The sequence below is a fragment of the Lathamus discolor genome, chromosome 5 (genome assembly GCF_037157495.1).
Source record: "Lathamus discolor isolate bLatDis1 chromosome 5, bLatDis1.hap1, whole genome shotgun sequence".
Lineage (NCBI taxonomy): Eukaryota > Metazoa > Chordata > Aves > Psittaciformes > Psittacidae > Lathamus > Lathamus discolor.
In genome coordinates this window covers 17,448,087-17,592,265 of record NC_088888.1, presented here as the reverse complement: position 1 = coordinate 17,592,265, position 144,179 = coordinate 17,448,087, and the positions used below count along the sequence as shown (strand labels likewise).

The window sequence follows — 144,179 nt, the reverse complement described above, 5'->3', positions numbered from 1 at the left end:
AGCATGTGCAAAAGATGTGAAGTATTGTCACTCAGTTTGTAACCAGAGAGTCTGCAGCCAGATCCACTGTGCTCTGCGAAGGACTGCCTACAACATTCAGCTTACACTACTGGCAGCACATTATACTTCAAGTCAAAAGCATTGAAAATTCAGGTTCCTTTTAAACACCATGCATTTTTAAAATGCTTTGTGGTTTTTATCACGTATCTTGTAAGGTGTTTGGTTTTCATTATGAACAAATACTGAGGGAATTTCTCAGCATGTCTTATCCTATTCCTCCTAAGACTTCCTTTAATCCTAAACAAGAGAAATTATAGTTATTTGTCTTTAAGGAGACTTTTCTAACCTAAACCACAGAAAAAGGTGACTGTAATCATGGAAAATTTTGACGTGAAACTGAACCGAATATGATTCAGCTCTAGTAATTAATATATGATATAATCAGACTTTTGATTACATGATTTGATTAGTCAGTAGGAAGACATGCTTATGCAGAAAGACTTGAAAAGTTTTTATTTTCATACTTTCTAACAGCAGTAGCATGCATTAACAGCTGTGAATGATACAGCAAAAATGACATTCCTGGCATGCCCCCTGGTTTTGTGTTTGCTTTCTGTTTCCCAGCATGTGCCCTCTTCCTGCCTGTAAGTCTTGCCTGGGCAAATTTGGATCACTTTCTATATTTGTCTGGGATTTTCAGACTTCCTAGAGACTAGTTATTGGTGAAAGGTCAGATGCTGTTTTGCATATGCCTTGTATTGACACACGAGCTGACAGTTTTGGACCTAGCTGGTATACAGAGGTCGAAGAAAACCATGATGTGTGGACACACAGTAAGGATATATATCTCATTCACACAATGCCTGGCGGTTTGGCAAGCCTAGAATACACCCCAAGTGCATTATGAAGCTGCACAATTAGTTTGATACTTATAGGAAGAATCAGCTTTAGTTACTGGGCTGGTGTTGCAGAATTAGTCTGTGGAGGGGAAGTGGGTCTAGGAAATCCCAGATTTCAGATACAGTGGGGTCACACAGAGATAAAACATCTGTGGTGGAGTTCAGCTGGTGCTGTCCTCAATTGCATGAGAACAGCTATTTAATTAAATATAATTCTGTACTTTCAGTTAATTAGCTGAGGCTTTCTTGAGTGTTTTCTCAAAGGCAAGCTCTCAGTGGAGATTGTCTCTTTCCTCACTTTACTTGGCTCTAGGATTTTTTTCAGGACTACCAGAGATTTTGGACATTGCCACCTTTTGTGGCTTAATATGTTTGTGAGTACACATTACACATTTAATTCTATTTGGGATTTCAAAGAACTCCCGATGATCCTCTGTGACAAGATCATTCATTCTGTGGCCCGCTGAGCATATGAATATATGACCTTCTGTAGTGTAGCTGAAACACTGAGGTATAGTTTCTTTTTCAAGTCACTCATCGTAGCTGGAATTTAGAATAATCCGATATTCTATGTTTTAGATTCATGTAATTATATAAGCACTACTAAGACTACAAATAAAGCCTCAGATCATTGTGAAACAGCAATAACAGTCCAAGAAAAACTCCAAGTTACCAGAAGAATGTTCATTTATGGAGGGAAAGATAAATATTTCAAAGACTCATATCATAATTTTAGCCATATCTGAAAGAATATTCTTTTTTTCTCAGTTTATCTTTTACCTTTGGTAATTAGAAGTTATGATTCTTGCCCTGAGGAACTCCAGTTTCCATTTAGCTTTAATTTCAGTGCATGAATGGAATGCAGCCCTCTATGCAAAACACACATGCCGCCCCATGGCTTTCTCATCACTGAAGTTGTGCTTGTCTGACGTTAAAAAAAAAAGCCCTGCATTTAGGATTGTGCAATGTCCTTCGCTTATGGATGTATGGGATAGATGTGTGCATAGATAGGGCTGCTGGTATCATCTCCATGTAGGTAAGCTTGCCAAATATGTCATTACCTTTTAATCATGATTGTGTTTATACTCATTACATGGTTTTGCTTCATTAACTTTTTTTCTGAATTTTCAGTTAAGAAAGGTTTCCCTATCCATTCTTTTCCAGAAATAATATAATATAGGAACAAAGATAGATAACCATTAAAAATGGAGAATCATCTTTTGCCAAGATTATAAATCCTAAGGAATTTATTAATTTTGTTTGACTAAAATGTGTCTTTTAAAATAATAGCTGCTTTTATAGCACACCAGCTCCCTTCTCACTAAGCTGCTTCAGGATCTGTAAAAGCAGTTATTCTAACAGATAGATAGATCATAACAATTAAAATTTTATCATGCAGTTTATTTCATGCAGTTGCAGAACACAGGCATCCAAAAGTTGCAAGATAGTTTTCCCCCAAACCACAAGATTTTAAGTAATAAAAATGTTGATGCTGTTTTTATTCCTTGATGTTAGATACACTTCCTTTGACCTTCTACCTAGTATGTGTCAAACCTTGCCCTAAAAACAGCACATAGTATTGTGTTTCATTCTCCTTAAAAGCCCATGATATTCCTGGGCATTCAGCAGATCTCTCTGACATATCAGTTTCTGTGCAGTTTTACTCAAATCAAAAGTATTTCTAAATAAGAACCATTCCATATGTGCATTAAATTAGACAGCACATTTTTTCTCATGAATATAGTGTCTGCTTACACATACATACACATATTAGCAATCACTACTATGAAGATTTAACGCTGTTTAAATATAAGCTACATACTGCATTTCTTCATTTAGCCTTGCCAGTCCCAGCATTTTGCAAAAGAGGCATCAAGCCCTGAGGTCAGCCTGCAAATCACAGTACTAAAAAATCAATAAATATTGTATTCCATCTTTTTTTTTTTTTTGGCCTTTATTTTGCATTCTTAGAATGTATTTGACAGCAGCATGTGTTCGTGCTTTTTGCAGCACAGAATTATAGGAACTTTTTATAATGAAACACGGTAAATATCATAGCACTTGGAGTGAAAGGCTGGGTTGACAGCTATGCTGCTATTGTAACCTCATTTAAAGCTTTTCTGCTTTCCTCCCCTGCCAACTATATATAAAGACACTTAAAATGATGTAGGGGGAAACATGTAGCAGGCTGGCTACAAAGGGCTTGAGAGCTGTCACGAAATAAGTGTCTAGTTTGAAAAAGAAGTTTGTCATTTTAACTGTAGATACCGTGTTTTAGTATGTACTTAAAAACAGAGTGAGGAAATCTAAATGAAGAATGGATACTGGACTGAAAAAAAAGATTAAAAAAGCAAAACAACATAAATTTTTTGCTCGTTGTGTCTAAAAACAACATATACACTGCACTTAGCATGGAAATAGGCAAAGGAGTAAGCTAAAATTCCTAATACTGCTTGTAGTCCAGAAATAGAAGTGTTTGTAGAGCATTTATGTTATATATAAACATTGGTAAACCACTCAATTTTGAAAAATACAGTAACAGGCCAGGGTAAGATTGCTTCCTCCAGCAATAGTTGATACCAATTTCTGCTGGCTGAAATTTGCCTGGGACATCAGTGTGTTGCATAAGACATATTCAATAGAATATAATAGTACAGAACAGTCATTGAGAAGTTTTACAAGGAGCCATGGAGATTGATACTGAGTTGGAGAGGACTCTGTTCAGGCTCTGGTATGCACACACCATCCCACCATGTCACAGCCATTCATACAGATCTAAAACTGCAAGCCCACAAAATAACTAAAGTACCCCTAAAGCCCCACTCCTCAGCTGAATGTCCTGGTTGGACTAGATGACCTTTGAAGGTCCCTTCCAACCCGAACTATTCTGTTTCTATGAAGCCTGCTGAATGCCATTGAATACACCCAGAAAAAGAGGCATTGCCCCAAGTGTGGGGGATGCCTCTGTATTTTAGCTTAACTTAACTCGCATGTGGTGTGGGGGGAATCAGATTCTAAAATTGTAATGGAAATATGATTTTTACTTTCTGAAGTTTGGTGCCAAAATCAGTCCCATTCTTGTTGCTAGACAAAACTGTGCCCGCTAGAGGGCTCTTCCAACTGTGCCCAATAAAGTTAGATTGACAATTTGACTAAAATATTAAAATAAAAGTACAGTTACATGGACTGCTAGAAATGGAGTCATATCCTAGAGTTTACCTGGAGATAAGTACTGATAGTAATACTTAACCTTTTCCTTATTCAAAGTGCACTTGATTATCAACTAATTACCTGCTGATTATCAATTATCTACTAATTTATCCTCTTTGACATAACAGTGGCTTCCATTTTATGCATGGAGTAATTTGAGTAGATCAGATTTACCTGACACTGGATTCTGATTCAATGATGCAGTAAAGATCAGACTTTAAACTTCTGAGCACATTGTCTTCCCACTGGCAAACTATAATTTGATAAATTTGTATAGTAAATGCAAACAAATCTTTTCAGTAGCCAACTTGCACTGTAAAGGATAATTTTTAATTAATCTATTATGGATTGAATTTTATCTATCTGCCCCTGAAATCCGCAGCCTGGATTTTGTCAGAGTTTACATGGTTTCTTCCACCAAGGGAAGGTGGAGAAAAATTGCTCTCAAGTCAAAAGCACAGAATGTAAAATACATTCATTGTGCTCTTCCAGACAAGAGGAAGTGATTCCACAAGTGATGTGCATCTCTAGACATGAATCCTTATGCTCTAATCTCAGGTTGCAATGTCATGCACCTTACATGGTAAGACAGATGGAGTACACCGCATTGCTTCAAATGTAAACTCTGGAAAATGAAGACTATAAAAGCAAGGTGTTGTGGTTGAAGCTGAACCCTGGACACAAGGCACACATCATCTCTGCAGCACAGAATTACCTCTGCATTTCTGAAATGTTGACACTGCATGCCAGAAATGTGATAGCTTTACAAATGACATGGGGACACTTTGGGAACCAATGCCATGGCAGAGCCCTGAAGGCCAAGCCCTTACCTCTTCCCTTTGTTCACAGAAATCTCCAGTTCAGGTCAATTACACTGAGGTGGAGACACTTATTCACACAAGCCATCTCAAAGTCTGTAAATGTTACTTTTCTCCCTCTTGCTCTCAACATTACTTCTGGATTTCTGTGTCCTTTTGATCCTCACTAAACCTTAACAGTCCTTTCTGCAGGATACATCCAGCTTGCTGATAATTTCTATGGTGGTAGGAAAGCTTGTATACCTCTGCAGGCACAATCTACAGAATTAAGTGTTGCCAAAAGCCTTGTTTCATGTACATGTATATTTCCCCTCTTGCTGCAGTCACAGCTCTGGGGAACTGTGCTCAGTTTGCTCACCATTCTCTACAGTTACGTACAGCCCAGTGGCTGCAGCTGGACCGAATGCAGAGAAATACTTTAGTTTAAACCACTAGAACACAACTCCAGTAAAAGCAATTATTTCAGCACCTCTACTGTTTACTCTCCAGGTTTTAGATACCTCTGAGATTAAGTGAGACCAAAGCATTTCTCTGAGGAATGCCAAGCTGGGCCAGAGAGGGTGCCCCCACTTCACAGCCCATTTCAGTGGCTATGGTAAGCAGGGGAGGATGAGGGAACAGGTTCAGATACAAATAGTGTGTGTGGAGCTGCCCTCTCAGCTCTGACTGCTCAGTGTTTTTTCACCACATTTGGCTCTTGCAAAGCAGGAACTTCTGACCTAATCATTCAGCAGCTTTATTTGACCACACTCAGCCTCTCTCTTTAGGAAACATGATTACTAGGTCCTAAATGCTTCCTACAGCCTTTCATCTTTCCTCTATCTAATTAATGCTAATTTCCTTGATGGTACTCCTAAAGTACGGTTGGAGCCTGGATGTAGATTACAGAGCACTCTACAACATCAGCAGTAAATCAGACAGAGATTGTGAAGCACATATAATATGCATTTCCTGAGACTTGTGAAGGGTGGGATTTTATCTTGCAGTGCATTAGTGCCCCTAAGATTGTGTAACACTATAAGTCACTCAGTTATCATGACACTTGGTTGCCTGGAAATCTTCTTCCTCTACTCCATATGCCTATTTCATTTTTGTAGACAAATCAGTTTGACACATGTTAACCTGGGACTATAACTTTAGTCTTTCAGACAGTTTTCAATGAATGATTTTTCCCAGAGATGAAAATGTATGGGAAGTGTGCTGAGAGAAATGAAGAGGGACTAAAATCAACTTCAGGAGGATTACACTCATATTTTGAATCTAGAAGTGTACCTAAGACAACAGAAGAATGCATATTAAAACCACAAAGGTACACTCAACTTGCACTGTAACAGGTATGATACCACTAAATCCATGAAAAGAAAATTATCCTCCATTTTAGAGATACTTGCCTCCAGTAAAAAAAGTGTATGGTTTATTTTTGAATGTGATGTTAGACCACTTGGCTATATGACTTAAGTCAAATCATGCAGCCAGCATCATTCCATGTATTATTGGGAAGTCTGTCATATGGGGTTATATGACGGCTTGCACAAGCACATTTCAAGGTATATTTGTCAATGTACATGCAGAAGTGCAGGTAGAATTTGGAGGTCAGGTTCTAAAGACATGTCCTAAATGCTCTAAAAGTCAAACTTATCTGCTTCCAATAGCCACAGCACTTCATCATCTGGTCACTTCCAGTGATCGAAAGCAGATATGAAACAAGGTCCTTTTGGCTTGGTGGTATTTTGTCATCACTTCCTACTGATTACCCAGGGATCTGATCAACCCAGGGAATTCCCACAGATTTCATCTGTGCTATTCTGAACTGTATTTCTTTGCTGGCAATACATACCACCCAGTACAGCTCAGAACTTCACTCAGGTTACTGTTATAATTATCAGTTACAGTAGGGGCTCAGTTTCTCTGTACCTCTTGTTACTGCCAAAGATCAGAAAGCTCTCGGTAAATCTTCCTAGATAAAATACAGTATCTTCTGAAATCCATTCAGGGAAGGAAAACTTAAACAAATATACCTTTTACTTCTTCATAATACCAAGCTTGTCCATGTTATTATATAAATGATAAAAAGAGAACATGATCAGAGCCCATGTATATAAATTTATATAAATTTCTTAAAAAAAATGTATATTGTGCTTTCTCCAGAGATGTTTTTCTGAGCCACCATATATGAAAATCAACTCATTTTTTTTCAATAACAGCTTAGCTTCAGTGACTACAGTGACCCAAACACAAATTACTTTCCTTGAAAATTATGTTATGCACATTGTACAAAACCTATGTGTTATTTAGTTTAAAATCCTCCTCCCTTTAAATGCAATACAGTAGCTGGCACTTCTACTGAAAAATTCATTAAATATTTCCATATTGGCTTCCAGCTTGTGTGGTGTTTTTGCCTGGCAGAATACAGTGCATCTTTGTGCGTTATTAATGGGCTAAGCTTCTGGACAAGACCGTGCTTTTTGCCACTGCAGAATTTTCTTACAAACTACGCACTATAAAATGGACAGAAACAGAAACTTTCATACATCCACAGGACTATTTTTGACAGAATGAGTTAAGTCACTTTTGTTAGACAAAAGTTGAAATAGAGATTTCTTCCCTCAAAGTATAAATGAAATATTTTTAAAAAATCCTAGGCATTTTAGCAGTTGCAAAATGGGGAGGACTGTGGGAGGCTGCTAGTCTGCAGATCTGGTCTTTGGCCTGTACAAGTCCCCCCTTTCTTTTGACTCTAAGATGAAGGATAACGGTATGAACATTGCATATGCAGAACTACATAGAAGGGTTGCCAGACGTGGGTGGTGCAGACAAATCACTGTCAAGTATTAGAGGCACCTTTCCAGGAGGGCTGCAGGCTCTGGGCTGGGAAATGTGCCATTTGCAACAGCACTAGGAGCCTTGTGCAATGCTGATACATCCCTCAGACACTCCAGAGATATCCCATGACCTTAAGGTTGAGTGCTGAAATACAGCATTTCAATATTAGGTACCCTCACTGCCCTGACACTCAGGAATCCTCTAACAGAGCAGTGCAGATGTCTCTGAGGCTCAACTAAGACCTTTCTGTACTTCACAGCACGCTCAGCACAAGTGGTGGAGGAGAGCAGCTGTGCACAGCCCTGTGCCCAGTGGGCAGGAGCTGGTTGAGCTGGTTCCTCTCATAAGGAGGAGTTAAACAACAGGCTTCCTTGCCTGTGCATCTGTCCTCTTAATCCTTACTCCTACAGCTGAACATGTCTTCTGAAATGAAGGCAGTACAGAAAACTATCTAGGAAATGTCAGCCCTTTGAGATCTTTATAATACAAAGACAGTTTTGGGGAATCTGCCAGATATTGTCACCCCTGGAGCAGAAATAAGCATGTGCCTTGGTCTCAGCTGCAATATGTCATAAACCTGGGTAATGTGTAAAACCACTGGTGAAGAGGGAGGTATGCTATTGAGCCAGCATGTAAACTGTTAGGGAGGTAATGACATGATTTCTTTTGTGCTGTCTCCCTGGTAGGGGGCAGCTCTAGCAGACAGACATAGAGGAATTTTCTGAAATTAACTGATCTAAATTTGCCAAATGAGACCATGCCCTAAATGACAACAGGAAGGTCTCATGGAGCTGAACATGTTATTGGCAGCATTTCTGGCTTCCTTAATTTCAGAATGATTGGGATTGGGATAAAACCAGACACAGACAGACAAATTAGTCCCCTGAATCTCATATTTATGAAGTTTAATACAGTAAAAGACCAGGCAAGAGTCACTCATTTAAACTGCCTCAATCACATTCACTGTATGTGTTTAACCACCAACAATCTGAATTATTTCAAGTGTGCTCCTTTTCTAACTTTCCATTCACCTCCATCCAAAACCTATCCTTCTGACTCAAGACTTCTAGGTTTTGAGTGAAGAAGAGTGAAGGTCTCCTTCAACTCAGTACAGGATGAAAAATTGCAGTGTCCCTAACCTTGTCCATGTCACAGAGCAAAAGTCGTATAAAGATGGGAGACTGTGTCTTAGGAGTTTTAGTGTTAATTTAGTGGGAAGGGATGGGGATCTGACCAATATGGACTTGTATTTCCTGACTGCTTGGCAAAAGTGAATCTTTCAAAATGATTTTGTGCACAGTGGCTGCCTCATGCTTAGCAGTCTTATATCCTGGAATGAGACACAAAGAAATGAAAAAGGAAGCAGCAGTGGTTAAGAACGACAGGATATGAGAATGGGGGTTGGAGGGTTTAAGCAAGAATAGTTTGGAGAAATTTCTAACATCAAGTCTGCAGTGAAGGGAATAGCATGTCTTTGATACCAAAGTTGTTTTCCCCTTTTGCTGAAAGTTCTTTTCTCAGAATTTCAAGAAAATAGCATGATTTTTATTCTATGCTAACAAGCTGAAAATCCAGATTGCTTTTTTCTTTAGCTGTGTGTGCTCTAACACCAGCAGGCACTTTCTGGGAGCAGCGAATAAAGCTCAGGTCCACGCTGCATGTTCTTCAGCACCATCTACTGGCACTTTCCCTACCTACCACTTGGGCATTGCATCATCTACAGCCCTCGAGACACCATCAGGAGCAAAGAAGTTAAATCCTCCAAAAGACTGTCCATAGATAGTAAACTTAAATACTAGCACGGCTGAATTCGTGCTTAAATAAATTTTTGTTTTTATTAGAAACATAGTACAAATCCATCAACTTAGAAGCTGTGCAACTGAGGTCATGGTGGTACATGTGCCCTAACAAAAGCATAATGGAGGCCAGTGAGAAAAACACAACTCATAGCAAAACAAAACCCATGAGGTGATGAAAACACAAGATGAGCTTACCTGGGCAGAGAAATAATCCACAGGAAATGTAAGAAGATATTAACCTGTGAAAGAGCTTTTGGAAACAGGGACTGGGGACAGTATGTATTTCCTAAAATCTGTGCCTTAAGAATGGTATTCCTGAACAGGCTTGGACTGTTATTCTCAAATTTGTCAATACTCCTGTTTAAATATAAAGCTGATTAAGAGGGAGGGATGACTGCTTTTAAGAATACTTTAGATAAACAAGCTCTGACCCCTCTGACTAGAGCAGCTCTACATACTCCTTCAGTGGGACAGATGGGGATGGGTTTATTGGCAGCCTATACTGTCTTCAGAAACAGTGACATGAAAACAAAAAGTAAAACAAAATTTGGAGCACATCTTGTAGACATTGTAAATCAGTGCAACTCACCAACATCAAAAGCACTTACTGATTTGCTGAAGTGGAGGAACCTTTCCCTGTGATGCCTTTTCTGCCAGTGGAGTAAACTTAAATTGAAGCAGCCACTGGGTGATCCCTGAAATATATTCAATAAGTTGAATAGTGTTCAGTGCTAATTTCAGTATTTATTTCACTGACAAAAGGTGGCATGCTGAGGGTATTCCAGATAGCCATGAGTGAGTTGTTCCTAATGTTCCTGAACATGAAAAAACAACAGAGAAAAAATGGCATAACAGAATGTGCTACTGACACATTGGGATAAATACTCATTAAGCCTATCTAAGGTGTTGGGTTTTTTTGTTTATCTACAGCTCCATTTTCACAGATTTGTAACAGTTCAGTGAAGCAGTACAGAGAGAAAAGTATATTCTCCTCAGCATGGAAGTTAACCTTAAAGTAATCCAGTCCAAAAAAAAAAAAAAACAAATTTTCTAAAAGGCTTCTATACACAACCTTCTATTCACAATTTTTTCTTTTAAAAAACTTCCTAATTAACATTATATGCAATTGCAATGTGAACAAAATGTTGACAAAATTAACATTTCACTGCATCAGTTTGCAGTATCTATTTTTACGGCAACACCTTCTGAATCGTGTTTCAATGTTGTCAGTTTGGCCTCTTGAGAACAAAATTTAAGCAAGCTCTCATTTAGGGTAAGTCCTTGCTTATGCTATTGTTTCAAACATAAATGCCTCCAGTTGCTAAAGACAGGATAACTCAGTATCCTTTTGGGGATATAAAACATCCAACAGGCTCCTCCATTGCAGTACCATTTAATGAAGTTTCCAAATTTAGTCATTGTAGCAACTCTGAGCTCATAAAGTTGCTACTGTACTTCACTGAAGATCTGAAGTTGACAACATACTGTTCCAGATGGCTTTTAGACATACCCAGGATGCCCAGCTAGAGCTGAAGAGAGTTTGGTGAACATATGCGTGAGTTGCTTGTAGATTTAGCAAGATGTTGATAGCATCACGCTTCTGGCAAAACACAAACTACTTGTTCCCATTTAGAAGAAATGAAAGCCTTGAGAACTGTTTGTTTTGGATGACAGAGGGTAGAATGTGCACCAAAGAATTTCCTAATAGCATCTATAGCTGAGGTAGAACAAATCCTACTACTCTGGGATAGAAACAGAAAACAATGAAACCCCACAGGCAAAGTGCTGGAGCTGGAATTTGGCTGGGGTTTAGAGATGTAATGATCCTCATATCTCCTTCTAAGGGCTGCAACTCAGTGTGTCAGGCAGTGTTACAATTTGGTCTTCAAGTGCAATCCAAAGTGCTAATTCGGAGCTACCATATCTTCCATCCTCCAGGGACAAGTCAAAACTTGATATTAAAGGAAGGTGCTATTCCTTGGTGTGAGGGTAATCAAAGCTTCAGAGGATTGTAAGAGCTCATACCTGAGCAGACAACCTGTGGTAGTAACAGATTTCAGCTCATGTTTCCTTCCCATTCAGTGCTTTACACATGGCACACGTATCTTTTGCTGGTGTTGACATAATAGGCTCTAAATGCAAATGAAGAGTAACAACGCCCAGAATAAAACTAAGGAAGAGTAAAATGTGCATCCCACATGCACACGTGAGGGACAGGTTTTTTCCGTGTGTATCAACAAACTTATCCAAGAACAACAATGAAAGGAATGTAACTTCCTGTTAATAAGGCCAAAAACTCATGGCAAGGAGACTTTATAAATAATCCAGTGCCAAGACTCCTACATTCAGTTTGTGTGGAGACATCTGTGCACCCAGAGGGTGCATACGCAGAAGTAAAAGAACTTCTAGCTGGACCTCGCTCCATGCTGGGGGCCCAGCCAGCCAGGGTCCCCTCAGCTGCCCTGTGGTAAGACCTGCATAGAGGTGTTTGCCCTCCTGTCCCAGATGAAACCCCCAAGCTGTTAGCTGTGTTCCACAGCTGGGGTGCAGGTTAGACTCCAGTCCAGAGCAAACTTCATGTGTTCTTTCAGAGGAACTAATGTGCTGTCAGCAGTGAACATACACTAATTCTAATGAAAGATACGTCCACTGCTGAAGTAGTCACTTGAAAGATGGATGGGGAACCCTAAGAGAAGACTCAGGTGATGGGTAGGGTCCTAAAGCTCAGTAAGCAAACGCATCATTATAGCAGTGAAGTAACCATGCTAGTAGCTGTATCCTGTATCAGTTCAGCTCTGTTTTAAATGTGTAATAGTGGATGACTCTCCAGAGGAAATAAGAAGAACCAAGCATCCAGTCACCTGCTTGAAGAAGCACAACAAAGTCCAAATTTCTGGGTAACTCAACTATGCTGTCTTGCTGCTGGGTACCTGAACACCATTTAAAGATACAGGGTAATTACAGCTGCATCCTAGTGCCAGATGCATTTTGTCGTTGATAGATAGGATATAGGAGAAATTGGAACAGTTTTCTAGGAAGCAGCATTAATAAGAGGGTGGTTGAGGAGATTCTGTTGGGAGAGCATGAAAACACTGTCTTTGGGAAGAAAGGGAAGTTGGAAATTTGTATTTTGAGTGATGGGTAAAGGGCTAAGTCTGGACTACTTGCAGAATATTCTATAGTCTTTACTAACTGGGATTCAGTAAACTGGTATTCACTGAGTTTTAACTAGCAATTTATCCTTCTGTTAGTCTGCAGTCTGCAGAGCTGCCTCTGAGTTTTCAACAGGCCCGAGTGCCTTCTTGGTCCAAGGCAAAGGAGCCCAAAGGAATGCCATCTGGGGCTCTGCAGGGAAAGGAGAGGAGTCAATAAAAAGTATATACAATGCCCACTTCAGTCAACAGTGCTGTCAAGTGTGATTTTATGAAGCTGAAGAATATACAATACCATTTCATATTTACGTTTTAATGAACAGATCATCTTACCCCAGAGGACTGTTCGGAGTCACAAAGAAAACTGAATTTCTGACAGTCATTGCAACTGTGCTGTAATACATACTTTAGTCACAGTGTATAATGATGGCAAATCACTCTCCTGCATGTGTCATATACAATAGAATTATAAGTTACCTAGTGGAAGTTTTGCTTCACCTGCAGTTGTTTCATCTATTTAGGATTATATTTGGGGAACAGAGAAGAATTCATTCAAAAAGAATAATCCATTTGTGGAAATAAAAAGTACTGATTATTGCATGAAAGTTACCTGCAGTAATACCAATAGGGTAGAAAACACCAGTGCTCAGTACAGTTCCGTTTTTAACTCCTAGAACAGGTATCTGAGCCTGTTTCAGGCTGATGATGCCTGAGAGTTATAGAAGACTTACAGAAAATGAGCCTGTAGGCTTAGCTGAAACATTTAAACCTATGCTTAAAACCCGCTAACTCAGCTGAAACTTTTGCTTAGGCATTCAAGCACACCATCCAATATACAGCTAAGGCACACCACCCTTAGTGTATCATAGCAACTGGACAAGGTAATTTCAAAGAACTCTGAATTTAGAGAATGTTTAGTTTTGATTTTATTTCCTAGCTACCTGTAGTTATTGGCTTTTTGCCTTGCTTTTGACTATGCTTCATTAGCTCTGAATAGGAGCTTTATTGCCTGTACTTCATTAACTATGAATTGGAGCTTTGAGTCTCAAAGGGACAACAATCAAGCATTTATTAAACACTTAAATAAAATATTATCCTAAAAAAAAAAGCCAATCAAACTACTATTGCATTGTGTGACAACATTACTGCAAAGTCCAAAAGCATTTATTCAGGAAAGTAGTATTTATCTAAATTGTCAGAAACAAAATATTTTCTTGTTAATTACATGGTTCTATGGAGCATTTTCAATAATACGATTTTTCATTTTATTATATTTCTAGAGAACTGGAAAAATATTCATAATACTTGGAGCTGTCCTGCTAGGATGGGTAAGTAAACAAATTTTGGCAAACTAAGTTGTTTATTCTTCTTCTTATAGTAAGGTAATTACAATTCTTGCATAGGGTGAAGAGTGGAAGACTTTCAGAGGTATTCAGTAGATTTTAATACCAAAGTAAGAGCATGAGAGTAAGTTTTAATGATGTTGAATAGATTCAACTTCAAAGAGTGAGCATACTGAGGTAATTTAATTAAAAAGTAGTTACAGAATACATGGCTAGGATAGGCTCTTGAGTGGTTATAAGCCAAGGCAACATAGATAGCTGGTCTGCAAACCAGTGACAGAGTCTTTTTGAAGCAAACCAGTAACAAAAATGCTAGCACTGAAAACTTCAGCCAGAAGGGAGCTACTTTTTATTGGAAAGAAGAGAAGATCATCAGACAACCCTTGGCTACTTCTGTGCATATCATAGTTTTAGCTGAGAAAATAACTTCTGATATGGTCCATGTACCTCAAATGCAGACTGAAAAGCTAAAAGCCAGTTTAAAGGCTGCTTTCTCTGAGACAGGAAACAAACCCAAGCAGTTGCAGTTTGACTAGGAATATAACTGTTGAGGTACTCTGATAAGAGACTGGGAGGATTGGACATACACTGCTAACCAGAAGGGTACAGGCGAATTTTCCAGCTGTGACACATGTATCTCTCACCCTATTAACTGGGAGAAGGAGAGAGACCAGTGCATTTTTTTAAAACAAGGTGTCCTCTCTCTATTTTACCTAAAGGTACTCTCCTAACTACAGCAGTCATACTGCATTCTAAGCAGATGCTCTGACTTTCTTCATTTTCTCCCAAAAGTTATGCTTTTAAACGATATTTTTGAACAGAGGCTTTTATGGGCCAAATCACAATGGTGTCTCCAGAGGGCTGCATTCTATTGCTTCCTGAGCAGTACAGTGGAGTCGACATCCTGTGAAGCATACTGTGAGAGCAGGAACAGGCTGAAGGCAATTGGGAAGAGGGGCATGGCACAACGCTGTAAAGACAGGGATTATACAGTGCTGCACACAGCAGTAGCTAGAGAAAATGGATTTCTATGAAGGAAAAGGCCAGGAGAATGAGATCAGTGCTTAAGGCAAGAGAAGTCGTGCGAGAAGAAATGTAGGGGTAGCCTAGAAGGTTGTCCTGTGCAATGTAGCAACTGGTGGTTTCAAGTATACATGTGAGATAGAAAACTGGAGTGTAATATCACTGTTTAGAAATGAATGCACTCCTGCTGAGCAGGCCGGTGCATATTTTGTGCACCCCCACCTCTCACTTGCATGGCAGTTGGGCGAAGAGCATGGTGCTTGGCTGACCCTGGGCCAATGTGTCTGGAAGAGTTAAAAGTTGAGTTCCATCAGATGGTGGCTTGGTGTCACACAAGGTCTTGGAAGAGGTATAAACCAGGGAACAATAAACCCAAAATATATCTGTGAAATATTCATCAACAAACATACTGAACCAGACTGTGATTATCCAGAGAAGGGCTGGTACATCAAACAGCAGCTTAGCTTTCTGAGGAGGACAGCTTGTTGAGTGTGGGGTCTTTGGCAGCCTTTTTTGTGGGAGACAACAAAAATTGCCCAGAAGAAAATACAGAAGTGCTATTTTCAAACAGCTCCGTGACTCCACAGAAGCCATTTGTGGCTATGATTTCTCTCATATTATTTTACTGCATTTTTTTGTTTCAACAAAAAGTATATTGTGTGTTCGTGCGTGGTGAACTGCAGATGTGCTGGAGAAGAGGAAAAGTTCATTTCAAACTTGAATGTTGGAAAACCTCATGCAGTGTGAACTTATTTTCTCTTTAAACTAAACATATATTTGTGTACATTTAAAAAGTGCTGATTTTAACTGTTTTTGTTTCTGACTGGGGAACCCAAAGGGCAGTCATCTGAACAAATTTTTGCTCTTTCTGAGCTATTATTACACCTTAAAGACCTGAACGGTTCCAGTGTGTGAATTTGAAGATAATTTGACAAGACATGTGGAATCTAAGGTAGCAGAAGTGTAGATAGAAGCTCATTTGAAAAAGGTTCAGAGTATAACCTGACCTGAAATGCCAACTCAGCAACAAGGTGCCGCAAAAATTTCTTTCCAAACATTGTGGCATCTGTTAATGCCAGAAAACCTCACAGAAGTTAAAGAATGTGCTTGAGATATTCAAAGTAAGATCCTGAATTCTGCTTCAAGCTCTGGTGGTGACAGCTTCTGGTATGTCTACAGAGGCGTCATCGTTATACAGGCAGGTCTGTTTACCTTGCCAGCAAAACCCATCAGCATGGGTGACAATGATAATGAAGACTCAAAAGTCTGACATATTGGCTCATGACAGCAACTACACTAAAAACTCTCCAAGAATTCTGGCCATGTGTTTTGCTTTCTAGCATGTCCCAAAGGCTAAGACACCAATTCTCCTTGGCTGTCTTCTGCCCTTGCCTGCTGATGCTAGCCCGTGTCTACCAACACAGCCTGCAATCTTGCTCCTGCATTTTGCTGTGATGCTACTATCACAGAGAACATTTAGATACATAAATTTAGATATCTAAAAGAGGGAAATGCATTTGCATTTCATTTTTATGGTTATCTGAACTGACTATCATACTCTGGTGAATTAATTAGAGTGCTTGTTTTGGTCACAGGCAGCTGCACACTCCCACACCCTTTCCCTGTATCTCTCCCTGTCTTAGAACACACTCTCTGTAATCACTGGGTGGCCAGCGATGTTGGTAAATGGAAGGGATATTTCATACTGAGTACACAGAGATGAGGAGGTGTAATGCAAATGGTAATTTAGGAATAAAAACTAGGTAGATGTTCTAAAGCAATAGTTATGATTTGTCATCTGTAAAATCCTCTCACCACATCTAAACCAAGGAGTGTTTTGGAACACCTGCACTTTGCTGCTGGAAAGTCATTTGAGATGGAAAATTCTTCCTCCGGAGGCAATTTATTACCCATGTAACGGATGCTATTCTGTTAAATGTGTAGCATACTGAGGTTTGGCCATGAGTTTCACTCTTTCAGCACAAAGGGAAAATATGGAACTTGTGGGTTTAGAAGAATTTCTTATTGATATGGAAAACTGAGAATTTAACTTAGAAATTCTTTGATTAACTCCTGATTTTGTTTATGCAGGGAAAAGACTGTTAATGTTGGAAATTAAGTTCAAATGCATTCAATAACAAACTACCTCCTTCAAAGGCAGCTCAAAATGTCTTTCAATAGGCTGCTATCATGAATTTACATGTTTTAAAATTATGCAAAGCTACGTATTTTACAAATAGGAAATGTGAAAGCCTGGAAGGCTAAAAGGGAACATTTTCTCTGTCCTACTGCTGTGGTTTTAGATTGTTGAGAACAATTAAGAACCCAGAAACTCTGAAAAAAACATGTTGAACTGTGCCCTGAATTACATTAAATCACTCAATTTTTCTACAAATGACTTGCAGTATATTTCCACACATTTTGAACACTTCTTTTGAAACACGGTGGGACGGCTCCTATGACTGGAGTGTTGGAATGGAAGGTTACAGGCTCTTTAGAAAAGACAGGCCTGGCAGGCGGGGAGGGGGAGTTGCCCTTTATGTTAGGGATAGGCTGGAGAGTATGGAACTCTGTCTGGGGGAAGGTGAGCAGTTTACAGAGAGTTTGTGGGTCAGGGTTAAAGGGAAAACAGCCGTGGGAGACATTACTGTGGGGATCTGTTACAGGTCGCCTGATCAAGAGGAACTTGTGGATGAAGCACTCTACAGACAGATAGGAAAAGCCTCACGCTCGCAGGCCCTTGTTCTCATGGGTGATTTCAACCGCCCTGACATCTGTTGGAACAATGGCACTGCACGGCACAAGCAATTCAGGAGGTTCCTTGATTGTGTGGAAGACAACTTCCTTCTGCAAGTAATAGAGGAGCTGACAAGGAGAGGTGCCATGCTTGACCTCGTGCTCACCAACAGGGAAGGGCTCTTTGGAAATGTGACGCTCCAGGGCAGCCTTGGATGCAGCGATCACGAGATGGTCGAATTTGAGATCCCCAGGACAGTGAGAAGAGCGTGCAGGAAGCTCACTGCCCTGGACTTCAAAAGAGCAGACTTTGGCCTCTTCAGGAGCCTGCTTAGTAAGGTTCCATGGGATATAGCCCTGGAGGGCAGGGGGGCCCAAGACTGTTGGTTGATATTCAAGGATCACCTGCTACAAGCTCATGAGTGCTGCATCCCAACAAGAAGGAAGTGCATCAGGAGGGCCAGGAGACCTCCTTGGATGGATAAGGAGCTGCTGAGGAAAATTCAAAGGAAAAAAGAGGCTCATAAAAAATGGAAGCAAGGACAGGCAGCCTGGGTAGAGTACAGGGATGTTGTCCGGGAAGCTAGGGACCAGGTTAGGAAGGCTAAGGCCCAGTTAGAATTAAACCTAGCCAGGGATGTTAAGGATAACAGGAAGGGATTCTACAGGTACGTAGCAAACAAAAAACAGACTAGGGACAACATAGGCCCCCTGAGGAAGCTTTCGGGAGAACTGGCTACACAGAATTTGGAGAAGGCTGAGGTTCTGAATGACTTCTTTGCCTCAGTCTTCACTGGCAAAGGCTCTGACTGCACCACCCAGGTCTTAGAAGGTAGAAGCAGGGACTGTGAGAATGAAGACCTTGGGCCCACTGTAGGAGAGGATCTGGTTCAAAACCATCGTAAAAATCTGAATGCACACAAGCCCGTGGGACCTGATGGAATCCATCCGCGGGTCCTGAAGGAGCTGGCGAATGAAGTTGCTAAGCCACTGGCCATCATGTTTGAAAAATCATGGCAGTCAGGTGAAGTTCCCAAAGACTGGACAAAGGGAAATATAACCCCCATTTTCAAGAAGGGGAAAATGGAAGACCTGGGGAATTACAGACCAGTCAGTCTCACCTCTGTGCCTGGTAAAATCTTGGAGCACATTCTCCTGGAAGGCATGCTAAGGCACATGAAAAACAACAAGGTGCTTGGTGACAGCCAGCATGGCTTCACTAAGGGGAAATCCTGCCTGACCAATTTGGTGGCCTTCTATGATGGGGCTACAGAACTGATGGACAAGGGTAAAGCAATTGATGTCATCTACCTGGACTTGTGCAAAGCATTTGACACAGTCCCACACGACATCCTTGTCTCTAAATTGGAGAGATATCAATTTGATGGATGGACCACTCGGTGGATAAAGAACTGGCTGGATGGCCGCACACAAAGAGTTGTGGTCAATGGCTCGATGTCCGGCTGGAGACCAGTAACGAGTGGTGTCCCTCAGGGATCGGTGTTGGGACTGGTCTTGTTTAACATCTTCATCGCTGACATGGACAGTGGGATTGAGTGCACCCTCAGCAAGTTTGCTGATGACACCAAGCTGTGTGGTTGGGTTGATATGCTGGAGGGAAGGGATGCCATCCAGAGGGACCTTGACACACTTGTGAGGTGGGCTGATACCAACCTTATGAAGTTCAACCACAACAAGTGCAAGGTCCAGCACCTGGGATGGAGCAATCCCAGGCACAGCTACAGACTGGGCAAAGAAGAGATTCAGAGCGGCCCTGCGGAGAAGGACTTGGGGGTGCTGGTCAATGAGAAAATGAACAGGAGCCGGCAGTGTGTGCTCGCAGCCCAGAAAGCCAACCGTATCCTGGGCTGCATCAAAAGGAGCATGACCAGCAGGTCGAAGGAGGCGATCCTGCCCCTCTACTCTGCTCTTGTGAGACCTCACCTGGAGTATCGTGTGCAGTTCTGGTGTCCTCAACATAAAAAGGACATGGAACTGCTGGAACAAGTCCAGAGGAGGGCCACGAGGATGATGAGGGGACTGGAGCACCTCCTGTATGAAGATAGGTTGAGGAAGTTGGGGCTGTTCAGCCTGGTGAAGAGAAGGCTGCGTGGGGACCTCATAGCAGCCTTCCAGTATTTGAAGGGGGGCTATAGGGATGCTGGGGAGGGACTCTTCATTAGGGAGCATAATGATAAGACAAGGGGTAATGGGTTAAAACTTAAACAGGGGAAGTTTGGATTGGATATAAGGAAGAAGTTCTTTACTGTGCAGGTGCTGGGGCACTGAAATGGGTTGCCCAAGGAAGCTGTGAATGCTCCATCTCTGGCGGTGTTCAAGGCCAGGTTGGATGAAGCCTTGTGTGGGATGGTTTAGTGTGAGGTGTCCCTGCCCATGGCAGGGGGGTTGGAACTAGATGATCTTGAGGTCCTTTCCAACCCTAACTATTCTATGATTCTTATGAATGTGTGCCTAACATTCTGACTGATGTACAAGATTAGAAAAACTCCAAAACTAGACATCTATTCACTTTATCCTTCCTTCCTAAATCTTTTTTTTATTTTCAGTTAGCACAGGAAGACAGGAATGACTGTGCTCATTTTGTGTATAGGATTGTTAAGGAATTACCGTACTGGACTGCTCACATCCATCTGGTACCTGATATTTCAAAAACTTATACATTAAATTGTGAAATACGCTGCTGTGAAACAGTTGTGGAGCTGTCACCTGTCTTTTAATTTCAAATGTTTCAAAGTGTTTAGAATTTGTATTCCTTGTTTTAGTTTGCCTCAAATCCCATTTAATTGTAGCAGTTTTGAAGTTGTTCTTAGTTTTGAACAGGAGTAGAGTATGCTTGTGAATCTTTTCCTTTTCCAGTGAAATGTAAAGTTTGTTTTGTTTTAACTGTGAATTAACAGAAGTTAGTAAACAAAATCATTGCTAAAGGTAAACCAGTTTGATATTTTCCTGGTGTTGATAGCTGTAGCCCAGATAAGTTTTTGTCTTGAGGCCAATTCCATACCAATCCTAAAGGAAGGACTAGATGTGTGCAAATGTTCTAGGGAAGTGACAAATCTGCAAAGACAAAGAACAGGTATTGCTATTTCTGCTGTGAAGCTTAAGCTTATGTAATAGAGAATCATAGAATCACAGAATAGTTAGGGTTGGAAAGGACCTCAAGATCATCTAGTTCCAACCCCCCTGCCATGGGCAGGGACACCTCACACTAAACCATGTCACCCAAGGCTCTGTCCAACCTGGCCTTGAACACCGCCAGGGATGGAGCATTCACAACCTCTCTGGGCAACCCAGTCCAGTGCCCCATCACCCTCACAGTAAAGAACTTCCTCTTTATATGCAATCTAAACTTTCCTTGTTTAAGTTTTAACTCACTACCCCTTGTCCTGTCACTACAGTCACTAACAAAGAGTCCCTCCCCAGCATCTTTATAGGCCCCTTTCAGATACTGGAAGGCTGCTATGAGGTCTCCACAGAATGACAGGCAGTTTGTGCAAGTGCAAAGTGGAAGGAAATATCTCAGAAACGTGCACCAGTTCTTGCAGCAGTTAAACTTAGCCATAAAAGGGTTGCAGAACAATTTATGGGCTCTTGGGGTTAAGGGTTGAACTGGGCTTTGGTGTATTCATAGAGTTTGCTGCTACTGGGATAAAAGGAATAATAACAGTACACAGTAATGATCAAATCTATTTCTTGAAGGTGGTCAATACTGAAAAACTCTTAGCCCAAAGGGCAGGAATGTGCTGACATGGAAGTGGCTTATCAGAACTGTATTGTTCTATAAACAAAGTTGTGTAACTCTGGTTTCAGAATGACTGCTTCAGATATGGCCTTTCCACTGAAGTTCAAACCTGGTTAGTATGGAAGAAACAAGTTGCACTTCAAGAATTGTTTATCAAACAAATACAAAATATCAAAGCTATAGGTTTGTTTAGATTTCTTTCTTTCTTTCTTGATTTTTTCCCCCTTATTTTGATGCTGTATTTACAAAGTGAACTTCATGTTGACTGGATGGATACTTTAGCATTCATATTTGGATTATTTGAGGTCCTTTTCCAAGGCTTATTATCAAAGCAACTGATTTTCTCACAGCTAAGGTGACTGCCCCATTCCTGTCACTGAGGCTCTCTAATCACTGCCTTCCAAAGACCTTAGTCAGCAGATAACAAAAAGAGAATGAGACCATGATATGAACAGCAGGGTTCCCTCTTCCATACAAGCCTCCATCTGTTTCCTGATTTAGACAGCAGTGAGGAGAATTGGGTCTGTTTGGATTTTGCTCACTCACCCTCCAGTTCTTATTTTAGTTTCTTTTGCCAGCAGTGCAATTGAAAACTTCTTCCAGCAGGAGTTATGAGAATCCTAACACATGATAATGCCAATTAAACCTCTATCCTGTATCATTACCTTATCCATCTTTAAGTTGCTCGTTCCGTCTTGGCTGTAGGTTCAAAAGACATTGTCTTGTTGCATGGAGCTGGTGGCACAAAGCAGCTCCAAGGCCAGTGTTTGGGACTGGGACCACAGCCCTGCTCTGGGGACTGTGACTGGAGTCACCTCCTCATGCCTGAGCTGGACAATGAGTGACTTTATTTTTCTCCACTCAGCATTGCTTTCTGTACTCCCATTCAACTGTTCTCCTGCTCCCCTGATTAGGGCTGCTCTTGCAGTCCTAATCCATTTGCACACTTTTTTGGGTTGGAGGTGGCCACTAGCCTGGACAGGTACAGAGCACTCATCCAGACACCAGTAATTCTTCCAAGGTTTGGACACACAGTAAATACTGTATATTTGTGATTAGTATACAAAATGACCATGTGATTTATCCCAAGTCACCAAAGATGCTGATGGTAGACCCCCAATTCCAACATCCCAGGTTGCTTCCATAATCTACTTAATGATTTCTCCCTCTTCTGTGTTCACATTACTACTGGGAAGGAAGTGGTGCTGGGGCTGCTCTTCTGCCTTACTCATGTGATGGGAGCTCCTTCCCTAGAACTCCACTATTGCCTCATGTACACCCCCCACCCCCATCCCCCCCCATAGGGCAGAGCTTTACCTCAAATAAACTTCCTGACATTTAGTTAGTAAATCTCTGGTCATCTTACAGCACTCTTGTGCAATGACATAAACGTTGGTACACATTTTTTCTCTTATGAGCTTACCTCCAGGAAGATGAGAAACCACAAGGAATCTGAGTGCTTTGAACATAGGCTTTGCATGGAATTCCTACCCTCTCACCCGATAAATCCTTGAAAACAAAGTTATTTTCATATATCCCCAAAGAATCTTTTCATCAGATTGCTAAGATCATGAATGGCTTTATTGATGAGAAATGTTGTCAATTGCCTGATCAGCAGTGAGGAAAATGATGGCACTATTTTTTAGCCAGATTTTTTAGACTTTTTTTCCTCACTATGAAACCTTCAGGCTTGTCTCTGGCACATATGAATGAATTAACTGTGCAGCCCTTTGCCACTGCCAAGATCCTTCTTATCGTGCTTTGTAGATGAAAGGATGAGGAATCTACAGATCTGCTTTGCTTCTCTCACTGCAGGCAAATGTCCCCTTTATCACCAAGAAACACACCAAGGCTCAGTTAAGATTTAAGGCACATTCTTGCTGTGCTCAAGCTCAGGTCAGAGCTCAGCAGGCAGTCGGCAGCTGGACCTAAACCTCATGACCACTTGAGTCAGACAGGCAGTATCTAGTCATACTGAACATACTAAGCTACTGTGACACTGGCATGTTTGTCTCTTTTTGGTGTCAGTGCTTCCAAGCTAGTAAATACAACTGAGAGTCTAAGTTTTGAGCTGGATTTTAAATCCCACAGCTAAACAAAAGCTGTATCTTTGGTATTGAAGTAGTCTCCTTATCTTGGCTGGAAGGTTAGTGTTTTCAAGAGGTTCTGTAAATCAGGTCATTCAGAGACATCTGTACTTACTATGTACCTTTTAAAATTTGGGCCACTGCCTTATTTTGAGAAAGTAATGTTTGATCCACTGTAAAGTTAGTGGCACACATAACATGGAATTCAGGCTGGGCTGAAGACTTCTTGATACTTCAAGTACTAGATTGATACTCAGCAGAGACAAAATGATGCTCCATCTCTACCCCTGCTCTTATGTCAGTTGGCCACTTACTTCCAATAGGTTTGTTTTGGTCTATTCAAATTGCATGAATTGCATTTGTCTCTATTCAAAATACATATGGATAATAGTACCTAATCCACTAATAACAATGTATTAACAATGCTTCAGACTTAAGAATATGAACTTTTTCTAAAGTAAGTCAGTTGTGATTGCTATCCATGTAGCACCAATAATGTTTCAGGGACCACCATGGTGGGCTTGCTGAAACTCATATCTAACATGCCTTATGAGGAGAAAAGTGCTTTTAAAAAATTTTGGAATCTTTTCTAAACTTTTCTATGTACTCCCTTTAAAATTACTATTCTATTGCAACCTCACTGCTGAAAACAGCTTTCCTCTTTCCTCTTAATGCTAAGGATAACTCAGAAGGAAAGATGCTAGCTGCTTTTAAAATACACAGCATTTGAAACTAGAAATAAACAACATACATGGCAGCTTTGGCATTCCCACACCTCACAAAGAGGTGACTCACAGTAGCATTCACCTTTGAAAGTAGCTGAATTTTAAGGGAAGAGCTGAATCCTTATTTAACTGGCAGTTTCCAGGTGACAGATATTGTGCTGTTTCCTGTCTGTCAGCTTCTCCTTGATTCTTTGCGTATCTATCTCACATATTTACAAGATTATCTACAGGCAAAATTTGATGCAAAAAGTGGCATGGACTTTTATTTTTGTTTTGTTTTATGTTAAAGCAGCTTCTGAGTGGTCTTACTGAAACTGGAATAAACCTGGCTGACATTTAAGTAAGTGTCCAGACAGTTTAGTTTCGCTATAATAGTTTTAAAAGAAATCTGTAAACTAACTTGATTGTAAGCGCAGGCATTTGGCTGTTCTGCTGTAAGGATTGTTCTTTGCTACGTAATCTCTGCTAAATACAGCAGAGATGGTTCTGCAATTACTGAACTAGTGGGTTTCAAGAGCCCCAAACTTGCTTATGTTGAGAAGAAATGTTTTAGCAGAAGTAATTTTTACCTACTCTTTTACAAACATATCTCAGAGCAGCAGGAAAAGGGATGTGTTGCTCCTCAAGTCACAAAGCATTATTTAGTTCACAATTTTCTGTACTACTTTTAACCTCTGACTCTACTTGCAGCTTCAGTGGGTACAGACTCCAGCCTTAATAGCCAAGGTCCACTTCCTTACTGCTGAAGAATATGGCCCTACCAGCACTCCATTACATTGAGCAGGAATGAAAATATCCTAAAAGGTGCCCCAGCATAAGGGAATGGGAGCGTAAGTGTAAATAAAGCAGAGGCTGGGCAGACCAACAAGAAATGTTTAACATTCCATGCTTTCCACAAAGGGCAGGTCAAGGAAAGGGAATGAGTGGTTGGGATGAAGCGCATGCCACAGATATTTTTCAAGTACTGTTCGGCAGAGTATATCTGGTCACGTAAACATCCACAACAAACAGAACTGTCTTGTTCTTGAACACGGCAAACCTCCCGAGGCTCTTCTATGTATGCAGGCGATGGCTCTCACTATCCAGAGAACCCGCAGCTGCTGAATTTACAGCTGTATGTTTGAATTCATAGCACAAATAACATTGAAATCTGTAACCAAAGTGCAAGATGTCCTCATATGTGACCAGCTGAACTCTTTCTTGCTCGTGTCCTAGTCAAACCAACATATTGTCAAGCTACATGTGCACTGAATGACTCTGGGCAGCTAGGAGGTAGAAGTGAACTTATCAAGTCATCACTCAGGGTTTTCAGGAAAGCTAAACCAAATATTTGTGACAAATGAAAGGGCCAGACTTCTTATCCTTTCTTATTCTCAGTTGCAATCCAAATTAGTTGCATGGAAATCAGAGTTCTTAACACTGTCTTTTAATTTATATAAACTTAAAGCAACAGGTTTAATTCCATTTACAGCTTAAGTCATTCAGGGCTTTGAATTTGTGAGGCTGTAGTGATGTAAAAGTGGTATAAGTCCAAAATTATGTTTATTTTTTATTTATATGAAACTTCACCCATACAATGTATAATAGCAATTGGATATGTAGATATTGGTCTTCAGAAAGCTGCAAAACATTCAACAGAAATAAAATTCTTCTACAAACAAACCTTCCTCCCTCGTGAATCAGTGACTACTCCATCCTGAGAACCACCATGCATACATATAGAAGCAAAAGCATGTCACTAAAATAGCTACACTCAATAGGGAAAACATAAGCTGGATTCTGCAAACAGTGGTGTGGAAAAGAGTACTGTCAATGTCAAGGATGCCATGAGGAAGACATATGCCCACATGCTTATCTGGAGACTGTTCTGTTAACTTTGTTTGCCCTGCAGGAAAGGACCAACAACAACTCTTGAAGGGGCAGAAGTCCTCCCCAAGTGTACTATGAGTTCACACCATGCCCCAGCTACTGCAGATATTCAGCAGTGGCTAGTGAGCCTACCTTGGTTGACAAAACCTTTTATTCATGGGGAAGAAGGGAGAGGTAACTGCACTGGGACTACAAATCTGAACTCTTATGGATTGCAAAGGAACAGAAGAATGGAAGAGCTTTCTTAATCCCACTTTGCAAGACTTAGACGTGTCCCAGCTTAGCATTAATAGTTCTCTATAACACTGTAAGATTTCTGAATGCCATGCTTATAACTACTGCGTTAGTGCAGGGGAATGATGTAGCTCTACTATCTGGGACAGTCACAGTACCTATTTTCCCTTTTTTCCCCTTCTTTTTCTGTTGGTTAAGAGTTAATATTAGTAGCTATTTTGCCTCCTATGCAGCTTCAAAACCCTTACTGGGTAGTTTGTATGGTGATCCAGAGAGAGGTAAGCTTTCTGGAGCCTGAGAGTTTTGCAGAGATGTGATTTTTTTGTTGGTGGTTTTTGCTATTTTTTAAGATGGCAGGGTTCAGAAATCTCTCTGGAGTTCATGAACCTGTTCTTCCTGTAACTGAAACCCGTGTTTTTGTCAGGGTTGATTCAATTTTTAAAATAAACATTTTCCTAGTTACAGGGCAAGCCAGTGCCATGTATAAGGGGTAGAATAACACCCTTCAAAATCCATGTGTCATGGGTGGGTGGCCTATACACAGGATATGCATGCACACAAAATCTAGCTTAGAGTAAGAGATTTTTCCTCTCTCCCCATCTGTTCTCCCCCACCTACTCTCCTGCCATAATTTCTGTCATCTTTTCTCTCAGCTATCTGCATATCATCAATCTCAGTATTTTTTACAGATAAGTTTGTGGTCATTATTTTCAGTTTCTTTAAATGGAAATTGAGCTCAGTACCGTTGGATTTCACCAATACAGTTTTTGTCCAGTTTGGGCATAAGCAGAGTTTACTTTTCCTTAATGAATTTGGGTGTCTGAACCGGGATTACTGACATAAACAGGGTGATAAGAGGTTCTAACTGCTTAGGTATGTCATCTATCCAGCCTGAGTTACCAACAGCACCTACAGAATTGAAGCATCTGGACTACCAGGTTTCTCTGCAGAGACCCAAACGTGGAGAGCAGGGACATGCCATGCTAATGTCTGCAATTTAACTCTTACAGGAAGGGAAAGAGAAAAGCCTCTGTGTTATAAGTGCTCTCCAATCTTTATGCCTGAGTCCCACAGTTCTTTTGTGCAGTGTACTATCACTGTGTCCCATCACTCCCTGATAAAAGCTCCTCAAGGACAGCAGGATTTTTTTGTTTCCTGGACTGTGGTCATGCATGTTGTATGAAATTCCCATTCACACTGGGGAAAATTCCATGACAGGATCAAGGGCAACACAATCTTAGGTATGCAGTCATCTGCCAAGAACAGACACATTGATTTCTTTCATAAAACCATGGAATTACCCTTTGCAAAAGGGAGATAAATCATTAAAAGCATGTTAGGACATCAGGCAGGAAAATGTAAATTACCATACATAACAGCATCTGTTCCTGATCAGGTTTCGTTCTTTGATCTTTAGAAAGATGGCTATTAATTAACAAGGTCAACACTAGGCTTTTTCTTGGTAACACTGCTCCTCTGACCCACCCACATAATAGATGGCTGCTTGTAGTTTGGCTATGCTAAGCTTTTCTGGGAAGGATTCTTCAGATAAATGGGATAACAAAATTACGTTAATATAAACAGTTTTGAAGTTAGGCCATGTCTGTAGGAGATAAAGGATCCATTTAATTCACAACTGTGAGGCTGAAATACTAAATAAAGTGAGTTCCAATCATACTAAGATCACTGGTACTGCAATTGAGGTTGCAATCACTGCTTGCAGCATGGTTATCTGTCTGCTGTACCATGTTCCATAAAAAAACATAAAAGCCACCACATTGCAGTCTCCAAGACTGCTGAAATACCCGTGTTATGCTGTATTTCTGTCTTGCACTACTGGATGGATTGAAAAGCATTCACTGAATGCACTGGATCAACTGTAGAGTCCTATTGATGCTTGTGTGACTGGATCCCATGATGAAGTTCAGTATCACACTGTGAGGCTGGTCTCGAATCCACAACAGGCAAATCCTAAAGCTTAGTGCCAAACAATGCATCAAGAGTAAAACCCTGGTTGCACAGTATGTGCTAGAGCAGCATCTCAGTAGTCTCCAGTGTGCTGTTCCTATTTCCACTTTTTTGGAATTCAGCAGCAAACTGGAACAAGTTACACCTGTAGTTTAATTGTGGGTCATAAAATATACAGGCAGCATCTCTCTTGCTAACATAGTCACATAGTCATGCACTGCTTTTTTTGGTGAAAGTCTTAACAACCTCTATGGAGGGAGTCTACTGAAGGAATAGAAAATTACTTTGATTTCTCCTAGGTTTCACACAGCAATAGAAGTCTGGGGTCTGTGATTATGTCTCTGCCTACCACAAGACATGCAGAAGACTAGTCTGTGAATTTGCGAGTATGTTTGACATAGGCCTAGTATGACTCAAAGTAATTAGGATTAGAATCGCTGTTTCACAATTTTCAGGGCTGAATGTTCAGAAAATTGGGGACACACCATCTTATCTAACTGCTAACGTGACTTGACAACCGAACATCTCATCCTCTCAAAAAGGGTGTGTAGTCAAATACAGGGACATTTCCTCCTAGCTCAATCCAACAGATGCTTGTTATAATATAAGCCAATGTTAATGTGTTCATGAAAATTTGAGTAACAAATTGGGCTATTTATTATTGCCTCTCTGGCTGCTTTGACAGAAATAGAGTGGGGGAAACTTGGCATCATGTACAAAGCTTGCAGCCAACAACAAAATGGCTGACTAAATGGTGGGAGAGGAGTCATAGCAATATACGCACGAGCTGCAAACATTTGGAAAATATGGACATCTGTGGTCTAGGCTTATCTTACAGCAACTGCAAAGAATGAGGTCACTGTGTGCATGTGTCATCACTTGCACAACTGTAGTACTGTATGTAAGAGTGAAGTAAAGAGTATGTAAAGCAAAATCATTGCTCATTCAATCCTTATGCATAATGCCACAATGAAACCATGGCTATGTCTGACTGGAAGAGTAGGAAAAATGTAAACCCAGCTGTCACTGGTGCATTGCTAAGGTCATAGTGTAGCATAGTTGAAAACTGTTACATCGGATGTTGGGAAGGGAAAAATGAGGTACTTTTAAGAATTATCCTTGCTGCTCCTTAGCACATATTGCAGAATTGTAAAATTGTGTCCCATTTTAAGTATGCGAACTGGCCTATGGCTTTCAGCTGGCTTTTAACCAATCCATACGCCCAGTTTATTCCAGGACTTGTCAGCATCAAGGCTGAAATGCTAAAGTCTCTGTGGCCACCTGCAGCAGCAGGGTACCCCAGAGAAGTGCAGTATCTGACTTCATGCTCCCCACTCCACTACTGCCTCATCCCTTCCACGGCCACACTTACACACACGTTACTTCTGGGTATGACTCACTGCTCACCTCTTTCAGGAAGAATGTCCTACTGAACTGGGGTGCACTAGACTGTGCAAAGTTTGTAACTGTGTCTCCATAGTGAAACACTCGCATAATGTGCTTGACTTGGTACAAAAAATGGAGTACCCTAACGCCTCAGCAACCTGAGCTGTACTTGTTCAAAGAACCTAGCCGGAAACTAGTGAATGGTGGTAGGAGTTGTTTAATCTGATTTTTGCAATTCATAACTAGAGCAAACAGGCTTGAGCTTTAGGTGATAATAAGATGCAGTGTCAGAGCAGTATCTTACTTTTGAGTCCTTTGTGGTTAACATCAAATTATTGACCTTAAAAAGGGTTGAGATGTGTAAAAAGGTTTGAGATGTGTCCTTTTCCTAAGATGTCACTTTTCTCCTTATCTTTCTCCATGTCTTTTCTGCAGTCCCACAAACTACTCTTAAAAGAGTTCAGAAATTAAGTAGCAAAGCTCAGAGTGCTCCTGGTGCCCTGCCTGCAGTGACGCTCAGGTGCCTTACAAGTGGGAATGGAGAGGAAACTCCTAGGAAATAAGCCCAAATTTTTCCATGAAGTGTGTTCCCTCTGTGCTGGGGTGGAGGTGATGGATTCCTTTCTTCTTCTGTGGACCTAAGTCCTGAGTTTATCATAACTAACTGTGCAGCGATACAACGCACATACAAATATTGTGTCTTCTTATACTTTCTATGTTCCCCCCCCCCCCCATCCACAGCATATAGACAGAGCACTGCTTGGCCCTTTACTGGGACTCTTAATTCTGTGTCTCTAAAAGGCTTAATCTTTTCCTAGGCAAAAGGAGGCAAATAGGTAAAAAAAATATGGGGATATATTTGGAAGGGTGATCCCTGTAGATCTTTCTGCTGGCTACAATTCTGCATGCTACTATAGACTAGTCCATAGCAACAACTAACAACAGGGACTTCTCTGTATCCCCTTCTGTCTGAACAGTAAGTACTAAAAACAGATGCTAATTTTATGGTTCCAGAGAAAAAGAAAAAGAGCATGTTGGGGTGACTCGGGACATATTCCCGCTGTTGTGCAAGGAAAAATGGTATTTAGATATGTGGAGATTTGTCTGTGGTTAACTGTGGCTTGTTGGGGGCAGGAGAAGGTTATGCATGTATATGCAAAAACTCACAAGCACCACCCTGAGCTATTTTAAGTCTTGGAGATGAAACTGGTGATTATCTACTAAGTTGTTAGCAAACGACTATTCAATGCTATGGTGGGACAAGCTGAACTCAGTGGCAAATGAAGAATGGGACAATAAACAGAATTTTATGTGTTTCTTTTGAAGCATAAAACTTCCTGCAAATTACATATTGTTAAGCAAAGACATAAAAACTTATTGGAAAACAGAGGGTGGCAATGCTTAGACAAAAACGTAAATGTGACTCTGGTGCATATATTTTTACCTGAGGGAAATCAATGCCTGTGAAAACACTCAAGACAAGTATGCCTATGAAAATGAAAACACTCAAGGCGAGAATTTATTACCCTATAATTATAATTTTTTATTGTATTCTTGAACATCCAGTCAAGTGATAGGAATGCTGTGCTCTGGATCACAGTCACTCTTCTTTCAGTGCTTGACTATAAGTACTGACAAGGAACTCAAGACAGCATTTTACAACTTAGAGACTTAAGTTTATAATTAGGCACCTAAATCATTATCTTAGCTAATAAGCACAGGAATGGAAAACTTCTCTAGAATAGCTAACTGAAGTTGCTTATTTAGGTGACTTACAAGCACCAAAGCTTGACAATGCTGTCTATAACCTTCTCATGCCTTCAGTCACTGGGAAGGTGGGATTGTAAAACTTCACTTGTTACAGGACATCTCATCTGCAACTGTTTTTTTGTCACTGTAAAGCTCCACATGCTGGAGTCAGGTTATTAACTGGCAGTTTTTGTCACTCTGCTGTGACTTATGTCCATAATAGTCCTGCAGCAAACATTGGCACCAAGCAGTTAGCTTCTCTGAACTCTTTTTTAATTATTGTCTTGAATGCTTGAATAACAAAAGTCACCATGGAAGCGTAAGCCTCTTTTCCTTGGTATGGTTCTTCCTTGTCTCACCTGATATAAATTCTGTCTTTAGGGCATCTTCACCTTTTGGACAGGCATAGTTCTTTCTCAATAATGCTCTAAGCTGCTAATGAGATTGTTTATACAGACCTATAGCAAGAAGCCCTATTTTTACATCCACCAAAAATTAAAATTATGGCTCATGACACCACTTTGCAGCTTAAGCCTTCTGATTATGAGGTCTCATTTGTTGCAATGAACTGTCAGGTTCAATGCTGAATGTTACTTTATTCTTCAGTTCCAATCTCCAGGCTGCAAAATCCTAAAGCAATCCCCCCAGAACAGACAGAGCTCTGCTGTCAGGATGAAGTATGGAGTGAAGTAGGAGCAGCAGTCGTACACTGGAGACAGCTCTCCAGGACTCTACAACAGTGGGAAGCACCCTATGGAGGCCAGGACCAGAAAAACAGTAGCAAGCACCTACTTGCAAGTGGTTGCCACAGAGCTCCTAATGACAGAAGGCCACAACTTGCTGGTCTGTGGCTCTGCACCCCACAGTGTAACTGTCCGTGATTGGAAGGAATAACGATGTTGCGCATGAAGAGATGCATTTATTTTCCTATAATGCACTCTCCTGTTGGGGCTCGGTATGTAGGTGTAATCTGTACATTTACATTAATTCTTCAGGCACCTGTGCCCTGAATATTTTCATGCAATGTCTCTGTCAGGTTTGAAGGAGATCTCCAGTTTCTTTGCCGGTGTATATCTGGGGGACACTGGTGTGTCTGGCAAATGGAGAACCTGATGTATGAAGAAACCATGATGAATTGCTTCCAAACTTCAGCTAATTCATGGCAATTGCAGGCTCAGAGTCAACAGTGGCATCCCACTGAGCTAAAGGCAGAGAGGACCCTACCCATAATAGCTGGTAGGGTCCTCTGGTATTTGGGTGTGTCCTGGTATCTGTATTGTCCTGCTTTTTTAAAGCTCCAAGTGCTGTTGTCAAGATGATATCTGTAAATGTGAGCTTTTGTTAAAAAGAAAGATAGTAATTTAAAAGCAATAGTCTTCAATATAATAATGAGAAGCTTGACAATGTAAACTCTAAATGTCCTCAAACCATGAGGAAGCAGAGGCAATTTTTTTTGTATTTAGAATTTTTAATCCAGCCTTTGGTGGATGCCCCACAATCGGCTCAGTTTCCCTCACTTGTTTGGCTTTTCCTGAACATGTCTTGTCACTGGAGAGCAGTTTCCAGCTTTGTTTCTCTTACCAGTGATGCTGGAGTGAGAGGATTTGGCACCATGAATCTTCTGTTTACAGTGGCTGTACCCTGGCCTCTTTTTGTGGTTCTTTCTCTCCTTCTTGTGAAATACTTCAGTTTCTACTGCCAGAAATAAGAAGATGGGGTAAATGAAAGGTTTTGGTGTGAGTGAAAAGCAAAGATCAGGTGTGCCATGACAAAGGGAGCAGAGCTGGGAAGTGTGTGGGGGAAATGGAGAGGAGGAGGAAGCTGAGACATCAGCAAGTAGTGTAAGTCTCAAATACTTTGTGTCATTGAACCTCCAGCACTTCCAAGGCAGAGGTCTCTCTAAGTTCTAAACAATGTTATTTTTGCCTGGTTACTATAAACCAATAAACAGGAAATGTGTTATAGTAATAAACAAAGGACAGGAAAAAGGAAACACCACTGATCAAACAGGAACACAGCCTGGGAACACAAAAAGGAACAAACAAGAGTTACGTTTTGCTCCATTCTTGCTTAGGGCTGAGAATGATAATGAGTATGACCAAGCACAGGACAAAAAAAGAGACAGTTGTGGTAGGACAGAAACGAAGACCAACATTACCAGGGACAGTCTGGGGCCTTGTTTGTTGCTAGGAAGGAGGATGGGAGCTCTTGACTTTGTGCAAGTTCTAGCTGCTGTTCTACCTCTCACAAAGGGGAGACTTACAAGCTTGTCTGTACATGAAACTCTAACTACCCCATCTTAGATCAGCCTCTTGTCTTTTGCACACATATTTGCATCAATAAAATTAAGCCGTATTAGCATGAAAACATGTACAATACTCAGCAGTTGCCAAAGTTAGACTATGCTTGTTCTGGATGGAAAGCAAAAATATCACTTCTTTCATTCATATATACATACATTATATATATATATATATATGTATGTGTGTATTTCTTTGTGCAGGAACATCCTATTTGCAGCATTTCTAGGTTTCACTTCAAGGCTAGGGAGTAGCCTTTAATGCACCCTTTGTGCTTTTTTAGTATGTTTTTTCTGTGTTTTAGCCACAAAACCCTCTTTGGAAAACAGAATGTTTCTGTAGAAAAACTTTAGTCAAAAAGAAGTCAGTGTTCTTCTAAATGTTGTTCCATGTGTTTCATCCTGAAAACAAAACTACTTTCTTGGAAATATTCTGCTACAAGTTTTATTGGATTATGATTCACTTAAAAAATCCCATGGCTTTATGTTACAGCTGAAATATAAAGGTGAATAATTGGGAATCATTTGCATTTACATTTTGCAAACAGGGTATTCATAAACAAAATGCTTAAATGAGAAAATGAGCTTCCAATAGATAAAAACTCTCAGCATTTGAAATACCTGATTGTTCTTCATTAATGATCTGAATAATGAGGCCGACTGTACCATCAGCAAGTTTGCAGATGGCACGATACCAGGAGGAGTGGTTGGTACACCAAATGATTTTGGTACCATTCTGGGGGACCTGGACAGGATGGAGAAATGAGCCAGCAGGAAACTTACAAAGTTCAAAAAAGGAAAATGCAAGGTCCTGTCTGTGGGAACAAATAACCCCATGTACCAGTACATGCTGGACACTGACAAGCTGGAAAGCAGGCCCTAGGGATCATGGTGGACTTAAGCCAGGAATGTGGTGGTACCCACTGAAAGGACAATGGATACACACTGAAATACAAGAAATTCCATCTAAATATAAGAAAAAAAATTACTATAAGGGTGATCAAACACTGGCACAGGTTTCCCAGAGAGTTGTGGAGTCTCAACACTTGGTAATATCCAAAAGCTGGTACTGAGCAATGTCCTGATCAACCTACTTTACCCGACCCTTCTTTGGGCAAGGGAGGATTGGACTTGATTATAAGAGGCCCCTTCAAAAGTCAGCTATTTTGTGGTTGTGTAAAATTCACAGTGAAGGAGAAGAAGGGGAATATGCTGCAGCACGCCTCTGACTATCTCATTTCTGAAGGTACCCAAAATGCCAGGAGGTGCTGCTGAACACTGCTCTGGAGGTGACTGGAGAGCTGACATTAAAAGGGTCCAAGCAGTTGAAGAGGTTTCCTCCATCAGATACCACAGATGGCTGAACCGGAAGGAAGCTGGTGAGGAAAATCATGGGTTCTCGAATCAGAACAAAGAAGTGCAGGTGGAGTCTCAGCAGGCTGTTTGGAGAGGGGTTACATGGTGGCATAGTAGCTGGTAGGGATGTGGCTGGCTCCCACTGTGTGCCTGAGTCCTCTTAGTGCTCCTGAATGAGTACACAGTTGTGTCTAGCGCAGATGGATGCTCAGCTTCAAGTTGAAAACAGGCATGGGTTTGGCACGACTGCTTTCTCATTCAGCTCTGGCTGAATTGGCTTTAGTTGATCATCCAATTCCTACCAACCATGACAAAATGACTTAGATACTTCTCAAGCAGTACAGCAAGGATAGCTTTGGAAAGCACTACTCAGCATAAGGATGGCAGAAGGATGGGCTGAAGCAAATCCACCTCCCTTGTCTGTTTAGGTCCTTGTGCCAGAAAATAGTGCCACAGAGGTCTGGAGAAAAGAGACAGGGTTAATATACACCACCTGCATGACCTTCCCACATGGTAGCTTAAAGAAAGGAGTGAAACACTGCTCCACCAGAGACCGAGGTATCTACGGTTTAAAGCCTAATCAGCAGTGGACTGTCTGTAGCTAAGACCTATATTTCTCCATCAGGGAGGCACATGTGTGCTTGCTTTGATCATTCTCAGGATGGAGGAATTGCTTTGCTGCTCCGCCAGGAGCCTAACTCTGATGGACTGCGAGCACACTTTCTAGATCTGCATCTTCCCTGCAAATGCCCCAGCTTCAGTCAACAGATATGCCTGTAACTGGCATTAGAAGTTGAGTTCAGGTGTTGACCAGCTTCAGCACAATTAAATTTTTTCCCTCACCAATGCGTGCTCTGTTCGCCATACTGTTTTGTGTTTCCGATACAAATAAAAGCTATTGGAAGAGCAGCATGTGTGGAAAAATAAGAGCTTCAGAGCAGACAGCCACACGACAGATCATTTCATCAGGCAAAGGGCCCAGTCAGACCAAGCAAGTACAATGTAATTAAGCTGATTTAGCTTAATTTGTGTTTTAAAGAAAAGGACCTATAATTGTATAATGGCCTATCCTTGCTAAAATGGCAGCAACAGGCCAAATCTCAAGTTTTGCCTGTATGAAACCATGCTGAGGTCATGAGCAGAAATGCTAAGTGTGGTGGGCAGGACAGATCTCTGACACCAGTCACACAAAATACCACACACAGTCCATCATCATAGTGCATAATGGTGTCAGCACATATTGCCAAATCTGGCTGTGGTTTAAAATGCTGGTAATTATGATTCTAAGACGTATGAGCCAGTTCTACAGTTTTAATAAAGGGCCACATTGTCCTTCAGGCCACAGTTTGAACCCCTGCCTTATCTGCTAAAACTTCTGATACTTCAGTTTTTTGCACACACCAAGTGCTGAACCCAAGTATGAAGAATTTTGGTAATAATTGTCGAGCATTCACGCTGGCCAAGCGCACAGCAAGCAAATCCTTTATGCAGCCCATTTTCCCTCGGTGTCATTAGTAAAACTATTTAAAGTTTAATCAGTCTTTTCAGTTCTTGGCTAGGCTCTCCTTCTGATGTCTCTAATGAAAAATTCCCTAAAGAAGTTCTGTGCCACTAAGCTGATACAGGTGCAATACACCAGCTCGCTAAAGCAAATTATTCTGGCTTTGAAAACCTGAGATATTTATTCTAAAGTCCAAATTTTAAAACCTTTAAAAAACAAATGTTAGAAGTAAGAACCTGGGAGTAAAGCAAACCAAAGCCTGCATAAGTTAGTCTTGGCAAAATCAGTAAAGAAAACAGAACAAAACAAAATACTATCAAGGGAAGGGGAAACCCACAAACATAAAGGCACCCACAGCGTAACTTTTTCAAAGTGGATTTTCACCAAAAGCTCTACATAAACTGAAAACTTCATTAAAACAGAAAGCTTGAAAGGCTTTAGTGGACACAGCTCTTGTTTATTATGTGAGACTGTGATGTCAGTCCAGGTGGACGCTGTAATGGAAATACATTATTTCAGTTCAGTTTCTTTGAAGGTTAACCCAACATCACAAACTAATCATGTCATATAAAACCCGTTGGCAACGCCAGGGTTGCTTCCATCTAGAAAGCCCTAAGACTGTATGGACAGTACATAAACTGGCCTACAAACCATTTGTAGGATAGTGGCTCAGTAAATGGAGGTTAAAATCTTTTGATGCTTATTAACAACAGTTTGGAAAGGATGAAAAGCCAAGTTTTCCAGAAACATGAATGTGTCTGTCTTGAGCATGAAAAATAATCTCCAGGTGTGAATGGGATCGGTATTTGCACAAACAAATACCTGAGGGCACTGGACCTGCATGTGAGTCCTGAGCTCTGTTCACATGTCACAGATGATGCAGACAATTTAAAAAGCAAAGCAAACAGCATCTTTTTAGGAAATATGCCGTAACCCCAAAATGGAGAAAAGGAAAGAGGGGAATTCATCTGAGACAGAAACTCTCCCACATACCTCTCAGCTTGACAAGATTTTTATGAGAAGCTAAAGAGAAACTCCTCTCAGGAGGTGCCACAATAGGCACAAACCAGCCTCCAGGATCCAAAGGTCTCAAGAACTTGTTCGCATAAGCCTGTTACTGAAGAAGATAAAGGAGAAGGAAAGAAAGTCTTGATGTTGACTCAAAAAAAGGGGTGTTTTCTTTCACAACAGAAGAGTTGTGATATGGTACCTCTGTCTATTGCTGCCTGGGAAATCCAGTGTAAGGAAATTCTCTATTAATGCTGACTGTTGTAACTTCATCTGGGTTGAGGGAATTGCAATGGACTTTTATTGAGGCTCGGTCACTATGCACTTAGAGAACTCTCACACACATGTATACACAAGCGGCTTCATTCACTCACCATGGTGTATGCACCACAGCCACAACATACTTGCATTAAATGCAATATTTTGCTAAGGAGGTTTATTGCACAATGCAGGAAGTAAACCTTTCTCTTGCAAAGCATGCATTTCATATTTCTGACTTCAGGCTGGGAGGGGTTCTGCCCATGTTGCTTCTCTTGTCCTGTACTAACAGCTAACAGTACGGAGTGGATCCACTGCTCCTAACTGGTACGTGGGTACCTTGTCAGACACTTTGCAAGGAGTCCTGGCAGTCTCCTGGAAGTTGAAAAGCTGATTTTGAAACTAGTGGAAGGTGCTGAGGGCCAAAGCAAGGCTCTGGGGCAGGTGGGGGCCTAACTCCACGCTGAATGGATGCATTTACATCTCAATATTCATCACCGTGTGCCTTTTCCTCAGCACAGGTACCAAAAGCAGGCCAGCTCCTTTTTGTGAGAACAGGGTACTGTCTTTCTTTTTCCCCTTATGAGAAGGGTGCTGGTTATTCTACATATCTTGAAGGTACCTTTTTTTATTTTCTGGGCAGGGGGTGGTAGGGGTAGACTCTCTTCCAGAGGTTGCACTAATTAAGTGAATCAGGAGGAAACCCCTTTGCCAAAAACACTGTGTGTCAGACCCTATGATAGAAGAAACAGAAAATGCTTGGAGAAACAGACCTGCAGGTTATGTAGATCTGCTAATAGCTTGTTTAAGAAGGGCTTAAACATGTAACGGCATGGACATATACACACCTCAGTAGTTACAACACACTGAGAGGCAGTTACTTAGGCAGGCAGACAACTCTGGTGCCTCCCCAGGCAGGTACACTAGAAAAGCCACTTGGGAATTTGAAGGCTGAATTCAGGTAGCTGAAATGGCAGGTGGAGGACTCAGCACCTTTGGGACTGATCCTCTCATGGTTGCTAAAAGTACGGTAAGGAACTGAAATTTTTCTTGCATGAGTGAAGAAGAAAATGTGCAGTTACTGGTGAAAATACCATTACAAGTCTGTGGCTTTTGCAAGGCAGGCACTGTCACAAGCCCAGGCCACCACAACCTTTAGGGGCAGCTTTATTCAGTTCTGCCACTGCACTCTGCTGTACATGAGCTCTCTGAGGACTTACGCGGCAGCGTGGAGCACATTCAGACTTCAACTAGCCCCCAGAATACCCAACTCTACAGGTAGTTTCCTGATCCAGTTTTCTCATCACCGCGGGAGTCTTTGGCTCTGGCTAGCACCAGAAGAAACCATGCATTAGCTTTTTTGTTCTGAATTTGTTGGATTTCTTTCTTTCTGCCGACAGCAGCTCCCTTGCAGAGTGTCAAGTTTGTTAAATGCTTGTCCACACCTGCTTCCACCTAAGTTACAGCTGAATTTTGCTGACTGAGCATTTTTTCCTGATCCATGAGGAGCCCAGATTTGCCAGGTGGCTGGAACTGACCAAGACAGCCCAGGTTTCCAAGTGAGTGCTGGCTGCCTGGGCCATGGGCCGCTCCAGAATAGTAAGTCAGTCTTAGGCTGAAGTCGACGGGAGATGACACAACAGTGTCACAAAGCAAAGCTTTGTTTTGAGTTCAAACAGATTTATGAAGTCCAGCGACACATGGTACTAGCCCTACTAAAAAATACAGAATTGCACACATCCTGAGGTCTTTGATAATTAAACGGCTTTGTAAGTCTAGTGACTGTTGATAGGTTGTACAGACATACCTCAAACTCTATTTATAATTAGAAATTTTCATAGAGTTATAGAAGACATAGGTTGGTTAGGAGCTTCAAAGACCACATGTAAAAGGATTCACATTTGAAAGCCAAATGCCATAAGCCATATGCTCACTGTTCATATCACTCTCACTGTGCAATCACTTTCAAATCATCTGCTCTGGAGATAAGTGGCAAACATATCTGCAGTTCAAAGCCAAAGGTGAAATTGATGTAATTTTCAAGTAATTTTTTGATGATTTATAGACAAGGAATAATGGCAGAACGTCACTTGTGTCATGGCCAGCATAGGGCATGAGTTGAGGGGAGAGAATGCTGGGCACAGCATACCTGTACTCAGAAGTTCTTTGAGTCTCAAGAGAGGCCAAGAGCTCTTCTTCCCCAAAAGTGTTAATTAATTCATTGCTACTGATATAAATTGTTTTTTGTCAGCATCTTAATGCAGGTATGCATTTGCTACTACATCTTTGTTAGACATTGAATAGCTGCTGTGATTTTTTTCTCAAGATACTTCTTTACAGAAAACAAATAGAGCTTTGAAAATGTTCTCTATGTTTCTAACCTCATTTTAGTGTTTCCTTTCTTTGAACTAATTGCTCATTCCTGACCAGTTCTGTTTCCCAGTATCCCATCTGAACATCATTACACTGTGGATGTACTCAATCGCCTTTTTATCACCTCAGAAGGAGGGGCTAGTAACATACTACTTTCTTTAGCTTACACTTATTCAAAGAAAAATAATATATTACCTTAGGGACCAATTTCTTTTATTCTGGTTATTGATGCTACCATCTGATATCCATCAATGAAGCTTTTTATTCTGTATATCTCCATGTATAATACAATTGTCTGGAGAATTTATGTGAACTTTTAAAAAGAATTAAAACAACATACAACCTGCCTTATATGTGATAGCAAGTGAAAGGCTTGTATGATGAAAGCATCAGTATTGGTTAGGTTTATTTCCCAGATGTGCATATTCCACTTCTCCCGTAATTCTCTAAAGACCTCAGGTTGGCTCAGTATAGCAAGTCTATTGAAAACTCCCCAGTGATATCCATGTTACAGCAGAACTGCTTGGCTGCTAGAAGCGTTCTGGAGTTTGAATGCTTTCCTGTTTGAGTACTAAAAAATGCTTGATGCTAGTCTGTGACATCACCTTGTCCCAAATCCTATCTTTATGGTTTCAACTGCTCTACTTTCCCATGCTTTTAAGGAGCAGTTTAAGCTCCTCTACCAGCTTGTTGGTTCAGTGGAGAGATTTTTGACTCTTTCATCCAAAGTCTAACAAGCAAACACTGGTGATGTAGCATGAGTGGAGGGCTTTATTTGCTGAAGCCTGCTTCTCAGGGAAAGTTTATTGGCATATTTGAAGAGCTAAGGATGTTTTTGTAGCATAAAAGCCAAGTTGACTGTGATAAGACCCTGTGGGGTGGAACACCAGGGTATTTTCTGTGTTTAGTTAAACTCTTATATCTGTGAGTAATTTAAAATGCTGATTAGATTTTATTGAAGGCTTGTGATTCCATTTTCTCAAGAGGCCTATAAACTTGAGGGTCTTCTTAGTCTATGAACAACCCATACTCCAATGCCAGTCTTTAAAACAAACAAACAAAAATCCGCAAAATCTCTCCTAGGATAATTGTTGAGATTCTAAGGCCTTATAAATTAATTAGCTGTCCCAAAGGAAGAGAGGGTGAAGTCTGGGAGAGTCACTGACCTCCCATAATAGTGCACTGAGCAAGCCAGGGTCTGATCCAAAGCTTGCTAAACACAGTGAAAGGACTTCTTTCACTCCAACAAGAGTCTAAGGACTCTGCTATGTCAAATGGCATCATGAAATATAGGGAATTGTGACTCAAACTTTGTGACATGTTACAGTCATTTGGACACTTTGGATATTTGGAAGGAATATCAGCTTTATGGACAAGAACAACAGAGAACTGGAATTTTATATATGTAAAACTATCTTGTTATAAAGTTGTGGAATAGTAGAAGTTAGCAGTGGCAATCATCAGTTGAATAGTAATAGGATTCTTGCTTTTGTTTGTCCAGTCAAGACAAATGGAAAGAGACCACAAATATATAGGGGAAGATTGCTTCCAAATTCCTGTCTTTCCTTGCTTAGCTAATGTTTATACGGAATGTACAATAGACACAGAAGCATGTTGTGCAGACCAACCACTGTGCTGTGACTGACACCGTGTTAAAACTTGCTGTTAAATACATAGCTAGCATCCAGCTAAGAAATACTCATCCTGAACATGATTCCTGTTGGAAACAGCCTTCAAAGTCTGTGTCACTTGCATGACTAATCCAGGCTGTTTTCTTGTGACAGAGCAAACAGTCAAACAGAGAAAACTCTCTACTTTCTGTAGTAGAGATTGTAATCTTCTACATACGTTATGAAAACACAAATTAGATAACCTCCATAATACTTCACTAGCTGTATGTTGGCTCTTTTCCTGTGCTAAGTTCCTCTGTTTCCATAGGACCACAATTTCACACTAGTTGTGTGTAATCTGCTTTAAACTGCCACATAAATGGAGACACACTGGGGAGAAGATGTAGGTCTCTATTTTGGAACTGCTGCAATTGATGGGATTTTTATTTGTAGTATCAGTCTAAAAAACCTTTTCTAATTAAGACTGCTTTAAAAGGCAGCCTACTCAGTGTCTTGATTTTGCAATATCTTAAAACAAAAGTTGAAAACCTAAATGCCTAAACATGCACTTCTGATTTTCACATATTTGCAGCTCTTGAGTATTAAGTAAATAGGAAAAGAAAATTGTTTCTCAGGTTTTGCTTTTGCTATAGTATTCCAGCATATTTTTGCACATATGCTACACAGAGGATTGTGAGAAATGGAACTTCAAGCACCAGGTTTGGTGTTTTTTTTTCTATTCTAGAGCTGAGGGATCAAGCAGCAAGCCAAGAAACACCACAGAAGAATGTGTTGAAGGAATAGTAGTTCAGGTAGATGTATTAGCATGTTTCTTTCTATTGCACCATTACATTCTGGAGCCCGGGCTTGCCAGGACTCAATGCAGCCTTCTGCATAAGTTACAGCCCAGTGGGGCTCCCAGGTTCACCAGATTCACACACCAGAAACCTGCCAGAAACACTGCAGAAAATATAACTCTTTCTTTGAAAACCAGATGCAGCCAACAGTGGTAAGAGAGGCTAGCATTCACACACTCGCAGTGTGCCCATGAAATCCCGCCCCATCAGCTTCTTGCTGTCAGCAGTTTCAGAAACCTTTCTGCAGTCTCCTATAAATTACAATTTTTCTAGAAAAAAATGCTTTCCATGGAGTTGCATAGGTTTTGACACAAAAACACAGACTTCTAGAAGTTTTAGTTTTCCTTTAAAATGCTTTAATGCTTTAAAATCCTTTAATTTTCATTTAATTTTTCCTTAAAATGAAGTTTTGTAGTTTTTGGGGTGTTTTTTTTTTTGGTGTTTTTTTTTTTTTTTGCAAGCTCTTGATCACTTTCTGGATTTATTCCTGTTGAATTTTGTGAAATGCTTTCATAAAGGAAATAATTCATTAATGGTTGTAGCCCATAGTATGGGCCTAAATGAGGAAGGGAAGTCTGAGTTCCCGGTTGCTGGTGATGGAACTACATAGGAAATCCTTGCCCAGTCCTCCCACCCAGTACTTGGCACTGGACATGGCTGGAGAGCAAAAGGTTGGAGCCTGGGGAAGTGCTATATCTAAGGTGATTACAATTTATTAGGGCTATACACAAACAAACCCTCTGCACTAATTAGGGAGGCTGGCAGAGAAAGGAGTAAATTGCAGCAGACAGGAAGGTGAGCTGATAACAAGAGCCACCCTGACCAGAAACCTGAGGCACTGCTGTCAGCGCTGCCCATTTTCATTCCTGTGGTGAAATGCAGTCCAAGTTAAAAACTGTGCTGCCCATTGGCAGCCATGGTCTCAACAGGACTCTGATTTCAGCTGTCATCTCTAGAGACTTTATTCAAGAGGAAGGAACTTGAGCAAGGGAGACTCCTTAGAACTGTTAAAAAGGTTGTCCAGGGAGGTAAATACAGACTGTGCAGCTTTGAAGTACTTGCAGGTTGTCTCTGTCACGCACTGCTACAGGGAAGAACAAAGCCTTTCAAGAGCGTAAAAAGGATCCTTCCTCGGACTCTTTCTTTTGCACTTAAGTATTACTTTTTCTTATGTTTGGAGTGACAGAATGAGAGTTTTCCTACTTCCACTGAGCCTCAACACTCTTAGTGGTGGAAAATTGTCTTCAATCTTTTCAGTGATTTAGTTGGTCTTTGGTTTTCCTGGTTTACTCCTAATTCTATAGTGTCTGTCTACACCCAGTGCAGAGTGTCTTAAATTTTGTCTGCTGTTCTTGTTATTAGGAGCGTGATTGCAGTGATGAATGTTTATGAAACAGCTTGAGGAATTTCATCCTCCCCTGGTAAACTGCGTAGGAGACTGCCTTAATGGACAAAGAAAAACGTCTGCTGGACTGTAGCCAGAAGCTTGGACTTGCTTACAAAGACGCAAATACATGTTCAACCTTCTGGTATTGTGTACAGAAATCACATTAAAGAAAAATAAATTTAAAAAAGTTCATCTCTCTTCCTACAGCCTAAAATGGGACCCATGAAAAATTAATGTTTGTCACCATTTTATGGCCAATTACTTAGTTGTGACAAGTTTAATTCTGCCTCTTGATCAGATGTCTTACAAGGCTGTCCTGCTCTACCTTCTTCTACATATACCTCTAGCTGGGAAAATAAATCACAGGTGACTGTAAAAGAGTGAAGAGAATTAAAAGATATGAAAAGAGAAAGTCATAAAAAAGGCTTTATTCACAGATGTAAGGATTCTGTCTCGAAACAACAGGTTAAAAGCCACAGTTCAGTTTTAACTTCCCTGAATAGTTTGCTTGAGCAAGACTTGGGACTTAGATTCAGCAAGCCATGATGTTAGATTTATGCTTGTGCAGTTTGTTTAATCAGGGCCTGGATAAAGACTTCAGGATTTGAGCTGTTCTGAAGTCTACATGGCACAAGGCTTCCTGATCTTAAGTTAAATTTGCTGTAGACTGGTTTCTAACATACACTGAAGAGAAGCAGAATCACCATGTGTTGTCTGGCTAATCTATAATATTGCATTTATTCTAAAGGAAATATACAGAGCTATACCAAAAAATATTCATGTCAAACAGTTGTTGAACATTTCATTGCTTGCTTAAAAACTAGATGCTTAGCAGTTAGTTTCAAACAGAACCTCAGCATTACTGAGGTAGCAGCCAGGGTACACTAGTGTCTTTCTCAGACTAAGAACAGTAATTGTGAACTATGAATGGCCTTCTGTGTTTCCTCCCTTCACTCACTGCTCTAGGTTAAATGTCCATTAACTGTATCCCCATGGAAAATGTCATGTGCCAGGAGTGGAAAAGCAGCAACAGTCCCATGTAGCTGATGGACCAATTAAAAGTTGATAGGTCCCTTCTGCCATTGCACCTCAAAAAGGAAAGATGGGATGCCTCTTTTTCCTTAGAGCACCTTATCCCTGCTGCTGCATCAGGGCTGGAGAAGGATGGATACTCTTTCTGCTGTCGGTACTACTTGAGGTGCTCTGGAACGGGAAACTGACTGCTCTTCCCTTCACTGGAGCCCTGAAGAACCAGAATTTTTCTTCCACGCTTCTGAAAAAGACTATCTATCCAAAGTGGAATTACAGTGGAAATGTGGGCTTGATCCTGGCTGCACCTCTCCGGTCCACAGGCTCCCTGATGCACGATAGCTTCCCTAGTGAGCTGTCAAGAAGCCCAGAAAGCATGCAAACTGCTGACAGAGAAAACCAAGTAAGCCTGCAGGGGAAGCAGGCAGCCTGGGATCCTGCCTGGCTTCTATCACAACCAACGTGCTGCTCAGCAACCTGTCAATTACAGTTTGGGTTTGTGTTGGGGTTTTTTTCCCAATGGAGAGTTTTTTGTCAGAAATTTCCAGCCAGCTCTGTTCTGTGTTGCTACTGATGCTTCAAATGAGAAAGCCAAAAATTGCCCAAGCAGCCTCACACTACCCAGGAAAGGTGCAGGGCCTTGGGAGACCTGGCATTATGGCAGGTCTGCAGTTCTGGCTGCCACAACCCAACCATGAATACACTTCAGAAATGTCAGATATTCCCTCTAGAATTATGCATGCATATTCACTCTAGTGTGACTTCCAAACAGTGTGCATGCCTTTCCAGGGACTTTAAAGGGGTTTAGGTAACACTATAGTCCTCTGATCAAAAGTTCTGCTTCTTATTAGAGTCCTCATCCTGGTCAATATTCTTTGAATTTAAGAAAAGGGAAAGTGACTTTTCCTGCTATTTTTTTTTTTTCCCCACAAAGAAATATATGCATTTTTATTAAACATCTGGCTGTTTAATAACATGTATTTGTCACCTTAGCTGACTGAAATGCATTTATAGCCAAGCTGGACGATAGCATCTATCTGAAGTAAGCAGAACAACCAAAATTACTGGGTCCAAAACTACTACCACTGAAGCTGGACTCTTAAAATGAATTGGGAGGTTGCTCCTGACGAGTAATACTGTTGAAGTGTTACTGTGAGTTTACTGGCTCAGCTTAAGCAACAAATCAGTAATTGTTATTTCTTTACATTGCAACTTTTCATATATTGCTCTTTTCCATATAAGAAAGTGAAACAATGAAAATATGAAGACTGTGCTTAGTGTGGTTTTTTCACCTTCTCATGATATTTAGAAGTTCCTATAACAATGAAAATGGACTAGAATCTAAGCAGTAACTTGACTTTTTAAACTGAAGTGCCTATAATGATGCTGTTTGAGATAATTTTTGTTATGCTTTACTGTTTGAGATAATTTTTATTATGCTTTACTGTTCAACAGTGATTATGGTCTTAGAGCCAGCACAAATAAAGACTGCCATTGCCTCAAAGGAATAAAGTACAAAAAAAAAAAAAAAAAAGAACATGCAGATAAGAAAAAATGCACCGAGAAGCCCATGTTTGTTTAGAAATACAGGTCAATCTTCTCTGCTGCACCAGGCTGCCGTTCAGTACAACTATTCAGGAGAAGGCAGCCAAGATAAGCAGGGCAGCTCTTACAGCTTCGTGATTTTCTGCTCATCCTCCAGTTTCAGTTCAAAATAGGTTGCAGGACATCTTGCCAAAGGCCAAAACTAAAGTCACTCTTTTTAAGACCAAAGAGATAATGATGGTCACATGGGCTGGCCTCCCATATAATACAATTCAATATCTGTCACCCATAATTTCCATGTCAAACATGTTTTGCAACAGGCAGAGGTCAGTATACCGACATATGCACATAAGAGCAAAGCTCAGCAGTCTACAGCCTGAAGCAGATGGATAACTGCTGTTACACAGCTTACAGAATCATAGAATCATTGAATAGTTAGAGTTGGAAAGGACCTTAAAATCATCTAGTTCCAACCCCCCTGCCATGGGCAGGGACACCTCACACTAAACCATGTCACCCAAGGCTCCATCCAACCTGGCCTTGAACACTGCCAGGGATGGAGCAGTCACAGCTTCCCTGGGCAACCTGTTCCAGTGCCTCACCACCCTCACAGTAAAGAACTTCCTCCTTATATCCAATCTAAACTTCCCATGTTTAAGTTGTAACCCATTACCCCTTGTCCTATCACTACAGTCCCTAATGAAGAGTCCCTCCCCAGCATCCCTATAGCCACCCTTTCAGATACTGGAAGGCTGCTATGAGGTCTCCATGCAGCCTTCTCTACTTCAGGCTGAACAGCCCTAACTTTCTCAGCCTCTCTTCATACAGGAGGCGCTCCAGTCCCCTGATCATACTCATGGGCCTCCTCTGGACTTGTTCCAACAGTTCCATGTCCTTTTTATGTTGAGGACACCAGAACTGCACACAATACTCCAGGTGAGGTCTCACAAGAGCAGAGTAGAGGGGCAGGATCACCTCCTTCAACCTGCTGGTCATGCTCCTTTTGATGCAGCCCAGGATACGGTTGGCTCTCTGGGCTGCAAGTGCACACTGCAGCTGGCTCATGTTCATTTTCTCATCGATCAGCACCCCCAGGTCCTTCTCTGGAGGGCCGCCCTGAATCTCTTCTTTGCCCAATCTGTAGCTGTGCCTGGGGTTGCTCCGACCGAGGTGTAGGACCTTGCACTTGTTGTGGTTGAACTTCATGAGGTTGGCATCAGCCCACCTCACAAGCGTGTCAAGGTCCCTCTGGATGGCATTCCTTTCCTCCAGCATATCAACCCAACCACACAGCTTGGTGCCATCGGCAAACTTGCTGAGGGCGCACTCAATCCCACTGTCCATGTCACTGACAAAGATGTTGAACAAGACCGGTCCCAACACCAATCGCTGAGGGACACCACTCGTTACTGGTCTCCAGCTGGACAATGAGCCATTGACCACACTTTGTGTGCGGCCATCCAGCCAGTTCTTTATTCACCAAGTGGTCCACCTATCAAACTGATGTGTCTCCAATTTGGAGACAAGGGTTTTGAGTGGGAACAAGGATGTCATGTGGGAGATCTGTTCCCCTTTGAAGGAGCCTTTCTGTCCACAGAAGTTACAGGAAGCCTATCCCTATGTACCCTGTTTGCATCCTTAAATTCAGGAGGAAGGAATGCAGATCACGGTCACCTTTGTTGCAGAAACAAGCTCTTCTTGGCATTTAAATTTTTATAGACTTTCTCCACCTTCCTTTATTTCTTTTTTTACCTCCCGTTTTTACTTGTGATTATTCCACCTTTCTTCTGAGCATCATTCCTACTGCTTCCATTTCTCTTTGATTTTTTTTCCTAAGATTCAAAGGACACAACACTGAGAGCTGAATCTTTCTCATTAAGGGTCAGCTTACATAGAGCCACACCAGGAGAATTACTTTCATTCTGCTCTAATCTAAAAACTAGAACGAACACCACAAAGATCTCAGCTGCTCTCTTAACTAGTCCTGAGAGATCTGTTATTCTCCCTCAGACACAGGTACAGCCCACAAGCAGTTACACGTGGTCTTTTCTTTCTTCATTTGTATCTCCTACCCTTTCTACTACAACAGTCCCAGTTAGTGGTGCGTCCTCAAGATGCACTTCCATGAGATGAGTCAAATCCACCACCTTTTTAATTCAGCTCTTGGCCATGTGCTCCTGCCTTTTTTTCCTCACATTGGGCTTTGCCTGAAGCAGATTCAACCCACCAATGTGGCAGAAAACTCACTCAACAAATAAGTGTTTTTCAGCCAAGTTAGTGAGTTGAGTGACCTAGCGAGCACTGGATTTGGTGCAAGTGAGGGTGTAAAAGAATACACTCTGGATAGCAGCAGGCTGTTGTCCGAGCAGCTTCATTTCCTACTGATGATTTCCTACTCATTACCTCTTTTTTTTCCAGACTTCAGACCATCTATTTTCTTTCTCTTACCTCTACTTAGACAAAACTAGTGAAAACCAGAGACTAACATGTTTGTTCATATCTCAGTCTCTTAAGGCCAATTTGTTTTTTAAGCCAGGCTCCTAGATTCACCCAAGGTACTCCCGAAGTGATCAGTGGCTACTGACCCCACCCCTCCCTGCCCTTCACAGCTGGACCTGCAGCAGGACACAAGACACTACAGATGGGTATCCCAGCGCAGTCCCGTCGGGTGTAATCAGGGGTCTCATACGAGGAGATTCTGGCGTGAGGATTCGTGATCATCCCTGGAGTGCAGGAATCCCAGGCACATTGTGCTGCCGTTCGCCCCCGAAACGCACCGCAAAGCTCCCTCTCAAGTGAGGAACCCCAGCGAAGGGCGCGCGTGTGTGGACGTTTCCTCCAGTACAAACAGGCTGGTTTCCAGGGTCATCCCCGGCCGCCCTCGCCCTCAGCAGAACGGGAACCCCCGCGCACCGCCGCAGCCCCGCAGACGGCGCTGCACAGCGGGGCTGCCCTCACCGGCCTCAGCCGGCGCCGCGGGGGACCGCCGGCAAAGCGCCCAGGCCGCAGAGCTGCCCCCGGGCTGCCGGCCCCCCCTGCCGGCCCGCGGCCTCGCTGGGGGACAGCGCAGCCGCTCTGCCCCGTCCCAGCCCGACCGCAGCTGCGCGGCGGCACTCGCGCGCCACCTAGTGGGCGCGCTGAGGCGCGTCGGCGTCCTTAGGGCCCGCGCGGGGAGGAGGGAGGGGATTTACCTCAGGTGTCCATTGACCGCGTCGCTTCCAGGCGGCCGGGCGGCCGTGTCAGTGCGAGCAGGGCTTGCTCGGGCACAGAGCGTTGCCGGGAGCCTGTGGTGTGGAGGGAGCGACTCAGGCACCTGGGGAAGGATGGAGGGCTCCGTACTCCTCCTGCACTGGGAGCGCCAACAGTATGTATGGCACAATCCTAGAATCGGATAGGCTGGAAAAGACCTTTAAGACCATCAAGTCTAAGCATTACCCCAGGACTGCCAGGTCCACCACTAAACCATGTCACTGAGGGCCTCATCTACACGGTTTTTGAACACTTGGAAATTCCATTCACACCCTCATTTGGGAGAATACTGCAGTAAATTGAAAAATAAGCAATTTTTAGCATTATTTCTGTGTTTTTGGAACATGATCTGATGCAAAATAGTGAAATTGCTATCTGACCGACATCACTGCTGCCTCACACACTGTTGTCACTTGAGAGTAACTCCTGATGTGTACCAGACTTGTTCAGTGTAGTGCTAGATTTAATTCTTACTTCAGAATTCTCACTCAGTAGGATTTTCAGTTGTGTCAGGAATGCAGATCTACAGACTCCTTTAAAGCATTCTATTTTTTTTTTTTATTTTTTTAATGTAAGTATCCAAAAGGATTGGTTTGCAAGTGGAAGACTGACCATGTTTTGCTATTATCATATTTCTGTAAATTGTTTTCTTGCCTTTGAAATAAATGTGAGACCAAACCAACATTTACACCCCCATTCGATTTTAAAAGTGACAGACACAACCCCATTGAAATAAAAACAATTTAATAAAATCGCTTTGACATTGTTTTCATTTTGCTGGTTCTGGGGCAAGCTCTTCCATTTCTGGTTTTGACTTTCCCAGGTGTTCCACTTGCTTAAATCCCACTTTCCCAATCCAAGGCTATTGGGTAAAACACAAAGTAATTCCTTTATGAACATGGATGATCTTGAAAAACTGTTTAGTAACTTGTGAAAGTGGATTATATCCATATTCAATGTGCTTGTTGACATACAAACCTGTATTTCCATGTGCATTTGAAAACTAGAAAACAAACCAAGAAAAGAGAAAAACATTTCAAATCTTAGTACAATTTCCTCTCAAGACCGGAATCTTAACTCTGTTCTCAGGAGCAACTAGTATTCCAGTCTGAATATAAAAGCACATGCCAATGAAAATGTTTCTAAAATAACCACTTTGTCCAAAAGTCTGTTTAAGAGAACATTGTAATGCTGCCTGAGCTGCTTTTCTAGCTGCTCATCGGATTTGGATTTTTGAAACTAAGTATCGCGTCAATAATAAGTGGCAATAGAAGAAACATTTTCACTGCTTTCACAAACAGTACTGCTTGTACTCTAGAATGTACTGGGAGGGATTTTGTTACTTTTGCTAAAATAGGCAGTTCTAGGCAGTCAAAAAGCCCAAGTCTCAGTCTGGACCACACTGAATGATTCCCCATATAACCTACTGGTTTAATCACACTAACACAGGCTGGGTGAAATATTTCTGAATCAGAAAACCAGTAAGTCAACACAACAAAAACATGCAAACATTTAAAAGGCCATCATTACAATTCTTGACAATTGATGTTAATACCCTCTTTTACAAGAGGGCTAACTTTGTATTGAAATTGCTGCAGCCTTCTTTTCCCACAAGGTAGCAGCATTAGAATTATGAATGAGCAAGAGGCTTGTGAGCCCATCTCACCAAAACTCAGAAAGGCTGCCTGGGATATTTACTTTTTAGTCTTCAGGAATCTGCATCTCAAAACTGGAGGAAAAGCTTCTAAAATACCAGGACTGGGTGAGAACAGCAATTAAAATAATAACATCTACATTTACATTTTACTTTAACAGACCTGTCACCTGCTGAAAAAGCACATCGGGGGACGTGAAACATCTGCAAAGCTAAAATGCTGTGTGTATAAATATACTTGTGGGGGTGTGTATGGGTGTGTGCCCCCTTGAATACCCCTGTACCAATATTTTGCTGTATAAAATAACAAGGCAGTATAAATCCTGCCTTGTTATTTTATACAGCAAAAATCCTGTAACTGATCAGGAGTTTCTTTTTGCTTCCCCTTGACTCTCCTATTTTCACCACCTTTCCTCATGTTTTTTGCTGCATTTATCAATTGTCATTGTCCAACAATAACCCTACAGTGAAGGAGGAATCCCTTTACCAATGCACAATAACTGCCAGGCAGAGGTGACTACCTGCCCTGTCCTATCTGAAGAATTGTGTAACCTACATCAAAACCTCCTAGTGTAAATATGTGTGTATAGAGTAATGGTTAGGTTGGGTTAAGTGTGCTTTTCAGAGGCAAATCTCCCAATCATCCCAGCTTGGCCAGCTTTGCTTCACCCCATGGGCCAGGCTTGGGGCACATGATTTGCACTTTGGGAAGATCCATTGCAGAGGTACACTCAAGGCACTGCAGCCACACAGGGGCACGCAGATCATGGCAGATGGCCGATCAGTCAGACTTAACACAGGGTACAGCATGGATGTCAGGGCTGCAGCACCAGTGGTTTTGCCTACAGATGCATGCGTCTTGGTCCCCACTGCTTGCTAACATACACATAGCTTTAGTGGTCTAGATGGAAAATTCAAATCAGAAGGGAAATTTTCCATATTCTCACAAGTGCTAGCACAGAACAGGGGCAGAAATGGTTGAACAACACACCATGTCACCCAGACAAAAGTTTTTTAATCTGAAATTGCAGACATCCTAGGGCCATGTATTAGGTTACACTGGAGGGACCAATCTGTGGAGCTCAGAAAGGGACACTCTGCCATTTGCAGATGGAAATGGCGAAACTCTTTAAAAGACTTTAATATGCTTTGAAATAGCATATTGATAGGGAAACTGAAAAAAAATAATAATTATTATATAATTATATAATAAATCATTAAATAGAAGAAAATACATTGGGTGATGTGGAATGCATGTGTACACACACAGATTCATAAAAAGTTTGACTTTTTAAGTTTAGACTCCCAAGGGATATACACATATGTACGTAAAATATACAAAAGCTATATTTATTAACACGCTCTTACGTTTTTTTCTGACTATCAATATATTTTTTCCCCTTTGGAGTATATCCAGGCACACCCAGGACCAATTCTGTTTGTGAAGGAATCAGCCAGAGCTGTGGGATTGCGTCTAACATAGCCTTGAGTTGTCAACACAACATACACAAACTCTTTCGGGCTGCCAGCTCTCATCTCTTACATCAAGGAAATTGACTCATATACCGAGGCCTAAAAAATTAACATAGCTTGCATAAATACATCTTGATAATGTCCTTGAGCTTCCTGGTGAGAAGAAGACAAACCCAAAGAAGTAGGAACAGCATGTACATGATTTTTTTATTTTCGATTTTTAAATGCCATGTCAGCAGTGACCATTTGAACTTAGGCGAAATTGCAGCACAGGATCCTATCAATCAATGCAATAAATAAATAAACAGATGATTGTGTGTGCAGTTGAACTAATGAAGCCAGCTTTCATATCAGTTTATATCTTATAGTTCAATTCTCTCTCATCCAATAAAATGTAAACTCAGTTTTAGCTTTCCTTGTCCTGGCAAAATGCTGCTCTCCTGTGTGGATTCTCAGCTGTGAAACAAGGAGTGAGCAGTATTCCTTGTAGTGGAGGCACTAATTCAGGGCTTTCTCCTTTAAAAGATCAACTAATTCAAAGAAAATTGACAGAAGTTAGTTTCACTGTTGAGTTTGACTGAGGTTGGCCAAATGTTGAAAAATATTGGAGAGGATGCAGAAGTACAGTTACACTTGCACACACAGACATAAAGACAGTGGCAGTTCCAATAACATCTCCTCTGGAAACTATGCTAAGCGGTGTATCTTCATTTGAAGAAAAGAAAAAAGATCAGTATGGCATTACCCATCTCCTTTTAACTCCAATTTATTATTTTTTCATTAAGGGCACTGGATGATTGTTCAGGGCAAGAGCAGCAGAGAATACTGGTAAGTTTGACAGTGAATGCTTCCTGTCCCTTTCAGGTAAATTATAATTTTGTTTAATTTAATAGCAAATAATTCAGGATAATTCAATACAAGTTTACAGAAAAGTAGGCTTTCTGTCAGGTGGTTGCAAGTCTGGTCAAAGGTATTTAAGCTTTCACAATATCTGGTGATTTATTAACAAGATTTGATTTTACACTCACAACTGCTGAAGTAATAAGCATGAAGTGTTACTAACACATTAAAAGTTTCTGTATTCATTCCAAGCAGTAGATTAATCTCTAGGGGTGGAAGGGGAGGAGGGGGAAGGGGGAATTTAGGAAGAGCAGCATATTAGAAAAGAAAATTTACAGCTAAAGAATTTTGTGTCAGTTGTGAAATAAGAATGCCTTCCATACAGAAACTAAAACACCAGTAAATTAAGCTACTTCTTGGCTGGAAAGAGTACGCATCAGTTATTTATAGTGTAAAGGTTCTCTCATCCATTGAACACAACTGCTCAATAATCTAACTTTTCTAATATGACACAAAAATACTGTCCAAGTTCAAAATTTCCCAACAGACCAGTTAAATGACTTGGCCTGGTTTCACACAAATAGTGCTGTAAGAAAGCTGGTGCCTTCAGGTGTGCCAGTGCTGTGCTGAGCTCACCCCTAAACATCTGCTAAGGGCCAGGGGTAGAGGGAGGCAGGATGTTCACAGGGTCTTACCACCCTGGAGCTGCTGACCTTCACAAAACTTGTCAGAACTTTGGTACCTTGACATCTTTCTTCAGTTAAAATTTGATAGAATTAAGCTACAGGTTCAGGAGCTACTGGTGTTGTAGTATTGCCTGGCAGAAGGACAGCACATGCAAGCTTTGTCTTCTTGGGAAGTAAGGCTAAAAATACACTAAGAATACTAAAAATACACAGGGCTAACCATTTTGTAACAGGTGATGGTCTGGACTTACATGTTGTTTAGGACTTCAGGTACACGGAGTCTCTTTTGAACTAAGAAAACATCCACATGCAGAAAAGCAGCACTTTTCTGAAAACAGTTCTTTGCAGTTTTTTAGAGCATATGTCAAACGTAGGCCAACTGAATTGTGTCAAATCTAAGTAAATTCATGTTTAGTTCCCCAGCTTGGAAAGCTGCTGTGTTCTGGCCAGTTTCTACATGCATATAACAACTTCTGTACTTCTGCACTGCTCTGCATAAAATGGCCACAGGTGAAAAGCAAGTAAGGTGTTTGGGACAAGACAGGTGACGTGATTTCCACAGTTGCTATGCATCCAGGCAGCTGTGATGCAGTTCTCCTGGGCCATCATTCTTGAAAACAGGCCCACTTGTCTAAGGCCTGGAACCTGAGACAGCCACTTTGGAATATCTTGGAAAAAACTGACTTAGGTTTTTACATCCGTCATCTTTTGTTTCAGCTTTGTGTTGTGTCTGCCCTCTAATTCTTTTTTTTTTTTTTTTAATCCTTTCCTGTTGTAATTGGCTTATAGAAAGATTTTAGCAAACGGTATTGAAAAGAGGAAATAGAAAGGTTCTCATACCATCAGTGTGGAGAGTCATGTCATCCTGTTCCATTTTAAACCACCGACGGATTAAGTAACTTAAAACAATTATTTATGTCTTGGGTTCAGCAGTAGCAGTCATTTTTCTCCTTCTTAGTAGCTGGTGCAGTGCTGTGCTTTTGACTTTTGGCCTGGGAGCAGTGCTGATAACGCCGATGTTTTTAGTTGCTGCTTAGTAGTGTTTAGGCTGACCAAGGACTTTCTGAGTCTCATGATCTGCCAGGGAGGAGGGGAAGCTGGGAGGAAGCAGAAACAGGACACCTGACCCAAACTGAGCAAAGAGATATTCCATACCACAGCACATCATGCCCAGGATGTAGAACTGGGGGCAGTTACCTGGAAGGGCTAGATTGTGGGCGGGCTGGGTATTGGTTGGCAGGTGGTGAGGGGTTGATATTCTCTTCCCTTGTTATTTCCCTTATCAGTATTGTTATTGGTGGTAGCAGCAGTGATTTGTGTTACACCTTAGTTACTGGACTGTTCTTATCTCAACCCATGGGAGTTATATTCTTTCGATTCTCTTCCCTATCCCTCCAGGAGCGGGGGGAGGAAGGAGAGGGGAGTGCGCTAAGGGCTACATGGTACTGAGTCACTGGCCGAGCTTAAACCATGACAACTTATAATAAAATTTGTTCTCTAAAATAATTTTATTTTAGTAAAGTTCCCATAAATTTGAAGAGATTTCCATTTTTAGTTTAAAAATCTCAAATTACAAATGTATGAACATGTACTTTTTTTTTTTTTTTTTTTTTTTTTTTTGTAACTAGGAAAACTGTAGAATACTGAAACAGTATTAATTTTTCCATCTTAATGTATCTCTGCCTTTCTGTCAGGGTGTAGTTTTGGCTCATGTAAGGCTAGTTTCATCCTTAGGTTCTTAATGGAGAATTAGTTAGCAGATTTAGTTATTTTAAGTCTTTGAAGATAAAGAAATATTAGACTGATTTACATTTGCTAATCTGCAGTAAGAATGAAAATTATTGAGTTCTTGGTACCTGTTTAAAGTACTTTTTTTTTTTTTTTTAATGGCACTTTGTGCCCTTTGTTAAGGTAATCGGTAGAATTTTTTAAGAACTACATTGTATTCCTTTGCTTCCGAGTGATAACGCTGAGGAAAATTACAGCTGTTGAAGACCAGTTTCTTCCATTGCACAGATACAGTGGTTTCTCTGATGGTTTCTTTGAGCCAGAAGAACATGAGTTTTAATGCTTCAAATTCTGCCAGGATGTTGTGCATCCTGGTACCCTTCCAAAAGACTTCAGGAAGATGAATGGACACAGGGGTTGTCTGTGACGATCCTTCTTCCACTCAAGGCTAAAAACAGGAGGCACTGGGGGCAGATCCAGAAAGAAATACTGTCCTAAAAGAGAAAGAAAGTCTTGTGAGCATCACTGATACAAGCAATGATCCTGATGAGATGCAGGAGCAATAACTCCCTGCACCCTGTTTAACCCAAGTTCTTCCATGGCTTTGGGCAATCTATAATGCACTTTGGTGAAATCAGCTTTGGGCCCGTAGATGGCTAAAGCTGCAAGGAACCTTTGGAGACTGCTGCTCTTCTTGGGAATGGGCAGAGATTCTCCGTAATTTTGCAGCTTCAGTTCTCCTCTAATGCTGTGGAAATACCGTTTCTCTAGAGCCTAGAAGTAGCAAAGCTTAAATTACTGAAACAAGTGCCGACAGACTGAAGAGAGACACATGAGCAGGAACACCTATACCTGAGCAGAGCGTCCGAGCCAGGTCTGAAGCACCGCCTGGCGGGATTCCCGGAGCTACGACCCGCCCCGGCTCATAGCCCGCGGACCCGCCCACTCTGGGGCTAGGAGGGCCCGCTCGGCTCAGTGCCTCCTCAGACCGCTCGCCCGGCTGCTACGGCAGCCGCGTCCCGTCCCCCTCGATCCGGGTATCACCGCCCCGGGGCGGCCCCGCCGCCACCGCCCCCTGTGTCGCGGCGGGAGAGCTGTGGGGCCGAGCGGCGCCGCGCTTCGGCTGGACTGTCTCCCGTTCCCGGACCTGCCCGCTGGTACGTAACGGGGCGGCGCTGGGCCCGGAACCGGCGTTGCCGCCGACAGCGACCCGCGCCGGGGCGGGCTGTGGGGCGGGCGATACCCTCGGGGAGGTGACCCTCTGGCGCTGTGGGGCTGGGTCGGCCGCGGGCCACCCCTCGGAAGGGCGGTGAGGGCCCTGGCTGCCCTACGGCCTGGCAGCCGGGCTTCAGCCGCTGTGCAGCTGCGGGAAATCCGGTCTTAAGAGTTTCTGACGTTAAAACGACAGAACCCCGAGATGCGGGAAGGTTCAAAGTGAAGGCTGCGGTCCTCCGCACGTGCCGGTGCAGGAGAGTCTGCCCCTCGCTCCCCCAGGCTCCCTAAACCCGTAACCGAGCCCGGTTTGCTGTGGCAGCACATTGCACCTTCTACTGCGGAATCTGCTGGAGTTGTAGTGTAACTTTGTGTCTGCAGTGCGCGCCAGTTGCTCCAGCTTTACACTTTGGTGATGGGTAGAGCAGAAAAAACATCTTTAACCCCAACTGTTGTTGTCTCACAATTTTAGGAGACTGCAGAAATGTCTCGCTTCGAAAATAAAGGACTAATACTGGGCATAGTGGCAGGGACTGCTGGCATAAGCCTCATGGTGATTTGGTACCGTAAGATCCGAAAACCCGGTGCAACTGTGCGTATACCTGCGCTCCTAAATGCAAGTAACAGGCTTAGTTCTGTGGGCTTGCAAAATGAAGCTCCGAATGAGCAAGGAGCAGTAATGGTTTTATATGGAAGGCAACTACAGATACTAGAAAAATTGAATGACTTGCTAGTGAGTGTGGACCAACTGAAAAGAGAGGTAGAATTTCTGAAAGAAGCTATTCCAAAGCTTGAAGAGCTTGTTCGCAAGGAGCTTCAAGGGAAGGGAGATGTTCAGAGAGTAAGCCCATCACACAGAGCAACAAAGCGGAGAAAAGCTGAGGCAGCTTCTGGTGCAGCAGAAACTACCAGCTCTGAGGAGGCGGAAAGTGAAGGAGGGTGAGTCAATAATATTTTGTACATACTACAGTACACGTGCAGCGCAAATTACATCATTGCCTGTGTGAAACTTTGTATTGTAAATAGGAGTCCTTTGAAAGTTTTACATGTATCTTCCGCCATTTTTTGTTTTGGTTCTGTTTTTTTTTTTCCCTGAATAGAGAAATATTCAGATTAGTAATTTTTAGATCAGAAAAAACTGTGGGTGACCACCTCTGAATCTGCACTGTGGTTGAAACTGGCTTAATGCCAGGCCTAATACAGATTTTTAAGGGTGCAGTATTGCTACATAGGTCTGCAATGAAGGCAAAGTTCAGAATAATGTTGTAATTTCAAAAGTGATTCTAGTAATAAAATAGTCTTGTCTCTGATGGTGTGTGTTCACATTGTACAAACACTCGTGCTTTTTGCAGTGATTGTCTTCTGTGGGCCTTACAGATGAGTTATGACACTGTTCTGCCTGAAATTATTACATGCTGTAAAAGCTATGTCCAAATGCAACATGTCTATAAAGGGCAGAATGTTTATGTATTTGCTGTTGAATTACACTTTCTGGTAGCTTAAAAAGAATTCATGAGGTATTTAAGGTACTGATTCAGTAAAGTGGGAAATTCCTAGTTTTGATTGCATCTTGTGTCCTGATGTGAGTTGAGGAACATGCTGAAGGAGCAGATGTTCTTGGAGTCCAGGAGGGGGACTATATTTCTGTCTTTTTATTTGTTACCTAATATACTGACCACTATTAATGCAAAAATGGTAATGGCATTACTGTCCTGTAATTGCAACTTTGTTTTGGTATAATCAGAGTAGATACATGCAATTTCATAAGGGTGTGTTTATAGCAGCTTCATTTTTTGAACCATCTCCTCAGTGTATTAACATGCCTGTGTAGGCAGCATTATGTCTGTAAATTGGCTATCTTAAGCCACGTTTTTCTTTAAAGATACATTAATTAACTGTAATATTCTGAAGTTAGTAACATGCTCCATATGATTAATGGAATTTTATTCTTTAAGAGCTTCTCCAAATTTATTTTCAGTTCCTGTGGGCAGAACTTCTTGTGTTACATCCCAGCCCACATGCTTCACAAGTCTTATATTTTGATAGCATATTTTGAGACCTGTCAGTTCTATTACGAACTAGTTCTGTATTTTAAGCATAGAGTATTGGCAAGAGAATTAAAAGGCATTCCTCCTTCATATGGCATAGAAACATTTCTGTTCTATTTTCTCAGATTGTTTTATCCATTGGTTGGTTTGCAGAGGCCTTTATGTTATACATAAGAGATTTGGGGATGTAGATGAGGACCAGTTTATGAAAAATCAGGCTCACTGACTCAATATAGGGTCTATTCCACTCCTAGCAGGTGAGCAGATCCTCTTTTCTGGTCAGGAGAGATGCTTTGCTGTTTTGGGAACTAGCCAAGGGAACGTGTCTGTTCAGGTTTTTCTGTGTGATGAAGAAGCTGATGGGATGATCCAATACAAGTGATTATAGTGTGCAAGTGTGTCCTTAAGCAAGGCCTCCACTGACAAGTATTTGTGTACGGTCAGAGGAAAGGAAGATAATTCAAGGTTATAGATAGTGTTAGTCATTTGAGTATGTGCTTTTTCCAATGCTGTTTTTTGATCCCTTTTCAAAAGAGGTGGTTTTCCTACTAACACGTTGTACTTGATGTGCTTATTTTGCATATCTTCTTTAAATATAATTTAATTTCATTTAAGTAATTTTGTGGTGGTTTTTTTTTGGGGGGGGGGGTGGTTTGGTTTTAATTTTTTCCTTGCAAATGGAAATAGTTTGCTGATCCCAGTGTGTGTACAGTTGCAATATATACAGCTTTTTCTGAGGTCTTTAGTGACAGTGGTACTTTGCTGTGAGAGGCTATAACAGCACATGTTTTTTTTTCCAGTTAATGTGCACCACCACTTCATGTGCTGTAGGCATTACATCATGTGCATTGTTTTGTAATGTTCTGTGGTGAGTTCCACACACAATAATGCATTCAGTTGTCTGTGCACAACACAATTTTTTGCTTGTGTTAAGCACTTTTGGTTTTAACTGACAAGTGGGTACATGCTGAGAATTGACAGATAAATTGGGCTTTAGAGTTGTGTAGACTTGTGCTGCATGATTACATTGGTTTCAAATTTGTAAATTCTTCCAGAAAAGCTTTTAATGCTACGTGTTGTTCCCCCCACCCCACCAAGCCTGGTTTGACAGACTTTCCGTCAAAGGCTACTTATCATTGCTAATGGACACACACTCTGCTGGGTCATACAGTGCAAATTTGGTCCAGATCAGTCCGAGACATATAATCATCTTTCTACTGAATTAGCAGGAGTGGATGAGACAGTGTTTGTGTAAATTTTTGTAAAGTTGTCAGGGAAACAACAGATGGTATTTGATCTGTATAAAAGCTGAAGTGTTGTGAACAGATGATACCTGGCTAAGACCAGTGTCTGCCAATTTACAGGCAATGTAACACAGTTTTTGAGCCAGCAGAGCAAATTTATACCATGTAATGCAAGGGTTTTTTAGTCGAGTGCTAGGTGCCTGGATTTACCTAACCCCTTAACCACAGAGTGGAGAGTCTCTAGCACAGTTTCCATTTGTTCTTTGAGCTTTGACCAGGCCTTTGTGATCCAGCAGAGTGTTGATGGTTGGTCATTACTCCTCACATTCTCACCGCTGTTTTTCTCTTTTAAATAAAATCTGTTGTTAATAAAGATGAAAGCAAGTTGGCACTGACTAGACATTTTTGGGGTTCTTCCATTTTCTCAAGTATTGGTCAATGTGTTTATTACATGCAAATACTTATTTTTCTATTTATCATCCGATAAAACCTCTTGCAGGAAAATACCAGGTGAAATTGCAGATGTCAGTGTTATATGAAATATTTGTAAACCAAACAGTAATGACTCTCCTTGTTTTCTGTGAATTTCTCTTTGGATTACTGTCATCAGCCCTTAGACTCTTGGAGTTTTAAACTTCATTAAAAAGAATCCCCGCTTCTGTTTATGTTAGCCCTGGTTTTGTTTATTTATTTGTTTTTAATATAGAATTGTTTTTCATAACATGCTTTTCTAGACTGAGAAGAAGTATAAGCCTGCTAGCTGTTTTGTTGAAGTCAATTGTCAAGCTCTTCTTATTGTAGTTCTATATGAAAATATCTGTTATAATCTTATTACACTCTTATTTTGTCCTTAAGTAGTTGGAGGAATTTTCTATCTTCTAATAAAACTGACTTCAGTTCAAGTTGGCAAAGTGCAGCTTACCGAAGTTGTTAGGAAAAATCCTAGCTGTTTATTTTTTAAAAGTCTATATTGCATTCTTAACATGTTGTTTTTGTGCTTAAAACACTTCAGCTGTGATAAGCTGTCCTGGTTTAAACAAAGTCAGCCATAAACCTCACAGCTCGTCCACTCACTCCCCCCCTTCTTTCCCTCCCTCTACCCCTGGAGGGATGGAGAGGAGAATCGAAATGAATGCAACTCCCACAGGTTGAGATAAGAACAGTTTAGTAACTAAAGTGTAACACAAATCACTGCTGCTACCACCAATGATAATAATGATAAAGGAAATAACAAGAGGAAAGAATACAACACCTCAACACCAGCCGACCAATAACTCGCCCCACTCCCCCAGCCGAGCACCGACCGATACCTCGTCCAAGCCTGCAGTCCACTAGTCCTTCCGAGTAACACTCAGTTACATCCTGGGCATGACGTGCTGTGCTATGGAATACCTCTTTGGCTAGTTTGGGTCAGGTGTCCTGTTTCTGCTTCCTCCCGGCTTTCCCTCCTCCCTGGCAGAGCATGAGGCTCAGAAAGTCCTTGGTCAGACTAAAACATTTGAGTTATCAGCTCTGTTCCCAGGCCTAAAGTCAAAACACAGTGTTGCGCCAGCTACTAAGAAGGAGAAAAATAACTGCTACTGATGAACCCAGGACATAAGGATCAAACAGAGCTAGTAAGAAAACGAATGTCATCAGAAACAATAGAGAAATACATTCTATATGCCTAATTTGCCAAAATGGTTGAAGTGATATTTAATGTTTTGTACTTAATTAAATTACCTTAATGTCTCTTTACTTCAGTGACCCCTGAGAAGTGCAGGAGTTTGCCTGGGGTGTGTGGTGCGTGACTAGGGAGGTAGGAACTCATCACAAGTCAGTCCTGAAGCTCTTGGCTGGTATCTTGGTGCTTTTCCTGTGGGAAATGCTGGGAGGCAGCAATGTCAGCTCTGGAGCCAAAGAAGAAGAGACAAGGAAGAGTGCCTGAAGGCACTATAAAGTGATTTTTCTGAGGAAAGAAAGATGTCTAAAGGAATGGTGATGCATCCCAGGGGTAACTAGCATGCTGTATCTTGAGCACTAGCAATTGTTTGTGCTCCCTTGGATGTTTTGATATCTGGATATTCACTGCAAACCAAACTTGCAGAAGATTTTAATAATTTTCTTCCCTTTGTTTGAGAATGGCATTCTTTCTTGGTTGTGTAAAAACTTCTGCCCTTTAGTGTAACTCATCCATGTCAGCAGGCACAATGGTTGTACAGTTTGTGTGAGACCCCAGGAATAACTGTCATTGCCTTAAAATGAAAAAATTTATTCACTGTTGTGTATTCACTACCCACAGATTGTTTTATAGGTATTGTTTTGCTTTTTTTAAAGCACACACTCAATAAGTAAATTGAAAATTATTGCATTCTCATTAAGGCTTAAGACGATGTGCTCCACATTAAAATTCTTCGAGGATTCATAAAGCAGATAGAGACGAGGTAGGACAGAATTTTCCAGGATGGTGGAGGTGAGAGGAAGTGGGAAAGAAACAACCTGTTCTTTTTGCTGTTTCTCATCACAGATGTGGCCTGAAGATCATGTTTCTGTAGGAGAGCTGGAATAAGGAAAGGTTTAATGCAGTAAGGCCTGGTCTTAAAAGATTATTTTTCCATGGTATTTTATCATTAGCTCCTCTTAAATTCTGTTATCAGTTAGATAGTGGCCTACTTCATACTTTTTCCATTTGAGTGTCTCAGTGAATATTCTTGTATAGTTTATGTGATGTCATGAATTAAAGTGTTTGGCCATGGCAGTTTCTGATGAAACTCTCTGCTAGGGTTGTTTCGAGTGAAAGGGCTTGGCTGTCAGCCCAGTATATATATTGGCCTTTATATTTTTGCTGGGAGAGTAACATTTTCTAAAAACCAGTTTTGCCTTCTTTCTAACATTAGAACAGTAGTGATCATAGAAATTTTTAGCAGATGGTTATGCAGCAAAGATAAAGATAGCAACATCAACATTGACTTCCAAACAGTGATTCCTTACTTTCATATCTACCTGCGTAGGCAGCATTTGTTGATGCAGTGCCCATATTCCTTTAACTAAAGGAGTGTTATAGTTGCAGTGGGGAATTTGAAATTGCCTTTGCTGCTTAGTTATTGCTATTTTATGTTATGTAATGCACTTATTTTAGGTCAGTAATTGCAGAGGTTGAGGGGGTGGAGCATCCAAACCGTGTAAGGAAAGGTGTTTTCAAACCGTATTTCACATCATAGGATTATGTATTGGAGCTAAAAGACTGCTCCCTCCCACCAAATCCCTTTTGGTGACCCTAACTTTTGGTCAGGTTAGTGCTCTGAGAAATGCAGCCTATCTATGATGTTGCTCTGCACCCACTTCAAAATAACTATGGAAGAACAAGATGCTGTGTTTTTAAAGATGCTTCAGAAAACCAAAATAAATGTTTGGTGATTTACAAATAAAGAATCTGCAGGATAGGATGTGTTATCAACTTCAGCATCATCAAGATTATATAAAATCTGTGAGAATCTCTGAAGTTTCCCATCTCTCCTCTGCTCCATGTTGTTTTTCAGTTTGAACATGTACATATGGTTTATGTATGTATTGTTTTATCCAAATGTATTTTTGACTCCTTTCCCATACTCCTGGGTTAATTTTACAGCAAATCTGTCATGCCACCTCTAGCATTTCTGTGGCTTGGTGAGCTCTTCATTTACAGGCTGTAAGTGTATCTGCTTGTGTTTTAGTTCTGGTCACTTTCACATGCTATTTAAAAGCCATATGGGTATTAACCTCCATTTGGATTGCAAACATTCTGAACTGGTTATTTTTCTGGGAAAGAAAAAAAAAAAAGATTTTATATATTTTGACTGTCATGGCTTGCTTCAATTACTCAATTGCTTCATGTGACTAGTTCATGTTTTTTCTGCTCATAGCTATCATTTTAGAAATCTCTGAACTTGGCAGCTAATACTTTTACATTATTATTTCTCATCAGAACAATATTTTCAAAAGAGTGATTGGATAAGATTAGAATTTTCTGTTAATTTTTAGCACGCAAGCAAAAAGCTACTTTTAAAAAATAATGCCATTCTGCTGCTTCTGTACAAAATTAGAGGACCCTAATGTATGCTCAGCACTTTGGACAGTAAGGCCACCTGCTTATCTCTGCATGGTATTTATGGCTTTTGTAAATATTTCTTTGACCTTGACTGCCTTGTGCTGAGTAATTGTGCAGTAAGCATAATGAATTAATATAAGCTCTTTCCCAGTTTCAGATATTCTGACCTTCCGAATGTTCAAAAGAAATAAAGGAAGAGAGAATACTGATGTTATTGCTTCTACTTAGATCTTAAAAGTGTGTAACAAAACTTTGTGTAAGTGATTATTATAGCACTTATGGTTTCATTTGGAGTAAACCCATTCCTATTTCAAAAAATTCCCTATTTCAAAAAATAGGGAAATTGAGGTTAAGAGTTCAAGAGGCCTAATCAGGGTTACAGATAACGTCTTAATGCACATTAATGATTTAAAGCATTCTGCATTTGAAATATGTATCTGCATTATTCTAAATTCATTATTAGGCAGCAGGAAAGTGTTAAACATAACTTGCCTGTTAAGTTTGGAATATGATTGTGCTGTCCCTTTGAAGGTAAAGGTTTAGTAATAATACTAATAAGCTTGATACCGTTAATAAGAACACCTTTAAGGTTGGCCAACTGGAAGAAATTGTGCTCTGAAATTTTTGTATTTGAATTGAAAAATGCCTTACAGATATTTTTAGAAAAGATGGTTATTTTCTGTGATTTTAGTTATCTTACAGCTCATACGGATACTGAAGGAGACTCTGAGGAAGAAAAGGGATGTAAGAAATCACCCGATGCCATTGCGAAATCAGAAGACGAAGAGTTGTTTGATTTTTTACAGCAGGTGGACAATTTGCATAAGGGCTCAGAGAATGACAAAAAGGAGGGCTTCAGACTGCTGCTTGAGAAAGATGACAAGGTATTAATGGGTAAACGTAATATTACATTGCTGTTAACTTATGCTTTGTACTGCTTTTGAGAACTTCCTTAATACAAGCATTAAAATCAACACAGGAATGGAAGATGAAATTTCATGATTATTTTTAAAATGCAGTAAAAAAGAAATATTTCAAGGTGGTGTAAATATTCATGTTGGGTGGGCAGAGAATTTTTGTTGTTTTATATCCCATCCAGGCTCAGTAATTTTGAGACTTTTTTTTTTTTTATGTATGTGTTCTTGGATGTGACAAAGTAATGATATTTATTTCAGCTGGTTTTAAAAGGGTCTGTGTGAGAAAGTCCTGTGGAATTAAGTACTAACCTGACCTAATGTTCTCAAGAAATCAGATTACGAGCCTGTAGTCTGCTTATACCTTAAAATTTACTTCATGTAAACTTTTCCCTTGACTGTACTGTGCTCATAGGTAACTCCAGATAAAATTTCAAAGTGGCTTGATATTCAGTGCTTAATTCACTGTATCAGTTTCTTCTGATTTGGCAAACATTAGTTCTGATTGTATTTTCATTTACATGTTGAAATACCCAGGAAGGTAGATAAGATGCTAATTATGAGTGAGTGTGGTGTTTATGGCACCCCTAAAGAAAATACACATCACATCATTCAGGAATCTGTTGTCCTTTACTGCATTGCCTTTTTATTTTTTTATATTTAAAGACCTTTAGATTTGATTTGTGAAGTAAACCTCTTTAGACGGTCCAGGGTATACCCAAAAGGTGTGTTTTGGTTGTGAATAATTGGTCGAGTGGTTCTTGCTTAAAATAGAAATAATATAGAAGGATACAAAATAACCAAATATTCATGCCATGTTCTGATAACCTGCTTTAAGCATTACGAAAGGAAACTTTTAATTCTGATCAATTTAGTTACCCAGGTGTCCTCTATTTTCAGTATGAAAACTGTGTGGACTTTCTTTGGAGACTTGCACGTGCTTATGGAGATCTGTTTGAGATGACTACTGATGCTAATGAGAAGAGGAAATACGTTGCTGATGGTAAGCAGAGGAAAAATATATATCTAGAATGTCATCTGAATGTAATGAAAGATGTTTGAGCTTCAGTTACGTTTTCCAATCCAAGACATTTCCAGTACAATAAATGGGAGCATTTGTACCATAATAATGATATTTTGGGTAATCAACTGCCACAGTATACAACTTCAGTCCATTGGAGAGATCCAAAAACAGTGAAGGAGAAGTATTGTGGGTCCTAATCACATATTATTGACTCTGGATGATGCCTTAAAATCCTATATTGTGTTGAGAATCGGATGGGTACAGAATGTGGAAAAAAAAGACAGATGCTGTCAGCATAATTTCTCAATTGCATCTTTGGGAGAGCAAGAGGAATAAATAAATTCCACGGGAAACTCAGGGTTTGTTTTCCTGTGGTAAAAGAGCACTCCTGCATATCAGCAGCCTTTTCTTGTGGTGATGGTGGTGATAATACTTTGGGAATCTGGAAAAACTGTTGACCAGAAACAGAAGTCATGTGTGACAGCTGACGTTGCTTCCAGGCATCTCTTCCTATGTGTCCTGCTTGGCAGGTTAACCTCAACAGGGTCATGATTTTCTTCCTTGCAGCCCTTTGGTGCTTCTAAAAACATTGCTCTTTCTTTCACTGTCTGGATGCATATTAGCTAGAGGAATAGTTCATGTTTCCCTTTTCGGTTTGGGCCTTATCTTTATTACAGTAAAACCTATGTCTTTTCTGTGTGTGTCACTTTCCTCCAGTCAACACACTGTTCTTAAAATAATCCCTTTTGCCTTGTATCTGGGAATACTCTGTCTCCTTTGTTTCTCCATTGCCTCTCCTTTTTTTTGTTGCACCAAATTCAGGTTTTCTAAGTGTGTTCCAGGTTTTAGTTCTTATTTTGTGACTCTTTTCCTGTTTTCTACTTGTTGTTCTATTAGCAGTGGCAACATCACTGACAAAGCACTTTTTTGGCTGCCCTTTGTTAACCTCAAAGGTAGTGTCATGCCTTTGTGCTGTGATTACATATTTCATAGCCAGCCTCAGCTTGTCCAAGGTCCTTGTCCCTATAATTCTGTCATCTGAATACTCATGAAGACTTGCACTGTCTTAGCTATTTAATTGGTACTGGCTTTGCTTTAGTAGCAATTTGGCTTATTTGTATGGAAATCATGAAGTGCAGTGGGGATTATGACATGGACTAAATTACAACTGTAAACTCTTGTTAGATCCTTTGCTTTTACTAGTGACTGCATGTAGCTTCAGCTGATGAAAGATAATGGCATGGCAAAAGACAGGGGGAGATGAAGAATGGTAGAATGAAATTGGGTCTTATGCATTGAGTAATCAGCCTAGTTTGGCTCTTTCTCATGAAGTGGTGGGTGGCAGCAGCCTTTTTCATCTCAGCTTTTGGAAGTGGTGTAGAGGGATTGAGACTGTGGGGGAGCTGGCAGTAGTTTTGTGAGTTTTCTCATTCCAGGGAGTTGGGGGTCTGTGTATACTGTTCTTTGTTTTGATGAAGTTAACTTGCAATACAGAAATGTCAGTGTGGCGTAATTGGTTGCAGCTGAGACTGCAAACAGCAAAGCATCTCATCTGAATTTCCTACTGAGAGCGTAGGTTTGATCAAATCACCAACTGTCACCTTTATTCAGTTAAAAGTGGAGCTAAATGGAAGCCTTTGTGCTAGAAAGGAACTGCAACTAGTTCACTCCTGTACCCAAGATAGGAAACAGCTTTACTTGCTCTTCTGACAGGTGCTTCTTTAACATGCTTTTAAGGGGTCTTCAGTCTTACGCACAGCATGGCCTCCTTTGGCAGCCTAGTCCAATCTTTCCTGATTTAGCTGCATCTAAATCGGATTTTAAGAGAAAAAACTAAAATCACACCCATATATATGTATATATACATATATACGCACACATATTTACATACGGCTATAAATGATGTAAAGCCAGGATGTTACATCATCCAGGTAAATGTTTACAAAAATGGGAAGCAATTTCTTCTTTGCAGCTAGAGTACATGAGGTTGCTTCATTATTGGGAGTTGCATAAGCCACAGAAAAGTGCAATAAATACTTTAATATATCGTATTCAATTTACAGGAAAGATTAAAGCTGAAAAGGCTGTACAGCTGGATGACAGGAGTGCTGAGAGTCACCAGTGGTAAGTTTGAGAAAGGGTGCCTTTTGCCAGCTTGTATGTGTATATCAGATCCAACAAAAAATCCCAGCTGTCTTTGGCTCTAAACAGTGCTTGCAGCAAATTACATTTATCATACTGCAGTTCGACATAAATTTCATAAATGATTCACTAATAGTTTTCATAGTTTTATGGAACTCAATTATCAGTTGCAGCTAAAAATTTCATTGAAGTATTTTGTGAAGCGTTTACTACGGCATATGAAAACTCAATCACCATACTTCAGTATGTACCATGGAAAGCAGAAGGGAGTATTTGCTTAAACCAATATATTATTGCTCAGAGAAGACAGTTTTTCATTTACCTTCTCTTTCAACACTTCGCAAAATAATGACATTTGGCCTTGTATTTTGTCCTTTCTTTATAATAAGCTAAATTATAATTTAGATATTAGATAAAAGTAAGCAATGAGAGGGCTATGGAAGTTTGAATTAACTTCTCAATTTTTGTTTTACCATATCATTTTTCTTCAAGCCTTTGCAGTTGGATTAATTTTGTAGACCTTGCCAGGAATAATAGACTCTTCACAAATATAAATATTTTTTTATTGAATCAACATTATCAGGTAAAAGATAATTCTGCTGAGTTCCAGTAGATAGTTTCTCTATTTTACTTTATTAATCAATTTTATTGAGCTCCTGATTTCTAATATTGCTAGTTTTCCTATTTTGATTTCCATGTTCTTCATTAATTCTGTCATTACACATGTAGGGTAGGATTTCACTTAACTTTTACATATCTAAATGAAATCATTTTATCCCAAGCTTGCTTCATAATCTAAAAAGAAGTAGCCTTTCTAGAGTGCAGTTCACCTGAGTCCATTTTGGCCATCTGCATTAGGGTGAGATGAGTATCTCCTGAGGTTCAGTTGACAGCATCTCCATTGCCAATAAAGGGAGCACATGTCAGCTATCTCAGATTTAGATAGTTATTAGACACAGATGTTTTCATTTCATGAGGTGACTCTCTGACTTGGTCTCTCCTAAACTTCAAGAATGGCTATGTTATTGTTCCACACTGTGTTCCTGTGAGCGTTGCCATATTTCTGATTCTTTTTTATCCTTCTGTTTATAACAACTAGTGATCTGAACACCTGCTTTGTAACAGTGACATGCTAGAAGTGGAGTGCTGTGGGAATCTTGGCTAAGCTTCACTGCCACAGACGTATTTCAATTTGCTCGTTCCCATGTCTTGGAAGTAATGATGATGCCTGTCTGGAGGTGAAGCTTAGGCCCCATGTGGCTCTAATCTGGCAGTTTAAGATAGGAGAATTTTCTTTGGGCCTTCTCCAGCTGTTTGTTAATTCCTGTCTGCTGGAGGTTTCCCTCTGCCAGCAGAACCAAAGAAGAGGATCATCTGAGTGTCACTACTGAGTGTAAGGTGATTTGAACCCCATAGCTTGAACACCTACTGAAAGTGGTTTACAGCCATGTCTGCTGTTCGACTGACCACAGCCAAGGTCACTTCTTCAGGGTAATGCTGGTGTACCCCTCTCAGCTGGAGTTACGTGTAAACAACCACAAAAGCATATGCAAGCACAAGTCCTGTCCCTCCTTTCCAGCCCACGAGACTGACAAAATCTCCTAGCATAAATATTTCACTGGCAGAAACTACAGTGATAAAACATTACATGTTGTTCAGGGAGACGTAGGTGGTCTGCTGGACTTCAGATGCAAGATCCTGTACTGGCAGGCACATCTAGCAGAGGAAGAATTACGAGTGTAAGGAGATGTGTTCCAGAGGTTAGCTCAGGAAAGCCTGTTTGAGAGGTTAAAGAGGAAAATCTTATGTTTTGTAAGCTACTGCTTTTTATAACAGGCAATGGATTTCTGTGTGGTTTACAGTTTTCATCCTTTTTCTGGGATGAAAACTGTGTCTGGGTCTACAAGTGAATGCGAGGGGTTTATCACCACTAACTGGTGTCTTTCTAACTGTAGATGGACTCCACAGATTTGAATAGCTTGGTATAATATTTTTTTCTGAATATTTTATCTGCATGTCTGTCTTTTCTGAAGTCTTTCTTACTTGATGCATAATTTCTCAATTGTAATGCCCCATACTGTTTATGCTGCCCTGAGGCTGTCAACACTGGACAGAATGGACTTCCACGATCCATTTGGGATTTTTTTGTCTAGCCCACCAGCTGTTGCTCAGTTTGTGGTCCGAGTGGATCCTTTTCTGCTGTGCTGCTGGTCAACCAGATTGACTTACTGTACATTTCTATTTTCTTCCTTGGTAGAGTACTTTATACACATTTCATTGTTGATTGCAGACTATTTCTAACATTTACTGAGGTCATCTAGGTTTGTAAATGCTTGCATCATCTCCCAGATGGCAGTTTTATTTTAGAAGTGTTTTGTTGTTAGATGGGATTTTGAAATCATTTACTTCATTAATGTAATTACTAGAAGCTATCAGACCCAGCACAAAACTTTGTGGAACACCCATAATGATGCTCAGACTCACAGGAGCCTGGTTCTGCAACCATTGCTACAGGTGATTTAATCTAAACAGTATTTACATGACTAGATTTTGAAGCACATCGGGTAGAACAGAGTTAGAGGCAACACAGAGGTCAAGCTATACCCAATTTGTTGCATTCCTCTAATATTCCAGGCTTGTTCATGTTGTCAGAGAAGAAAAATCTTTTTGTTTGATGCCGTTTGTTTCACAAACTTTTGTTAACTCCTTTGTATGCTTCTGCATTTAACAGAATAATTTACCCTGGAATGGTTAGCCTGGTTTGTCTGTAACCCCTGTCCTTTCCTTTTTTTTGTAGATAGCAGTCATGTTTGCCTTTTTAATTTCTGCTGAGGCTTTCTGCATTACCCATTTTCTACATCTTGGTAGTCAGCTGTATGTCAGATCTGGATTGTTTGAGCCTGGCTAATGCAAATTTATCCTCCTGAACTCTATTTTACATGTTAATCCCCATGAACAGGAAAGAAGATTTCAGTGAATGTTCGCTATAGAACCTGTGCTGAGTTGTGTACAAACAGAATTTTGCCAGACCTCATAAGCAGATATTGCACAACATTTCTGTTTATGATCAGCAAACTGAAATACAATTAAGGCATGAAGAAATAGTATGTGAAAATAATATGAAATACATAGTGTGCAAGGACAATAAGAGAGAAAACAAAACTTAAAAGAAAAACATAATAAATATTTATACAAAAATACTAGGATCACAAGCAGGCAGTCACTTAAAGAAGAATGAAATACCAGTTTTACCCAAGATTGGAGATGAAGGGCAGTACCCAATTGCCGATTGACACCTAAATGTAGTGTCTCCATTGTATGTGTGAGCGAGGGACTTGTCCTCCACTTTCAGGGAATGGAGAGTAGACAGGCAATATGCGCCATTTGAAGTGCCAGGATATTTGTGTGTCATGGCAGATATCACGCAGGACCTTTGGACGTTTGTACCCTTCCAGGCCAGCAACTGGAAGTAGTGGAAAGCCCTAGCATATCTCCAATGCCAGTAGACATCAGTGTGCAGGCAGGGATACTGTGGATTGAATAGGGTCTCCACAGACTGTAATAGGAGGTCAGATACATAAATGAGAAGTTCAGCATGAATGCAAGCCCAGTATGAAAGCAATCCTGTCTCAGACCAACATCCCTTCTCTTCATCTCACTGATAACATAACATTTTTTTAAGCTGTATAAGGTAAATAATCTTAGCCTAAAATAAACCTATCTGGTTTTTTAGACAGTTTTCTCATTTTTCATGTAAGGTTATCTCATTGTCTGTCAGTTACTGGTGAGGAAACTGGCTTTCTGACCTTGACTAAGGAAAGCTTTGGTTGATTTCTTTCTAACCTTCACTTTCTTATTTCTAAGGGGTTTTGATGTTTCCAAACAGCACAACTGAGGTTTTAACTCATGTTTCGTATAGCTGCTGTCTGTATTGTCCACTAATACATTACTTCTAATGTTCTCTTAAGCTGTTAAATTATAGCTTGCTGAATGAGTGAGGATTAAATGATAGGCCTATTCTTTTCCTGGTCCTGTTCCTTGCTCTCTACTTACAGTTAACCCTTGGGGGGTAGAGGCAATATAAACAAAGAAGAAATTGAATTCAGCCTTGTTGGTTTCAGCTTTTGTCATGATTTGCTCACTGCTAATTGCTCTGTACTTTCATTTATGCTTCTTTTCCTTCTGCTTTATTTATACAGCCTTTTCTTATTGCTTCATATGTCTCTTGAAAGTTGCAATTTAATTTGTATTTAGCATTTTTGATATATATACCTTTAAATATGCCATCCAGTTCTGAGATAGATATCTATAGATGTATGGATACATCTTTAACACCCATCCAATATCCACAGCTTAAGTGCTCTTATTTTCACTTTTAGGCTCAATTACTTTTGAATTTTTATGTCAATGGAGATCACCTCACTGGAGCTGAATTGGCCTTTAAAGTTATTTCCTGCCTTTCCTCTGCATCAAAAAGGGTCATTTGTTGCTATGTTTTCGAATATTCTCTTAATAATTCTTCTATAGAACATTTTAGAACATGGCCCTTTTTAATGGTTTTGTTTTCTTCATTATAAATGCACGCCATGCGTGTCAAGCAAGGATTTAAGGCTACAGACCTCTGAAAGTTTCTTTTGGGAGCTTATCCCTGCTGCTTGAAAGTTCTGTTTATCACACACCCTGACTGACATAACTGTTCCGGTAAAGCCTTAGTGCGGATGAGTTATACTGGCAAAAACATCCCTTTTCCAGAGCAGCGTTCTTCCTGCTTTGTGAAACTGCTGTAAGCTGCCTGGGAAATAGGATGTATCTTTTGTCTTCACCAGGAGAATCTCATGGAATGGTCTCATGAGCAAACTCTTGCTAATGTATGCACAGCGTTCAGCTCTCTCGCTTTACTTTTCATGTTTACTTTGGTTAAGAACAAAAAAATTGCCGTGTATCTTCTTAGTAGATTGCTGATGTTATTTTGCAAACCTGTATTATAAAATATATCAACAGTAAAGCTGGCCATCTTACCAGTCTGAATACTGACAAGTAACCAATATTCATCCTCAAATTAAATTTGTCAAAATATGTGCAGAAAGAACAGAGCAAAATATCTTGAAGTAGTCAGCCTGTTTTGGTAATAAACTTGTGCAACTGTGAATAATTTTCTTATCTGAATCCAGATTTTTGAAGATGCACTCATACTTAATATGTAGTTGCCAATGAGATCGAAAAACCCTCAGCTTTTTTGAATGGTGACCTCTCAAAAACTGAAGAAAATGGAAACACTACAAAGGAAAAACATAACTGTAACCTTTTATTATTTCTATGACCACCTAAATAGAGGCAGAATAGATATTTTAAGTGACTTGTTCCTTTGTTCAGCTGGTGTCAATTATTCAAGTTGTGAAGGAACTCGCATGCAAAACTTAGCGCCAGCCAGTTGCAGTTTGTCTTGTTTTTCCCAAGCCACAGACAAAATCGTTCTGTGGGTCAGTGATTCCCAAATGATAGCTGTGAATCCTCATGTCTTTGTCATCCAAATTTTAATTGGAAGTGCTATGCAAAGAATTTGATGCTATAGTTGCTTTGGATGGCACCACTTTGCAATTACAGAAAGCACAAAATGTAGAGTTATGTTAATAGTACTTTTATTTCAAAGTAAGCCATCTCATTTAAATTATTTTTATAGATTTGCAAAGAATAGAAAGGTTACTAGGTATGGCCAGTGTTCATGACGTTTACTTAGAAAGATCATTCTTTGCACTGAGCTTTGGTTTGTTTGCCAAAAGCAAATTTAGTGCTGCCGTTAAGTTTGGGTTACTCTATAGAATTTGTCTGCCGATAGGATTCATATAGAATTATAGAATGGTTTGGGTTGGAAGGGACCTTAGAGATCATTCAGTTCCAACCCCTCTACCACAGGCAAGGACACCTTCCACTAGACCAGGCTGCTGAAAGCCCCATCCAACTTGGTCTTGAAGAACAATAGCACATGTCTTATTTAGATTGGAGTGAAGTTATCAAGTGAAAACCTACTAATTTTAAGTGAAGATCCCCCTGAACCACAGCTGCTCCAAGACTCTTCTCTGTTGTGTGTATGTGGGTTACACAGAAGTGCAGAAACAAGTTTCACATGCTGAGGGTTGTCCATGCAAGCGAGTTACAGAGCTGACAAGCCTCTTACTGAGAGAGAACAGTTTAGAAGAGAATGGATTGGCTTAATTGAATAGTTACCACTTACTTGGGTGTTTGGACTGACCTGTATTAGTAAGCCAAAAAATGGAGAAGGTTATAATTATAGAAATCATATTAGCTACTGTTGTACAGATTTATTATTCAATTCCAGGACTGATTCAAAATGTTGACCCTTACATTCACATATAATTTTGTGCTGAGCTTGTGCCTGGGCTAGAACTGATGTTTAGGGAATCTTTGATTTGCTAGTATGACTTGAACTTCTGAGGGGACTTGCTGTAATCTGTACACACAAAAAAAAAAAGAAGTGATAGTCCCAGGTAGAATGTATTTCAGTGAGAAACTCCAGAGCTTGCAAAGATGCTGAGAGGCTTGTCTGTAACAGTGGAGTACCTAGCCAGAAGGTGTTTTGTATTACTTGAGAGATACAAAGTATACAGAAGTGTAGAAATTGTGTTTCTACACAAAGAAAGTATTCAGAAGTGTAGAAACTTTTAAATCATATGTCTTGTGAACAAAAGATTGTAAACTCACTCATAATAGGATGAAGAATTGCTCAGAAGATGGTTCCTAAGAAAGTCTTCTACTGTTTTGACCCAACTGGGATTAAGATTCTCCTAGAATTCAATCAATGGATTAACTTTAAGAGATTATTACCCTGCATGATAAAGTCAAGTTCTTAAATCCATATAACTTGGTTATTTTGCAGAAACAGAAAAAAACAGTTCTTATCAAAGAACTTTCCTATTAGGTGGCATGTACATGCAAAAGGATTTTACAAACTTCCCACAAAAAGTGAACATCATGTAATCTCAGTAACAATTAGAATACATAATTTGTCAGATTTGTAAGAGTAAGTCTCTAGTGAAATAAAACTCTTTAAAATTGTGTTGTAGGCTATTATCATACTACTGACAACTTTTAAATCCAGTTTTCTAACTGAATACTTCAAACCCTTCACCTTCACCCTTCACCAGGGTGCAAAAATACTTTCAATCAAAACTTGATATAACAAAGTTTCAGGTAGTAGACGTTGGCACTTGCATGGTAGTAGCCCTTCACCAGGGACTGAGTTTAGGTCTGTAGTCCAGCCTGTGAGGAGGAGTATGATGCATCCTCTAGAAAAAGGTTCTTGAAATAGTAGTACATCGGTGAAATGTTGCAGCATTCAAAAGGAGGTAGGTTTGAGATGTGGAAAAATCTATTTGCTGCAAGCTTTTTGCCAGAATGGTCGCAGAGGAAATAATGCTGGCAACTTAGAGACCCCTATTGCTTTTTCATCAACAGCAACTGTTGTGCTACTTTCCCTGAAAGCTGTTGTTTCACTGTTTCCACTTTTGTGAAGACTATATTCTGCTAATTTCTTCAAGATTGTATTTGCACTAAAGATGTCTGTTATAAAAATAAAAGTTAAATTTCTGGAACTCAGAAATTTAACACAGTTGCAGGTTCCACAGAAATGCAGAACGTGGCATCCACATGTTCTACTGGTGAACTTCTGTGGATATGCATGAACAGCAGCATTTTTCCTTCGCATGGTATATTGTATATGTTGCAATAAGTTATTGAGACAATTCTTAGATGTCTTTTTTTAAACTAGTGCATGGAATTGTTTCCATATTTTTGCAAGCATCACCTGTACAAGTGTGTGCTATATCTGATGTTTGCCTGGAGGTCAGCTCAGTGCTCTGGTGAATTTTTAATATAGAAACTATATTTCTGCCAGTTTCTACAAAGTAGACGCCATTGTATTCCAAGAAGAAGAAAAAGGAAAGAAAATCCAAACAAAAAAATTCCAAAAATCATGAACAAAACCCCACCTGAAGACTTCACTTTGCACCTAGGCACATTTTACTTTGTATGTTGGCAGTCTTTCATATTCTTAGCCACTGCTTCCATACCCTCACCACCATGAAGAAAATTATATCAAGCTAATGCCTTATTTTTCCATGGAAATGTAGTATCAGATGCATTTTTATGGATTAAAGGCCATGGTAGAAAAATGATACAATTTGAAAACTGTGATCTCTCGAAGGTTAATGCAACAGGGATCATAAATTGTCACAGAAGTTGCAAAATCTGCCTATGTGGCAATTGGTATCACATGAACGCAGGTTAAAAAGAAAGCCCGAGGGTCTGGCTTCATTGCAGACTGTCAGAATTCATAAGTGTGTGAAACTGGTAAGGGAGAGAGTCATTGGCTAAGAAATAAAATAGGATGCGCAGGACACTAAGCTGTGCAGAGATGGGGAGATGAAGGAACACATTTAGAACTGGAATGGGAATGAACTTTTTTTCACTGAACCTCTTGTGTGCTACCCACACATTAGCCTTTACTCAGACCGCCTTGTATGTCAGATGTGTCTTGGGTGAAGAGGAGGGAGTAAAAGAGGTATGGAATATATTAATTAAATGATTTTGTTTTAGTAAATACCACAAACTCTTCCCATTCACAAAAGTTGTAGCAATTACAATTAAGAAAAACTTTCTTGTCCATAATAGGCTGCTAAAAGAGAAAGACCTAGAATTCCAAGTGTAAGCTTTGTACCTACACATTTCCAAAGTCTATATGAAATAAGAGGGGTTTCTGGAGTCGGGATACATGGAAGGGGATGTAGAAGAGAGAGGAACAAGCCTGAGGAGATGCATGTTATTTCTGATTTTGGGCCTATGAAATTTATTAGGGAAAAGGTAAAACTTGTTGTATTTGAGTGTCCTAATGTGGCTCAATCTTTATTTGAGACTTTGAATCTTTCCTCTAAATCTGTCTCGTATGGAATAAACTGGTTGCCAGACTCGAAGTGCTGGTAGCATCTCCTGCATTTTTGCTACTAAAATTCAGGTTGCCTGCAAACATGCTTAATAAAACTCACTGGATCAACCTGCTGTTCTTCCTTTTGCAGCAGGCAAGGTATGTCCCTTGCAGTTTTACCGTGTCTGAATATGTATAGCAGTTCTGGAACACCAGAAGGGAGATTGTTAATTCATCTTGATTTGGATCCCTCTGTGTGAGGGCTGCGTAGGTGCTCTGCATCCACCTCTGTCAATTACAGTTTCTTGTGAGTCTTGAGTTTCAGTGACATAGTTTGCAGCAAAGGGATGTGGTACTGACTTTAGAGTTAGTTCGGTTGTGTGTGTGCTTAGAAAAGGAATATTAATTGTGGATGATTAATCCGTATGTTTCTACACTGTTTTCAGTAACTTTTCTTACATCTCTAAATACCTTTTTTAATATTAACAGAAATACTGTGCCTGTCTAATAAGGTTATGATAGTTATGTTTATTTAGATGAACGTGTCTGTGGCCGGTTTTTCACATTACCCAGGAGCAGCACTAGCCCAGCAGCTATGTCACTTCCTTGCAGCACTCAGTTGGTATAATTTTCTCTTTATTTTCTCTGTAAAGGTACTGTAAGTGGTATTTTAATCTTGCTGTTCGAAGGGCATAAGGCAAGCAGTGGTGGTGAGGAAAACCAGGATCCGTTGCTCTGACAAAGGATATGTACAGTTTATCAGTTTCACGGGGAATTTGAACGTTAGTGTGTCATTATTTTTTAATTCACACCCCCCAATTTTTACAGTAGGGCGCAAGGTGAGGATGTAGCCGAGCTGCGAGGGGCCGTATGCTGTGGCTGCCTGCCGTGTTCCTGTGTCACCACGAGGTGGGGCAGGTGACAACGGAGCGGGGAGCGTGAGGATGCACGGCACGGCACAGCACAGCGGCGGCGCTCGCGGAGTCCTGAGCTCTGAGCCTCGTAAGGGGTTGTCGGGGTTGAACCAGACAGCAGCTAGTGTTTGCAGTTAGCGCCTTCCTCGTTTTCTCTGAGCGTTTGCTTCTCTGTGAGGGTGCTGAGGCGCTGGCACAAGTTGCCCAGAGAAGCTGTGGCTGCCCCATCCCTGGCAGTGTTCAAGGCCAGGTTGGACAGGGCTTGGCAAAACCTGGTGTGGTGGAAGGTGTCCTGCCTGTGTCAGAGGTGTTAGAACTGGGTGAGCTTTAAGGCCCCTTCCAATCCAAATCATTCTAAGATTCATGTTACCCTTTGCATCAGTGAAAATAAAGTTTGCTTTGTTTTTAAGGTCTTTGAAAATGATTTAAAGTGCCTAAGAAGTCTTTTTTTTTTTTTTGGGGGGGGGGGGGGTGGGGGTGTTAAAACAAAAAAAACCCAACAACAAAAAACCAAAACAACCTACCAAAAAAAAATAACCCAAACCCAAAACACAAGCTAGCCCACCCGTTTTTAAAAAGTGGAATGAATATCTGAAGTGCCATAGTACTCCAAAACTTAAATAGTTGATTTATGCTACTTGCCTGCCTAGCCCCCTTCAAAAGTATGAAATAAAAATACCCCAACAAACCAAACAGAACACATACAAAAAAAACCCAACAACAAAAAAATGCTAAGACATGAAAGACATTCTTACTTTTTCCCTGAAAAAAATAAAAAATTAAAATTGGTAGGGTAGCTTAGTTTTCATTCGTTCTAAGTTTTATTGGGATTTCCCTCCCCAGAGATTTTAGCTGTAAGTAGAAGTTTCTCTTTGAACTAGTTTAAACTAAGGCCTTCTTTCTTGTCACGCACAGACAGGGAAATACTGCAAGATGCTGGATTAGCTTGTTCGCTTTTCATTGTTTTCTTTTGTAGCAGCAATCCGTTTAGCTATGGTATGCTGAGTTTATCTGATTAGCACTTAATGAGTGAAGGGAATAAGGGAAATGTTGCATGAGTTACTTAAGCCTAATAAAGTTTTCAGTACCTTCCCCCTCTTTCTAAATACCTGAACTTTTCTGACCCCCACCCCTTGCTTTTCCCCTCAGCTGCAGCTCATTCCCACACAAAAGGCGCTCCCCCTGCAGCTTTAACTGTCAGAAGCAGTGGTGCCATTAGCCAGATTTTGTTCAGTGCACATTGGTCACAACATGCATCCTGTTCTACAGTGTTTGACAGTCTGTCTGGAGTTTTTACAGATTCAACTGCTGTTGTCATGCTGACTTGCATGCATTACCTGGGAACACTTACTGACTTAAAACACAACAACCTGGAGCACAAGTGTTTCTATCTTAAAACCATCTGCTGTAACTCTAAGCAATAAAATGGTTTCTTTAGTTCTATTAGCAGTGGCATTTTAATGAGGATTCGCTGGAGCCTGAATAATTACATAAAGAAATTCAAAAAAGATGAGGTTTAGTAATGCTTAAAAACCGTGTGTGCTATACAGATTGAGGTTCTGTTACCATAATTATCTCGATAAGTTTCTTGTACAACTTGTGTTTTCCTCTGGACTTCAACTTGCTTTTCCTCTTTTAGGATTAATTTTTCAATTCACTTGATATTGCATTGTAAATTTTTTTAATACAAAAGCAAAATTCTAAAAAATTTATAGAAATAGCCTGTATTAATTTATGCTGCTTAAATAGCTATTTGGTGATTCTAGTTTTATACAGAAATGCAGTTCTCTTACTACCAGTGAAAATAGGTCAAATAATAGCACAGCTGACGTCTGTGGGAGTTTCCTTATACATGGTAGGTACTATAGTGGTTGAAGTAATTAGGAAAAAGCTAAGGGAAAAAACAGATAGTAAGACAATTCTTTTGCTTAGAAATCTGAATCTTTGTAGGTAGGCATCTCTGAAAACATTTTCAATTACACTTGTTTAAAAATACATTTTTTTTAATAGAAATTATCTCATTTCTTTTATCACTGTCAGTGTCCCATCAGTGTCCCAAATTTATCGCAATAGTAATTATGTTAATAATTTTAGCAATAGGTGGCTAATAATAGCAGTAGCAATCCTGTTAGAGCAGAATGTGCGTGTATGATTTTAAATAATTTTAAGGATATTAAAAAAATGCTAAAGGTGCAGGAATGCACCAATGTGCTTGAGAAGGGTAGAAGACGACTATGAATGATTACTGAGGTCTGCACAGCTTTCTGCTGAGCATGTCCCAAGAGTTTGTCTTCCCGGGTGAGGTACCACGCTGATGGTGTTCATGTTCCCAATGCTGAGCACTGCAGAGCACAGCCTGTACAGTTAAATTGCTGTCAGTGCAGAGCCAGGCTGCAAGTGTCGCACTCTGAACTAAATGGTAGAAATTTCAGAGGAATAATCACTTTGCTGACAGCCCAAATAGTGTCATTTAAATTTCTTCTTGTTCCCATTGTTTTGTTTTGTTTTGGTTTTTGTCTGCTCCTGACTATGTACCACTCATGCCAAACTTCTGTCCAGCCCTCAAGATGGAAGAAAGGTGTTAATCTGTGAATTAGGTATTGAAATATTTTGTAATTTGATTCAAAGCTTTGTTTAAATCATGAAAAGTGTGTGTGTATGTTTTTCTTTTCCCCTCTCAGGTTTGCAATTATGTGTGGCTATATGTCTCAGTTTGAAAGTGTACAAAACAAAATCAGGAATGGTTATCTCTTTAAGGTATGTTTTTGTAGGGTTTTCTGGGGTTTTTAAGCTATTCCTTTAAATTATTTTGTTATATAGTCAAAGACAGATTTTTTCCAACACAATAATTCATCATCACAGGTCTATTTTGGTGTCAATGTTAAAATGAAAAAGATATCTTTATGTATGCAAATATATGCTTACAAAATATAAGAATTCAGGTAGGATTCTGGGAACAGCATTAAGATTTTTGTTTAATTTTGTAGTCAAAATGGGGGGAGGAGAAGGGAGTAACAATTCTGTTTAGAAAATGAAACCATGAAGTATGAAGTGATGAGCTAACACAGTTCTGCAATCATCCTTCATGCTACCCTTAAGAAGTAATATTTGTTTTAACACTGTCTTTTCAAAGGGGTAATTGTGTTATATGTGCTACTCCCTCCACTCCTTGTCCTCGGCTTTGCTTAGGCACTTTCCATCACTTGCCCTCCCAGCCAGCATCCCCCCTTTCTGGGTGTCAGTGAAAGGCAGCAGATGTGTTCCACTTCCCAGGGAATGCCAGGGATGTTTCCCTATCACATCATGTGTGTGTTAGGGCTTGGAGTGTCACAGAGCTTTCCTAAAAGAGAGCATTAATTATACATGAGCTGTGCCAAGAGAGCTAAGCCCTGAGCTGGGACAAGCTGGGAACAACGAAGGGAAAATGACAAATAACGCAAGTGCTGCAGTTGTTTAAAGAAGGAATTTTAAAACAGCCTGCAGTGTTAGCAGTAGCCTTTTCAGGGAGGTTTTCCTCTTCACAAGTAAGTACTGAAATCCATGTGAATAATTTATAAATGTTCAGGATTTGGGGCATGAAAACATAGCTCCTATCTGGATATTTTGTGGACAAAATGATAAAACAATAGGCTCTTAGATTTGTATTACTTAGATATTTTAGTGACTGGCTTAATTAGGAAAAGCAGATATCGGGGGGGCAGGCAATGAAACTTTAGAAATAAAATTTATTTTGTGAGGCAGATGCTAGTTAGGGGTGAAGTAACCTACTTTTTCTTCTAACTCAAGTTGAGCAATAAGAGCTTTCTTTAGTAAATTAGAGAGAGAAAGAAAGACACTCATGATATCTAATGAAAATGGTTTTGGAAGAAGCACCTCATTAGATACTTTCTATGTGTTATGGTTTCAGGGTAAAAAGAACTATTTTATTTTCTGAATTTCACATTATAGTAACAATTTTCTGTGTCATGTACCATTTAACTGGGGCAGTCACATTCCAAGGTGGAATAGACTATGTTTCAGTGATGGGTGCTGGCATGTAAGATCTGTCAGAGAGTGATTGCTTTCTCGCTGATTTGGTGTGTGACAGTTTCCTAATACTAACTGTAAATAAAGTGAATTTAATGGAAGTTGTTGCCTTTTAAAGACAAAAGTTCTTGAGTACTTTGATTGACCTTTAGAGCTGTGTAGTCATGTTGTAAATACAGCATGCCTTTTTGCATTGTGTGCAAAGTTGCTAAATAATGTTGTTTGTGGTTTCCCTCCACAAGGAAGGGGTTTGCTGGTTGAAATATTTTTTATGTTGTTAGAAAAGAATCGCAGCAAAGAGAATTTTTTTTATTTGTATATGATTTGCAGCAAACTTCTTAGAATGTAAACACACTCATAAACAAACATCAAAAGTGACTCTTACTTTCTTTCTAATAGGAGCATCTAGACAAAGCAATTGAACTTCAGCCTCAAGATCCTTTTTTATATTACCTAAATGGAAGATGGTGCTATTCAGTAAGTTGGATTTTATCTAACATATGAATTGAGTATACTGAAAAGTGATGATTCATTTGAAATGAAATAGTGGGACTTAAGACAATGTAGGTATTTATTGAAGTAGATATTTTGAGCTAAATGAAGCACTACCTTAACATTTCCTGTATTAACTTCTGCATGTCTGATGTTAACTGCCAGCCATTCCTTACATTAAGTAAGCTGTGCTTGTGTGTCCCTCATTGTTGTATTCAGTTCTTATCTGAATGTATGAATGAAAAGTAATTGACATTTGGAAAGGAGGAAGGGTGACTTCTTAATTTCAGTTCTTTGTTCTGTCACAAACTTTCTGCTAACATAGCCTTTTAGTAACTTTATTCCCCATCCATAACTGAAGTTAAAGGCATTTGCATGCCATGGGATTATGTCTGTGGCAGCAAGGATACTATATTGGCTTGGTAAATTCCAGGAGAATGTCACAACAAAGATACAGGCATAAAAATCTCTCTAATTTGTCCAAACGTTTTGCAAGAGATACAGTTTTTACTATGCCAATGCAACAGGTGCTTTAAAAATTGTATTAATGGTATAGTGATAAGTGTTTATATATGAAAAACTAAAGTAATTGGTTTACAAATGTAGCTGTGGACTAATTTTATTACTATTTTTAGAAAAATGGTGCTTGTAATATTAGTTGGATTATTCTTGAGCTCACATCTTTGATGGTTCAGGTGGCTATCCTTATTGGTCCATCTCTAGTGCTGTGAGGAATCTTTCGTCAGAATAAAATGTTCTTGCATAGCCTATGCTGTTAAAGATCATTGGGAGGTTTCTCAGAACAATAACTGCTAATGTGTAGTGACTTCCAACCCTGCCTTTTTCCTATAGCTGCTTTCAGTGCCAGTTACTACAAAGTGCCTGCAGACTGGGAAGGAGTTGCTGTGATAAATTGTAGACATTGTCTTTATCTGCAAGAAGACTTAATGCAAAGTAATCTTTCGGCAGTTTTTTCAGATCATACACTTAACTTTCAAAGAACTTTAGACAGCTACATTTTTTCTCAGTTGAATAAGGGATGGCACCAACTTTTTCAAAGAGCTTTTAATTTTGCTTTTCATCACATTGTATTCTTGAATATCAGCATTAGATGTGCAAAAGTCGTGAGTTGCTGAAGATTGTCCCAGAATATGCTAGCTATGCCTCTGAAGAGCATCTCTCTCATTAGTGATTCCTTAATCAATTTATACTGTGTTATGTCCAACAGCTGAATGCATCTTCCATATATGTCAAATACTCCCAGATGGCTTACTTCTCACTTGAGCTATAACTTTTGGAAACTTAATATGTAGTCTCAGTATACCTTGCTTTGTTCTTGTTGCACTGGCTTTTAACTTGTGTTTCATTTCAGTGACAATCACCACTTCCTGACTGAGTAATGCATGTAGTTTGTTGCACTGTATCATTACAAACTCATGTTTCACACTTGTAACATCTATGCAGGGCTTCCTTACTGAACATTAAAGTCATAGGTTAGCATTTGCTGTAGGGTATGACCTGACCTGCATTTTATTAAGTGTAACAATCCACCTAACCAGATGTAGCCACTGAAATACTTAAGTATTCGTTTCTGATTTTCTTTTTTTTTAATTCTTGCGTTCCGTGACTGCCATGACAAAATGTAACCTGAAGCACTTAAACCAAGTTTTCATAGTACAGATAAATGAATGTATAGGATTGAATACATTTTGTTATAACTTCTGTGTTTTGCACACTTTCAGCAGCAGGATGAGGCCATCACCCAGCAACGTTAGTTTTGAGGCTCTACTATGGAAGCTAGATCTTAATCCTAGCCCAGTGCAGCTGGTGATCATAGAGTCATATCCTCATTCGTTTTAGCAGACTGCATGAGTAGGTTTCTGTGCTGATCCTCTAACACAGGTTTTGGCTGTGCATGTGATATAGGTACATGTAGGAACTTGTGGAGATGTGGCAGATTCCTTGGTCCTGTTCTGTAGGCTGTGGTGTTTCATGCTGTGGTAAATACCCCAAAAGTAGACTCTTAGCTGTGGCATTGGTTCCAAATGCATTATATGGGGTTATGATAGTGTACTTGAAAACTTCATTTATCACTCCTTCTCTGTAGATTGAGTGATGATTCTCCTCTTAGACCCTCTGTTTTTTCTGTTTAGTCTGGCTGCGGTTGAGGCGGGGAAGGCTGTGTTGTCCAATGTGAGGAAATTAAAGAAGAAAAAGGGATGACTGAGGAAAGAAGGTTAGTTTTTACATTTAGTCTAGCTGACTTTGGGGTCAAGTTAGAATTTGCCACAGTATTTGTTCTTTCGTAAGTATTGCTTCCAGGGGTGTTATTGTCTAATTTTAGTCACACATTCTTTTACTGAAACAGCTGAATTAAAAAAAGATACCTAGTATTTGATATTTTATAGGCTTTGATAACACCTTGGGGAAAGCTGATGTACTTAAGTCTTCCTAGTAGAGTCAGCTGCTTTTTGGGCTCACAAACTGAAAGAAAAACATAGGTAAAGCCATAAAAGAGTGTAAAAGGGGATACTTCAAGTGTTGTAACTCAAGGTTCCAGTTCATTTTCACATATGAAGTTGAACAGATTTTTAGGTTAAAAGTTAAAAGTATACTGGGGACAAATGGAGAAGATTTATTGAAGGCTGAAACCTATATCCAGAGACTGTGTGCTGTACTAGTAAAAACTTCGGATTTGTGGAGTTTTGCCAGAGACTGCCATTTCTCACCTTCCCTCAGTGTAACACCGTCCTTTGCGAAGAGCAATGGTATGGCAATGCCAAGTTTCTTTCTTAGCAGTTTTTCTTGCTGAGCCAGATCTGAAGCTGATGCCAAGTGTCCTAGCACCTTCCAGGAGGAAGGATGAGCTGCATTTTCACTGCCTTGCATGAGTGGGGCTTTGCCTTTAATGCACATCCAGAATTATGTTTCAGCTTGTCCAAAACACAATTTTTGCTGTTTCTTATTTCTGTTACCATTATAAAGCCAGGAGATACACAAAAGAGGAAGATTCTGTTCTGATGTGTGTATCACCTCATCTTTGTTAAAAAGTAATTCTGCAATCACAATCAGGTAGGCAAGATTTTCACCTACCATTTCATAGATGTGACAATTGGCACAATTTTGCCTGTGAGACTTGCTGTGTGTGGAAGAAGCCACATACAATTCTAATGTTTTTTGGTTTGCTGTGCAAAGGCAACAAGGGAGAAAAAACCCTTGAATTATTTATGCATTGAGCAAACATAACTGAACACCACTCGTAATGGATAACTCTAACAAGTGTTGATTTAATATTCCTTTTTTCCAGAGCTGATATGAACAGTGGTGATTTTTTCCAGGGCAGCTTTAGTGAGAATTTTAGGAAAAGAAGATTACCATATAAGTGCAATGAAGATAGTATATCTAGTAAGTGAAGTAAACCAGTGTTTAGTATGTAAAAGAAATGTTACTATTCCAAAGAAAAGCAATGGCAGCAAAATAATTTTCATTTAAAATGTCTTTGGTAGTGGATGAAATTTTGTCTGCTTGGCCTTGTGTGACAAAACCAGGCTTTGTTAATTACATATCTTTTAGGGAAGGCATAATATTTTAAATACATGCTTGGGTTGGTTCATGCAATTTAAAATAAGTGCAGTATTTAGAGCCTTTCCAGTTTCAGCTTTGTTGAGGCAAAGTAAAAACTACTTTGTTCTTCAGAGCAGCAAGAAATATTTATTGGAAGTGAATTGATGTGTGGTGCATGGTCTATAGGAATCAGTTTTCTTTCCTTAGAGTTTTGGGTACAATTATCTAATAATCCTTTGCAATTATGTGTTTGTGGGCTTTTTTAGTGTTTTAATGCTTAGAATACTTTTAAAATGGAGTATGTATCTAGTTAAGGCTTATGGCTACTTGCTGCTACAGGACTGGCACAGAACAGTTAGCATGTACTTCTGGATCTGGATCAGAGCCACTGGGAAAGGCTAGTGGGATGTTAAAAATTAGATTTCTTGGGATTTTCTTTTTGATGGTTACATGCCATATGTTGGATGCATCACCGGTTTATCCAATATCTGTACATCAGGGAACAAATTGACTCAGTTCCTTTGTGTGCTCTGTAAGTCTGCTCCCCTTACTGGAAAATGAAAAGGCCAGGGAATTCAAGTTGCATAAATGCCTAAATGCCTGTGCAGACTGTCCTGGTTCCTTAGCTGGCAAAAAAGAGAATATTTGTGTTGGAAGCCAGTGTTTGAAAACTGCTGTCCAGTTACTTAATCTGTTCCAGAAGTCAAAACATTGCATAATTATTTAATATAATTTTACATTAATATATTGTAATGAAAAAGAAATAGAAACTCTCTGGGGATATTTAAGTAGATGCAATTAATATTTTTACTGAAGCTGGATCAATGGGATGATTTTCCTTTATGAAAGACAACTGTGTGATCTGTCTTCAGTGACCTATTAGCAAGGAAACATGAGAGGAGGAAATCCTGTAGGATTGTAAGTCAGTGAATTGGCTGAATTTTCAATCCGAGTGAAATCTGGGATTTTAAAAGGACTGTCAATGAGCAGGGTTTGCATCTCATCAAAAGATGAGGGGACAGAAAAACAAATTCCAACTGGTGTTTTAGTTCATATGTGATTTTTTGCTGATCCTAGGCTAAGGAAGTGAAAGGGATTTTAGGAAATCCCTTTTCCCAGTACTTAGGGGAGAACAATATTTTCTGTCTTGGTCTTCAGAGGAACATGAGGCCTGATAGGAGCTTGCTGGGTATGAACTTTATGGTCAGCTGCAGGCTAACTCTGTGGGTGGCTTTCTTTGGTACTAGTAGAGATCTGTGTAGAATAAATGGATGAGAGCTTGCTGTTAGACAGATGTATACGAGAAACTTTGAGACAAGTGTCTCCTTTAGCTTTGGGATACTGAAGAGTGGCCTCCTTTCCTTGGCAGAGGCCAGGCTGTCATGGTCATTCCCTCCCCTCCAGCCCTAGGGAAGTTCAGGACTTGGTTGAAGGTCCCTCACACTGTTGTTTCCTGCTCTTGAGAGAGTGGGACCAGCTCTCCTCATGGCAGCTGGGGAGCGGTGTTCCTCCTGTGACCCAGTAAATTATAACCTGATATTCTATGGAAACACAATGTTCCTTGCAGTGCTTTTGTGAATTTTCCGGCTGCTGGGAGGACTGATGTCAGGACTTGCGAGACCTGAAAAAACAAAACTCACTTTAGGTTTGGAAATCATCTCTAAGGCAAGGACAATCTTCATTCTTTAATTTTGTTGTTGTTGTAGCTATTACTTGCTGGAGAAGCTGCTTTTATAATTTTCTGCTGTCCTATACCATTCTTGAAACTTGCATTAAGTACAATTATGGTTCTGCTGAAGCTGATGAGAGTTACAGTCTCCTGGTTCTTGATTTTATATGGAGCTCCAGATACGCTTTCCACTATTTGGAATAACCTTAGAATCCTAGAATCATAGACTAGTTAGGATTGGAAAGGACCTTAAGATCATCAAGTTCCAACCCTTCTGCCATGGGCAGGGATACTTCACGCTAAACCATAGGCTCCATCCAACCCGGCCTTGAACACTGCCAGGGAGGGAGCATTCACAACTTCCTTGGGCAACCCATTCCAGTGCCTCACCACCCTTACAGTAAAGAACTTCCTCCTTATATCCAATCTAAACTTCCCCTGTTTAAGTTTCAACCCGTTACCCCTTGTCCTGTCACTACAGTCCCTAATGAAGAGTCCCTCCCCAGCATCCTTATACCCCTCCTTCACATACTGGAAGGCTGCTATGAGGTCTTCATGCAGCCTTGTCTTCTCCAGGCTAACTTCAGCCTTGACTGCAGAAGTCAAATTTGCAGTACGCTAGAGCATGTTGCACCAAGGTTTCTGTTGCCTGTGCTTGCTTCCACCCAGAGAATGCTCAATAAAGTTAGTTGGTGTAATAGAAATGATGTTTCCATTTCACTGGATGTGGCGTAAGATACTCTAATAAAGTTATTACAAATTACAGACTATGCTTGTGGGTGTTTAGGCAAAGGGTGTAATTTCCTATTCATCATTGTTGCTCCAGGACACAATTTTGGGTCTTGCATAGAACAGGTCTTCTCCATTTGTCCCACCTGAGTCAGGAGGGGGCAGACTGACTCAGGTGGGGTGTGGTTCAGCCATTGTGATGGGATTCACCTCATCTGTCTTTAGCTATCCACAAGGTATAATTGTCTATACTCCTTTTGTAGTTGAAGAAGAGAAAGAGACGAGTGTTCATCCCAGACTAATGTAGGTAAAGGGAGATTGCCTTTCACTGTATTGACCAAGCAAGAAACCTGGACAACTCATATAAGCAAGGCACTTCATTTATGGATGGCTGGAGTTAGCTGCAATGAATTCAAACCAGTGGCATGTAAGGCTGACTGCTGAAAACATTCAGGAACTCAGATGATCTGTGTAATAGTCACAAAGTATAATGCTGTAGCCAGCGCAGCTTACAGAAGGAATACACGCATGCAAGGAAAGATGCATTTCACTTTTAAACATTAAAGTTTAAACGTTTTAGATTGGTGGGATTTGTAATATAAAAATGGCCAAGTGCATATATGTTTGCACTTTTAAAAGTCTGAATAATGCAAAGCAGCACCTAAGCCAGACAAAATAATGACTAAAACCTCAGTAAATCAGTTCTGATTAAATCTTGTAAGAAAAGAAAACAACTGCCAGGAAGAACTTGTGTTTTCAATAGGTAATTGTAACTCCACATGGAAAAACGGCAATTTTGTTTCCTCACTATTGCATAACAGCAGACACATGTGTGGTAATTGTATCTGTGCAGGGTATGTGCATATGCATTCCCTTTATTTCTTCTCGTCTTCATCTGTAAGCTGCCTCTATCTTGATGTGATGAAGCTAGAAATATGGAAATCCCCTTCCTCTTCCAAAAGAATCCTGCAGCAGTAGATTGGCATGAAGAAAACAAAACTTTTGCAAAAATGCTTTTTATATTTCTTGTGGAATATGCCTCAGAAACTATAGAACAGCTGGGGAAATTAAGTGTGTGAGGGAATTAAATACATACCTGCAATTTGAAGTTTTAACCAGCATGCTTTCTATGCAGTGGTCTGTGCTGCAGTTTTTAACACAGTATGAAAGCACTGCAGGGCAGAGAGGGGAAACATCTTGTTGCTTCAATGAATAAGAACTGTGGGGTTGTTGGAAAGCGTTTGTAAACCACACTTTATTCACTTAGAAGAGAATTCAACAGTGGGGTATGTGAGAGAGAGAGAGAAGCATCCTTAATATTGTTTCTGGCATATAAATTTAGTGGTTTTGTGGGAAAGACTTACTGTTGGCATTTAACAAATAAGGCGTTGGACTCTGTTGAACAATCAGCAAGACTTGACCAGGATCCCTTCTGTCTCCAAGCAATATTGGTCTTATGTAGCTAGAGTCATTTAGGGCAGATGGAAAAACAGTCCTATGCCTTTTCCTCTTGCATGCTGGCCTGTATTTGTACTCATTGCAATGGTATTTTTGGGGCGGTTTGCAACAAGAAATGCATAGAGCTTGATGTCTCTTTAAAAGAGAAGTATTCTGGTTTATGGCTGTGGGTAGTTATGTGTGGATGGATTCTTGTATTTTACCATAATGAACTGACATCTACTGGGTTGCTGCATTTAGCTGGAGAAGGTGGGGGGAGCAGCAACAGCCCTGACAAGATTGGGAAGCCAAGGAATGAGGCAGAAATAAACTAAAGCTATCCAAAGCCACTTTAATTTTTACAGCAGTAGGACAGATTTGAGTTCAAGGCTCAACTCTGTTATTTGAATTGCAGTTTCCTCTGAAAAAGAGCTGCCTCTGTGACTCATATTTCACTTCCAGCTCCCTGGTGAGAGGCTCTCTTTCTTTGCATGTGTGTATCCCTTCTGTGTGTTGCCTCTGCATAGACCAGGCCATAAATTGCTACGGAAACTTGGTTTTTATCATTTTTAAACTCAGCTCTACTCTGTGACAAGAGCCATCAGTGCTGTGGTTCAAATACTGATGTGAAGGAATAAAGTCTTGACTTTCCTTTACAGATGTAGTGAAGTGTCTGAAGCGGGTGACTTCACTTCTCCACTTAAACAGGCTCCAGTCTCATACTGCATTTCTTAGCAGCTCCATCCTTCATTAGGGATGTGAGGTGTGTTTCACCAGGTTTGGTGAGGGAGCCAAATTCCTTATGGCAGTAACCAGAGCAGTTTCTGTTAGTTGTCAGTACATGTAAGGGAAGAAGTCATATATATCGTGTGGCAGTATCACAGTTGCCTACACTTCTTTTACAGCAGCCCATGTTTCTGAAATGAGATCTTTGGCAAGTGTTGTTTGTCAGATTTGAAGAGGAAAATATGAAGCGTATTTCTTAACAGTGGTTGTCACTAGCTTCTGTGTAATAATGAACTTGTTATACAAGAGCCAAAAGCACTTACATTTTGAGTGTAGCAATAGCGTTTCATAATGTTAAAAAGCAGTCAAGTACACAGACTATCATGCTAAACTGAATGTCTCATGAAAACCTTAGCAGGTTTAAAGCACTATTTCTGGCCTTAGGTTTTAAAAAATTGTAAGGTCTTATGAAACCTAAACTGTACTTTAAGCTTTACGCATTGGAATAATTTCATATTAATGATGCCGATGTTTTTTCATGTATTTCTTAGTATGTACATTTTCCTGTTAACAGAATCTAAAAATCTAAAAGAGCGTGCTTTGGCAGATGGCCAATATGAAACATTCCTTTACAGGTTCTTTTGCAAAATAGATTGTGTAAGTAGTACAGTGGCACAGGACAATATTTATTCCAAAAGTGATAAGCAAACCTAAAGACTTTTGAGATATACATCTCAAAAGAATATAAATATATATATGCATGTTATTATTATAGGTAGCTCAGTTGTCTTGGATTGAAAAGAAAGTAGCTGCTGCTCTCTTTGGGACTCCACCAACTTCAACAGTAGAAGAAGCATTGCAGAATTTCCTTAAGGTAAGTCCTAGCCAAGGGTTTTCCTGTGTGACTGTTTACCAGCTGCTATATGTGACCATTGTCAAGATGTCTGCTCAACAGATTATGTTCAGTAGTTATAAATCCTAGGCTCCCCTAAATACCACAGAGCTCTGTACTAGTAAAGTATTTTTTTCTTTTCTGTTTTAAAATTAGTTTGCAGATGAGTGGCTAACACCTTTCTCCTCTTTCTTTAGTTTTAAGGAATTCTTCACTGACTTGCCACAATTCATATTTATTGGGCTTAATGTGAGATGAATGTAGCTGAGTTACATATGCTGTTGAAACAAATTAACCATAGCAATAACCAATGATTTGCCCATTTCTGTAGGAGGGTTAACATAAGCAAGGAAAACTTTGACATTGTGACACTCCTCTTTCTGAACTGAAGCTCCTTCCATTGAATTTCAGTAGAAGCCTTTCTTATTTGGGGAGGTGAAATTACCTTTATAGTGAAACAGAAAACTCTTGTCATATAGGTCCGTGTTCCCAGCCATTCTACTTCAGTGCACAGTTACGAGAAAACACCACATGAATAAAATAAATCTGTCTTTCAGTGTTTTTTATATGAATAATTTCTAAATCTGGAGCTGAAAAATAGTTTTTTCACTTGACTGAATTCAAAGCATAAACTTCCATTGTTGCAATTGCTTTCAGACAGTTTCTCAAAGGAATTGAGCAAGCATACTTTACTCACTATCAAAAGTACTTACTCTCTGTGGTTTTAGTATATTTAAAGATGGAATGATCTCCTGAATTTTTGACAACACAATATGTTACATCTTCCCAGTTTTAAGAGATTTTTATCTCTGAGGTCAAACTCCAGAGGTGGTAGAAATAATTGGAAGTGTTCCCTTTAGCTTCGGGGCATTTTGTGGTGGCCTGCAGAATAACTGTGGTTTTAAGTCATCTTCTGCAACAAAAAATAAATTCATGTCTAAGACAGCTGTTTGAGTTTCTTTTTCAGTTGTTTGATAATACACAGTTGCAGTGAAAGCAGCATTGCTTTGGTCAAAGGATTATGGCTACTATAAGTTTCACTGATATAATTTTTCCTCTCTCAGAAGCTGTTGATTAAAGATGCTTCTTGGTTAGTAGATAATTAAGATTCTCATCATTCAAGCTTCTACAATCTTGATGTGTTTTAAAAGGAAGACAGTCTTGAAGTTTTTTAACAATCTGAACTTTTCAGAAGACGGTAATGTAAAAAGAAAGGTGAACCTAGAGCTAGAAGATACCGGTATTTGAAAGAAAAATAACTATAAAGTTGATGAATGCAGTTCATAACCCATTACACAAATCATGAATAGTTTGTTGCTTGTTTATTTTTATAGTTGATTGCTATATTTATATAAGGAAATAAATATCTAGAGAGAGCAGTGTCTTACAACCCACTGTGTAAGTGAATTAATCCAATAGATATTCTATAGAATGATCTGAGATCTTTACAAAGCACGTAGGGAGAGTGGAGAACAAGGAGAACAGAAATTTTTTGTGTTCAATAGCAGCACCTCATGTGCCTAGTTTAGGAGTTGAGTTTGGAGTTTTCTTGTTTTCCTGGGATTTTTTTTTAAGTGCTAAACAGCAGTGCACACAGTAGGGATGATTCAGTCTGATGTTTGTGGCATGCAGACCACGTAAATTTCATCACACTAGTTTTATGTCTATTTTCTTTCCTGTTTTTTATTATTTAGGCAGAAGAAATGCATCCAGGATATTCCAAATGCAATTATGTGTATTTGGCAAAGGTAACCAAGTTCTTTTAAAAATTACGATTCATAGACTCTGGTATTCATACAGTGGTCTGATTGGAAACAAAACATGTTTTTTTTTTCTCAGTGCTATAAAGATCTTGGCCAGAAAAACAATGCACTGAAGTACTGTGATTCTGCACTGTCGATTCCTTCAGTTACTAATGAGGTGAGCACTGAGAGTGATAACTTGTTCTCTTGTGACCGCTGTCTTGTCTTTGGCGCCCATTATTGCACTGTCAGTAATAACATAACATTTCAATTTTTCTTCTAAACACAGAACCTTCCTTTTTCCTCCACTCTCTGTTGGCTCATTTACAGTTGTCTGTGTCAACAGTTTTAATAAAAATCTTTGGAAACTGTCAAGGACTTGTCTGTGTCAGCAATTGAATTGCACTCTTTGTAATTCAACCCGTTTCATTAGACTATCTTAAGCATAAGCAGTTGAGTGTGTCACTCTAGCTGTACTGAAATTTTGCCCTAGACCTACTTTTTCTTAGTTGAAAGCATTCCAGATTTTGTCGCACAATCTCTGTCTCTGCTCCTAAAGCCTCTGGTTTGTGATTCTTGTCAAAGCCTCCAGGGCAGTGTGTTAGCTGCAACAGAGGTAGTTAAGATTGCCTTTGTCTTCACCTACAGTGAAGCTAAGGAGGCACAGTTCTTCCAGTTACATTTGCTGGAACATAGCTTATTCTAAGAGATTATTAGATTCCTTTTTAGGCCTTTTAGAGTATTTTTAGTATGTGGACACAAAATTTCTGCAAATATTTGAGAAATTTTAAGTGATTTAATTTCTCAAATACAAACCAAGTCATGGCAAGAAGGTTCACTCTGATCTCATGTAGAAGCAAGTTCCATAATTACTGACCTGTGACTGGAAATGTCTTACCATCCTAGAGCATGACAAGTTCAAACCTGAGCTTTGTCAGCCTAAGGGACCCCCTTTGAGCACAGCAGACGTGGTAGGGAGAGTGAAAGGTGATTCCAGAGACGAATTGGCCCTATCCAATTTGATTCTTTGAAGTTCAGGGAAAAGACCATTAAATAGCTCTGTAAACTTGATTGACAATAAATGCTGTGTGGAGCACTAACATGTTTATGTCAAGTGTTCCTGCTGGGAATAAAGACCACTGCATGCCTCACCAGCAGCTGCTCCTGGGTGGCGTTTATTTTTGGCCCAAGTTATAGTATGTACCAATCATAAATTAAGCAATCATTTCTTAAGTTCAGTGTTTCTTTGAATATGTATTGATACAGATATAAGTAATCTCTTGACTCTAATTTATTCTTTACTTACTGTTGAAATGTACCTTCAGCTTGCCTATTGCAGAACACAGAAAAGACTGCTATACATTATCCTTCATTTAGTACTTTACATCTGTGCATAAAAGGTAGGACCAGTGGTGTCAGGGAAAGAGCATACAACTGAAATTGCCTGTGCTCAGCCTGTTTTGTATATATCTGCACTGACTGTGCTGATGAACTTTTTATTTTTCCTGTATTCAACTTACTACAGGCCTGGTAATCTTGCAATGAGCTCTTAAGCTACTTGGTAAAATTGCAAACAGACATGTATCACAGAAACTTCTGATGGGCAAAAGACTGCCTGTGTTTAGTAAACTGCAGGTCATTCAACATATTCATAGAGACTCCTTGAAAAAGTGTAGGCATAGCTTGGATTTGGTCTCATCTTTACTAACAGCAGCTGGACAAAATTTTGGTGACTGAAGGTAGTTGCTGAGGCTTCCCCTATAGTCGGTGGAGAGAGAGAGATGGGTCAGGTTCTCCATCCTGTCTCCCTCTGTCCCCTGATGGCAGAGAGAGATTAGATGTAGATGTGTACCTGAGACACCTGGCTCCTAGACTGTACAGCTAATGAGATGTGAATCCTGCCCCTAAATTCTAGTGTCATTAGTCTAAACATAAGCTGGAGTTCAGTGTGTCCTCAGCCACCTGGAGGGGCTTAGTCCCTGGTAAAAGGAATCCCATTCTTGAAGTACCATCAGACCTGAGAAAGAAGGAGGACTCTGAGGTGAGAACGGGAATTTGGGAGCAATGTGAAGGGGGAGTGTATGCAGATGATGAGAATGATACTGGTTTGTGAACAGAAGAGTGTCAAACAGGCCCCAGAAATCTTCTGTCCGCTTGAACAGGGTAAGATGATTTGTCCTCTTCTGTTTTGGCTAGTTCTATAAATATCATAGATTTGTCAACTTCGTTTTATTTATTTGTGATGTGTTTTGAGTTAAGTGTAGAGAAAAAAAAAAAAAAAGAGTTCAGGGCAATAGTGTGTAATTCAATTACAACAAATGAAAAAAAAGGAGTCAGCACAAGGTAAAACCAAGTGCACGTGGGACAGGATTACTGTAAAATGGATATCTGGAATGCAAACTGCTGATATGAAATGTTACCTCAAGTCCCATCTGAATTACAGTATTTTGTTTTGGTTATTATATTAGAGAAAGACTATTACTGATGGGGGGCGGGGGGGGAACATGTTGGAACTGAAGTCATGTAGGGCTTGAACTGTATGTAGGAATAACATTTAGTCCAGTCAGTTTAAGGGAGGGAAGAGACTGTAGTAAAACTAAAGATACTTTGGGGAGATAGTAATAAACAGATGCTGATAAAGTGCCTGAATTGATTACAGCCCTGAAAAAGAAAACACAGGTCAACAGCATTATGAGGATTTCTTTGTTAGCCACAGCACAGGATTGCAAGGTTGTCAGCACCATGGTGTGTTGTCACAGTCATGCAAAAACCATCATTCCCATGTGTAATCACAGTTTCTTATGTCAATTTTCTATCTTTCTTCAGGCAGGGGAATTTCTGCATTGTTTTTAAATTTTGGCTTCTACTGGGAAACATGTATATGTATAAAGGCGTAAAATCAGGAGCAGACTGAGAAACAAAAGTTGCTGGAAAGGTGTCACGTTGACGAAATGTATAGTATTTCATGATACAAATCATCCTGCAGTATAAGTATGAAAAATAATAGTAGACAATGGTTTACTTTTTATTGCTTCTGAAGATCCACAGTTTCCAGTGATTTCAGTGGGAACCAGAGGTGCTCGGCATCAATAAAATAGCCCATAGCTCATTTTAAACTTCAGGTCAAATGCTCAGCTGGTCTAACTCAGGGCACTTTGACACTTTGTCTAGGATTCATTTCATGTAACATTTCAAGTTAAGTGATATGATTTTTGTCTTGAATGTTGTATTGCATCCAATATCCCTTCTATGCATCTGTTCTACCACTTAGAGAATATGTTTTTAATTCAAGGGGTGGAGGGGCTTCCAAACAGAGGTAATTCTTGTTAAAGAAAAAAAAAAGTCAGAGGGACAATTTCAACCCTATTATGAACCTGAAAAAAGATACCAAAGAAATCAAAGGAGACAAGTTCTGATTGAACGAGTCCTCTAAGTCCTAATACCTGGTTTAAAAAATTGTTTGGCACATTTTTAACTAGTCAGTCTCTGCATTATTTTATTTTAACTAATGTTGCAGTACCATGCACTTTTTATCCTCTCTAAACAAAAAACTCCAATGAATTATATGGTCTTTCCTTGGCCATAAATACTGTCATACTGTGGAGTGGTACTTCACTGTTGGAGGTGTACAGGGCATTAAGTTATTCTGCTTTTCTCTGATTGCTATCCAGGTGAATAACCTCAGGATCCTGGAAAACATTCACTCCTTCAGTAAAACAGATCCCAGTGTTCAGGGCTGCTGTGAGCTATTGTAAAGTGCCTAACAGCTGCTCTGTTTATCTAGTAGATGTTGCATTACTCTTACTGAGACTCACTACTTTGTAGTGCGCTCAAAGCCTTGCTGAGTGTGACTACATGAAGAGGTGTCAAAACCAGATGTGGTGGACTACTGAGATGGAAAAAAATGGCTTTTTAGAATTTGAAAACATGAACATTTGTCTTGCATATAGAAAGACAAAATGCAGGGGGTGTGCTTGGTTAAACATATAGAGCTTTTCATGAAAGGGGAATAAGACACTATTCTTTATAACAAAGATTGTTGGGTATTTTCAAGGCTGAAACTTTTAGAAAATGAAAGTCTGAATGTCGGATTATAAAGTATAATAGCAAAGAAATTGTTTTGTATTTGCTCATCTCGAGATGAGCATTGGCATGTGAGTGAACTCTGCTTGCAGGACCAGTAAGCTCACCATAAAGGGATTTAACAGGCTAACAGAGAAAGTTATTAAAATGTCAAGGTTCTGGTCTCTATGACATTTTTTTAAAATTAATCTAAAAAGCAGCAGTTACATTACAAAAGCTGTAGTCTAGGAAGAGCTGAAGATAGCGAAGCAGGAAGAATGCAAAGCAAATCTATTTGCACTGAGAGCTGCTGAAAGCCTAACTTAAATTACAGATAAAAATTTCCTCGAAGATGAGTATGAATTTTACAAAATTATTGGTGATTAAAAAAACTCAATAATAATTTCAAAACCAATCCCTCCTTCCCTGAAATTACAAATTAAGGCAATTCAGAGTTGAAATTAACAAGTGGGAGAGATTTAGTACAGAAATTGACCACTATGGTATTCACTTCTTACAGGTGATAGAATGGCAGGAAGCAGAGACTTGTTAAAGACTCTGCCTTCAGCCTCAGTGACATTTGAAACTCTAGGAAAGCCCACATGGAGGAGGAGGTAAATATAATAATGGGCAGGAGCAATGGCTGAATGTCTGTACAAGAATGCAGCTGCTGAGGAGGAATCATGCTGTAGGATTTTCTTACCTTTTTTTATGGCTGAATGTCTGTACAAGAATGCAGCTGCTGAGGAGGAATCATGCTGTAGGATTTTCTTACCTTTTTTTTTTTTTTTTTTTTTTACATCACCACAGTTGATTTCCTCAGACATTAATTTCCATTTCTCATATTGTCCATTAGGAAATGAGTGGGGATACAGAGGGATGGACGAGAAGGCAGAGTATAAACTGTTGTTCCTATTCCTGTCATTTGTATACTCGTATATTTTCCACAGCAGATTTTTCAAGAAATCCATGCTCCAGTTACCATAGATTAGTTGTATGTAGCAGACCTTGCTGTGATATTTCCAACAGATCTCATTTGAAACTGCTGTGGTAATCTGTCCTTCTAAATAAGATTTGAAGGAGAAAAATGTAATGTACTTTTGCTTTTAAAGTGAAGGGTACAAATTATGACTTGTTTGTGAAAAAAATACTCACTGAAACTGTGTGAATAATTTGAGTTAACCTCAAAAATGGTTTTGTTTTCTCACAAAAAAGAACATTTTACTTTCTCAATATCATCAGCTCAGTGTGTTTTCGGAGGATATTTATTCCTTTAGATTTCATGCACATTTGTTCTCCAAATGCTAAGGAAAAGCCGGTGGTGCTTCAATTACAAAATAATGAAGTATTCAGATTTGTGTTCATTTTGAATTCCAGTCTGTTGTTTTCCTGCTAATAATGTTTGTGGAGTTCAACAAGAATTTCCTAATACCTACCACCAGCCTGAAATGAAAGTATCTTTTGAAAATATTTTTTAAAACTATTCCTTAATCAGTGATTGTTTTTACACTGAATCTGTGTGCTTCTAGCTCAGGCAATGGGTCTTTTAAAAACTCATTATAAAGAGATCAGATTTCAAACTTTAAAATGCTGATAAAAATAAGACATTTGTAAAAGAGCTGCCAGAAGAATTTGAGACCTCCTGTATTTTATGTTATTTTGCACTTCAGAAAATAGTCTGTTTTTCTCTTGGTGATCAGACTGATTTGCTGTCTACATGTTTTTGAAGTTCTTGCCAATAGGTTTGTGTTGTCTGCTTATTCTTTCTCCCGCTCCAAAAATAATTCCAAAAAATGTTTTTTTTCAATAGTGTAATAGTTTCATAGATAAGGATAAAGTCTATCCTATAAATACTGAGTTTATTATATTTATGATTTAATCTACTAGTATCACAAAGTACTCATTTCAACATCCTTGCAAAGGTAACACAGTTTTATCGTACACATCTTCGTACAGCAAGACTGATCAACAGGCGATTCCTCAAAACATGGAGTGTATCTTCTATGCTGGTGTGCTGGCAATGCAGGCGCAGAGTGGGAAAAGTATTCACAGAGGTGGGGGTGCACTGCAGGATGAGGAGGTTCAGAACTGGTTTCCTATTTAAGCAGAGTGGCCAGAGGAAGTCAGGCTTCCAGGAGTTTGAACTATGTTGTCTCAGAGTCAATATACAGGGTGAAGAAAAGCCTCAACAGGCATCTTTCTGAAGGCACTGTAACTGGGCTGATCGTGTTCAAGCTGTTTCAGTGATGACTGCACAGAAAGTGCTGTAGGTCCCAGCGTGGTGGGGTCGGCAGCTGGACAGAAAGAGGGAAATGTCTTAAAGACCAAAAGCTCCACACTGTGTGCAATAGGAAAAGGAAACCAGAAACTTAGTCTTTTAAGTTGAAAAGAACTAGGTGGATAAAAATTTTACATTACTATTAATTATTCTAAATTAAATTCTGCCATTCTGTAATTTTTCAACAGTCCTCAAACTTTATTCACGGTCTTCTGGTGCAAAGTAGTGTTTTTCCCTCTACTTGAAGGATAATCAGAAAATGTGAAATTACTATCAGCTATGCATTTTAAAGCTGTGCTTGCCTTGATCCTAAAAGCTTTGAGAAGTCACAGTTCATGCTCAGAGGAAGATACTAAAAATAATGAAGAACATGAAATGCCCTAACTTGTGACATACAGCTGTCTTATAGGAGGTTGCATTGGTTTATTGAAATATCTAAGGGAAAAATAGTATTCTGCAATTATATGCAATTTAATGCCTACTACAGTCACACCATCTGTGAGAGTCTGTCATGAAGCTGCGAAGGGAGAGCGTATAACTGTGTATGATTTAAATTGTCCACAAGAGCTATTGCTCTTTAATTGACACTGTGCATGTTTTGGAGTCTCTTCTGTTGCAGTCCAGGATTTCTTCTGGAGCTGCAACAGAATGATACAGCTGTACCCGAAAGCAGGAGTGCCTCTCAGCACCTCATTGCTGTTACCACATGTCAGAGTACAGCTTTGGACAACCCTGGCAGCCCAGCTCATTTAACACACCATGCAGTCCCGCTGACTTCAGTGAAACCCTACGGGCTGCATGTCAGCTTGGGATCTGGCAGCAGTTGCACACAATTATGTTTTAGTTGGCCAGTGTAACCATTTTGGTTGTGGTCATGGGGGTGTATCATTCTATGTTGACAGTTGGGACTTTGTCAATGAGTGCACATATGTGCAGTGCCTGAGTTGAGTGTGTTTAGTGCATAAGGAAATAATTAGCAGAGATGGAAGGTAAAATCATTATCTTTCTGTCTCTGCTTTAATTGCCATTTAATTTTTACATGAACATTTGTATGTGTATGTCTGTATATACATTTATCAGTAAATTTTTCAGCAGAAATTAACTGTCAAAATGTGGAATACCTCCAGTTAAAGCCAACATTCCCTGTTTCCCACCAGCTCTCTCTTCCCTCTTGCTCTTGTTCTCAACTCCCTCTCTTCCCTTCTTCAGTCCCTGGCCTCCCAGGTCTTTTTTTCCTGTGCATATTCCCTGTGGATGATGAAACATAAAAGAAAAACAACTAAATAGAAAGAAGGGAAAATATAGTCACTGACCCTGTAATTTGAATACCTTTTGTGTAGCAGTTTGCAGAACATTTTGAACTCCTATTCAACTCTGAAAATGATATGAGAAGTGTTTAATAAATGTAAGCCTTGACAGTAGAAAGTCAAGTTTGGAAAATGACTGTGTATTCAGCCAGTGCTGAGCTAAGCCTCAGGGTGAAAAAGTGGGTCTGACACAAATATATTTCATTCCTCCTGTGACTTGCACCTCTTCCTCTCCTTGCCATGCTCTAACAGGAGATCAAAGCCTGCCCATCTTGAAAAAAACAAAAAACCACAAAAACCAAAAAACCCCCCCCAAACAGAACACCCTCCTCCCTCAGAAAACTACAGGTCCAAAAGTCAGTGAAGAAGAGAGCCGGCCAAGTACAGGATTTATGGCTTTGTCTTCCCATTAACAGTCAAACTTCGGGCATTAATGAAGTTTTCATTCTTAAAACTAGAGACCAGTACACTGAACAGAATTGTGGCTTCTCTCTCCTTTTAGCATGACATACCTCTTGGTCTGGAAGGACTCTATCCGAAGGTGACATAATAGTTCACTGACCATTCTCAGTTTTGTTTTTAATGCCATTACTGGTTTGTTTTTTTCAGTGCTTTTGACATCTGAGTTCTTACTGTCTGGAAGCTGCTGGCTCAATTAACGCAGCCTGTTAAGTAGTTTGCAGCAATAATTCTTTTTGCTTATACTGATACAGTCTTGTTTGGAACTAGCAACTCTGGCGTCCAGAGGTTGGATGCTTTGCACGTTTGCAGTTTCTTCTCCAGCTAGATCTTAGAACAGTCACGGGTTTGTTTTATTCTTTTTCCTAAGCCCAGTGGAAGATTTAGGGAAGATTGCCCAATATTTTTGGGACCCTTGCAACTCGTTAAAGCTCATTGCCCAATATAATCCTTTGCTTCTAAGGAGAGAGACAGTCACACAAAATCGTTTGGAGATATATTTTTTAAATGCTGTGTTTTTCAAAGTGTGTAACGAATCCTATCAACCCATGAAATGCTAAACACTATTGAGAGATGAGAAAATAATTTTTGGCTTAGAAAAGTGTGAAGAGTAGGGTCAGATACACTGAAACCTTGGTTCAGTATATTTTCTTAATAGCAAGGGACAATAGCTGTCTTTTTACTGTTTTGCTTAATGGAATTAGAATAGTTTTCACAAGTTGACCACAGTCAGCACAGAAGAGAATGTATTTTTCCTGAATTAATCAGTATATTGATACAAATTTTGAATTTCCCAGTTCTTGTTGAAAGCCACAACCTGGTGCTCCAGGCAGCCTGTGGTGATGTGGAGCTTAAGGGGTGCCGAATTCAGTGTGACATTTCCTTCTATTAGAGTATTTTGGCAAGAGCTTACTGGCTTTGCAGTGTGTGCCTTTTAAGGCCTCTGATAAATGATTAGGCAGATAGTTTAGCCTGTTGTTGCCAGTGGGAGTAAGGCAGCAACTCCAGGAGAAGAGTCCAGCTAATGTATTAACGCCTTAATCCAGACCAATAATATAATATAGTTTGACATGTCTGGCATATGGTTTCTATCATTTCAATATTCTTCTCTATTCCTCCATGACATTATAGACAACTAACCAAAATAAAGAGAAGCAGGAATTTCTTCACCCATAAAATGTATTTTAAAATGTCCTGTATTTTGTTCCAGCTATTTGGTTGATTGGATGATGAAGTGATCCTGAAATTCAGTGATTACTTCACTGTCTGTCTACAGTATTTTCTTTCAGAATTGCCTCTGGTGTTATCTGGGCAATAAGTACTTGTCTCCGTCATTAGAAATACTTGCACAAAATTTGTGACATGCAAGTGCTTTTCACTTGCACTGCTAAGTACACATGGGTGCATGTTACTGGGTGTTTGGACCCTTACCAGCCTGCAGGTACGAGGTGCTGACTTTTTAGAAATATGGTTTTAAACCAGGGTGCATTTTGCAAATAGAGGTTTTGCAGTGGTAAGTAAAGCAAACGGATTATATCCGGGAAGCATTTAAAAAAATCAGTAGAATAATATAGGTTTTGTACTGTGGTTACTTGTTCATATGCATGTACCTCTTTTCGAATGGATTATACATGGATTAGCTAAAACATATGTCACTGGTTACCTGTGACTAAGAGTCTGTGAGGTGGGTTTGGTTTACAGAAAGCCCTGTGCAAATGTGTGCACTTAAGCATCGACCTGAAAGGAGCCTTTCCCTTCTGTCCTAGGAGGTATAATATAGTGTTGGCTCTGAGCACAGCAGATTACTTGCCTCTTGCTCCACCACTGGGTTCTCTCTGCTATGAGCCCAGTAGCGTAGGCAGAGCTCACTAACACTGGTATGGAAGGTACTGAGGGTGTAGTCAATCCATGCTGGTTATTACAGGTAGGTGTGGCTGTATGCACCAAAACTGCAATCTGACTGATGTCATTAATTACATTTCCCAATATTTTCTTGTCAATTGCATAATAAATCATTAGCAAACATCATAGAAATATCTTTAGTAAACCTGCACACAGTTGGATTGCAAGATGTGTGAAGTATAAGGCAAGGCAGTACTTCCTGCGAAGTACACCAGTAAAAGTTACAGCCTAAGCTAAAAGGCTTGCTGATCTGCTAAGAAGGCTATTTGTGGCTAACATTATAAGTGCTTTAACAGAGCTGTAAAGGAAGGGCTGCCATCTGGCTCTTGTTTTCACTTCAAACTTCACTTTTGCATTCACTTAGAAGTTAACTTACTATGCAGTCTTTACATTCTGTGGCAGTTGCAGTTGTGTGTTATGTCTGTTGTTAGTAAAGAAATGTGGATAGGTGTGTATTATACAAATGAAGGTATTTATCCCATCTAAGTTCATGCATGATTGTCTGTTTCTTTCAGGATAAAGAGGCCCAGAAAGACTTAGAGGCTTTACTTCTCACACTGAGGCTGTGACACTACGTGCTTTTTAACTCTTCATGCTGTGATAAAGTTGCAAAACTAAAATGAGAATCTACAATGTCTGGGAACTGCGGGTGAATTCCAGCTAAGTGAATGGGAAAACTGTCATTGATTTTGTTTGGCTTGGATCATGGCATTTAAGCATCTGGTGATTATGATATGAAAATGATGGATTTATTTTTTATTATTTATAATCTCATACTGAAGTTCAATTTTAAATTGCTGACACTGTGAGTCTGATTCTCTGAACATGAAGTCCACTGCTGGCAATGGACATACTGGGGGTTAGAAAGCAAAATGCATAGATCTCACTCTTTGTAAGATTAATTGACTAGTATGTGATGCCAGCATAGAACTGTCTGTAGCAAAAACAAACAAATGTTTCTATAGTAAATTATATTTGTATCAACTAATTTACGTAGATGTGTACAGAAGATCATCATGAATGCCTATGTTTACACATTTTTCTCTACTATTATAAAATAAGAATCTTGTTGAAGTTAAAGCGGTTGCCTCCACAAAGCTCTTTTTACTTTAAACCTACTGTTGGTTTTAAATGAAAATGTGAAACTTTACAAATTAAATATTAAAATTTTATTTTATTTGTAATATGAAGTACAATATTAAAAATCAGACCAATTGAAATGAAGTGTTTTAGATTAATCTGTTGCAGCCATGGTGTTTAATGAATTTGTTGATGGACCTCCATCAAGTTTGTGAATCCTGGCTTTTTCTCTTTGAACAGTTGGCTAGCATGGTGGCATCAGTGTGTCTCTGGAGAATCTAGTCGACCATGTGACCATCACTAACCATTATATCCTCTATATACATAGCTTAACTTGTACTAGACTAATCAAAGACTTACTACTTCCATCTGAGCATGTAGGACAGCAGTGTTTTCAATAAAATCTAACAGGTAGAGAACTAATGTAGTTCACCAACAGACTGACAAAGAATTCACTGAACTCTGTAGAAGAATAAAGGCCTTTACTAAATAAAGAATAAAGGCTTTTATTTCAGTATCTTAATCTAGATTCAGGGAGTGTATCTGGAAGAACTAAGCATTTCTGGTAAAGGAAATACAATTGGATAAGGATAACTGCACATTGCTTTGACACATTTGATGTGTAGATAACATGGACCAGTTTATGGCTAAGACAAGGAGGACTCATATGTCACCAATATATTGAACTAGCAGTTGGGGCTTTAATTTTGAACAGATGTGGAACAGTGAAATTAACAAGTAGGAGCTACAATCACCTCAACAAAGATCTAAATATTGGGCCAGTGTGAAGGAGTATGAATACCTATGACTGAAGCATCTCATAGTAAGAGTGATTTTAACCACTAACAACAGAAGGCAATAGGGTAGATTTCAATAAAATTCCAGTAGACTGGAAGATTTCAATAGAATTCCAGTAGACTGGAAGAAGACAAATACGTAGAGTAACATTTGGATTTAGCCTGACTCAATGACTTCTCATAAAATATGGAGATTTCGTAAACCATGGCTGTCCATTCCTTTCAAGCATATTCTTTAAAAATACATTTTCAGACCTGCAAGCATTACTTTCAGATATCTGTGAACAAAATCTGAAAGTTTAGAACTAGTTCTGAATTCTCACTGTTATCTTCATGGTTTTCATTATCCTGATGATCTTCACAAGTTGAAATATGCATTGTAGTAATTTTTAATATTAATTCTGAGTGGAAATAGTTCCTATACCTATTTTTCAATTCCAGAGTTCTCTTTTTTTTTTTTTTATTTTTGTTTATATATACACCATTTCAGAGAAAAGGAAAAATACCATATGAGATAAATCATATCAAATAATTCATCTGTGACAGCATAATTGACTTGTGAACAGAGAAGCTGCAGAGGTGACACATCTTGATTTTGGTAAGGGGTTTTTGGTAAAGACTGCTTGTGACATTTTCATTGCCAAAGTAGGAAGCGTGGTTTAAATGGATCTACAAGAGTGCTTTGTACTTAGGGTTGTTAGCAATTCATTGTCGCCTAGGACAATGTTAGAAGGAGGCCTTTACTCAAGATAAATTTTATGCTAATCAATATTCTTTATAAAATAGATTGGATTCTGCAATAGATATTTCATTTACAATCATGTATGGCCAATAAAGGCTAAAAGTGTATCAGAGGAATAGATTAGAACAAGAAGTTATTTAAATTAATTGTTGAAATTAGGTGTTAAGTAAGATTTGCTTAATTTAGGGCAAATAGAAAGTATTGAACTGAACTAAGTAGCAGGTAAAGGATGGAAGAGACCTGGCTAGTTGTGGTTATTCTGTGAAAAAGGATATGCAGGTTCTACTGAGTGGCAAACTAAATGTAATGTTTTTGTGAAAAAGCAAATTTCCTGCTAAGCTAAATAAATAAACATTCCTCATTAAATTCACACAAAATAACCTTTTACTCTAATTATGCCTAATGAGGTTGGAGCTGGAATACTTTATCCAGTTTCAGGCACCGCACTTCGAGGAGCTTGTGGGCTAATTGGAAAGAGTCCAGTGGAGAGAGACAAGAAAGATGAGAGTGCTAGGCAATATCATTTTGTATGTAAAACTGGAAGAATTTGGTTTGTTTAGTCTGCAGGAGCAACGACTAAAGGAATATTCACGTTTGTAAAAAGCTGTTACAGTGAGGACAGTAAAAAATACAGATCCAAAAGCTTGTTCCCCAAATCCCCTGTTCATAGGGCAAGAAGTAATTGCCTACCTTCAGATTAGGCATTTGGAGAAATAATCCTGATGGTAGTTTTGTAAGGCCCTGCAGTACATTTCCTGAGAACATTATAAAATAATTTACACAGATTTTTAAACAAAGACAACTTTAAACATTGGCAGTGTTTAAGGCACAGTTCATCCTCTGGCAGAGGTTGGACCAGATGACTTCTTAAGATCCCCCCTAGCCTTCTGTCCCTGGAGAGTGCACAGCTCCAGCCCCCTACGAGCCACATGCACTCCTGATGAGTTTCTGCAGTCAGTGAGATTGTGTCTGCACGCACTGGCTCCGCATTTGGGTCCAAACTACCTAATGAATTAGTACTGTGAAACATCTACCATCATGTTTCAAGACTTGAATTTAAAGATAGGCATCGTACTGGCCTCAACTATTTACTTATCGCACTTGTGGTTTTAATCCATGTTTAAATTTTTAAAGTAAATTTCTGTTTTTATAAATGAAATTACCAATTTTTCTTTTCAGCCTTTTGAATTAAGTCCATTCTCCTGTTAAAATTTTTGCTCCTTACTAGTTATGTGTAGAATCACAAAATAACGTCTGGGAGAGAAAAGGCTGTTTTTAATTTTAATTCTAAATTGTTGTTCATAGTTCGTAGATATATTCCTCACACAGGTAAGAAACTGCTGGTTTTCACAGCCAAGATATTTTGTGGGTTTTAAATTTTTTACTAGTTAGTGTACATAAGCATTCTCAACTTTACTGTGTTTTTACTTTGCTAATCTGAGAACCTTTATATTTGGAGTGTGTTCCCTAAATTGTTCTCTAGTTGCTCCTTGGAATAAAGCTTTTACATTTAGTTCTAGGCCTAGGCTATCTGTTCTCTGTGTTATATCTGCTGGAGAAACAGCAAGCATAGTTCCAGAGGGACATATGTTTTCTTTTTTGTTTAAAATATCCACAAGCAGACATTCACTTCCGTAGTTTTGTCTCCGTGGAGGAGCTAGAAGTTAGCTGTATTAACCCCTGCGGGCCTTGAAGCTGTATGGAGCAGATGGGGCTGTGGGCTGCCTGAAGCCACAGTGCCTTCGCCATGTTGCACAGTATTTCCTTCAGCTCTCTCCCTGTGGCATCTCTTGCTTGGTCTTTGCTCTGGTACATATGCTGTATATTCTCCTAGGGAATTTGTCTCTTTACACATTTGTAAAAGGTGGGTTCAGGGGGCTTTTATCTGGTACTTGTGTTTCATTACAGTTAAAATTACTATTTCTGCCTTCCTTGGATAACTGAGATACTTTTGATTTCTTGTCGTGAAGCTAAGGGCTCTGTCATTAGATCCTGGTACCTGTGGGATTGTCCCCCTGCAACAGCAGGTAATCACAAACTTAAGTTATATTGTGGAAATGTTTAAAATTATACACTCTGACATTACTTTGAATTTTTGTCTTTGCTTTTGCAGAATTTTAGGGTGATCTACTCATTTTTATGTAGTAATATCAATATACGAACTTGTGGAATAAATTAGGAAGCTGCCCAACAGTGGAGAGTAGCTGACAAATTAGAAAGGAAAGTGAAAATTTCTCTATCCAATTAATTTAAAAAAAACCCAACCCTAATTCCACACCTGAAACCCTGTTAATTATAGTTGTAAAAGCCTGAGCTAAAACAAAACCAACCAACAATAAAGAAAAATAAAGTGGCTACCAGAGATCTACCCAAATATATCAGCTTATCTGAATCTACTTACCTTCAGCCATCACTACCTGAACACCTTCCACCTCAAGTACCTAGAACTGTAGGCAGGTACTGTGGATTCCAGCAAGGTCTGTGGGTTTTCTGGATTTTTTCTGAGCACCCTGGGGGGTAGCCCTGTGGTGTTTTCTTTCAGTGGACACAATGGTCCTGATGGATACATTACCCCTATGCCAAATCAAAAAATCCTGCAGTAATGTGACAGTTAAAATTGTATTGCAGCAATCATGCATGTGAACTCAAGGAGTAACTTTGCCTGAAAGGCAAACATTATTGTTACCTTTTTTTTTTTTCCTTCTGACATAAGGTTATATTCTTACTTTCCACCACTTTCCCTTCTTACAGACTCCCAAGTTCCTTGGAGAAGAAACAAATCAAAGTGCCTTGACAATACAAAAAGAAATAAGCTTTTCTGGCCCCATCTATGTTTGCGTAACCCATGTGTGACACTGGTAAATGAAGCACTCGAACTAAAAATGTTAAACATTAATAATTTTTTTTTCTGAGGAAATATTTTACTTATTTCATTAAAATAAACAAGCAGTCATTCTAGAAGTATCTGTGGGAGCAATGTCCGGCATGAACTTGAATATGCACAATCTGAGCTCTGTGCTTGGTAGTGCTGCTGACCTGTAATGTGACTGGAGGGTAAGCTACTTAGCTATGTACCCAAGTTACATGACGCAAACATTGTCTATCTGCTCTTCATGTCATCTTTATTAATTATAAGCTGGTTTGAATTCACTATCTATATCAGTTAAAAAAATAGCCACACAATACTGACTGGGAATATTGTAACCTAAACATGTCTTAAGGATATGGGGCATGAATGTGGATGTACTTTTCAACCTACAAAACTGAGTTCAGGTTTCTAATTCATGGATAAAGGTAATCAACATGGCTGATGAAATGGCTTCCTCCAGGTGAGAAACTGTTCTTGTTAGTTGTTCAGAAAAATGTAGCAAGTCAGCAAAATGGATTCAGCAATTTACTTGTGTTTTCCTAATCTTAGAAGAAGATAATAATAGAATCATAGAATCAACTAGGTTGGAAAAGACCTCTAAGATCATCGAGCCCAACTGTTACCCCAGGGCTGTCAAGCCCACCACTAAACCATGTCACTAAGGGCAAACTGATCTCCCCTCATGGCTGCCCCTCATGGTTTCCAGACACAGCCACCCCTCATTTGCCCTCTCATATTGGCCCACGCTATATAACTGCTGCCCCTACCTCTCATGGCCATCCTCATCTCCCCTCATGGCCACCCCTCATGGCTACCCCTGCTCTCACTTCACAATCTCCCCTCACATCCGCCCCACCACCTTCATGATTTTCCCTCATGGCCACCTCTCCTGTACCCTCACAATCTCCCCTCACTCCTCATGGCAACCCCTCCTGTCCCCTCGTGATTACCCGTCATGGACGCCCCTGCTCTCCCCTCATGATCTTCCCTCATCCCTTGTGGCCACCCCTGCTCTCCCCTCATGATCTCTCCTCACCCCTCATGGCCACCTCTCCTGTCCCCTCATGATCTTCCCTCACCCCTCATGGCCACCCCTGCGCTTCCCTCAAGAAGTCATTTATAAAGCTTCTAACCGTGGCTCTGGGTTAAGGACCACTGGTTTTCAGATGCGAGGCCGGCTTACAGAGTGCCCAATAAAATCAAATCTTAAAGCAATACTTTTAATTAGTTGCCCACCAGACATGATTTCTGTAAAGGACATTAGTTTGTTCTCTGGAGGGTGATGCTTATGTTCAGTCTAGCGTACTGAACCCTCAAGCTTTGGCCAAGAGTTAACTGGTTGGAGAACACACAGACCAGTAAGCAGTAAAATAGGTTTCATGTTTTAGGCCTCTTTTGCTCTTTCTGTCAGCACCTGAATTGCTGTCGGGAAAGATGAAGCCTTGGGAAGCATTCCTGCTGCATTTCCAGGCTGGTCTGGAAGGCACAGAAGGCTGTTGCAGACATGCGGACAGACGCACAGCTACACCTCAGAAGCCTATCTGCCAGCATGGCTGTGAGTGGCAGCAGCCCAGTCTCCTCACAAGTGTGGGCCAGCAGCCTGGTGAGGCTGGGGAGAGGTAGGCACACTGGATTGGGCAGTGGGGACAGTAGCTCAGGGAGCCTGGAGCTGGGGCTCAGGTGGGCCCTGGCAGCAGAGAAGAAGGACTTTGGTGTGTAAGATCGGACTAAAGAGAGCCTCAGAGCTTGTGGAAGGTGGCTTTGGGGGTGTGCACTGGTCATTCTGGAGCAGTGTTACTGCAGGAGTTTGCTGGAAGACAGGCTGAGCCCCTGGCTGCTGCTGGTCTGGAGGCAAAGGAGGCATGAGTACATGTTCTGTGGGGTATCTAGCTTTACACTGCTGTGTCTGTGTGACACGTGCAATGGGTACTGTCATGGTGGGTGTTTCACAGGCCTGTGTGTCTGCTTGTGGCACCTGCCAGTGTTCAGTTAAAAGAGAAAATCTGGAACCTGTCCCTTGGAAAGCTGACCAAAGGTACACAGGATCTGTTACCTCCTGAGGAGAAGGCCTGTTAAGCCTTTGGCCTTCCACTGCCTGTGTGCAAGAGTTCCCTTGTGCAGAGCTTTGATTCCCCTCAGGGCTGGCATCAAGACTTGGGGGGATGCTCCAGAGCTGCCTTCTGTCACCACCACATCTTTGGGAGGCTGGTGCTTGTGGCAGGTGGTAGTGAAATAAAAATGTGTTTTTAATTTTTTCCTTCAAAAAATGTTCCATAACTTAAATTTATATGGAAAAAATACAAGGTATAAGAGACATTTCAAGTGCAGTGCCTGTGGACTGCCATTTTCCTGTGACAGGAGCTAGTTACTGTTAAGCAAATGAGTACTAAACTCAAACTAGAACATGAGTGTGAAAGCATTGCTGTAGCTTGATTTTCATGAGATATATTTTAACTGGCAATATTTCACTCAGTTTTCTCAATAACTGCTTGCAGAACTTAGTTAAAATCCTCCCTGACAGACCTGCATAGAGGTTGTGTGGTGGGTGTGAGGCAGCTGCTGCAAATAAGCACGGCTCCATCAGCAGCATTTTCCTAGGGCAATTATCAATGATTCCCTGCAGCTGAGATCTGCTTCATTAATTGGCAGCATTAAAGGCAAGCTGAGGGGTGTTGTGTTTTCCTTAAATTGTTAGGGGGTTGTTTAATCCTTAAATTTAGGTGAGAGAAGGAACTTGAATGAAGGAGTTTTTCTTACATCAAATTGAGCAGCAGAACAGAAGCAAATGTTTAGTATATCTACAATGGTATGAAGTAAAAGCACAGGTTGATTAAGTTCACCTGCACTGCAGCATCCTGATTTTTGTGTTGCACTGGCTTTACTCTGGTAGGAATGCATGGGATCCTGTCTTATTTTAAATGTCAAATTGTAATTACATGTGCAGAGATCGTATGGGGACTACAGTTTCTGTGTTTGTGTCTGTATGCATACAAAAATATTTGTGTGTGTATATACACATACAGAAGTTTAAGAGAGGAATTAAAATAGATATGACTTGCTGTATTTTTTGGCTACAATAAGCAACCTGATTACTTTGTGAATCTTTTGAAATTTCTGTCGATGTGTGGATACTTAAGAAAGATTCTTCCTGCACGTCCTTCTATAGCCTAACTTCCAAGCACAGCATTAAAACTGCTTCATGAAAGGAATTGCCACAGTTCAGCACATAATTTGACCTCCCTCTAAGAGGGTAGGCAGGAAAAACATCTGTTGAATACAAGGTATTGCTAGGTAAAGGTGAAAGATGCTATAAATTCATCTATCAGCTATCTTTGCCTTGGCTTCTCGAATTGGGAGCTTTTGACCTCTAAAGGGTTTATGGATGCAGGAGGAATCAACTCATAGTCCATTATCCTCATCTCAAGGAGAAATGGTTGTAATTGGTATCCCCAAACCATCATGTTTACTTCTAGGGAGCCTGTGGCTGAAGGGAAGGAATGGCAGGGGGAGAGCTTTATGTGTCTGGAGGTAGGGCTTTGTTTTGATAGTGCTTTTTTGTAAGCAAGCATTATGGTTTGCAGAGAAATGCTCAAGGAGGTTTGCTTAATACCCATCTGTGTTATGTTTAGCTTTCTCTGGTTTCGTGAACTCAGTACTCATTCACTGAAAGTTAAAGTAACTCCTGTGGGAGTGGGAAAGGGAGAATTTTAGGCAAGATTGAAACAGTCTTAGGTATTAAATCTGAGGAGACTGAAGCCCATCTCTGAACAGCTGCTGCTGAGATGCTAATAGCTGGTCTACTCACCTCTATTACACTGAATCTCTTCTAGTTTTCTCGCCAAAACAAGTGGGGTTTTCAGTGGTACTCCCAAGTAAGAAGTTAAAATGTAACCTTAAACCAGTGAGCTTTAGAAGCAGTATTACAAGGGCTGTGAAGTGCTTTTTCTGCCAAACAGTCAGGCAGGGCATTCAGCAGGAACCAGAAGCCTGGCAGTAACTTTCACCTGAGACAACTGGGGCCCCATGGCCAGAAGAGCAAGTGTCAATAAAAATTAAGTCCTCAGCAGGGCTGTGTACATCTCCAGGGCTTCAGTTTCCAAGGGTTTTGGCAAACTCTGTTTTTCAGTGTTGATCTTGTGTGATTCCTTCCCTCTAGAGTTTGCTTTGATTTTTATTCTGAGCTTTCTGACACATGGCAGTCAGAAATGAACAAATTTGGAACCTTGGTTCAGCATTTGCTTTGTGCCTTGGTATCTTCATTACTATGTACAGTCTCCAATATATTTAATACTTGATGCATAGAGTATGTACAACTGAGGGGAGGTAACTGAGTTACTCAGTCACCATCTTACTGAACTACTTCTAATTACTTACCTATTTTGTCAGGATCCCTTCTCATTTCTAGCATAAGCTTTTGCAGTTGAGTGGAGCATCTCTTCATTTTTATTTTTATTTTTTTCCAGTCTCCTAGGCTACAAAAAGTATTTCTCACTGTATACCTGTGAAACTTTGCAGTCAGGTAATATTTCACTCAATATAATTCTGATGAAATACAGCTGATGTGGGAACTTGGGTAAGAAGCAGCACAATTGCCCAAGTCCACATTTGCTTTTCTCCACTGATATAATAGATTTCCCAATTGTTTGTGGCAGATTTCAAAAGGATATCTCATATTCTGAGACAGGTCAAGTCTGACCTTCTGACCCTTTCTGGACATGGGGCCCCAGTTTTTGATAATGCAGGCATCAGAGCAGCTGATGCAGTGGAGAGATGCATGGTCTTTCAGCACAGATGAAATTCTCTGTTACATTTTGCAGAATAGTTTAGAAACCTTTTGGTGTGAAAGGATCCCCTTCTGAGGATTGCTTCATGCCGAGCACTTTACACAAATGTTTTTGTGCTGTGGACCTTTTGAGTGATCTTTTTAGATGCAGAACTCATCTGATTCTTCTATTTTGAGAAATACTGTATCAGTCTTTTAAGACATTTCTGCTGTAGTTGACACTTGACACTTTGAAATTGCTCTGCTTTCCTTACCCTTCGTATTCTTCTTGATCTAAAACCAAACAACAAAGCCCTCAACTCAGGCTCTAACTCTATTCCAGAGAGGGATCCAGGTGCCCTGGAATTCAGTAGGGATTTTCTTGCTGATTTTAAGTGGAGCATTTTCACGTGTGATACTGAGTAGGGTGCCACGAAATTAACTGTTGTTATTATGGGTTTCTGTCACTGCTTGAAGGGGTGGAAATTGACAACAGATTAATGCCCTGTGAAATAAAGACAGCCAGTGAAAATGTTCAGAGAACACTGTTTGAACATCATGAGAGTGACAGTTTCTAAACTGACTGTAAACTTAAGGGATGAGAGAATCAAACGGGTTTTGTGGTGTAGGAAAGAAAACAGTATGTATCTACCACAATGTTATCAGATCAACAGCTCAGTAAAAACTTACAAAAATCATATTAAAACCAGATTGAACACGTTAACTTTGAATTGTATTTTTCTTATGAGTTAACCCTTTTTCTTTTTTTCTTTTTTTTTTTCTTTCTTTTCCCCTCAAGAGCATAGCTTTAACATTTCACTGATCTTGATTTGCAAAGGGGCACGTCCAGCAACTGAACTTTAAAAAAAATATATAAATGCATCATCACTAGTCTTCCCTTAAAGAGAGACCACATGGCAGCCTGTAGTTCTATCCTAATAAGCAGACAACCCTGTGAGGACACATGTGGGAGAAGCAGTGATGCTGGGCTACTGCTGAGTTGCCAACAGTGTGGTTCCCTCTCTGACAACGTGCTGCTTTGTGGAAGCCCCATCCATTGTTTCAGTCATTGGAGTTCTCATTAGTCATAATGGAGAAAGCAGTACAAACATTAAAAAAGAAAGCAATGAGAAACCCTGCTATGTGCCAGGATTCCTGCTTTGACTCCCAGCGGTTCCTAGCTGCTGTTCCACTGGGACAGAGGGGTGTTGAGGAGTCTCTGTGGTGCTGGGCAGCAGTTTCTGAGGTGCCTGGGGCATTTGTTCCAGGAACACCATATTTTGTTGATTCCGCAATTAAATGCTATGGGATTTTAATTTGCTATTTACTCATTTTTCATTTCCTTCATTTTTGGCATGCAGACCTAATTGTGATGAAAAGATTGCCCTGGGACATGAACACTTTCCTGGAGCTGAGAGTTGGATTATCAAAGCACTTTCCTAGGATCTCCTCCTTAACACCCGTCTCTTTCCCTAGGGAAAGGGTGGGCTTTCTGTAAGGCTATGGCTCGAAATGTGCGTATAGGTTTCACGGTTACAGAAATCCCCAGCAAGAGATTTGGCAAGGGGCTTGACTGCATTGATGCGCTGCTGTTACATTTAGCTCTTCTGTTTCTAGCCTCGGAGTGAAAACTGTGAGCTTGCTTGGAATCCTGGCCCCTGCAATGAGCAGGGAGACGTGTCTCACAGCATAGCAGTGAGGTGTGGTTTTCCTTGGGGGCTGCAGCCTTCCCTGTTGAAACACCTAACAGCATGTATGTCTGCATCCTGTGAGACTGTGTTTTCTCAGTTGATGCTCCAACCCTGGCAATGGCCCCATTTACTGGAGAAACTGAAAGGTCTACCATGGGGCAATGAAGAGACTTGTCTGCCCTTAAATCCTATTCTTGCCCTTGGCTTAGGTGTACAGGCCCTACCCTGAGTTGCTTCCCATGTTTTCATTTTGTTGGATGTTACTACTAGTAGTGTGCAATTTAAGGGATTATATTTAACTGTTGTTAACTGTGAGTTGGTCTGAAACAAGGTGGTCTACTACAATCACCTTGTGTTTGGATATTTGCCATAGCATTATTTACTATTTCATGAAATGCAGGGGAGGAACAATCCAAATATGTATCTGTGGGGAAGATGCTTGGCAATATAATGTTTTTTCTGGGATAACTCCTTATTGTTGAATAATTATTGTCAGGGCTATGTCCAAATTCGTTCCTCTTCCTCCTGCAAAAATATGAAACTCACCTACAGTACTTGTAGTTGAAATATCTTGTGCCACCACCAGAACAAGCTCTGTCAGAGAAGGTGGCCTTCCCAGCTGTGAAGTATGACATACAAGAATATTCTTTAAGGTTTTTCTCCTTGCCAGCTTATATGGACAAACTCTACTACTAATTGGAATGCTGTTATTAATAACTAAAGCTGTTTGGTTTTGGATATGCAAGTTTCTCAGCAGATTTGCAGCCATAGATGTAGATACCACATTCATGTTTCCAGATTTTCTAGACTTTTACTCTTTAGACACAAATGCTGAAAGAGCCTAGGGTCTGGTATCACTACAGTCAAGCTGCCCATCTGTTCTTATGTGGTTTCTCTGCCAGTGCAGGATAGTTCTACATATAGCCCAAGAAATTCATCATAGGTGTTAACAGCAATATAGGGACTTTTGGATTAAATTCTAAGTACCGTGCTGCCTAGGAAACTGCATTTTATATTCTGTTGTGACCAAGGCTGTAGTTGGAGAGTGAAGAGGAAAGGAATTTGCTAGCTAGGATGCAAACCGAAGCTTTTTAGGGGCTTAAACAGTTTACATGATACACCATTTTAATTGATGTAAACCCTTCCAGCAAGGAGCTAGAAGGGGATTTACCAGGATTGGAAATAATTAAAATCATGCTGAAACTTTCCTAACAGGTACTAAATGTGACATAGTGTGTGGTCTCACTGAAGAGGGTTGGCTTTCCCTACAAATGGGAAAGTGCAACATCAGATGTTTCAATGCATGCGCATGGATAAACAATGCCTTTATGGCATACTGCAAACAGTTTGATTTATGGCTCTTTAGATGCATCTTAAAATCTTGTTCTATGATGACTTTAGCAGAGCTGTCCAATTTCCAAGATGTGCTTCTGAAGCAGGATGAGGATTGTACCTGTTTTTTATTAACTGTATTGCAAGCTAAAAATAAAACAAGTTGCAGACAGCTGACAGCAATATGGACCCTTAATGTGTTTCATTAAAAATAATAATAATTCTCAGGGGCATGGAGGCAGAGATCAAGCTCTTTTTTGTCTCCTGGAAGCCCTTTTGCTTGTCTGGGAGTGGAAACTAACCTGACAGTCTTTGAAATTTACTGATATTCATCAAGATCGCTGGAGTTTGTTAATAATGAACTTTAACCCCATGTTTTAATTTGTCCCTGGACAAATAAGTGGCTTTGTTGTGCTTTGCAGGCTACTGCCAGAGAGGTCTTCTGGTAGTGTGTATGAAAGGATCCTGGGGTTGTATGTCAAAAGTTGACAACTGCAAGCTCAGGATTACAATGAGGGTGGTCTAGTGTTTTAGACCAGCATAGGGATATGGTGATTTTCTCTAATTTGTTATTTAATCATGTCTGAGTGCCTTCGTGAAGAGTGGGCTCAAATGGACTTGGGAGTTAAAGTTTCAGTAGAGAAATTCATTGAACCTCTGTAGGAGTGCAAGCTGGTTACTGAGCACAGGATGAGAGCCAGTCCCTTGAAAGGAGCATTATGAAAACTCTAGCCTGGCCAGAGTGAGACAAATGAAAAGAAATATTCTAAAAGAACACCACTGCTTTTTTTAAAAAAATATTTGCTATGTAAGCCTATGCTACTACTGAAGTCCTTTTCCCCAAAAGTCTTATTTCACTGAAGCCTTTTCAGATAGCACTGCTGTTTAGCAGTCAAAACTAAAAAGGCAATAAACCACATGCATTTAACCTGAAAACATGTTGTACCTCCTAATAAATTTGGAGACAATTTCTGTGGCACAGTTTTATTAAGCATCTGTAAACAAATGGGTTTGTGTGTAGGGCAGAAAAAAGCCCCTAAGAATCTGAAGTACAGTTTTGATATCTCTTTTGCTAAAACAACAGAATGTTTCTAGAGACTGGGAAAGCAAGCCTTCTGCAAATGATTTTGATCAATATCTGAGCAAGGATGAGAGACCAAAGAAAGAAGAAAAACAAGCAATACAAACGAACACGGGAAAGAAAAAGGTAGAGTTACAATTTCTAGTTATTTTTTAATTCCACGGCCTTAAATCCCTTGTCCAGATTTGCGCTGACATGAATTATAATTTGTTTCCTATCTTTAAAATTTAGTTTTCTGTATCAGATAAATTTAAAAAATAGGCAGTAAAATGTAGTGGCCAGATTAGGGACTTAAGTGTTTGCAAATGTGTTGCTCCATAGGTTTTCCTTTTTTAAACCCGAACTTCAGAGTATGACTGAAGACATGCCGTACACATGTCATTGTTGTCTTGATATTTGGAAATATGAGAATAGCTGACAGTACTTTGCAAGGAGTTTGGGTTTAAAATACTGCGGGGAAAGCTTAGATTCCTTGATTCATCATCATCACAATAAACACCGATTTCTGTGCTGAAACTCATTGAGCAAAATGAGTTTATTACCCATGTCTAAAATTGCATGGCTGCTTCACATACTGCTATAGGTAAGATTGCTGCAGATAGTGCTTAACTATTACTTCAAGTAGCAAAGACACTGTGGCGCTATTTAGAACTTTAAAAGGATTAAAACGTTTTAGAGCGATGTGGGGTTTTCACCAATGGGTCATACCTGTCAATAGTGGTCCCAGTGGTTCAGGAGTGGTTCTTTGTTAGAGCCTTCACTTGTGAAGCATCCTGGCCCAACTCAGCTGCTGCAGGCAAGCAAGCACTTGGTTCCTGAAGTGGAGAATTCCCTCCCTCCCTGTTTGTGCTGGCCCAGGTCTTCGGGGAAAGACAGCAGCACATGCAGTTCCTGTTAGTTTAGAAAACAGAAGCATCTGGGAAGACGTGAATGACTTAGTGGCTCAGTTGAGCAGCAGGAAAGCCTGTCACAGATTGTTCTGGGCAGGTAGATCCTCTCCATTATGTGCTGTAGCAGAGAGCAAATGCACATGAAATCACATAAAATCTAGCTCAGAACAGCAAGAGATGGAGAGTAATGGCTGTCTCGTATGGCCTTTCCCTGTTCCTGCCTCTGTGGATGCTTCCTAAAGGAAGGTGAATAGAAGGCTTTTCTCATCCAGTGGGAGTGGGATGTGCTGCTGAGGAAAAGCACTTCCTAGGACAACACTGTTTCCCAGGGTGATGCCCATATTAGGTTTAATGTCAAGAAGTAAGTGAACTAGTGGTGAGCATATTATTTGCTATGTATTAACTGTGAAATATCTGAAGAAAAAAGCCTATAGTTTGGTGGGTAGTTATTATTTTGAAGATAGAATGACTAGATGGGCTCCAAGAGGCCCTGCTTAATCAGGGGCTGGAGCAGATGACATCAGAGATCCCTTCCCATCTCAACCAGTCTGTGATTCTATGGCATTAGGTAGTTGGGTTAGACTCTGCAACATGGCTTGGTTAAATCAGAGTGGCTTATTTCTTCAGTCCCTAAGGAAGTATGTCCAAGCAGTATAAGTCTGTTCTTTTCTAATCTAACTGCACCACTGAAGATGTTATGTAGTTTAACGTGTCTGTTTCTAAGCAGAACAGATCTAAATATCTGTCCCTAGCATATGGTGAGTAGTAAGGGAGGGACATAGTGCATCAATAGCCTGAACAGTAGGTGTTCAGTATAAGCAGGTGTCTATGCTCTCTGGTCAGTGGAGATAAAGAGCTGACGGAATGAACTGCTCTCTGAAGGGGCATACGTGTATCCTTATCAAGTATAACCTGTGGTCCCTGGGGTATCCCAGCAAGCTATTGTAGCTGGGGATGGGCAAATGAGCATTAGCAGCTGCTCACATTCTTTTTCCTGATTTTCATTCTCCTCCATGTGATGAAAGCTTTATTTTCTCTCATTTGTTATGTTAATGTGTTTCCTTCTCTGCTTCATTCACCTTATCACTTCTCTGCTGCTCAGTTTTCCCCATACTTACTCCTCCATAGATACAGAATCTTCTTGGCTATTGAGCCTGAAGAACTGCTGCTCCTATTAGCACGATCAAACCTGATTTCCCCAAAAGGCAGAAAGGTCCCTATTTAGAAAATAAAAATAAATATGTATGACTTGAGTTCAATAAAATAACTGATTAGAATTCTTCTGCCAGTTAAAGTTTTGTGTAATTCAGGGAAATACTAGAAGAAAATAAAGGGATGACAAATCCTCAGGGAGGAAGTTGCTCATAATTACATGAAGACTGTGACTGTATATGAATGTAGGGATGCAATAAGCCTTGCCAACTGGATCTTTTCTAGGGAAAATGTTATGGTCTAATCAGTTTGGGGGCTATAAAGAGAGCTAAAGAGTCACTTCATTGACTGACTTTTTGTAAACCTAGAAGAAAACATCTGTTCTCTTGAGAGCAAAAGTTATCTTTAATATCCAATCCTTATGTATCTGTTCTGCTTTCACAATTTCAGATGATTGGCTGAAATGGATGCATGGAACATTCAGTCATTTCAAGAACTTCCCTACAGGTTTCTCTTCTACTGTATAGTTTTGCGGGCCTATACCCACTGAAAACTACTGTGTAAGCTCAGCTCTGGGAAGAGATTAGATCTATTCACTCAAGCAGAAAAGTATTAGGGTAAGAGATAGCTTGTGATGATAAGAATGGAATCTTTCCGGCTTTCAGTAAGACATGAAAATATTTTAAAGTGTTGTATAGCGAATACATCATCAGCCAAATGCTTTGAATTCTGGCTCTGCTGATGACTTCAAGGAAATTACTACCTTATCCTTGAAATGCAGAGGACAATATTGTCAGTGTGCTTATATTTGTGTGCACAGGTATTAAGTATCTCAGTCTTAATGCCAGGAGTAGGATTTTTTCATACAAGGTTTCAGTTCAAGAATAGTGTTACTGAAGGATCTGCCTTATAATTCTCTGGGGAACCTTCTTAATTTAAATATTCATCTAAATAGGATTTTTTTAAACTCCCCTTCCGTAGGGGAATTCATCCTTGTTTAATTTTATTAAATATTTTTCTGTGGTGGTTCTGACTGAAACCCATTGACTAATCTGCCCTCAGCCCACTGTACACAAGTGCTTGTCATATACTTGGAAGATGCAGGCTGGGCATGATGTTGGGCATGACTAGGCACTCATGAGAAAGAATGCTCATCCGGAGAAAACTAGTGGAAAACACTTCCCTTTTATTCCTATGCCACCTGGAAGAGTTGCCCAGAAAGCTTCCCTGCAGGCATATTGTTCTGGAGTGTATGTAAGCTCTTCCTCACTTCTGCCAGAAACAGAAAGATGAACATAGTTATGTCTTGGAACAAGTTGCAGCATGACACCATGTCCCAGCAGCTATACACATAAATGAAGGGAAGGAAAAGGAGTTTTGTTATAATGAGACAGAGGTTCATTTAGGAATCCCATTTTTCATTAGCGTAATTACAGTGAAGTCTGAGTTTAATTTCTGGTGGCACTTTTTTTTAACTTGAATTCAGTCATTTGATTTTCTTGAACCACAAAAGATTAATAGCTTCACAATTTATTATTTTTCTCTGCAGAGTGAAAAAACATGATTAAAAATAAGATATACAGTAGAATTAAATTTTCAAACTGCAGCTTGGAAGTTTTTCGCAGAATTCAAAGCATAAAAGAAGCATGGAGTATTCTTTTGTGCTATTCTGCAGGTGATTGCAAACCATACTTGCTTTGTGAAGTCAAAATTTGTCTTAAATCTTACTTTCATACTGGGAACCACATCTCCACCTCAGTTATGATGAGTAGTCTAAATAAGTGGAAAATGTTCTGGTTTTCTTAGCACAGAAAACACGATTGTGTGAAATCCTATTTGTTACCATGAGAGGATTAGAAGCCTGCCTCTACATGATAACTGTTTTTATGCTCTTGCCAGAGCTCAGGTTGGGACAAGGGAGATTGTGGAAGGATGAAAATATACCAACATCACTGAAAATATAACAATAATATCAGAGGATAAAAGCAGTTCTGGAGCATCCTGCGATATATGTGTCATTCTTTCCCTATGTGTCCTGGGTTCAGCAGCAGCAGTTATTTTTCTCCTTCTTAGTAGCTAGTGCAGTGCTGTGTTTTGATTTTTGGCCTGGGAACAGTGTTGATAACGCTGATGTTTTTAGTTGCTGCTCAAATGTTTGGTCTGGCCAAGGACTTTCTGAGCCTCATGCTCTGCCAGGGAGGAGGGGAAGCTAGGAGAAAGCAGAGACAGGACACCTGACCCAAGCTAGCCAAAGAGGTATTCCATACCACAGCACGTCATGCCCAGGATGTAACTGGGAGTTACCCGGAAGTGCAAGGGACTGGAGGGTTGGACGAGGTATTGGTCGGTGCTCAGCTGGGGGAAGTGGGGTGAGTTACTGGTCAGCTGGTGTTGAGGTGTTGTATTCTTTCCTCTTATTTTTCTTTATCGTTATTATTATTGGTGGTAACAGTAGTGATTTGTGTTATACCTTAGTTACTAAACTGTTCTTATCTCAACCCGTGGGAGTTTCATTCTTTTCGATTCTCCTCTCTGTCCCTCCTGGAGCAGGGGGAGGGCAAGAAGTGTGGGAGTGAGTGAACGAGCTTTATGTTTTGGGTTTAAACCACGACACTAGGGGACATTGAACAAGCCTAGATACAACTGAAGACATAACTATACAGCAAACTGACACAAACCTATTCCTGGTCAGCTTGCCCGAATAAATGACACTGACCTGCTCTGGGTCCTCTAGACCCATAGTGTTTGGTGTAGCGCCCACTCCTTCCACCACCCAATGTCAAGCGTAAAATTTCCCCAAAAGGTGTTTAGACTGTTGTGGCCAGACTGTCTGTTCCTCCCTATTGTTCTTGGCACTGGGGATGCAGAGGTGAGGAGGATGACAGACTCTCCATTGCTTTCTGTTGTAGAGAAGGTTGTGTTTTCAAGTCCTGCAGCCTGTATGGTACAGCCTGATCCCTCATATTTAGCTCCTAGGCTCTCCTTTCCATGTTTGCTATGTCTCAATTCTATTACTTGAATTTAACAGGCAGTGAGGAGTTACTATTTGGACATAGTTTGTTTGTCCAAAGTTTTTTTGAAAATAATAAATAAATAAACAATGAATATAATAATAAATACAAATAAAAACATAAATAATGTTTTCAGCCTGGTGTGAAGGTAAGGTTTGTTCCAGGTGCTCTCAGTCTGATGTTCCCTGCTGATGTGAGTGAACATCTTTAATGTTGTGTGGATTCTTATCACCCTAATCCTGAGCGTGTGTTCAAGCAACGTAAAGTCACTCCGCTGGCATTCACTCCATTCTCTCCCTTCTGCACTCATGCAGCTGAAATGGCTTGGCATCCTATATGTTCTGAGGTATCCACACTGATGGATCAGTGTCCCCAGGCATCCAGCACAGATAGTGTAAGGAATTGAGACTCTTGTTTGATTTACTTAGTTCTAGCTTTGTGCTTTCAGGCTGGTGCAAGATCTGCTCTGACTATTGAAGGTCAGGGCAACAGTAACAAAACAATGAATTTTTTGGTGAGTGGAGCTGTCTGAATCGTTAGCAAAAAGCCCCAAAGTCGGGCTATCAAGGCATCCACCACAGCCATCTTAAATGCCTCAGGCTGTTTGTGTTTAAGATTGAGCTTGTTTTCACCTGACAATTAAGTGAGCTGTCCTGGTCTGAGTACCAATGACTGGTACTTGGAAAAACTCAGATGCAATAATGCAGGGTGGTAAACAGCAAAGAAGTTGCTGAAACTGGAATCATTGTATCTGTGTTACTCTGTATACCAAAATAATGACACCATTCATAATCCAGCCCTTTTCTTCATCAATGAAAAAGTGAGATCCACCTTCAGCGTTATCCCAGGTTGAATTTGCTATGTGGACAAATGAGACTTCTGAGTAAAATTTAACCAAGCTAAAAATGCAGCAAAGACAAATGTTAACAGCTCATTTTCCATGGCTAATTCCTCCCCTTTTCTGAGGTAAAATGTAAACTCCCAATTACTTAGTCTCTGATTGCACTGCCTGGGTAATCTGAACCAGTCTTCTACAGGCAGACCTATGCATCAGTCCCTGACACTCACAAAAACATACTGGGCCTGATGCAAAACTACTTGGAATTCGTTGTTGTGAATTTGCATTTAGCTACGCTTGTGCCATGACTATGCTGGTACTGGCAGCTGTTGCACAGGTCCTGGACTGACCCCCCTCTTCTCTTTCGAGCAGCAGTTTTTTCTCAAGTTTTGGTGAATCTTGTTCTTATTGTTATATTATTGCTATTTATTTCAGCAGCTCTAAACTGACTCCTGCTGAAGACAGCAAGCTTAACTCTTAGTTCACAAGGAATGTAATGGTACACTTGAACGGTATAAATGTATGCCATATCAACTCTGCTATCTCAGTCTCTTTGACTTCCCCTCCTAGTTATGTAGTAGGGTGGTCTGCCAGCTATTAGTTTTCCATGAAACATATGCTTGTCCTAACCTTATGCTTCCTGTTTTGTGGGTTTGTTTTTGGTAGGTTTTTTTTTTTTTTTTGTGGGTTTGGTGGTTTGTTTGTTTTTTTAATCCTTTAACTTGAATGAAAGATGGTACTAAAATTTGGGGAGATGGACTAAGTATGTGTGTGTGTGCACATACACGGAGAAAAAGCACGAGATGACATCTGGCTTTTCTGACCCATTGAAATCACTACAACATGAGCATGAAGATTTTTAAAATAACAGTCTTGTCTTGAATACAGCTGCTTAACTTATTTGTGCTTTATTTCACTGAGAAAGAGCAACATGTGTCTGTCTAGTATTGCTGTGGTGACCTCCAGTCACAGGATGGTGAGGGAGGCAGTGACAACGCAAACACAAGATCTCATGAGATCTGCATGACTTGCTGTTAAACATGACCTTGCCTGATTCTGAAAATTATCAGGAGTATATGGATGCCAGCATTAGTTATAGGAGGGGAGAAAGAGGAAGGAAAATGAGTCTGTGTCGTGGTTTAAACCCAGCCACACAGCTAGTTCACTCACTCCCCCACTTCTTGCCCTCCCTCTACTCCCGGAGGATGGAGAGGAGAATCGAAAAGAATGAAACTCCCACGGGTTGAGATAAGAACAGTTTAGTAACTAAGGTATAACACAAACCACGACTGCTACCACCAATAATAATAATGATAAGGGAAATAACAAGAGGAAAGAATACAACACCTCAACACCAGCCGACCAATAACTTGCCCCACTCCCCCCAGCCGAGCACTGACCAATACCTCGTCCAACCCTGCAGTGCCCCCAGCCCTTCCAGGTAACTCCCAGTTACATCCTGGGCATGACGTGCTGTGGTATGGAATACCTCTTTGGCTAGCTTGGGTCAGGTGTCCTGTCTCTGCTTCCTCCCAGCTTCCCCTCCTCCCTGGCAGAGCATGAGGCTCAGAAAGTCCTTGGCCAGACCAAACATTTGAGCAGCAACTAAAAACATCAGCGTTATCAACACTGTTCCCAGGCTAAAAAATCAAAACACAGCACTGCACTAGCTACTAAGAAGGAGAAAAATAACTGCTACTGCTGAGCCCAGGACAGTCTGTGGGGTGGAAATAAGGGGAGGTGGAGATAAACTGAAGTGCCAGAAGGAAGAACATAGCACAGGAGATTGTGTTGGCTGGGGAGAGATTAATAAATCTTAGAAGAAAGCAGAAGACATGAGGGAATTCAGATCAATGCTGAGATGAGCAGCAGGGAAAATTCTTTGGAAGGAGCATAAGCAAGCTGAACATGGATGGCAAGGTATGAATAAGCGGGCAGATCTGAGAATCTGTAAATGCAGTGTGGAGAAGAAACCTTAAAATCTAGAAACGGAAAGAAGGTGGAAAGTATATGAATAACTAACAGTACTTTCCAAATCAGAAATAATAATTTTATCTTGATGTTAAAAGGCCATAAATAAACTAAGCAAAGGCAGTGTAAGAATAATTTTATTTAGTATTTTGGAAACATGATACATTTTAATATGACCATAAAAGTTAGCTTGTTGAGAAACTGCATACATTCTAAATCAGCGCTACTACATTTGAGTAACTTCACAGATTAAATGAGGCATTATTTGACCAACAGCTAGATAGTGTGTGACCCTGCCAGACATAAGCAGTGTGAATGGATGTTGCATTAGTAGCCAATGCATAAAGCTTTTGAAGAGTACAAAACTGCAAAACTGCTTTTATTAAAATGTGAGTAATGATTCTTGTGTTAGAATAATCACTTGTAGGTTACATTTCTTTTTTCTCTTTTTAATAATACTTACAAAGGTACAAGGAAAATCTTTGTGCTAGCATTTGATCTAATGTAGATCTCCATATGAAAATGCTGAGTATCTTACAAAGCTTTTCACAGGTATAGGCTAAGTTCTGGGCTATCACACTTGTACATAATTCAGAAAAACACCCTAGGTTACTCTATGTGTATGTAACAGAAAGCTTTTTCTGTGTGCCATGTGAAGTCTAAACAGCCTCTGAACAGGTACATTACTACTGTGTGGGGTTATGGAGCTGTACTTTTAGGCTTGATTAGTGAAGCTTCTGCTTCAGAAGGATTGTGTTGTTAACCGAGCTCTTCCCAATGTCAGTGAAAGTTCCGCCACTGCTGCGACATGACTAAGACTGCCCATCTTTTGAAAGACCTGGTGGAAATCTTGCTTTAGGTCTCAGCAGAGCTACTCTGCTGTCTAGCACTGCACCCTTACTTTTTTAGCTCTACTAATACTTTATTTAGTACTAAGCTGAACACAGCAAGTCATGTGAGATACTTTCATTTCTGATGGATTTCATTTGTAACTGAAGGTGATCTGCAGCTCCAAAGAAGCACCCAACACCTTCCAAAATCAAGTATTTACATAAGGTTGTTTGCATTTTAGAGAAATACATGCAGTTTTGTGCACACAAACATTAGCCAGAGGCTCAAAGCCATAAAGTTTCATGTGCGTGTTTTAGTTTAAAATAATAGTTTGGGGTTGTTTGGGGTATTTTTGATTTTTTTTTTTCCAGTTAACGGGTACAATAATTAGGACATGTAATATTAGCTTTCCTTCTGTGATTCTGTTTCAAGCAATTTGTACTAAAACTACATTGTTAATTTTTGGATATACCATTTCCCTCAACCTAAGAGAATGGCAAGTGAGCAGGAGTGTATCTGCTGTACACTTTACTTGAGGCTTGTGGCATCAAAATTTTAATATTAAAAAAACCCAGATTCTCCTTTCTAAGTGCCTTGACCAATGTGGATTTGATTTGGCTTACCTATGTGCATAGCGACAGGGATATTAACTCTGTACTAGAGAAATACAAATTTCAGCTATACCTTTATAAAGCTTTTTAATTCAAATATCTACATTGTTCATGAATATGCTAATGAACAGATTAGCAGTTGGTTTGTATCACTCTTGCCATTTGGTGACATCAAATCTGATCTTTCAAAACTTAATGAGTTCCTAAATTATTAAAATACAAATTTTATTTTCAGATGTGCTTCTTTCTTAGTCTTCTTTCTTAGTCATTTATGTAAACACTTTGGAACGCTAAAGGCAAGACTACATTGTCATTTTACTGAAAATCATTTGAACATGTATTATTGAGGCACTAATGTACATCCAAGCAGTCACAAGTGAATTCAGAGGCAGGCTGCAGTGTTCTGAGCAACCCTTTATATAATTATTATTACTATTTTATTTAAAATAAGAGATTTCACTTTGGGATGTGGAATCATCAAAGGCGAACTTAGAGTTAAGGCACAGTACATGGAGAGAGGGAAAGGACTGTACAAACAGTTCCTGGTGATGCTCCAACCAGTCAGTAGATAAAAAGCGCTTTGCAATGGCAACTTCTGTGAACAAGCTAGAAAAAAAAAGGCTTACTTTCAAATTGTATATGTTTCATTATGCACTATATCAGACTGTTCTTGTGGCTTTCCTTCTAGAATTTAAGAGAGGACCGAGTTACATCTTGTGCAGTTTTCCTTCTTGCTCTTGCAACTTGTAAAGTCGGCTATTTTCCAAAAAGATCACCAGAACAAACTATAACTTATTTAAGTCTAAAAAGAGAGCGGGATTATCTTTAGATGCAGGGTTTGTTGCTTAGGCATTTGCTGACAGCTGATTTTCACTGGCTGCTTTCTCTGCTTGCAGTCTTTGGACAGCCTGATCAAGCAAATCCATAGTATCTCTAAGCGTAACATTCAAGGTAAATGGCTTAGGTTTAATGGTCAACCCATACGTAAAGTCCATTTTAGGGTCCTCGTTTGGATTAGCAATAAAATTGCACTGATGCACTAATATGGAGGTAAAGAGAAAGAGCTGCACCTTGGATAACTCCTCTCCAATGCATCGACGTTTTCCCAGTGAGAAAATCATCACGCTACTAGTAAGGTCTTTATTGATGAATCCATTCTCATCCAAGAATCTTGTTGGATCAAAATCCTCTGGGTTGGACCATTTTGCTGGATCATGATTCACTGACCACTGATTAATAAAAATCACTGTGTCCTTGGGAATGAGGTAGCCCATTATGAAGGTGTTGGCTGTGGTGGCATGTGGGATGGTGACAGGCACGAAGCTGCTGAAGCGCATGGATTCGTACAAGAAAGCCGTGATGTAGGGCAAGCGAGGCTGATCCTCGGCACATGGCAGACGATCTCTTCCAACAATCCTATCCACTTCTTCTTGCATTTTAGCCTGCACATTCGGATACCTGCCATTTCAAGTAAGATGTGTGTACATACATAACACTTCAAAAAGATTTTCTTAAAAACAGTCTTTGCTGTCAGTGTGTTTTCACTGACACCTCACCCCTAACCGAAATCATGCCGTTTGAGCAAAGCTTGAATATATTTTGCGGGAATGTGTAGACCCTGATGGAAAACATTATGAGAGGCAAACCCCAACCTTCCCATGCAATGGTGGTGCTTTACGTTTGCTCCGTTTTCACTTGAATACCACAGGGAGCCAATTCTCAACATAAAAAATTAAACTTAAAATGTGCTTAAATTGAATATCCTGATCCAATTTTGAAAATTCATTCTAAACCTGAAATTACTTGTCTCTTGTAAATACTGGGCTTTCTGTGGGAACTAGAACTTGGGTTTTCCGGCTCTGTACATGACTTCAAAAAGTCAGCACAGTTTGTTATCACTAGACATACAGCATACATATGTTTCAGTTTAAAAACCTGCCCACAGGTTTTTAAACTGAAAAAGCCCCTGCTGATAATTGTCGAAATAGCTTTATGAACACCCCACTCTTAAGTTTATGTATACTTTTTTTAATTGATATCAAAATATGTTTTCTTTATAATCTATTTTAAGATGACTGACTTGAATTCTGGATAGTTTGGAAGACTACACAGTAACCAGACAAGATCAAGATATTAACACATTTTGGTGATTTTCTTTTGCTTGTCTAAAAGCAGGCGTTTCTCCAAGGAGCCTCTGTTTGCTTAAACTATACAAGTTTGGCTTTTGTGTCCTCGCCTTTTCCTCCTGCAGCAGAAGTGCATAAGGAATGCTGGGCAAATGTAAGAAACAAGGAGAAACCCAACAGTTTATGTGAACGCCAAGCATTGTACCCTTAGCTCCAAGTGTTAAATATTTGCCTGTCTTCCAGCTGGGCAGATAATGTTTGCGCAACTCTATAAACTGTGCAGATGGTGAAGAAAAAAGCCGGGTTAGGGAAGGCGATCAGTGTTACGGCTTTTTCTGCTAAGCTATGTCCCCCAGCTAAGCTTCCCCCCACCACCCCCCTCCAAGAGCTGGTGCAGGGCAGTGCGCAGAGCTGGTGCGGGCTCGGCCTTCCCCCGAGTCACACAAGGCACACGCTGCTGGCAAATTAACCTAACAGCGGGTTTGTAAACTAGTGCGCCAACTCTTTACGTGTCTTAAGCGGTTACCCTGTTCCTATGATCTCTTTGATCTGGCCCTGGTAAAATCTGCTGCTTCCAGGCTTTACTCGGCTGCCTTTTTGCCAGGCTCTCTTTATGCACCATTACCCTACGGCCAAACTAGGGTTTGGTTTGCGGGGTTTTTAGCTTTTCTTCTCCTTTATTTTTCTAGCTGCTTTCCCAGCGCCTCCGAGTGAGCGCGCCGGCGGCGGCAGAGGGACTTCGGCAACACTCGCCTCAATGTTGCGAAGGCCGGCCTGTCCCTCCCCAGCTCTCTTAGAACCGAGCGGCTGAGGCGCTCCCGCGACGGCTTTTACCGTCGAGGCGGCTTTGCCTGTGCAGCGCCATTTAAACACAGGCGGAATGCCACAAGGCTGGAGCTCCCTCCGTGTCCCTCCTCCCCGGGCAGGTGGTGCTGTCCGGGCTCTCCCCGCCGGCACCTACCTGATGAGGAAGATGAGGAGCCACTGCAGGGCGGTGGAGAGGGTGTCCTGGCTGGCGCCGAAGATATCGGTGACGGTGGCAGGCACGTGCTCGAGCTGCAGCCGCGGCTGTTCCCTCTGCAGGCGGATGAAGGCGTCCATCATGTCGCGGGGGGCGGCCCCCGGGCGCAGGCTGCGCTGGTGCTGCAGGAACTTGCCGCGCACGAAGCCGTAAAACTCGCGGTTGAGGTCGCGGAAGGCGCGGTACGCGGCGCGCACGGGGCTGGGAAAGCGTTGGAGCCAGGGCAGCGCGTCCACCAGGCTGCCGGCCCCCACCGCCCGGCCGAATTGCTCGTTGCGCCCCACGAGGCGCAGGAACTCGCCGTCGCCGTGGCTGTAGCGGCGGCCGAAGCACAGGGCGCTCATCACGTTGGCCACGGCCACCACAAGGACCCGCGACGGGTCGAAGAAGGCGCCGCCGGCGCTGCCGCTGACCAGCAGCGCCACCAGCGCCCGGGCCTCGCCTAGCAGGTGGCGCTCCAGCAGGCGGCGGGTGCCGGGGCTGCCGGTGGAGAAAGCGCGCACCGTGGCGTGCGCCGCCCGGCGGTGCAGCTTCCACAGCTCCGAGTAGCCGCCGAAGGCCAGGCTGCGCCCGCCCGACACCAGCCGGAACGACGGGAAAGGCGGCCGCCCCGCGAACGCGGCCCCCTGGCGGACGAGCGCCTGGCGGATGGCGCTCTCCCCGTTCAGCACCACCACAGGCCAGCGCCCCAGGCGCAGCTGGAACACGGCGCCGTAGGTGCTGGCCAAGCGGGCGAAGGAGAGGTGCGGGGCGCTGCCCAGCTGCGCCGCGTTGCCGATCAGCGGCCAGGGGAAGGGACCCGGCGGCGCCTGGCGCTGGCCCTGCCGCCGGTGCTGCTGCAGGAGGAGCTTGCCCAGGTGGATAGCGGTGAGCAGGCAGAGGAGGAGCAGCAGGGAGCTCTGCAAGGGGGGGATGCCGCCCAGGGCTTCCCCGAGTTTCTCGAGGGCCATGCTGCAAGGGAAAGGGAAGGAGAAAGGTCAGTGGGCAGCGGCCTTGCGGCCAGATCCCCGTAACCCGCAGGCAGGGGCGAGCGGGCAGCGCTGGCGGCCGGCTCGGAGTGCGCCTTTCTGTGCGTTCCTAGTGTGCCTAAAGCCTGCCCGGATCCTGTGCGAAAAACCAAGGCGTAATCGATAATCAAGTGGCAAACGGTCAGTGAGGGATACAAAGCATATTTGGTAGCCTGGCCGGTGCTTTTGTCCCCCGCCCCCCTCCCGGTAGGTAAAGTTTGCGGCAGGGGATCCAGAAGGTGACGGCTGAGAGGGGCAGAAGGGGAGGCACAAGGATGCTTTGCCTGACGAGCCTCTGCAGATGCCGGCAACCGCCGTGCGCTGGAGACAGGTTCATCCCGGCGCTGCGCATCCCGCCTCCCTGGGAAAGATCCGCTGCGAGAAACGGGCTCCCCGCGCCGCCGTCGGAGCTTCATCACTGCTCCGGAGGGGAAACCTCCGTACATGGCCAGCGAGCCCGATCTGCGCGGAGCCCTTTCCGCTTCCCTGCACCTCCACGGCAGCGCAGGCTGGCGGCCGGCGGTCCTGGGGCTGGGCTGCGGGAGGATGCCTGAGCTCCCGGCGCGGCAGACCCGGCAGGTCCCCCTTCCCATACCCGTACCCGGCGCTCCTACCGTCTGTTCCAGCCATTCTGAAGCAGCGAGAGGAGAAAGGGGTGAAATACACTGACCCCTCGCCCGCCCGTAGCAGAACTGACCTGTTGCACGCTCCTTCCATACGCGACCTCGGGGAGGATGGAGAGGAACCGGGCAGCCAGCGGCAGCTCTAACAGGCAGCCCCGGGAGGAGGGCGGCGATGGCAACGTTCAGATCCCAGCCTCTGGGAAATTCATTAGGAGCCCCCGTTCCTGTCACCCGCAGCTTGGCAGGTCATGTGCAAGCAAATGCCAGTTGCACCCGATCCCAGCGCAGAGTTATTATCACCTTCCGAGCGGTTTTAACCCTTGGGAGCTCTCCCCGCCGGCAGGCACCTGCCCGGAGCAGCTTCGCGGACTGGGGGCCAGAGGGCTGCGGGGCCGGGGCGGGCAGCGAAACCTAGCTGCAGGGAGTGAAGGCGAGCGGTTCAGAGGGCGCGGGGAGCTCGGCCCGTTACCCCCAGCCGGAGCCGTCGTGTCTGGACGCTTGGAACCGCAACCCGCGGCTTTAAATCCGCCGGGATCCGCGGTGCGCGGCGCGGTGCGGGAGGCTGTTAGACCCACGGACAAATCGCCGCTGCCTGGCCCTTCCCCTGGCTTGAGGGGTCGCAGCTATTTGCCAACTGCCTTTGGGTCCTCGCCAAGCGGAGCGGCTGAGCTGCGGATGCTTTTATGGCCGGGGCCAAAAGTTTGAGCAGAGGAGGTGCCGGGCGGGGAGTGGGGCGGCGGGCGGGCTCGCAGTCCTCTGTCGGGAGGCAGCGTCTCGCCTGCATCTTGGGGGCTGAGGAAGCCGGAGAGCTTCCCCTCCTCCGCCTGTCGCCTCCCCGTTGCGTGCGGAGTCTGCATTGCGTGAGCTGGGGCTGGAAAGCCTCCAGCCATCTCCTCCCCGGGCCCCTACCCCTCCTCGCAGTACCTGACACCGGCTCGGGGGGAAGGAGGCAGGGAGCGCCGGGCAGCTAGCACCCCGCCAGCTCTGCTGTCCTCCAGCCGCTCCTCTCCTGCTCGTGGCCCTTCTTGACCCTTAAATTGGCACCTCTGCCCTCTCCCCTGCCTCTGGGGCTTTCCGGCGCACCGGGGAACCCGGGAATGCAAAACCCCCAGGCGTCAAGGAAGCGGTTCCCCAAGAAATCAGAACGCTCTTGCTTTGTTATAATCGCTTTTCCTGTACCAAGCAGAACTTAAAAAGACAACATTTATTTCAGATTCTCTACAGTCATGTCATGAGAAGAAAAGATGTTTTGGTAGCATTTAGGGATTAGACAAAATTAGATGCTGGGAGTCAGCCCAGCTCAGGGTGTGAACCCAGGCCTGGCTGGGCTGCTACTGCTTCTCTCTTTGCTAAGAAGTGTAATCCTGGCTGCTGTCACTGTCCTAGGCTCTTCCAGTCAGTGGTACTGCCTCTTGCTCAAACTAGCATCAGACATATCTCTCTGTATGCCCCAGAACACACTGTGCTTCTTCCTGCTATTGGAGTGCCAGAAAAACTGAGCTTCTCCTCAGCTCCAGCTCTGCGTGAACTGGAAGGATCCCACAGTCCAGCCCAGCACACGGCCCAGCTTCAAGGAGGAGCAAAGATAGCTCCATCACTGTGGCATTAACGTTAGGACAAGCTTGCAAAGAGGTTAGGCACTTTGATCTCTCCATCACCCTTAGAAGGCTGAAACTCAGTTTCACATGCTGTAACCACTCACCTGTGGCAAAATGGCTCTCTGTCAGCTACCTTTCTTCCTTCCTTCACTGGTCACATATCAAACAAGAGATGTGGCTTCTCCCTGCGAAGAGTGTTCTGGGCACTGGATCTGCATGGTAAGGGCTAGCTTGGATTGGTTAGCTGAGGTCTGGATTACAGTGCTGAGCATTTGCCATTGGAAGCAGGTAAATTTGCTCTTTTCCTGGTCACTGTGGTAACCAGTTGCCTAAACCCCAGGCACTACAGGTCTTGTTAGTAAGTCCCTAATGCTTTCTTTAATGCAGCACATAAACTAGATGTACTGCAGTCAAAGTGCGAGATTCATATTTACTCTGGAGGAAGCACAGCAGATTCCATTCTAGCTCTCAGGTAAATCTGAATTTATAAAGAAATAGTGTCCTTAAGGCGGCTCAACTCTGGTTGCAGTTGGTAAGAGGAAAAACACTTTGCCATGGGGCTGCCGGAGGCAGCATGCTGTGCCACTTCTGACTTCTGCTGCAAGTGGCCCTGCACGCACCTTGCTGTTCATCATCCATTCAGTGAAGCAGTGTGGGTCCAGTGCATTGTGAGCTTTGCACCCTACTGACACTTTTTCTCAACATCATACTGTAAGTGGGATTGCTTCCTGGCTCCTGCCAGGCAACATAGAGGAAGGAACACATTTCTACTATCAGGACCTGCTCATAAGGCATAAACCCTGGAATTACAAATCTTGGTACATATATTTTTGATGTATGAATTAACATTAATTTATTTTCTTTTTTTTTTTCCCACTTTTCTCTGGTCTTCAGGAGTTCTATCACTTACATAGGAGAAAAAGAAAAATCTGGTTTAGATGTTTTGTTCTGTTGCAGTAGTACCAGCTGGCCACTCTGTGCTATATGCTGTACAAGCACAGTCTGGGCTTACTGTTGCATCTATTACAGCCTGAGTATTATTTTAACTTTAATGAACAGTCACCCAGGTGTCTAGGCTCTGATTCTATGTGACCTTGATTAGTTCCTTACAATCAGGCATAGCTTGCTGGAAGCGTTTTATCACACCAGTGACTTAATGTGATACAAAATGCAGGCAATGGATAATCAGGCCCTTGGTCTTTGTTATATTCTACAAATTGCCCTCCTGCTTACCTTTTCAATTACACTTCTTGCTTCTTTTATTTGTAGAAGCATAGCAGTTCAGAATTGCCCTTAGATTGCACGTGTTTCTTTTTTTCCCAGTTCTGGGCACTTAATTCAGATGCAGGTCCTACTGAAGCCAGTCCCAGATTCCTGAATCATAGTTAATTTGGGTAGGCACTGAAGACTGAATCACTGAAAACATACACCACCTAAAATGAATTATTTCTGAGGCTTAGAAAACCCTACTTGGTGTAAGATATGGAAAAGGAGTTTAAGGGGAAGAAGTGGGTGGGTTTGGGATTAAGGGAAAGGAACTCAGGCCTATTCTGCTAAAAAGTCCTGACTGATTTGTCAGGAATGCTAGATGCTGGGGGCTGGTAGCATTTGTGGGGATGTCAGTACCTCTGTGACTCTAAATGAAGGTACTTTTTGTATGAGGACAAAAGTCCATGTACAGGTAAAAGTTTCATAAAGGAAGAGGAGTTACTCCATCTGGTGAGTCTTCATTTGCCCTTTGAGAGGAAATTTATATCTCTGCCACAGTCCTCCTTTTTGAGGAAAACCCCCTAGCCACTAAGAGATCTTTCCTTACCTAAATAAGGGTTTGCAGACTCAGTTCTCAGGTTTGCTGCTAACTGTGGCAGCTGTTGGCTTCTCTTTTGGACACAGGCAAGGTATTCATAAATCCCTATGAGCAGCAACTGGAATTTCTCAAGAACCTGACCTTATGCCATTTTCTTTCCTTATTTTCCTCTTCTTTTTGCATCTTTCTATGGAAAGCCTTCCCACACTGGGTTTCTTTGTCCGTTTCCCATACCTGGGACTGCATTTCTTTTCCTCCTCTCTCTTAATTTTACAAAATCTCAAGGTGAATTATAAAACAGTTGAACAATGCTTTGTCCTGGGATTGATTCAGTACTGGGCTTGTACAAATTGTTTACAGTTTATAGAGTGATCCAAGTCATTCTTCATTAAATAATCCATTGGAAATACTGTTTCTGATTGTCTGTTTCTGAGTGTTGCACAATACTATACAAGATGAAGGAACAAGTATAGTAACTGTAAAACACAAATCACTGGGAAACCTAAACAAATGTAATATCGTATTGTTTCAGGCTGCTTAAAATTCTGCAGGTGTTCTTATATACCTCTGCAGTTTGACTCTAGTCTCAACAGTACTGCTGTAAGTCATGAAAATCACCATTAAAGCAATCCGATTACAATTAGAACCTGTAAGCCTCTGCTTTTACAGCAGCTCCCTCAAATTATGTTTACACTGCAGTCCAGCAGAATGAAGAGTTACCACTCTGCTTCAAGCAGTTTCAGATCTAGGACCAGAAGATCTGTGCCAGCCACTTAATCCAGACACAGGGCCACCCCAGGACAGCTGGCTCCACAGCCATCATCTATGCTTGCTGCTCTGCACCATACAGATATGCCTGCTTGCTTGAGTATCTACATTGATACTGATAAATCTACATGATACTGAATTTCTCAGTGTTTAAACTAACCTGAAACTGAGGTACCATGAGTGTGTATGATAATGAGATAGTGTCTGATGCAGGATCCTGGTTTTGCTCAGTTTGGCAGTTTTCCTGTCATGCTAAGCATGAAGTGTAAGCAAAATAAAAGGAGGCACATCCTCAGTACTACCCAGAGTGCTAGGCATACACAGGAGCGGACTGTTGCAGCTCCATGATTCAGGGTTATTTATTCAGACTGCTCACTTTAGCTTAAAATAAAGCATTTGTGGTATGCTTTTTAAAGCATATGTATTTGTGGTTATGTATCGCATTCCTATCCTTCATTAGCTTGCGTGAATGTGAAGAGTTCCTTCGACTTTCACTCTTCCCTGCATTCCCACTGGCTTTGCAGCTCACATTTTCAATACTCCCTTGCTATTGAAAAGTCTAAATTTGGCTCCTAATTATGAGCCAAATTCCCTTAGGTGCTGTGGGAAGTCAAGAAACCTCCCAGTACTTGCTGGGTCTCACTTCAGTGCTAGTCTGAATTGTAGCCTCTCCACCTCTGTGCTTTCCACATTACTGGCAAATTAAAGGTATACATTGTGGTCTGCTTCCACACAGGTAACACAGAGTTGATCCATTCATGGCTACCCTTTGAGAAGCCTTTTTAAACTGCTTTCTGCTATGAGCCAAAAGAGCAAACTCTAAATTACACACTGTTGAGCACTCATCCATGGTGTTTGTGTGTATCTTCCTACTTTTACTGTACAAATGCTCTTTGTAAAGTACTCTGAAAGAAGTTCTCTGAAGAAGATGGACGAAATGTCAACATTTAAGAAAGTTTAGATACTGCTTAAGATATGCATAATTGTATCTATCTTCAACATGCGGTATATGGGCAAACTGTTGTGCCTGCTCACTCTCCCTCTTTAGCAATGCAGCTCCCTGGGGCATCTAGAAGCTCTGAACCCTCACACTGTTTCTGAGGTTTCCGGGACCAAAGGCTGTGTTGCCAAGGTCCATCTTTATTCTGAAGTATAGAAACTTTATAGCCTGTATGATGTGCTAGGTCACTCTAAAGCTTAAGAAATGAAAACATTGCTTAGGGACAATATTGTTGACGTGTTAACAAATGATAATATTATATTTCTTCTTTGTTTTCCAGACTTTTTTAGATGTTGTATTAGTAGTGGTGATACAAAATTTGTAGTGTGACTGTTTTAATAAGCCTAAGATTTTAGTATTTGCTATTTTAGAAAATGCCAGTGTACTTGTGTGCTCAGTGTAGTGATGGATGTTAGCTCAAAACAGCCCTGGGCTATAGCTGAAAGCAAAGTTGGCTTCACTCACAGGCAGAAGCATATTCGGTAAGAGTGAAGGTTTTGAAGATTTACTTGTGAAATTCTACAAAGTCTTTACTACAGATGTGGAAAATATGACTTTTCAGAGTTTGGAAATTTGACAGTTGTTAAGGGAAGAGCAAAAGACACAAATGTGGGAGAAGAGACATTACCCAGATGAATGTCAAGTCCCTGCTTGAAAGCTTGAGTCTAAAAAGCTTTCCCATCACCATGTTTAATATGAGCACTTATTTTTCTTGTTCTCATAAATGGATTCAACTGGGTTTGGACTGGATATTTTTAAAAACTACAATGTGAAATATGGATTGCCTGGGGAATTGAAAATGTCAGGCTGGATGATTGAATTGGACAAAGTTATAAGTGATGGAGGACCAGGAGTTTTCAGCTAAGGGAACTCTGTGGGAGTAGATGTCATGACTCTTCTGCGGAGAGAGAGGATAGTGAAGCAGATGTAATGAGAAACTTACAGCTCTTTGATAAGAACATGGGTTTTCCTATTGTGTTCTAGGTTTCCTAGCCATTGATTAGCCCAGCCTGTGAATATGCAGCTCACCACTTTCCAAGCAATAATTTCCCATGATACAAGTATTGGTCATTTGGGTTCTTCAATTTGTACTGCAAATGTACCATTCTTTGATGCCTTGACAGCAGAACAACTCATCAGAATGTTAAAATAGGCAACACAGTTTGAATCTAGTAGCCTCTAGAGCAATCCAAGTTGATCTTCAGAATTCTTCTTCCTTCAGAGAATAAGCCCGGCTACCTAATGGGAGAGGCAGGTCTGATCTAGGGAAGGGAGCTGCACAGAGGTGTGAGTAATACTTTGTCCTGTTATCTCCAACCTTGCTGCTTAAGGGGATTCTTGGACTTCGCTGCAAACGTCTAAGAGTACTTCAGAAATTGATGCCAGGGGTCTAGTACAGTGTGTGTGCAGACATATATGCTTTCTCTTTTGGAGTCAGACTAGGACTGTGGCTGAAGCATAATGTCAAGTGCAGAAGGCCTGTCTTGGCTATCTGTGCTCATCTGGTGTTTTCACAGAGCTGGCAATGTGTATCTACGTTCAGGTGCATACACAAAACTTGCTTATGCTATTGGGCATGGACTCTATAAGGTCTGGGGTAATTTCTTGTCCAAAAGATTGACATTTTATAGCAGGAAGTTTTCAGTGGTTTGTTTTTTGTTGGTTTTTTTTTTTTTTTTTTTTGTAATATTATCCTTAGTACTGCTCCTTCCAAGTTTTCAGGTGCTTTGAGAGAGCAGGTGGTGCTGGGCACAAACTGGTTGTCGCGATGGCAGCTGAACCAAGCTCGAACATAATTATTCATGCATCAAGAGGGCTTTCCTTCATTTTTAATTATGAAGAGACAGGCCTTTATCTGGGATTTCCCAAAGAAGATTCATGTCACAGACTAAGAAATTTCATGTTAGTCACGGAGTTGCTTGTAAATGTCACCCCTTAGATGGTGCTTCCTAAATGAGCCATGGAACATGCTCACCCTCCTCCCTTTGATTACTGCAGGTCAATAAAATATTTAACAGTATTTGTGAAGAAGCTACAGAGTGATAGATTTTCCACCAAAACCGCTGGTTCTGGTCACATTGGCATTGCTGAAGTATCCTGTAAAGTGGAAATGTGTGAATCCAAACCACAACATTTAGTGATTTGGCTGATGAAACTCAGCTGAGGAGACACTCGCATATCCCTCTGCATCATGGCATTCTTGGCTTCTTCTGCTCTGTTGTGCAAGGGTATAGTGTCTTTGCCTCCAGCGGTAACTGAATTTCAGTGGTAAATGAAATGACTCCAAAAGTAGGGACTGGGACATATGTGGGTAATATTCTAGCCTGTAAAGTTATTCATGCTTTTCCCTGGGGTATGAGAAATGAGAGTTGGGTTTTTGCACATTTTTTAATTTGAAGAAAGACTTGGAGAATGTATATTCAAACCAAGGGGATAAGGGAAACTCCCTTTGTGGTATTTGTGGTCAGTGAAGGAAAATTGAGCTAAGGAGATTTTGACAGTATTCCATGCAAGGGCTGTAATATTGATCAAGACAGTTGACTTCTCCTGTAAGGCAAATAATAATAATAAAGATTTCCTCTAGCTCCCAGTAAATGCGGCAGGGAGAGAAAACAGTCTTGACACATACAGATTGCTCCTAGCATTTGGAAGAAAACCTAAGAAGTTTCTGAGCCATTCAGGTCTTCTAACCTTCAGCAATGGCAGATCAAAGACCACAAGGAAAACAGACTGCAGATGCCAGTCAGGACAGGTTTCTTCTTGTCACAGCACTCCAGGAAGAGGCATTTGCTAATGTCTGTTAATCTCATGGCACGCCAAGGGAGAAAGACCGAAAGAAAGTTGCCATAAATTCTTCCTTTCCCAAGCAGCCCACACCCAGGTTCAGGGTGGCTGCATGAAGGCTTGCTAGCTGCCTCCAAAAGGGAGAGCAGAGCAGGAGCCCATGCCCTCGCTGGGGCAGCAGGGTGGACCTGGGTTCACCCTGTGCAATGATGGCTCCGTTAGGGAGTAGGGGATGAAACGTCACATTGGAGGTGCACTGTCATGGCAGAGGTGAAAGCAGTGGTAGCTGAGACCATGAGTGCAAAGGTCTCCCAAAGAAGAAAGCCCAAAGTCCATCTTGGCTGCTGTCTTCTCCCATAGAAACTGTCTCACCCTACAGTGAAGGAGGAAGTGCAAAACACTATGTAGCACTGTGGGGAAGAGATAGCAGTGGAAGTAATAGGGTCCTTTTCCAGATGCAGGGAGAAAGGAGGATTAGGCACAGCTTGGGGCGCTGTAAGGGATGGCTTTGGCCAAAAGCCAGGTTTGCCCCTGTCTTTCTTTTGAGGTGTAAATGGCACGCAAGGAGGCTCCTCTCAGTGGCTTCCCTGTGAAGATAAATAACCTGATCCCCCAGTTATTATCCCCCTGCTCTCCTCCCCTTCCCCCTGACTGACTTTGATTATTGTAACTTTACATGCGCTTTTAATTTGCGTGCAGGCAAGTACAAAGGCACAACCGGATATACCTGTTATTTGCCAATGACCTGAAAGAGTATAGTTTATGTTAAGCCTTGGGTTATGGTAAGGTTTGCACGCAATTCCTCAATATACATGCTGCAGGCAACTAATGGATGGAGGTGATAGGGGGTAGAGGAAAGTTTTAAAGTGACAGAACCCGATTTGGTTCCTACTTAATCCACCAATTATGTAAAAACCTATATTGCAAATTTGTGCAGAGGCTAAGTCTTGCCTTCTCTTCAGGCAAGGAATGGATGGTCATGTTGTCTGGGCTGTAGTTTGTTCATGGCTGCTCCTCCAACTGATCTCACAAAAGCTTTAGGAAAATTGATCAAAAAAAGGCAGGTAGGATATTTACATTTCCCTGTGTGTATATACTCTGGCATGGCAGAAAGCAGACTGGAGATGGAGGAGGAAGCCACAAATGAGATGATTTGTGCAACAGACTCAGTGAGGATGCTGCCCTGAAGAGGAAGGGGGTCTGTGATGGGCTATGTCCCCTGCTTGGGAGAGATTTCATTTGAGCTAGCCTCCATTAGCAATATTTAAATAATATGCATTGCTCTAGGTTTGTCTGGTCCTGCAGGAGAGGAAAAGAGTAGTTAGTCTAGTAGTTACAGTAGCAGACTGCAAGCAGATGAGGGGTACCTGCACACCGACTTGCTCACCCTTGGAAGTAACCACAAAGAAAGCCTAATGACATTTTTTTTAAATCTCATTTCAGTGATTCCACATCAAATAGGTAGATCTTCAAGCAGAAAGGAAATGTTTTTATCTGCCAGGCAAGTGATCTAACCTTGAGGTCTGAAACTTGAGTGGTTTTATTTCTGGTATGTGTCTTAACTCAGTGTTAAAGGCTGCACCAAAGGAATTAATTAGGCATTTTGTTTGGAGGTTCAGGAAAGGGAAAGGATGCTGCTCTTTCTCAGTGCCAGCTCTTATCTCCAGGGAAGTGAAAAACATGAGCTAAATTCAATTTTATTGGGACTTCAATGGATAGACTTTGCTGCTCACACTTCCCTCAGAAAGAGTGGGAAAAAGTACAGGGAGTCAATTACTACTCTTTCTTACAAATGAGGGCATCATAAAATGATTGTTAAAATAACAGAAGACAGGATGGACCATTGTTACATGAGCGCTGTGTAAGTTTAAGTTTCTGGACATAAACGCATGTAATCTTTTCTGTGTCTCAGCATCCCCGTAAAATTGGGACTGATAATAGCATGTGGATCTGCCCAGTATCCATTCTACTGTTCTCTAGCTTGTTAAGATTGACCTGATACAGCCAGCATCCAGGAAAATGCTGTTTACGTTTGCAATTGAGGGACTGACTTTCTACTCCTTTTTTAAGTCAAACAGACCAACAACCAATGTTGCCTTCCATCTTCACAAACCCACAGTAGAGCAGGCAACCATGGTCTGCTTGTGAAAGGCATTTCTCTGAAACAGCCTTGAAAATAAATACTTTTGCTTTTCTCCTCTGTGCTCTTGTATTTCTTGCTTCCTGTTTTCAACCCACTAGCTTATCTGCCCTTTTAAGGAATTGGTTTTATTTAAAAGACTCTTTTTTTCCTTATTAGTTTACCATCATGTTTTGCAGTTCTGAGCATCCTAAATAGATAATACTTTTGCATATCTTAATTTTTATTCTTCTCTATTTGTTTTTATACTTCAGCTGAGTGTAGAAAACTCACATCTAATAGCAGCTCCTCAGAGGTCATGAACTCTTAAACACATGGTCTTTCTGTGGTCAGTGTATTTCTGAAAGCTAAAATGTACATACAGGGTTGTTCTGATGATGAATGGTTTCCATTTTGTTGAAAATAAAAAAATCACATATAGCACTCTATAGCCTAATTTTTAAACAAGTTTAGCAAAATTATCTAATGTTGCCATAATTACTGATGCACAAAACAAACCCCTGAAGTGCTGTGGGCTCAAAAACCCCAAAAGAGTGTAAAACTGTCTGCTCCAGCCCTAGAATAAAACATACACAACAGCAAACCCTGTTGTGGTAGGGTTAAACGGTCAGGAAAGGGTTACAGGCTGTCACTTGATTCAGAAGGGGTTTAGATGAAGATGTGTGCCCTTTTTCTGGCATGGAAAGCCTGGGAGCCCCTGCAGCTGGCTTTGAATGAGGGAACAGCTTTGCTTTGTGTTACTTTATGAATTTGATGTTTAGATAATAAACTGTATCCCAGGGCGAAAGCTGAGGAAGACTTGGGTGTTTTTGTGCTTTGACCTTTCCCTTTCCCCTGGGCAAGAGAGCCCACCAGCATACAGGCTGTGAAAAAGTGTGTGACACGCATAGTAAAATATTTTCCTTTTCCTTTATTAAAGTAATCCTGGGTTATGTTATCCAAAGTGTGAGGGGACAGGCATGAAGAAACTGTGAATAAGCAGAAGGCCCACATTTCAGTTGTATGTGCATGCAAGGAAAAGTCCTTCTGAAGATAATGTGGGTTTTATGATGAAAGTAGAATAGTTGAGATCGGTTCATGGTACCTAATTCTCAGCATATGCAATTCCCGTATTGCAAATCAGTGGCTGTTGGACCATGAGGTATGTCTTCTGTCTACTGAAGATTTTGAATTCCCAAATAAGAACCCTAACGTTAGATCAGGAGGACAATCCAGCTACTGTGACCTTCGGCTGGATAAGGATCACAGAAGTGGGTGTGAGTCTGAAGCACTGCATGTGTGAAGTATGGCAGCAGCAACAGTCCACTACAGCGTAATTTATTCTTGGTGTTTCCATAGAGGGCAGAGTCACTCCTGCAGAGAGTGCATAGTCCAGGCTTGAGAGAGGAGGGAGATACAGATAGTCTTAGTAGGTAGCATCAAGGAG

General features: G+C 40.8%; 2 protein-coding genes across 3 annotated transcripts; one reads left to right on the top strand and one right to left on the bottom strand.

Annotated features, from left to right (window-relative positions):
• Positions 1-57,366: 57,366 nt before the first annotated feature.
• Positions 57,367-105,441, top strand: RMDN2 (regulator of microtubule dynamics 2). 2 transcript variants are annotated; one of them, XM_065679900.1, is made up of 11 exons: positions 57,367-57,591; positions 58,119-58,585; positions 65,696-65,888; positions 66,819-66,921; positions 69,006-69,066; positions 81,618-81,693; positions 83,362-83,439; positions 92,355-92,453; positions 94,166-94,219; positions 94,311-94,391; positions 104,737-105,441. In XM_065679900.1, the coding sequence occupies exons 2-11, from the start codon at positions 58,131-58,133 to the stop codon at positions 104,788-104,790; spliced, it is 1,254 nt and encodes a 417-aa protein (XP_065535972.1). In that variant the 5' UTR covers positions 57,367-57,591; positions 58,119-58,130; the 3' UTR covers positions 104,791-105,441. The 2 variants fall into 2 exon arrangements, with proteins under 2 accessions (XP_065535972.1, XP_065535971.1); XM_065679899.1 differs by lacking the exons at positions 94,166-94,219; positions 94,311-94,391 and having other exon boundaries at positions 57,510-57,591.
• A 21,122-nt stretch (positions 105,442-126,563) lies between these two features.
• On the bottom strand, positions 126,564-133,292 carry LOC136014242 (cytochrome P450 1B1). The gene is made up of 3 exons (XM_065679045.1): positions 132,731-133,292; positions 130,967-131,977; positions 126,564-129,337 (listed from the first exon to the last, which is right to left on the bottom strand). The coding sequence occupies exons 1-3, from the start codon at positions 132,748-132,750 to the stop codon at positions 128,725-128,727; spliced, it is 1,644 nt and encodes a 547-aa protein (XP_065535117.1). The 5' UTR covers positions 132,751-133,292; the 3' UTR covers positions 126,564-128,724.
• Positions 133,293-144,179: the final 10,887 nt, after the last annotated feature.

Excerpts from the sequence above, each read along its gene's own strand:
- RMDN2 (XM_065679900.1), top strand. The coding sequence starts at position 58,131 with ATGTCTCGCTTCGAAAATAAAGGACTAATACTGGGCATAGTGGCAGGG. Across the intron at positions 58,586-65,695 it reads GAGGCGGAAAGTGAAGGAGG|TTATCTTACAGCTCATACGG; the intron begins GTGAGTCAATAA and ends CTGTGATTTTAG. Across the intron at positions 66,922-69,005 it reads GAGGAAATACGTTGCTGATG|GAAAGATTAAAGCTGAAAAG; the intron begins GTAAGCAGAGGA and ends TTCAATTTACAG.
- LOC136014242 (XM_065679045.1), bottom strand. The coding sequence starts at position 132,750 with ATGGAAGGAGCGTGCAACAG. Across the intron at positions 131,978-132,730 it reads ATGGAAGGAGCGTGCAACAG|CATGGCCCTCGAGAAACTCG; the intron begins GTCAGTTCTGCT and ends TTTCCCTTGCAG. Across the intron at positions 129,338-130,966 it reads CTCCTCATCTTCCTCATCAG|GTATCCGAATGTGCAGGCTA; the intron begins GTAGGTGCCGGC and ends TTGAAATGGCAG.